Source organism: Lolium rigidum, chromosome 4 (genome assembly GCF_022539505.1).
Source record: "Lolium rigidum isolate FL_2022 chromosome 4, APGP_CSIRO_Lrig_0.1, whole genome shotgun sequence".
Lineage (NCBI taxonomy): Eukaryota > Viridiplantae > Streptophyta > Magnoliopsida > Poales > Poaceae > Lolium > Lolium rigidum.
The window spans coordinates 182,795,378-182,939,556 of NC_061511.1; the positions used below are offsets into that span (position 1 = coordinate 182,795,378).

The 144,179-nt window shown below is 45.5% G+C and overlaps 5 protein-coding genes across 5 annotated transcripts; 2 read left to right on the forward strand and 3 right to left on the reverse strand.

Moving 5' to 3' along the window:
- Positions 1-17,148: 17,148 nt before the first annotated feature.
- On the forward strand, positions 17,149-26,282 carry LOC124646572 (ABC transporter E family member 2-like). Its single transcript, XM_047186676.1, has 14 exons — positions 17,149-17,251; positions 17,737-17,822; positions 17,918-18,015; positions 21,725-21,842; positions 21,923-22,012; positions 22,656-22,960; positions 23,057-23,252; positions 23,352-23,534; positions 23,629-23,898; positions 24,842-25,087; positions 25,246-25,366; positions 25,451-25,583; positions 25,671-25,773; positions 25,936-26,282. The coding sequence occupies exons 1-11, from the start codon at positions 17,149-17,151 to the stop codon at positions 25,363-25,365; spliced, it is 1,815 nt and encodes a 604-aa protein (XP_047042632.1). The 3' UTR covers position 25,366; positions 25,451-25,583; positions 25,671-25,773; positions 25,936-26,282.
- Positions 26,283-27,338: 1,056 nt separating this feature from the next.
- On the reverse strand, positions 27,339-40,013 carry LOC124647877 (ankyrin-1-like). Its single transcript, XM_047187736.1, has 10 exons — positions 39,845-40,013; positions 39,573-39,710; positions 37,748-37,890; positions 36,370-36,456; positions 36,131-36,253; positions 33,073-33,225; positions 32,482-32,583; positions 28,172-28,348; positions 28,004-28,083; positions 27,339-27,656 (listed from the first exon to the last, which is right to left on the reverse strand). Exons 1-10 carry the CDS (start codon positions 40,011-40,013, stop codon positions 27,587-27,589), a joined length of 1,242 nt encoding a protein of 413 aa, XP_047043692.1. The 3' UTR covers positions 27,339-27,586.
- Positions 40,014-43,372: 3,359 nt separating this feature from the next.
- Positions 43,373-50,325, reverse strand: LOC124647878 (ankyrin-1-like). Its single transcript, XM_047187737.1, has 10 exons — positions 50,157-50,325; positions 49,912-50,049; positions 48,951-49,093; positions 47,648-47,734; positions 47,407-47,529; positions 46,141-46,296; positions 45,584-45,685; positions 44,017-44,193; positions 43,849-43,928; positions 43,373-43,475 (listed from the first exon to the last, which is right to left on the reverse strand). Exons 1-10 carry the CDS (start codon positions 50,323-50,325, stop codon positions 43,373-43,375), a joined length of 1,278 nt encoding a protein of 425 aa, XP_047043693.1.
- A 3,041-nt stretch (positions 50,326-53,366) lies between these two features.
- LOC124647879 (serine/threonine-protein phosphatase 6 regulatory ankyrin repeat subunit B-like) lies at positions 53,367-60,447 on the reverse strand. Its single transcript, XM_047187738.1, has 12 exons — positions 60,417-60,447; positions 60,260-60,325; positions 59,988-60,158; positions 59,701-59,838; positions 59,111-59,253; positions 57,803-57,889; positions 57,562-57,684; positions 56,348-56,503; positions 55,855-55,956; positions 54,360-54,536; positions 54,192-54,271; positions 53,367-53,817 (listed from the first exon to the last, which is right to left on the reverse strand). Exons 1-12 carry the CDS (start codon positions 60,445-60,447, stop codon positions 53,730-53,732), a joined length of 1,362 nt encoding a protein of 453 aa, XP_047043694.1. The 3' UTR covers positions 53,367-53,729.
- Positions 60,448-137,445: 76,998 nt separating this feature from the next.
- Positions 137,446-143,202, forward strand: LOC124706523 (chaperone protein dnaJ 10-like). The gene is made up of 10 exons (XM_047238188.1): positions 137,446-137,621; positions 137,730-137,789; positions 140,278-140,360; positions 140,590-140,749; positions 141,009-141,138; positions 141,758-141,916; positions 142,054-142,232; positions 142,355-142,435; positions 142,519-142,662; positions 142,861-143,202. Exons 1-10 carry the CDS (start codon positions 137,535-137,537, stop codon positions 142,960-142,962), a joined length of 1,185 nt encoding a protein of 394 aa, XP_047094144.1. The 5' UTR covers positions 137,446-137,534; the 3' UTR covers positions 142,963-143,202.
- The last annotated feature ends 977 nt before the right edge of the window (positions 143,203-144,179 follow it).

Genomic DNA, 144,179 nt, shown 5'->3' on the forward strand with positions numbered 1-144,179 from the left:
TAAAGGACCGTCAATTAACGGGCCTCAAGGCCCATCAACTAATGGGCCTCAAGGCACATCAACTAATGAGGCTCAAGGCCCATCAACTAACGGGCCTAAAGTCCCATCAACTAACGGGCCTAAAGGCCATTAACTAACAGGCCTCCAAGGCCCATCAACCAACATGTATCAACGCCCATCAACCAACGGGCCTCAAGGCCCATCAACTAACAGGCCCTCCATCAACTAACGGGCCTCAAGGCCGATCATCGGACGGGCCCACTAGATGTATGTCGCCACGTGTGGACATGTGTCATGAATCTAGTGGCACATTTGTCGCAACGATGTTAGTTTATATCAGAGCAGATGTCGCCACGTGTTTCCAAGGGAAGGTGCCACATGTCCTCTGCGGAGCAAGCCACGACATCGCTGAGAATATGCTAGGCGACAAAACGCTATCACGCGACCGTAATAATGGTGCAATTATTGGTCTGACACGTTTGACACATCAGTCGGCTACACGGGGACCGCCCCGACAAGGAGTAACTCCGCCACAACACACCGGGCCAGCTGGGCTTTGGGCTTGGTCCTAGCCATCATGGATCAATGACGGACATGCCTAACCGTCAGCCGGGCCATCTGTGACACGAGGTTCGCCACGGTATTCCAAACCGTCAAGATCACGTCTCCGTGACGGTTTTTGCACATTCGTCGACGAAATAAAATCGTTATGGACCGACGAGTTGTTTGTAGTGCATTGTGGCTCGACGCACACGGAGACTGAAGCAAATTGCGCCACATAGCTTGTCATCTTCATCAAATTCGGATGAGTCACGAGCGGCGCATCTTGCACATGCTTTGTCAACCTTACTCTTGGTGATATCATTACGGGCGTCATGCCAACACGACCTTTGCTCCCAGGTTCCCGCCACAAGCTGCAACATCGTGGAGAATCGTTACCTCTTCGAGGTGAGTGTCTGGGTTAGTGCGGTTCGATTCTTTTTCTCCGCCTCACCCACCATCTGAGTTGAGCACCGCTCCTACCAGGCATAAGCCTACGATAGCTTCTCGATGAACCATGTCTCTAGGGTTGTTGTCCAGACATTGGTTGGACAGTAGGTATGTTGTTGCGGCGAAGGAAACACCTTCCGTGTCTTAGCCACAAGGTTGCCTAATGTGTCCTATGTAAATGCTGACTCGAGGCTTATGGATATCTCGTGTCTATCACCTTCGCACACACGAGGCAATTGCAGCCTTCTCTTATGTACGCCACCCCCGCCGATAGCAGTGTCAAACCAGCACGAGGAAGACAGGATGGGAGACAATGCTGCACGTCATGTATGTCGTCGTGGTGAACAGACAGATGCCATAGGATGGCTTAAGTTGGGGCCGAATGGACGCAAGAGGATTCGGGGGAGGGTTTGTGATTAGACGGGATGAACTTCCGGATGGTTTCCTCAAGAACTTAGCCAAGGCTAGAGGTTGAAGAAGAAAGACATAAGGAAGAACTCGCTCTAGATCATCTTCTTTATTGATCTCAACAGGTTACAAGTTTCTCGGTACAGGTGTTCTTCTAAACCTAGCTCTCTTCGTGCGTGCCCGTGAGAAGGGCTGCCCCCTCTCCTTATATAGGGGAGAGGGTGGCTTACGAGGGCAAGAAACCCTAATGGCATCTTTGACTAGACAAACTACTTTACAAAGCTACTTTAATCATAGATGACACCGGAGTCCTCTTTAATCGGGGATGCTTGACGTCCTCCGGCTTCTTTGACCGTCATCCTTCTCTTTATCGTCGGCCCTTCGTTTAAAGCTACTTTGCTTAGCTCATCTTTGTCCTCTAGCTACTGGAGAGAATCTTTGACCAGTCCTGCCGACATGCTCTTCCTTCCGGTAGCCCGGTATCTTCTTATCCGGTTCTGGCATACCCCTCTTGGGGATACCGGCTTAGCCTCACTTAGCTAATTTCTTATCTCTATGCTCCGGTACGAACATTAAACCGGTATCTTGATGGCTCAAACCATCCGGTTTGGCATGCCTTTGGCATACCGGGGGTCATCCCCCCAACATTAGTCCCCGAAGCTGGTATAGTCTGGCGGATCCCATCCGACAGACCATGCCAGGTTCTTTTACCTTAGGATACCGGTTTAATCTATCCGGCACTGGGCTTGGATCCGGCATCTTTGCCCGGATTTTCTTTATCTCTCCTTGCAAGGCATTCTCCGGTATCACATCCCCCGGAATCTTAGTCATTAAACACTTCCTCGGTGAAGTCGAGAATATTTCGGGTCCCGCGCCTGTCAGTGACATGCGCACTGTGATTGACGCGTCAGTGTCAGGGGTCACTTCCCTTCGACTCCCGCGCGCATATTAACTGCCTCGCAGCAAATCCTGGCCTCCGTTCTGGATCCGTGCGGACTTCCCTATGGCCTTCTATTTTCACGCGTGTATCACCACGCCACGTGGCGGCCCGGGGAGCGAACCGTTGCGGCCCACGATCCAAACCACCAAGGCCCAGCGGTTTTCGGCCCACTTCTCTCTCTTGCCTTATAAGGCGAAACTGCCCCTTCTTCTTCCTCTTCTCGCATTCCCCACTTCTTCGCGCACAGTGCCTCGCTCTCTTCGTCTCCGCCGCTCCGCTCGTCGTTCGAGACCGCCGCCCGGCGAACCTTCGCTAGTGCTGCGCCGGACCTCGCCGAACTTCTCCGCGTGAAGAGGCTCTGCGGCGCTCCTTCAGCGGTCGCGGCATTGGCGCTTCCTCAAGCTCCTTTCCACCTCGCCGCCGACGGACTTCCTCGCCAACGGCAAGCTCGCCAATCCACCGGCGAACCTTTTCCTCTGCGACCGCGCCACCTCAGGTTAGGCTTAATCTTCGTTTAGCCCTCCCTTGCTCGCCTTTCAGATCTCGAGTTGGTAGTATATTTACTTCTTCTTTTTCTTGCTTTTTCTTTCTTTCGTAGATCTTCGCGCGGGGGTAGACCGTGGGATTCTTGTTTCTCTTCACCAAATTTCATGTCTAGCGGGAAATCTTCCTCTACTTCTTCTTCTGCCTCTTCCCGCGCTAGCCGGCGTAGCAAATCCTCCGACGGATTATCCGCCGATCTTGCCCAGATGAACACTGACTCCGGTAGCAACCATGAATCCGGTAGTTCTAGCGAGGGTTCCGGCACGGATTCCTCCGGCATCACCCGCGGGGCCTGGATGGGCTCCAACGTTACCAAGTACGAGATCGACTGGCTTTACCGGTCCAGGAGGATTCCGGAAGGAGTAGCCTGCCGGCTTCCTCGCGACGAGATCGTACCGGTGCCCGAACCCGGTGAACGAGTTGTCTTTCTCGCTCACTTTGAGCGCGACTTCGGCCTTCCTGTCTCCGATTTCTTCCGGAGATTCCTCGACTTTTACGAACTCCAGCCTCACCATCTTCCCGGCAATGCCGTTTTCTACCTCTCTTGCTACGCCACCTTCATGGAGGCTTATATCGGCATTCGTCCCACTCGCGAGACGTTTTCCCGCTTCTTTGCTCTTCGGATCAATTCCGCTCAGGGCAAGGATATTCCTAAACCCAAACCCCCCGTACAATGCGGGTCTTGCATCATCGGCTCCCGTCAAGGGAGCCCTTTTTTCAAGTTCTCCGGTCTCGAGTCATGCCGGCTATGGCAAGGGACCTTCTTCTATGTGAAAAACACGGGCGCCGCAGACCTTATCGGCCTACCGCCTTTCAACCCGGCGCCACCCACGAGGGCCAACTGGAGCTACAATCCGAAGGAATCTCACATCGAGACCAACCGGATCATACGCTTCATGAAACAGCTGATGAAGGATACCGACATCTGCTCAGACGATATTATCCGCGCCTTTATCTCGCGCCGGGTACTTCCGCTCAAGCGCCGCATGCACAAGATGAGCGAGATGTACGGTCCCGATGATCCTACGAAGATCACCGGAATCCCTCTTAGCAAGAAGGACGTTGTCCTCAAGGCTAGGCAGATCTGCCAGACTGCCATGCCGGAAGACTGGGAATGGGGCCTTCGGCCTCTCAGTTCCACTAACCCCCCGACCCAAGAAGTAAGAAGTTACGCAACTCGGGTCGGCTTACCGGTAACTTTTGCACTGTGATTAACCCCTTTTTCTCTTTTGTTCTTTCAGGCCAAGGACCGTTTCCCCGGCATCGAGTCTGACCGGCGAGGCCCTTGCCAGAAACGCGGTTTAGACAAGTTTGACCCCGACCCCGTCATTCATTGGCGGGATCTGAAGATGGGCAGGACCCCAGCCTCGCGCCTCGGCAAGTCTCCGCCGGAACCTGCCGGTTCGTCTGACGACCTGACCTTGCTTGAGGTAGCTCTTCTTGTTCTTGTGTAGATCTTCCCTCAGCCAACATCAACCCACAGGTTCATGAGCACACCGCCCCGCTGCAGGCCGAGGTTGGCCAGGAGTTCCTGGACAAACTCACCGCTGGGGGCAAGAAGAACAAGACCCCGGCGACGGATGCCGGGTCAAGCCAAGCCCCTCTCGCCAAACGCTTCCGGACTGAACCGGTAGCGGGGAAGATCACCGGCGTGAGGCGCTACAAGAGCAGGCAGATGCCGACCTCTTCTGGGTAAGGCCTCGTTTCTCTACTTGTTTTGTTTTTACCAAGTTCGTTTCCGGTTGCTCTTTTCCAATCCCTTCTTTTTTCTCTTTCAGCCCCGCGCTCAAGCTTGGCTCTGCCGGAGCTGCCAAGACTTCAACTCCTCCTCCTCATTCGAGCCCGGCACCATCTGGTGCTGGCAACACCTCCGCCTCCCCTTTGGGAGGCACCGCAAGTTCGGGGCGCGCGGCCCCTACACCGCCAGATCACCGTGCAGAGGAGGATCCTGCTTCCCCTCTCGAGAACCAAAACACCGGTGCCAGCGACATCGGTGCCGGAGAAGAAACTGCCGAGCGGGCGGAACCTCTGGTTCCTCCCGTCCTAGAGAAGAAAAAGAAGAAGACCAAGAAGTCCTCCCCCTCCAAAGCCGCGCCGGAAACTTCCGTGCCGGCAAGCTCCAACCCGGGCGACGCACCTGACGCTCCTCCTCCTCCCAAGGCAACGCCAACGCCACCGCCGGAAGCTCCGCACACCGAGCCAGCCGGCACCACTTCCACGGCGCCAGCGCCCAACACCTTGGCGCTCACCAAGGGAAAGGCGACGGCTCCTAGCGCTTCCTCCGGCGGCCAGCAGCCCTTGGTGCTGCACGTTTCCTGCGCCGCTAGCGCAGCCGGTGAAAAGGCCACTGGCCTTCTTGGCCGGATCACTTCGTTTCAACGTGAAGGCCGGGAGCTGGGGCACTTGCTGCCTTATGCTGAAAAGTGGAACGCCGCGGATATGTCCAAGGCGACCCGCGGCCTGGGCAAGGACCGGCTACCGGCGCCTGACCCCGTTGGTGAGCGGAGCTCGGAGGAGCACTTCATGCAGCTTCGTCGGGCCGTCAAGGAGCTGGACAGCGCGTGGTTCGATGCCACGAACAATCTGATGGTGAGTTTTGCCAACTTGTTGTAAGTTTGTGTTTATGCCGGTTTCTTTCTTTCCGGATCTTGTCTATCCTCCCAGTCCCCGAGTTTCGTGTTGAGAGTGTAGCTCTTAGCGCGAAACTTAACCAGAAACAGACGAAACCGGCATAGCCAGTCCCCGAGTTTCGGGTTAAGATCTTTGGTCTTAGCGCGAAACTCAACTAGAAACGCGCGAAACCGGCATAGCCAGTCCCCGAGTTTCGGGTTAAGATCTTTTCTTTTAGCTAACACCATTCCCTTGAGCAGACCACGGCTGACGCCCGGAAGACCCTCTTCGAGGAGCTCCTTTGGGAGCACCGGGACCTCGCTGAGGCACACGGCAAGTGCCAAGGTAAACTTCTGCGCCTCCGGTATCTTTTCACCGGAAAGCTTTCTTTGTCTCAATACTTACCACTCATGATTTTTTGTCTCAACAGCTATCCCGGAGGCTTCTATTGAGGCCCTCAAGACGCAGCTCGCCGCCGCCGAAGGTACGGCTTCCTGATTTCCAGTTAACTTGCTTTTTCTACATTATATCAGTACAACTTGCTAACACTTTCTTCTCGGGTTTCAGAGAAAAAGGACCAACTTATCCGGCAGCACAAGGAGGAGCTGAGCGCCCAGGAGACCCGCTACGGGGAGCTTAAGCGTCAGTATATCCAGCTTGGTCTTGATCACGCTAAGGCGCTGCAAGCTGCTGAGTCTGCTGCCGAGGCCAAGCTTCATGAGGCGCTGGAGGACGCCGGCAATGCCAATGTGGTGTTGCAGGCTGAGCTGGAGGAGGCCGCCAAGGCGCGGAAGACAGCCGAGGACAAGGCCGCGCGGCTAGAAGCGGAGCAGAAGGAGTACGATCTTCTGGTTACGCAGACTGACGCGCTTGCCCTTCGTGAGTTTCTTTTCTATTATGCAGCTTCTGCTTATAAGCTTATCTCTTCCGGCAACATTTGCTTAACTTCTTTCCTTCACTTTACAGGGCTGTTCCCGGACTCCCAGGCGTTCGCCGTGAAGAGGGTTGGAGAGCGCCGGGTTGCCCAGGCATACAAGAATCTGGACGCACCTTGGGACCCCTATGACCATTTGGTTGCGCTTAACGCGCGGGTTTCCCATATGCGCGCCATAGACCGGAACCTCTCTGATATCCCTGACGTGGCCACGCAGCTCTTCCGGACCCTTTGGCCTGGAGAAGAAGTGCCCGACACCTTCTCCCTCATCAGCGACCGCCTGAAAGGTGCCGGTAGAAGGATCCGGGAGTGGCAGTGCTCTGCTGCCCGTGCCGGAGCAGACTTAGCGCTTCGCGTTGCCTGCTCCTGGTACCCGGAGCTGGACCTGGACGTCTTCACCGGCGTGCGCGAAGGGGCTAAAACCGATCTGGACCCGGTCCTCGCCGCTAAGCGGCAGGATCGTGCGTACCGCATCACGGAGTACGCCGAGATGCGCACCTTCGTCCCCCCTCCTGTAGGCGTCAAGGACTATCTGAGCGACGAGGAGGAGGACGAAGACGCTGATGAGGCCGGAGCTGGCGACGCGCCTCCAGGTTGTTCTGATGCCAATGATGCTCCCTCCGACGCCCCTGTTGCTTGAAAGCCACTTGTGATATGCTTATCCTGCTTGACTTGGAAACAATGCCCATTAAATTCTACCCCGGTATGCCGGGGTCTATGATGTAAGATAATACTTATGCCTGTGGTTTGTGGTGCTACAATTTATGCCGGTGCCTTGCACACCGGTAACTTATTAAGTTATGTTGGTTTGCTACTTAGCATTTTGCTTATCGTTTTGATTTTGGTCTTGCACTGCAATGATTCCGAAATTGTTTCCGTATCCAATTCGATGCACACTTGGCTCTTTTGCTTTGGCTCTGCCTACCTTCTCCGGGCGTTTTTGGCGTATGAGCACAAAGTTCTTTTACCAAGCAAGCACTTTCTTGAACTTAGAAATAACTCGAAATTTTTGCAAAAACCGGTATAACCGGGGTTAGTTAAACTTTTCCGGATTGTTCTTTCCCGCTCTCCCTCTTCGCAGTTCATGTGCTTATCCCCTACCGGTTTATCTTGCTTGCCATGAAGCCGGGTTGCGGACAGCAGCAGAGTCGAAGACTCCGGTAGGGTTTAGCACACTACTAAGCCGGAAAGAAAAAACGTTCAATAAGCAACCGGTAAACTGAAAAAATAGACAAGTTACATGCAACTTTAGTGGGGTAGTCCCCGAGATTCATTCGAGGTTCCGACATCTTTTATTCATAGCAAATAAGGTACAAAAAGGAACTTCTTACACCACAACTTTCAAGAGTAGAAAGGACGCAACAAAGCTACATTCCATGGACGCTTGGTCTCCTCTCCGGACCTGTCCGCCTTTCCTTTCTTCCATTCCTGTGCATCAATCAGGTAGTAGGCATCATTGTGGAGAGCCTTGCTCACAATGAAAGGCCCTTCCCACGGCGGGGAAAGCTTGTGCCGGCCTTCAGTGCGCTGCACCAGGCGTAGCACTAGGTCTCCTTCTCGGAACACCCTCGGGTTAACCTTCCGGCTGTGATAGCGTCTGAGGTTTTGCTGGTAAATGGCTGTTCTTGCCAAGGCTAGCTCTCTTGCTTCTTCTAGCAAGTCCACATCGTTTTCTCGAGCCTCCTTTACCTCTTCTTCGGTATAGAGTTGCACCCTTGGTGAATCATGAAGAATGTCGGTTGGTATGACCGCTTCTGCTCCATAAACCATGAAAAATGGAGTGTATCCGGTAGACCGGTTTGGAGTTGTTCTTATACTACACAGCACTGATGGCAGCTCATCGAGCCAACATCCCGGCGATTTTTCCACCGCATCGATGAGTCTTGGTTTGATACCGGAAAGTACCAAAGCGTTTGTCCTTTCAACTTGGCCATTGCCTTGTGGATGTGCGACTGAGCACAAATCCAACCGGATGTTGTTTTCCTCACAAAATCTTTTGAACTCACCTTGAGCAAAGTTTGTGCCATTGTCAGTGATAATGCTATGTGGGTATCCATACCGCAAAATGACATCTTTTAAGAACTTGACCGATGTGCGCCCATCACACTTTGCAATGGGTTTCACCTCTAGCCATTTGGTGAATTTGTCCACCATAACCAAGATGTGGGTCATGTTTCCCCTTGCTGTTTTGAATGGGCCAACCATGTCTAGGCACCAAACGGCAAACGGCCAAGTTAACGGTATTGTCTTTAAGCCGGAGGCTGGGGTATGATTTTGCTTGGCGTACCTCTGGCGCCCATTGCATTTTCTTACCAGATCCTCTGCGTTCTCCAAGGCCGTTGGCCAATAGAACCCATGTCGGAACACTTTTGCCACCAGCGCCCTTGACGAAGCGTGATGCCCACACTCTCCTCGGTGAATCTCCTCGAGCATTTCTTTTCCTTCTTCCGGTTCCACACATCTTTGGAGGACACCGGTAACGCTTCGCTTGTACATCTCGCCATTAACTATGGTGTAAGCTTTGGACCTCCTTTGGATCCTTCTTGACTCATTTTCGTCAACCGGCAAGGTGCCGTTGACCAGGAATTCCTTAATAGGTTTAACCCATGATGGTGTCTCCCGAACTAGGAACACCGGTACGTCTATGTCCATGTCGCTTACCAGCATTGCTTCTTCCGGTACCGGCGCAGCAGTCGCCGATCTTACCGGAACAATCCCCGAGTTTACCGGAACAGTCCCCGGGTTTCCTTCGTCGATATCCATTGGTACAATTTGTGACTCCGGCACAAAAATTGACTCCGACTCCGGACTCGGCTTGATTGATGGTACCCTTAGGTGTGCCAAGGCTATTCCGGGAGGAATTTCTTGCCTGGACGAGCCCAACTTGGACAAAGCATCCGCAGCTTCATTTTCCGCACGCGGTACATGGTGAAACTCACACCCTTCGAAGAAACCGGCAATCTTTTGCACGTGAAACCGGTACGAGGCCATGTTGGCATCTTTTGCGTCCCAATCTCCGGAACATTGTTGTACCACAAGATCCGAGTCTCCATAGCAAATGATCCGGTGTGCACCGATTTCTTTTGCTACCTTAAGCCCATGGATCAAAGCCTCGTATTCAGCGACATTGTTCGATGCCCTGAAATGTACTTGTAAAACATACCGGAGATGATCTCCCTTCGGCGAGGTTAGCACCACACCGGCACCTAGACCCTCTTTGAGCTTGGACCCGTCAAAGTGCATCTTCCAGTATTCCATTCTTTGATCCGGGGGCTTGTACTGCATTTCCGCCCAATCAACCAAGAAATCAGCTAAAGCTTGCGATTTGATGGCGTCTCTTCTTTCGTACACCGGTACATACGGTGATATCTGTATTACCCATTTTGCGATCCTGCCGCTAGCATCTTTGTTGCACATGATATCGGAGATGGGTGCTTCACTCACCACCTTCATAGGATGTTCCTCAAAGTAGTGTTTGAGCTTTGTGGCGGCCATGAACACGCCATAGGTCATTTTCTGGAAGTGCGGGTAGTTTTGTTTTGAGAGGGAGAGCACCTCGCTCAGGTAGTATACCGGCCTCTGGACGGTTTTTCCTTCCTCTTCTCTTTCTACCACCACAACAACACTCACGACCCGGTTGGTTGCTGCTATGTATAGCAACATGGGCTCTCCAACGGCGAAGCCAATATCGGCGCGGTGGCTAGCATTGTTTTCAGTTCTTTAAACGCCGCGTCTGCCTGAGGGGTCCAGACGAACTTATCGGATTTTTTCATCAAAGCATAAAGCGGCAAGGCCTTTTCTCCTAACTTGCTTATGAACCGGCTTAGCGATGCTAAGCTTCCGGTAAACTTTTGCACGTCCTTAAGATCTTGCGGTATCATCATTCTCTCAATTGCCCGGATCTTCACCGGATTGACCTCAATGCCCCGACTTGAGACGAGGAAACCCAGCAGCTTGCCGGCAGGGACACCGAAGGTACATTTTGCCGGATTGAGTTTCATCCGGAACCTTCTTAAATTATCAAACGTTTGCCGGATATCGTCAATTAGGGTATCTTTTATCTTAGTTTTTACCACAATGTCATCCACATACACCTGCACATTCTTTCCAATTTGATCAAACAAGCATTTTTGCATACGACGCTGGTACGTTGCACCAGCGTTGCGCAAACCAAAAGGCATATTGATATAGCAATAAGCCCCGTGCGGGGTAATGAACACAGTTTTTATTTGATCTTCCTTTTTCAAGGGGATTTGGTGGAAACCGGAATAAGCATCCAGGAAAGACAACAACTCACACCCGACAGTGGAATCGATCACTTGATCGAACCGTGGTTCAGGAAAAGGATCTCTTGGGCAAGCCTTGTTGAGGTTGGTGTAGTCGATGCACATGCGCCACACCTTTGGAGCTTTTGCCTCCAGGTTCTCATCTTTCTTCTTTTCGACCATCACCGGATTGGCCAGCCACTCAGTATGCGTGACTTCCACAATGAAACCGGCAACTAACAGCTTCATTACTTCTTCTCCAATAATCTTCCTCCTATCTTCAGCGAACCGGCGCAGTGGTTGACGCACCGGCTTGGCATCCTTCCGGACGTTGAGAGAGTGCTCAGCCAGCTCCCTCGGAACTCCTACCAAGTCATCAGTAGACCAGGCAAAGATATTCCGATTCTCACGGAGGAAGCTGATGAGCGCTCTTTCCTATGCCTCACTGAGACCGGCACCGATACGAACGGTACGCTCAGGGAAAGCCGGGTCCAGCACTATGTCCTTTGTTTCCTTTGTCGGCTTGAACGCTGGAGCGCTCAGACTTGCACTCATTGCCGCTAAGCTCAATTGTGAAGATCGAGCCAGCGCAACTGCGGTTTGCATCCTCCTTTTTTCCTCCGCGATCACCAGCGATTCCGCTAGGTTCGACCGGCAGATGCTGTTTCCAGTGAGACTTTGTAGTTCCCCACCACAGTCAAGGGTCCACGAGGCGCCGACATCTTCATCTTGAGATACGCCGTGTGGGTCGAGGACATGAAGGCTGCCAATGCCGGCCTCCCCAGCAATGCATGGTACGGACTATCTAAGTCCACCACTTCGAACTCAAGGTTTTCAACCCGGCAATTGTCACGTCCTCCAAACGACACATCCACCCGGACTTTTCCAACCGGTGCGCAGGACAAACCCGGAACGATCCCGTGGAACATCGTATGAGTTGGCTGAAGCATGTTCTCTGTTATGCCCAGCGTATGCATGGTGTGCCGGTACATTATGTTTATGCTGCTCCCATTGTCTATCAGCACCTTGCTGAACTTGACGCGAGTCGTTGGCCCCTTCATGATTGGGTCCACCACGAGAGCGTAGCCACCCGGATTCTGCATAATTTTGGGGTGGTCCCGGTATGACCATGTGAGTTCCTGATCCGACCACAGCATGTATTTTGGCACTGCCGGCATCACCGCGTTCACTTCCATGGAACGGCGGCGCAGGCTTTGCTTGTCCGTCGGCTCGGTGACGAACACGACACAGCACACATCTGGATCTTCATAAACATTCCGGCCCAAAGGTGCCGGTGGAGGCGGTTGGCCGTGGCCCTCTCCCACCCGATTGACTTGCGTCGATCGCTGCTGTTGCTGTTTGGCTGAGGCTGTACCGGTAAAGCATTTGCCCCGGTAAGCGGTGGTGGTGGTGGTAGTTGTTGGTGACGCGGCATATCTTGTGGTGGTGGCATCATTGCATTGCCCCCTTGTCCTTGGATATCTTTTACCGCTCCCTTTTGCATCAAGTACTTGGTCCAGGTGCAATCCTTTGTCAAGTGGTTTGACGGATGAGCCGGATTCGGCGTGTGCCACCGGCAAGGCTGATCCATGGCGGCTTCCATGGTGTATTTTGCGGGTTCTTGCCAGTTCTTTTTCTGGCCCCAGGGTTTCTTTTCGACCCATTGTTTCTTAGGACCTGCCCATGGCTGCGATCCGGTTCTTTGCCTCTGGCTGCCGCTGGCATCCGAGTTTTCTTGTACAGCAGCAACTTGCTGCGAGCCATACCTTCGATCCGGGAAATCTTCCCTTCTTTTGTTGTTCCGGTTATCCCGGTATTGCTGCTGAGGCGGGTTTGATTGTTCCGGCTCAGCTTGTATCGCCGGTTGCATTGGGTCTCCCAACGCATAGTTTTCCGCCACACGCATCATTTCCGCCAACGTTGTTGGCATGTTCCTCTGCAGCCTTTGCCACAAAGGCGAACCTCGCCGGCATCCTTGGCTAAACCAAGCAATGGCACTGTGCTTCTATCACTCCTTCACAAGAGTTTCTAGTGGAGTTCCACCGGGTCAGGTAATCCCGGTCTGTTTCTTGCGGGCGCTGCACGCACAAAGCGAGCTGCTGAGGCCTGTTCGGCCTTCGGTAGGTGCTGCTGAAGTTGCTCACAAAAGCTTCCTCAAAGTCCAACCAGCCATTTATGCTTCCTTCTGGCAAGTTGTTCAACCAGATTCTTGCCGGTCCTACCAGGAACGTTGGCACGATTCTTATGGCCCAACGCCGGTTTCCTCCTCCGGCTATACAACCTCCGCCACCAGCGACGTATACCGCGGTCACATAATCCGCGAGCCAGTCTTCCGGCTTAGTGGTGCCATCGTATGTTTTAGTGTCACGGGGCAACTGAAAGTTGCGAACCGGTGGTTGCTCTTTCATGATCCTTGGGCCAAAGCACTTCGGACCCGGAGGACCCTCTGCCTCAATCATTTCAGACAGGTACACTCTGTCCAGACGGTGCCTCGCATCCCGTTCCGGTAAGTTTCTTTCTCCCAACCGCTCTCCCAAAGGATTCCGGTAAGCGGTGAGTCTTGTTGAATCAGCTTCATCGTAACGTTCCGGTACCGCGGCCCTTGCCTGCCGGTACCTTGGTGGAGGCACTTCCTCATCATCATACGATGCCCTTGAAGCCGGATAGTTTTGCCCGGTTTCGTGTCTACCGGCATGATTGTTTCCGGCATAGCCTCCTTTGGCGTAGCCTCGATCTGCCCCTTGGCTTTTCCTACCGGCATCGTGTTGCCCGGCTTGTTGTTTACCGGCAAGGACCGGATCGTACACAGTCATCTCGCCGTGCGTTCACCTCTTTTTCTCTTCTTACGTCCGGATGGGGGACGAGGCCTGCCCATGGGACTTACTTCCGGCATTCTTTGTTGAACGCGCGGATTTTGAGGCCACGGCCTTGTTCGAGCTTAGCCGGCTGCTCGGCGTTCGCTGCTCGATAGTGTCTAGCGGCTCTCTAACACGCTCTTGTTGTTTTGCCAAAGCATCTCCGGTAAGCGAGTCACACGGATCTACCGCAGCCTTAGCAGCTTTTATGGTTTTATCCGGGATACTCGTATTTAGGTTTCTCTACGATACTAGCGGATGCGGAGGTACTCTTGCCGGTAAGAACTTCCTTACGCAAATCCCGATCTAGATTGCGAGCCTTAAGCCGGTTCTCCGGTATCCTAGCAGCATGAGCGCTAACGAAGCAAAACCATGGGCAGCGTTGTACTCACGTAAGGTTAGGTTCAGCTCGCGCTGCGCCGGACGATGTCGGCGCCGTTCGCGAGCAGCTTCGCGTTGCGCCTCCAGCTCCGCCTGAGCCGCCGCCGGGTCGATGTTACGCGCGATGGGCGTTGCCAGCACATTCATCGCCGCTTGGAGAGGTGTTGCCGGTGGTGCGGAAGACGCTCCGGTGCGCCGGTGTCGCGCTCCGGCGGTGGCTTGGCCGCACGGGTTGAAGCCGCACGACCGGCACCTTCATCCGCAGCCTCCTTGCCCGCGCCGGCTGCGCCGGCCATCATCACCTCGACGCTGCCGGCGGCGCGGCCAGCACAGAGCCACCTTGGCGGGTCCGGTGCCACCAGCACCGGCGAGAGGCGCTGGCGCACGGGGACGGTGCCGAAGTAGACGCGGTGGTTGCCGAACTCGATGATGCTGCCGTTCTTGGGGAAGATGCCGCCGTTGGCGAAGCAGCCCGCGTTGTCGTTGATGAAGTCGACGTAGTAGAAGCGCTGGACGAGCGCAGACACTGTCCGCTCGCCGGCGACCTCGAGGATGCCCGCCCGAATGTGTACTCCAGCAAGCGCCACTTCATGCCCCACGGTGGGCGCCAACTGTCGTCGTGGTGAACGGACAGATGCCATAGGATGGCTTAAGTTGGGGCCGAATGGACGCAAGAGGATTCGGGGGAGGGTTTGTGATTAGACGGGATGAACTTCCGGATGGTTTCCTCAAGAACTTAGCCAAGGCTAGAGGTTGAAGAAGAAAGACATAAGGAAGAACTCGCTCTAGATCATCTTCTTTATTGATCTCAACAGGTTACAAGTTTCTCGGTACAGGTGTTCTTCTAAACCTAGCTCTCTTCGTGCGTGCCCGTGAGAAGGGCTGCCCCCTCTCCTTATATAGGGGAGAGGGTGGCTTACAGGGAAAGAAACCCTAATGGCATCTTTGACTAGACAAACTACTTTACAAAGCTACTTTAATCATAGATGACACCGGAGTCCTCTTTAATCAGGGATGCTGACGTCCTCCGGCTTCTTTGACCGTCATCCTTCTCTTTATCGTCAGCCCTTCGTTTAAAGGTACTTTGCTTAGCTCATCTTTGTCCTTTAGCTTTGGAGAGAATCTTTGACCAGTCCTGCCGACATGCTCTTCTTTCCGGTAGCCCGGTATCTTCTTATCCGGTTCCGGCATACCCCTCTTGGGGATACCGGCTTAGCCTCACTTAGCTAATTTCTTATCTCTATGCTCCGGTACGAACATTAAACCGGTATCTTGATGGTTCAAACCATCCGGTTTGGCATGCCTTTGGCATACCGGGGGTCATCCCCCCAACACGAGGCAATTGCAGCCTTCTCTTATGTACGCCACCCCCGCCGATAGCAGTGTCAAACCAGCACGAGGAAGACAGGATGGGAGACAATGCTGCACGTCATGTACTTGACACATCTGTACATTGTTTACGCTCTTCGTGTTCTAGTTGAACTTTGAGCAAGGTTTTATGCTTTAGGGACATGAGTTTGTGGTAAGCCATCAGTTCCTCTTAAGTCGAGCCATCAAGCATAGTAGTCGAATCTTATATGGCTTTCCTAGCTTTGTCCCGAACTTCTTGGGAGATGCTGACAACCGTGCAATTGACTTCTTCTTTTGTGCCTCCGTTGTCGGTACCAGGTTTGATAACCGCACCCACAAACCGAGGAGGAGGTGTCATGGAGATGACTCTCGCACCCGTCGGACTCATCATTGGGGTCTCATGAGCGGTCGGCGCCGCTCGGTGTATGGTAAGCGCCGCAGTCGATTAGTAGAGCGGGGTCAAGGCAGACATCGGCTCGCCAGAGGAGCCGGCAGAGGATGTCGTGGGCAACGATGCAACATTCGAGGAAGTGGTCGATTCCGCCGTGGGCGAACAGGTCGGATCCGGAAGGTGGAGGGTACCGAGCGAGTTGACGCAGAACCGTAGGTTTCCAAACGCCATATCGATTCCCTCGTGGAAGGAGCTGAAGTTCCACCGCTGGGCCGGCGAGTGCGGCGTGAAGGTGAAGGATCTGAAGCAGATAAATTCCTCCTGCATCGCCGAGTCGTAGATCTTGAAGGTCGGAGCAGTTGAAGCCATGACTTAAGCGCACAAGCTTCCCACAGATGACGCTAATTGACGTGGGGTTACCACGACAATGCCCATGGGCTATGAACTTGGGATTTTAGGGAAGAAGATGCGCTGGTGGACTCGTCGGCGTGTAAACAATACAACACACGGAACATGATTTACCCAACTTCAGACCCAAGAGGGAAAATTCTACGTGTTGCTTGTGCTCTTGATTGATGAAGATTAGAGTTACATGATTGTCATGATGTCTATGATGTGATATCATCTCATCTAATTGCTCTTCCTGTCGATTCCTCCTGGTCCTTATATAGGAGGCCATGTCTCATGACTCCAAGTCGGTTACATGTTGGACTATCCTTGTATGGGCTTTTTCTTGTGTTGCACAACAGGTTATGGGCTTCAATTTCTTGTTGTGTCATGGGTTTTTTGGGCCTTCTGTCGGACCACACGCTGGTATGTTAATGGTGGGTACCCGATAAGGTATGCCCACATCATCGACGACATCGAGGACAAACTGCCCCTATTTCCAATCATCTTCATCTTCTCTTAGCATGCGCTTCAGATGTCGTCGATGATTGGACTAGTCACCCCGAGCTCCGACGCTGTATCCCAAGCGTCCTAGTGTTGCGGTGGTTTGTCATCATGTCTAAACTCCGGTGTGGACCCGTCCAGTCAGTAAGACAATGGGACTTTTCCTTGAGGTACCAAACAACTTCAGAGTTCTATTTAGATCCGGATTGGTGAGCTCAGATTTAAATTTATTGTTCATTTCATCGATCTTTATAAGAGTTTAAGGTTTAAAATAGATTTTGTTTTTCATTTTTTTTAAAGTAGATCGCCTAGTCGTGGAGGCGTGGGCGCAGTTCGTGGGCCGGCCAATGATAGCGATGGCCTGCTAGTCTGCTACGACTCGCTCCGCAAGCGGGTAATATAGTGTCTCCCTCTGATAAAAAAAAGGGTAATATAGTGTCTCCCAAACTTGAACCCCACGGTAGCGGACACCGCCGTTTCCTATAAAATTCCGCCGCCACCACGCTGAATCCTCGTTCTCCTGCGAACGGGCGGATTCATTCCCGACGGATCGAGTACAGGGTGAGGAGTGCGGCTTGCCGGTGAGGACGATGTCGGGGCGGTCGAGCCGGATCGCGGTGGTGGCGGAGGACAGATGCCGGCCCAGCAAGTGCGGCCAGCAGTGCCGCAAGCGCTGCCCCGTCAACGCCACCGGTACGTGCGTGCCGCATCCTACTACGTCGTCTCTGCCAGAAAAAGGTCGTCTCATATTTGGATTGCTAGCTGCGCGATTAGGAGCAGGCTTTGGTAGTTCAAAATTTCGTTAGGGTTCGTCTCTGGCAGAAAAAGGTCAACAGAGGTTGTCTCCTATACCATATCAATTGTCGAACATTACGTGTGTTGGGTTTCCAATCGATTATTAAACTTGTGAAACCATGAACGTTCTTGAAAATTTAAAGGGGATCCTGTTCGTCTTTTCAGAAAGATAAGTTGTGAGAGGAGCTACTCTCTTCACCCCGATGTCTTTTCAGCACATCTACTTCCAATTGGCCTTAAGGCATTAACCAAATACACCTTCCTCACTCAAATATCTTTTCCATTGTTAGTTTGTGATAATCCTCTACTATATGTCTATATCTAGTACTTTAATGCGTGATCACTTCAGTTTGCCCTTTTGATTTGTTACACACATTTTTCAGGGCGCCACTGCATAGAAGTTACTCCATCATCTAAAGTCTCTCTAATTTCAGAGGATCTATGCATTGGGTGCGCCATTTGTGTGAAGGTATAAGTCATTTTCCTTTTGGGGCTATCTCTGGGTATGATCTATCTTAATCTGCAATAGTCTAAATATCATTCTCTTTTCTTGTGCTCATGCAGGTATGCCCGTTTAATGCTATCCAAATTATTAACTTGCCAAGTAGTCTTGACAAGGAGACGACGCATCGCTATGGACCAAATTCCTTCAAGCTTCACAGGTACACGATTATTTCTTTTTTCTCGTGAAAACGCAAAAGCCTTGCGTTTCGATGCATTGATAGATAAAGAAGAGTTTATGTACAAGTCCGAGGACGGACACAACACGCCGCACAACTCGACCCAAGAAAAAAGGAAAAACTAATCTAGGGGAGTAGCTGGTGCACACCCCGGGCTCCCGCGTCCGCCCATTGCCGCGCCTCGTCCACGATGTCGTTGAACAAGGATGACACCGAAGGCCGCGTGTTGTCAAAGACCGCCGCGTTCCGGTGTTTCCAAATACACCATGCCGTAAGCATGATCATCGATGAAGTGCCCTTGCGCAGTTGGCGAGGGGTGGTCCGCACCACTCCGCGAAGTCACCCTCAACCGTGGGAGGGCCTGAGGTGGATCGGATCCACGACATAACCTCAAACCAAATCGTCCTGCAGAAGGAGCATCCTGTGAGCAGATGGCTCATGGTATCGACAGATTGGTCGCAGAGCGGGCACCTAGGCGCATGCGGAAGGCCACGCCGTGCCAGTCTCTCCCCCGTCCAGCATCTGTCAATAAAGAACTTCACCCTTGGCGGCGCCCAGGATTTCCAGTTAAGCTTCCAGGAACCTTAGATGATCGCCCCCTGGAAGAGGGTGTCATAGCAGGAACCGGCCGAATACTGTTCGTTCGTCGTCCAACACCAAACCAGCCTGTCCGGATCCGCCGCTAATTGGGTGTCCCTGAGCCGGCCCCATAGCTGAACGTATTGCCACAGTTCCAGGGCGCTCGGTGCACCAACTATGTCGGGGATCCAGGTGCGTTCAGCCAACGCCTCTCGGACCGTGCGTGTCTTCCGCCGATGTTTCGGCACTAAAGCGTATACCTCTGGCGCCATCTCTTTGATGGACCTGCCATCCAACCACCTGTCCTCCCAGAAGAGGGCGGATTCCCCGTTGCCGACCACCATGGAGGTGGAGGCCGCAAAGACATCCAGCTCCGTCTTCGAGAAATGCATGTCCAGCCCGCGCCAAGGTCGCAGGGGATCAGTACGCATCCTCCAGATCCACCTCATCCTGAGGCTGATGGCTGTATGCGCGAGGTCTGGGATACCCAAGCCTCCCAGCCGCAGCGGCCTACACACCCGCGCCCAGTTGACGTGGTAGTGTCCCCCATTGGCATCCGCCCTACCAGCCCATAGGAATCCACGCATGATCTTGTTCACCTACTTTAGTGCTTTTTTGTGGAGGCCCAGCACCATCAGCTGGTGTAGAGGGATCGCTGCGAGGACCGAACGGATCAGCGCCAAACGTCCCGCCCTAGGCATCATCGATGCCCTCCAGGTGGGTAGTTTGTCAGCCAGATGGTCTACCACGGGCTGGAACGCTGCAACCGTCAACCTCCTGATAGACAGTGGGATGCCAAGGTATCTCACCGGGAACGGCGCAAGCTGACACTCCATGAGTTCAGCTGCGCCCACAGCCTCAGCATCCGAACAAGCGATCTGGGATACGGAGCATTTAGCGAAGTTGGTACGCAGACCTGATGCATGCCCAAAGAGCTCCAGGATACCGCGGACAGCACGCAGTTCCGTCTCATCTGGGTGGCAGAAGATTACCACATCGTCCGCATAAAGTGACACCGACGTCACTAAGTCCCGCCGCGCTAAGCGTCTCAGAACCCCCAACTCAATCGCCTTGGCCAACATCCTGTTGAGCGAGTTCATCACCAGAACAAACAGCGCTGGCGACAAGGGGTCACCTTGTCTCAGGCCCTGCCGGTGCCAAATCGGGGGGCCTGGCTCGCCGTTGAGCATCACCCGCGTACTCGTAGGGATAGGAGGATGGACACTAGTTCGCGGAACCTTGGTCCAAACCCTAACTTGCGGAGGATCTCCATGAGGAAACCCCAAGAGACGGAGTCAAAGGCGCGTGCAATGTCTAGTTTGAGCATCACACACGGCTCTTTCTCCCGGTGGGGGAATCTAGCTGTCTGCTGAACCAACATGAAGTTGTCATGGATACAACGTTTGCGAATGAACACACATTGGTTGCGATCCACCAGCGACTCCATCCGAGGGACTAAGCGAGTGGCCAGCGCCTTTGCAACCAGTTTGGCGAAGATATGGTTCAGGCTAATAGGCCGGTAGTCGCCAACGCAGCCGCATCCAGACGCTTGGGTATCAGGATCAGCAAGGCCTAGTTAAGGCCCTGGGACCCGCGCCCGCACAGCGTGAACAGCTTGTCAAAGACAGCCTACGAAGTAACCTTTCACCACTGCCCAACACTTTTGGAGGAACTGAGCCGTGAACCCGTCGGGTCCAGGCGCCTTGCCCACCGGCAGTCGCCGAATCACCTCCCAGATCTCGTCTTCCGTGAACCCAGCCTCCAGGTCCGAGAGGTCCTCCGAGTGGGTGTCCAGGAAGTCCATGTCCAGGGAATGCTGCCTCCCCACCGAGGTTCCAAGCAAACCCTCAAAGTGAGTGAAAGCAGCTTCAACCATAGTCGCATGGTCAGAGATGACCGTGCCTCCCAACTGTAGGCTATGGATCACGTTCTTCTGGAGGCGGTAAGCTGCGTGCTGGTGGAAGAAGGCCGTGTTGGCGCCCCCCTCCTTAAGCCACGCGATCTTGGCCCGCTGCCTTGCCATGGTGCGCTACAGAGAAGCCAGGCCCAGGTAAGCGTGTTTGAGGTGAGCCCTGAGTCGGCGTTCGTCTGGCGACAACCGTCTAAATTCCATGGCTGCGTCCAGCCTCATGACCACCTCCCGCGCTATCATCAGCTGCAGTTTGACACATCCAACCTTCTTGTCCCTCCAGCTCATCAGACTGCGCGCCGTGCGCTTCAGCTTGGCGGTGAGCCGCCGGAAGGGGTCTGGGTCCCCCTCCACAACATCCCAGGCGCTCCGCACAACCTCCTCGAAACCCTCTAAGCGTAGCCAGAAGCGTTCGAATTAGAACCACTTCGGACCCGTGGACTTGGTGGTACAGTCCAAGAGGAGTGGGCAGTGGTCAGCCACCACCGTCGCCAAGCAGCGCAACATGCAGCTGTTATGCAACTCCTCACAAGCAGCCGTGACGAACACCCGATCCAGCCGTACGAGGGTGGGTGTTTCCCTCTCGTTAGACCACGTGTAGCAGCGTCCGTGAAGGTAGATCTCCTTCAGCTCGCAGTCATTCAAGAAGCGTCGAAATCTGCCCATCATCCTACGGTTGAGGTTACCGTTGTTTTTATCCTCATCGCGGTAGATCAGATTAAAATCCCCGCAGAGTGCCCACGGTCTAGGGTGACCCCTGCGGACGTCACGGAGTTCCTCCAGGAAGGCGACCTTGTCAGCCTCAGCTTGTGGACCATAGACACAAGTCAGCCACCACCCAGAGCCACCGCCCACAGGGGAAACCCTCTGTCGAGCTGCACCACCCGGCTAGTCCAAGCCACAATGATCCCCCCCCCCCCCTCGAGTATCAACCGCCGGCAAGCAGAAGTAAGCGTCGAACTCTGCGCCTAGCGCTTCAGTAACGATATCATGGGTTACAACAGATAGCTTTGTCTCCTGGAGATATACAATGGACGCACCCGCACGATTATTTCTCATGTCAATGATATTTAATTCAATCCCCCGTACTGTTCTTAAGTTATGTTGGAGTTTTCTTTTCCCACTATTGTAGGTGTAGTGGCTGACTGTTGTCTACCTGAGCTGTTGTTGATACTTACTGGCATATATAACTTTCTTCTGTAGGCTTCCTGTTCCAAGACCTGGGCAAGTTTTGGGCTTAGTAGGGACAAATGGTATTGGGAAATCAACTGCACTTCAAATATTAGCGGGGGTTTTTAAACCCAACTTGGGTAAATTCACAGTAAGTGGCAGTGAGTTATGTTTGTTATCCCTTGTTATGCCTATAACTCTATATTGTGGAACTGTTCACAACCTTTGCAGGTCACCCCAAGTGCGGATGAAATTTTGAGGTATTTCCGTGGATCTCAACTTCAAAAATACTTCACTCGTCTAATGGAAGACAAAATGAAGGTACTCCAACTATAATTCATTAATGCAGCTTATAAAGATAATACCACTTGCTATTGTATTGTGTTGTCTTTTATGCCCACATTATTACTTTCTCCTTGTCGATTTTCCATTTTCAGAAACTTACTTTTTTTATTAACACCAAGATTTCGTTCCTATGTTATTTATAGTTTTATTTCGAAATCATTGTGCATTAATGATCTTAAAATAAAATTCGAAATATGGTAATGTAACTGATAGTTCTAGAATATCTACTGTTTTGGATGTGAGGGATAACAGCTACTGATGGTAGAAGTGAGACTTGAATCTGGGTAGGTGGGTTATTAGTCTGGACTCTAACTGAGTTCTCGATTTTAGGATAATTGACTCGTACCTATCCATTTCTAGTCTTCATTATAGTCTTCTTTTCTTGGGCAACACACCCGTAAAATGGAGTGACCCGATAATCATGATTAATATTTTTTCCATAGTGAACCCCAAATATTTTCTTTTAGCTAGTTGTTCATTTTGGGATATGGTATTAACAACTGTTTGTTATTGTTACTCTTTGCATTTTATCCTATTTGTACTTTTGTAGCTGTATATTGTAATATTTATATTAAGCTGTGTTATTCATGATGTCTAACAGACTGATGCTTGGTTTCAGGCAACTATTAAACCTCAGTATATTGATAATATTCGAAAATCTGTTAAAGGGAAGGTTGGGGATTATCTTAGTAAGGAAGACCAGAGACAAGTGAAGGACACATTATGTGATATTCTTGAATTGAATCAAATTCTGGACAGAGATGTCTCAGATCTATCCGGCGGTGAGCTTCAGAGATTTGCAATTGCTGCTCGTGCTATGAAGGAAGCAGATGTTTATATATTTGATGAGCCATCCTGCTATCTTGATGTCAAACAAAGGCTGAAAGCTGCAGAAGTTATTCGTTCCTTGCTACAACCAAAAAAGTAAAGAGGGCATACATCTCACAAAATATAAGACAGCTCTAACATTTTATTTATTTATTACGCAGCTAAGAGATAATTTTCACTTTATTTTTGCAGCTATGTAATTGTTGTGGAGCATGATCTTAGCATTCTTGACTACTTATCAGACTACATATGTTGTCTTTATGGAACTCCAGGAGCATATGGTGTTGTTACTTTACCCTCTTCAGTCAGAGACGGAATTAACCATTTCCTAAATGGCTTTATCCCAACAGAAAATTTGCGTTTCCGTGAGGAGAAACTTACATTTAGAGTAAGGACTAGGATTGTGGCCAAACACTTGCTCTTGTGAGCGCCAGTTTTGTACTTTCTAAGTGCTCTGTTTCTAAGGCGATGTTGTTTTGCTTCTTAGGTCACCGAGTCTACTGAGCAGATCATAGAGGGTCAGACTTACCAACACTATAAGTATCCTCCCATGGTGAAAACAGTTCGTGGTTTCAAGCTCTCAGTAACGGAAGGCAGATTTAATGATTCCCAGATAATTGTCATGCTTGGTGAGAATGGTACCGGGAAGACAACATTTATTCGTATGCTGGTATAACCTTTTCCCCTCAAATATGCTTGGCAGACACATACAGATCTACTTTTTTTAATTACTCTCATCAACTGTATCTTCTTTTTCTTGTCAGGCAGGGGAAGTGAAACCAGACAAAGTAAGTGATGAGCAAGTTGGTATGCCTGCATATACTGTCTCATACAAGCGTCAGGAATTGGTCTCTAAATATAGCTCTACAGTGAGGGACCTTCTAGAGAAGAAAATACCTGGATCATGCACACAAGCTCAGTTCAAATCTGATGTCATGAAACCACTGAAAATTGAGGAACTCATGGACAGGCAGGTTGAAAATCTTTCTGGTGGAGAGCTGCAAAGGGTCAAACTCTGTGTTTGTCTCGGAAAGGTAGGCTTACATATATTCCCCTCTGCAGTTCTTTCCATAGGTATATTAGGATTAACACCTTGAGACATCGTAAACAAATCATGTGTTTTCATGTTGTTGAATTCGTAAAAAATGGGTCGATAAAATGGGTCGATGAAACCTCCCAATGTTGGGGCCTGGCTTCTGCAATCTTCCAGATTCCAGAACCTGACTCGTACCTTTTCACCTCAATTATGAGTTGCACCCATCAATTTTTCTGTGTGCACACGCTTTTCCATATGTTTCCGACAAGAAATTACCTGTTTGTACCGTTGGAACAGGACTACCAGCTGTACTATTATTTTGGTTTTTAAAATTATATGTAACTTTTAGAAGCAAAATCTTTTTGTTCTGATAAAACATGCATGTATGATGCATCGACAGCTCATAGTGGTCAATATCTGATTACTTAGTTACCATCATTGCCTAGTTGGGTGCCTATTTCATCTTTTAATGGAAGTTGTCATTTCCTCTTAGGCAACCGACTTTTTTAAAAAAAATAGTAAAAAATGAGCTGACATGTAAATCCGTGAGGTTTTGAGTCCTTATAAGAATGTCGTGAGGTTTTGCAAGTAGCAAAATGTGAAACTAAACAATGATTAGTACAAGTTACCGAAGGAAACAGTACAAAAGATAAAATGTAGCCCTGCAGTGATGGCCAACCATGAAAATGTGCATAGTGGTTTTCTGCAGAGGTTTCAATCAGTTCTCATCACTCATGAAGTTTTAATAGCGTAAATACATAAATGTTTGTAACTTAAGGTATCTATTTTAGGAATACATATTTTCTCAAGGAGTTAAATGTGTATTTAACAGTAGGATACCCTTATCAGTAACATATCTCAGTACGTGTTCCATTTTCATTTGATGATCGCTTCCACTAAACATCGACTTCTTTACCAATTACCCTTTTTTTCGTCTGCAGCCTGCTGATATTTACCTCATAGATGAACCAAGTGCTCATCTTGATTCAGAACAACGCCTTCTTGCAGCAAAGGTGATAAAAAGGTTTATCCTTCACCAAAAGAAAACGGCTTTCATCGTCGAGCATGATTTCATTATGGCAGCCTACCTTGCTGACAAGGTTCTCGTATTTGAGGGAAAACCTTCAGTTGATTGTACTGCAAATGCACCGGAATCCCTGGCTTCTGGAATGAACCGTTTTCTGTCAGTAAGTTTGATATATCCTTTCCCTTCCCTCCCTCAGACTACGTGTACTCTATGTTTTCGAGGATGAAATAATCAAGTAATGAATATCTCTGATTGTTTCACAGCCATTTTCAATGACAATCTTTTGTTGCGCATTTTAACCCCTGTCTGCTCCCGCAGCATCTTGATGTCACGTTTAGGACGGATCCGACAACCTACAGGCCACGGATTAACAAGCTGGGTTCGATAAAGGACACTGAGCAGAAAGCTGCTGGATGCTACTACTACCTTGAGTATTAATGTAAAGAAAGAACACCAGCCTTACTCCACTTTGGCCATTTCATATACAACTCATAGCCTGTATAATATTTACTTCCTTCTGCAGAATGCTTTCGCAAAGGGCACCTCTACTCTGCAAAAGATCCTTCAGGATCGGACAGCTCAACAGCTTGGGCGGTACACCCTGCCTGTCTACCGACGCGTACATACGCCTCTGCCAGTGCTCACGGCATCCGTCGGTATGTGCTTGCACTGGTTTTCCGTGTCCATTCTTGATACATGTAGGTTCTTGACGCGGTAAGATCGTTGCTTGTTTTTTTTTGCAGGACTGCTTTCGCACCTGCCGGACATGGCTGGCTCGGCAATACAGGGAAAAGAACATTATGAGGTTGCAACTGAATATAAGCAGGGAGTACCATGGCTTGGAAGGTAACTCTCCAATGGATTTCTCCTACGGTAGAGCTGTCAAAAAAAACTCTCCAATGGATTTCTTAAAGACACTTCTAGTCTATGTCTGTACAAACCTCTTGCCCGAAAAAAGAACTGTGGATTTGGATGGTGTTTTAATCTGATAGCACTTGTTATGTGCAGGTTTATCGATGAAATTTGGGACCAATCGGTTGAAATTTCTCCATGGATGATATTGGTTGAAACAAGAGATTGCATCAGGATCTATCGCTTGGTGGACCTTAATAAACAAGATGGTACAGCCTGAAGAAGCTGTACCACCAGAGTCTCGTGGAACTTCGTATCAAATTGAATCAACTATCTGGACAGTTTAGTAGCATGCATGTGTGTCTTGTGATTTTAGAAAACTCTAATGTTCGTTGTGATTTCTGGGGTTGTGCTTGCTTGCCCTTCAGTCATCGAGTGATTTGTCATACAGGTTTTGTTTCTCTCTGGTATGTTGCACTATTATCTTGCGCGTTCTTAATTAATTAATTTCTGTCAGCAATGTACCCTTGTGGAAAGCGTCACACACTCAACACACATATTGGGTGCAAACGATTATGAGTTTGGGTCGAGGCCAAAGCTTGCCTCAACTCGTATTATAAAACGCGCGAGATCATTCTGGCTTCAGATGTTGTGTTGAGCAGTTGCTCTTACTCGTCTTGTAACTATCTCAAGGCACTTTACCCTAGCTATATTGTGCCCATGTAGAATACCAAAAAATATCACGCCTATAAAAGGGTGACGAACTTTCTCATAGAAACAAATCTATACATATTATTGTAATAATAAATAAACGGATTTTCTATTGGGAAAACATGCCTGCATTTGCCCTTTGGCGCCACGCAGCAAACAAGTTGCCAGGGTAAATTCCATGTGGACCTTGGCAACTTTGACATTTTTTTGGAAAAATGTGTCGCTGTTGGAGCCTTGGATGGGTGGCACACATGTCGTCGCTGTTGGAGCCTTGGATGGGTGGCACACATGTCGTCGCATGCCCGTGCCAGAATCCACACGAGTTCACGCGCGAGCGGCGGCCATAGGTTTTCTTGGTTTCGTCCGTCCATCATTGCAATTACCCATGAAGTTTGAAAATATAACCCACCATTGTCATCGATAAGTTATCGCTTTAAAAAAGAGTAGCAAACTATATGCATTTCATGATAATCTCGATCGTTTTCACACAAAGACGCGCTACCACCTCTACAAATACAAAAACCCAAAGGCTCAACCCCAGCCTACCAAACCCCAGCCCACCACATTAGCTCCCATCAACAACCCTGCAAACAACCTAAAAAAAAACGTGCAAACTGTTACATCGACTTGGCCAGTTTTTATTTTTGTTTGTGACAAAGTCCTAGGTCAGTTCGACTGCTGTGAAGGACTCACGTCTGAACAAACAGTTGGACAACGAACTGCAGACCACACACCATTCCACCCAAGAAAACAAAGCATGAAGATCATTTCAGAAGAAATAAAAACATGCATACATAACCAGAGTATGATCTATGATCATGTTCTAATATACTGATACTCAGTTAAATCATTACAGTCGACATCAATCACAGGGTTAAAGATATCAACAACGGTTTATACTTTCTAGTACTACGGTCAGAGTATGCATGAACCTACAGTCAACAGGGAATCATAGGTTATTCGTGGTTCCAGCCCCTTGTCTAATTTAACACAGAAAGCACCACCTCGTTCTTCAGCAGGCAGCAAGGGCTTCTCAGGAGATTCAGTACGTTTGACTTGTTAGTCAAATTTCTGTCTTCAGAGAAAAATACATGGTTCACGATATCTGTCCTTTTGAGCTGCTCTTCTTGCCGGCGTGAGATTCTTTCAATAATCTCAGAGCTTTCCTGCACGTTACAGATAATACGATCAGCAAAGCATCTGAATGCCTTTCAAGCAGTAATTCTTGTGGAAATGGGCCAAACAGGCAAGTGAAACACAAACATTAGCCACATTACTGATGTTAGTAAACAGAAATCAATGCAAAGATAGGACGGTAATCATGCGTGTACTGTATAGACAAAATATCGTGCTCATATTTTTTTTGGTAATACAAGTCCATTTATTTGATTGCCTCTGTACAGTTCCCACACACTACGTAATACATTGTCATGCTAATTGAATCATGGTGTATATATCACAACAAACTAGACTTCAAATAAAGCATGCAGCTAGAGTGGATGAGGTAGGCTACCTCAACGCGTCCTCGATTTCAACATAGCATGGCATCAATTTGAGACCGTCGAGAAATGCATCACATGCCTTTTCATACTCCTAAGAATGAAGATATAGAGTTGAGTGGATCATCGAGAAGGTTTAGCTGCAAGATTTAAACACGTGTGAAATAGTGATTCTGTATCACCTTTAGTTGCACATATGAGTAGCCCTGCAGCCCACATGTCTGCGCACAGTTAGGTCGCATTGTCCTGCAAAGAAGGGCATCACTTAAAGCACCCTCTCCATTGCCCAGTTGAAGGCGGCAAAACCCCCTATTGCCAAGCATGAATGCATCAACATCTTCAGAATCAACCAACAAAGCCTACAGCCAACAAACCAAACAAACATCACATATTTCCTGACAAATCCATATAGACCACAGATTTCTAGGACAAAGACTAGGTAAATAAATGAATATGCAGTACCAAGCAAAGAAAGAGAACATACATCATAAACGACGAGATAAATCACATGTGGAGGTGTCTCTTCGAAAAGTGGAAACAGCTTTAAGTCAAAACTGCTCCCACAAGCAGCCAATTAATCAAGGCTGTTGATGCATATGTCACGAAGTGAGAAGAGTTTCTCTGTTCCCATTGTGCCTCTTCTTCATCAACGTATGGTATGTATACATACACGCATCTCTTACATGGGTCAACCTTGGTTAATGAGTGTATGCACACATCTACACTTAGCAAGGTAATGCTAAAACCTTTGACACCCTACCTAAAACATACCAAGCAAAGATTTGGAGACACACCCAACTTTTTTTTTTTTGCAGATGTGGCATACTAGAGCTATTAAATTTTATATAGCAGAGGGATAAAGACGAAAATGGAAAAAAAAATACGGCTAGATCATCTGGTAGGCATGCACTGATCACATTTTCCCATAATTGTCGCCATTCCACAACAAACTTAAGCTTTCCCCATTATATCAGGAAATACAAATTCAAATGCTAAATGTAACCATGAAGAACAGGATAGACCTTTTCAGTATTTTCTCACTCTAAATGATCTACCAAATGGTATACTATTTTACATCTACGTTTTAATCATTGTACATAACCTAGATTAACAAACAAAGTGATTGACCAATAAATCCCAACACCACCCAATTCCCAAACTAAACCACTCTGATGAAAGCGCTGATCATGACCCACCATGGTTTCAATGAACTGTCTTAATTTAAGGGAATACGCTGAGACGGTTTTCCGGACATGGTGATAGTCATATTAGCAGAGACGTGACCAGGCTTGTGCCAGGGACCCATATGATCATTAGTTCCACCCTGGTGCTATTGGGGTCATTGTGAAGGTCATACTGCTCAAGAATGTTAATATGAAAGTCTTACAAGGCAAGCAATCACCCTAGCCATTGGATTTACTGTGTCTTCGTCTGAAAATAATACTGAAGTATGGAAAAGATTATGGAAACTGCCAGTAATACCTAAGGTGCGTGTTTTTTGGTGGCGAGTTCTTCAAGGAATTCTTCCTGACTATAGGACTCTGTCACGGCGACATATAATGGAAAACAGCACTTGTGCTCTGTGTAAGGCAGAATCTGAAAGTGTGATGCATGCCTTAATTGAATGCAGTCATGCAAAGTTGTTTTGGGAAGCAGCAAAGGAAATTCTGTTAGTGAAATTGCCGAAACTACACCCATTGACCTGGGCAAGAGATATCCTTTGTGAGTCTTTTTTCAACCAACATGAGAGAGCTATTATAACCTCAGTCATGTACTCGATCTGGTCATCGAGAAACAATCTGACTCATGGTGAATCTGGTTTTAATCCAGCTAGAACTATGGAGATGGTGAGAGAGACCTTACAGACCCTTGAGTTACCAAGGGAGAAGGGTACTCCTAAACCTGCTAGGCCGGAATGTAAATGGCAGAGACCACCTGATGGAGTTGTTAAAATTAATTCCGATGGTGCAATTAATGTCAATGATGGTCTAGCAGCTACTGGTGCTGTTGCACGGGAGGGGGTAGTTTTTCGTGGTGCTACGGGTAAAACTTACCGAGGTTTGTCTGATCCGCTGACTGTGGAGTCCTTGGCGCTTAGAGATGCGGTTTTGTATGCTCAAGAAAGGGGTTTCAACAGTGTCGTTTTTGAAGTTGACTCCGAAGAGTTGGTTCGACTTTGGCAAAATAGAGCTAATGATCGATCAGTGATCAAACAGATTCTAGATGAGATTAGTGAGCTGAGTTTGTTGTTTACAAATTTTAGCTTAAGTCATGCTCGTCGCGAGGCTAACCAGGCGGCTCATTCTTGTGCGAAGTATACAAGTTTACAAGATGGGTCGTTTTCCTGGAATGCTGAGCCACCTGCTTTTCTAGTTCACAGCCTTCAGGCTGATTGTAACTTGGCGTGACTCTGATGGCTGCAAGTTTTGACGCACTCTTTTCCTTACCAGGGTACCTAAGGGGGCTGGAAGGTTTTTAATGAGGCGGCTTGCTAGCTTTTTAATATATATTATCTCTCAAAAAAAAAGCAATCACCCTAGCGATGACACGCTAAAAAAGCGACTCCATTGTGCAGGCCAACAAGCGTATGTGTGTTGGCACTAACAAGGTCACCGTCAAGCCATAACTCATAAGCGTGGATATTATAAGGGCATGTACAATGGGGGGCGCTAAAGCCAGGCGCCAGGGTTAATTTCCTGGACAATCGGCAGTTTCGGCTTCTAATCCTAGCGCCCGTGTTGCATCGACGCAACAATATGTGTCGGCCGCTTAGCCCTTTTCTCTGTGTACGGCGTGAAGCGGGGATGCTAGCGCGCATGAGTAGCTCGGCAGTTTTGCGGCCTTGATTAGCGCCTCGCGTTGAGCAGACAAGCGCTTAAATATGTTCTGATTTAATTACAATTATTTTATTCTTCTTAAGCGCCTGGATAGGCGTCCGCCATTGGACATGCCTTAAAGAGTATAAGTGCCTATACACTTTGTCCTTGAGTGTCCATGACCCTTGTGATACATATTTGTCCCTTGGGCTATGCAGTACAATTAGCAATTCACACTTGAACTCCTATTCTTATATCAAGAAATAAAACATTAAAAAGAGTAGGAAAATGTGAGCGAAGAGCAATAAAGCACGGTCAGTGACGGACAGCAGCAGAGCGAAGTTTCACTCTCCCTCCCGTGCTGCTCAGCACGGGGGCACCCGACATGGCGATCAGAGATCCTCCCTAAGTCTCCCTGGCAGCACCGGAGCGCCTGAGAGCATGTATAATGGAAGGTGCTTAAAGGGGTGCTTAGAAAAATAAATCAGTTTTTTCTCTAAACACCAGTGCTTAGCAAAATGCTTGGTTTATTTTCCTAAGCACCCCTCTAAGCATCTTCCATTGTACATGGCCTGACCTAGCTAACAGGGGAGCTCCACCCTAGCTCCCCCTGGACGCCGTGGTGGCGGGCCTCTATCCATGGGCATGCCTCTACCCCAAGGTGGAGGGCAGTGGCGTTGGCTTCGCAGGGCTCTCGTGGGCCCTTGTCCAGACGGTGGCTGGTGGATGGAGCCCAAAGGTGGCGGCTCGACGTGGATTGAGGTCCGCGATGGCTGGCCTGTGATGAGCAGGAGCCAGATTTGGTTGCGGTGATCGTCTGGCTGATGATCCTGGTCGTTGGGTGCTGCCGTGGTGGTAGGGCGGGTGCTCATGGACCTGGCTGGCGGTTGCGGCGGCCTCTGGCAATGATCAAATCTCCAGATCTGCGATGGGGGGCCATGGTGGATGTGGGTGAAACCCCAACCCTGATTCTTATTGGGGCCAGCGACGTCTTCAGACATCGTCCAATCTTGGAGACGTCGCCTTGCAGCACCAGTGCCTCTTCCACCCTCACGGTTGTGGTTTTCCGGGTGAAAACCACAGACCGGTTTTGCCAGGTCAAACAACAACCGCGTCAACCCCTCCTTAGAGGCTTCGTCTTCAAGATCACTACTAGCATCGGAGGCTGGCCTGAAGTGATGTGAATCTTGCTTGGGCCTGGCCTGTGGTTGCGGCTTCGGGGCAGTGGGAGCTCATCATCGATTGAGTGGCATTGGTCAAGGCAGTTGTCATATCTGCTTACATTTACTGGCGTAAGGATCTGGCTTCACACTCCGGCCTGGAGCTCTGGCAGAGGATTGTTTTGCCAATGGGACTTTTTGGTGCAGCGATGCTTTGTGCCTAGGTTCCTAGGTTGCTTATCCATAGTCAGGGTTTTGCATGGTTTTCCTTGAATAAACGCTTTGTATGGTTCTCCTCATAAACCGGGTCAATTCTCTCTTTATAAATGAATTGCAGGTGCTCCCTGCCCCTCTTTGAGGCGTTCCTCAAAAAAATAAAAAAAATAGCTTGCACAAGCATCCAGAAAAAACATCAGATAGTGATGTAAGCCATTGCAATGGATACAAATCAAATGAGATAACGATGGTAGGGGAACAGAAACAAGCATCAGGAGCAAGCATAGTGCAATAGTGTACCATGTTATAGAATTCTATTGCCGCGTTGTAATCCTTTTTGCACAAAGCTTTGTCTCCTTCTTCTTTCAACTTAGCTAATGACATTTTAGACAAAGGGAGATCCTGAAAATGTAAACAGAAATTAAACGGCATCGAGATTGAGGACATTGGTGTGCAAATAACTTAAAAAGGAATAGAATTTTTTCATATTTAACTGTGTCATAATTTCATTTATGTGGTACGATTGCATGCTAGTGAAAACAAGCAGAAATTCAGGTACCATGTTGACTCCAAACCCCACAAGGTCAGTTGCACAATTACCTTTGTCATACTCTGACAAGCCCCAGAGGATCTCATTGTTTTTTCTTCATGAAATTTGTATGGTGCATCACAATTGAATGAAAACCAAAAACAGGGAATGTCATCTAGTGTAAGTTTTATAGTTCAAAAATGTCAAAACGAGAATTCACGAAAAATGCAAGACCAAAGGTCTTTACGAATGAGAGATTAATTTTAAGTTTCTTGCCTAAACAGTTCCATTCAATATTTATCTTAAGACTACGGCACATAAGGAAATATATTCTAATAAGCACATGATGATCTTTCTCGTACCTCCAACTTTGGCTCTGACTTTATATAACTAATTATACCATCAACGCTCCAATCATGTAAAGCTGGAATACGAGAAGAAGTAACTTCAAACAGGATCTCAACATCTCTGCGTGTACCAAAGTATGCCGCAAGTTGTATTGGCAAGTGACCAAACTGTTAAGAAAAAGACAAAGTTGAATCTCATCAATGTACTTGTAGGAGAAATAGATTAACAGAAATTCAGCCAGATGCAAAGGTGTATAACTAAAAATATGCCCAATAGTATTCCATTCATGCCAAACTGTAGGTCATGGGATAAGTTCATCCTTATCCATAAGGCAGGGCACACACAAACCACTCGCCCAACATGCTTCCCTTGTTCTTCACCAGATCCGGGGACGGTCGGCCCCTCCCCTCTCCTCTCCAGTGGTGGCCGTCGGCCAGAAGGGTGAGTCCCTAGTAGTAGTCTAGGGTTACTTCTAGTGCTAGGGTTTGTGTTTGGCGCTATGCCCAAGCCCGGCGACTTCTAGTGGTAGCTCTCTTCTCCTTGGTGCTCCTATGGCGGGAGATGGAGGCGGAGGATGGTACCGCCGACATCTCCTTCAACAATGTGGCCCTTACTCGTGGCAAGAGACTGGGTTGACGCGGTAGTGTCCGATGTCTTCTTCGTTAGCATGGTGCCGATTGGCAGGAGCATGCTGATGCTGCTGTCGACGATTCCAGGTGGTCGAGGGGAAGATCAGTGCTGCAAATCCGAGATCTCCACATGGTTGCCTTGTCTCGCCAGTGTGATCTTTGGCTGAAGAGGCAGCCCCTCCAGACACCATTGAGGGCATTCATTCAATCTCCAGTCGGAGGCCCTTCCTAGGATTCTCATCAGTGTTCATCGCACTTGCTGCCTCAAGTGTTTCTATCCCTGGTGGTGGCTCTGGCATATATGCCTCCAAGGGTAACCCCGTGTGTCGCACCCAAGGGCGACACCGGGGGCGACTCCTCGCGCCGCCGCCAGAGCTCCACGCAGCCTCTGCTCCTCACGCCGCAGGCCCTCACGGCGGCGACGGGCCCAGCTGTCGTAGGTGGTTTGGGGGCAGAGGTCGCCGGGGATGGCCGCCATGGCTGGTAGGGCGGTGTTGGCTGGCTCGTCGTCGAGCAGCGACCACAGCGGCGCCCCTGGTCGGGGTGGTGGCGGTATTCCTCTCCGGCGATGCCATGACCGGCGGTAAAGGTGCAGGGCCGGCGGGTGGTGGTGGTGGAAACACTAGATCTCGATCTGGGTGTCCCGTGCCGCCTCCCTGATCCGCTTCGGTGCGTGGTTGGGCCGGATCCGGTGGGGGATTGACCCTGCTATGTTATCTCCTTTCCCGTTGCTGGACTAGCCCTCTAGGCTGCTGGTAGGGTTTGGTGTGGCGGCTTCCAGGGTGCCGACGGGTAGCATGGGTGCTGCTCGTACGGCATGAATAAAGGTGGTGGTCCTAGGATCTCACTCACGCCATGACGATGATCTGCTTGATGCATGCCTCCATTGATCTGGCCGGGGTGTCGAGTTCCGGAAGGCTCCGCCGGCGAACTCCAAATGGACAACATGCCTGGAGGTTGCCGGATCGAATGGTATTCGGTCATATGCGCGAGCATGTTTTTTTCTGACAGTTTGTTTTCAGAGGAAGCGAGGCGAAGCTTGTTCCCATCATGGGACATGTCTTTAGTTCCATGGTGAAGTCAATCGCGGAGAATGGCATGGAAGCCGAGTTCTGAGGTCTATAAATGGTGGTTCACGTGCTAGTGGTGATGAAGAATTGGCTTTGGTGATTTGTAGGGTGAAAATCCAATGTCTGGCCTTAATTGGTTGTGTCTGGCAATGGCCTTGTTGAAGGCATTGTTTTACGAGTGCGGACTTTCTCCAGGGTTAAAACCTATGATCTATGATCTATGATCAGGGCGGCGGCGGTACTTGTGCACTGTTTCCTTCTTGGAGGCGTCGCCTTTGGAGAAGATGGGTGCTGGTGGTGATGAGGAATTGGCTTTGGTGATTTGTAGGGTGAAAATCCAATGTCTGGCCTTAATTGGTTGTGTCTGGCAATGGCCTTGTTGAAGGCATTGTTTTGCGAGTGCGGACTTTCTCCAGGGTTAAAACCTATGATCTATGATCTATGATCAGGGCGGCGGCAGTACTTGTGCACTGTTTCCTTCTTGGAGGCGTCGCTTTTGGAGAAGATGGATTTCTGATGCTGCATTGGTGATGTTTGGTTTAATGCTACAAGGAACAGATCCCTGTAGTGGGACTTTTCTTTTATGTAATTCTTCTTTTTTTGGATGTGTGCATCCGTATTGCCATTAGGGGCATGCGTTGTTGCAGAGGCTGGGTGTAATTGGTATCTTCTTGATATTAATATATACTCTTTATCGAAAAAAATCCCCGGTGGTGGCGGGGGCAGCCGACAATGGAGTCCTCGTTCAGGTGGCGGAGGAGAAGAACACGATCATGTTTCCTGTCAGATGTTTAGGGTTCTTTCTGTAAAATTTGAGGACTGCTTTGTGTTTTCCTGTTTTGCTGATGTCCTCTGTAACTCGTACTCCCCCAACGTTAGTAATGTAGCAGCTAGGCCCTTCTGGGCCTTTCCCTTGTTCAAAAATAATAAGGCAGTGCACATGTCTCCAAATAATCCAGCAAGTTTTTTTGTTGTCTTAAACTTATGGCTGTGTGTTATCTAGATGCAGAGGCCAGGAGATTAACCCATCCATTATCTAAAAATCAGGCAACAAGTTCCTAAGCAACCTTTCATCACTACTTATTTTACTACTAGTATTTTTCATATTTAATTTACATGTCACTATTACTAGTTGACATCACTGAGTTTATATTAGCGCACTTAACCATAGTTAACTATTAGTTAGATACGACTGACTATGGTAATCATATTTCCACAGTTTAAGTATGTGCACCTACCTGAGTTAACTGTTATTAGATATGACTGACAATGGGACTTGTATTACCAAAGGTCAAGGATGGACAATGCATAGTTATTTAATGTAAACAACCAACCATGATGTGATTGTGTACACCAGTGAACATGGAACTTACTTCATTTCGAACATTGGGATCTGCACCAGCGTCCAATAGGGGCTTGAGGACGTCAGTTAGGCCATTTCTTGCAGCAGCTTGCAAGGGGGTTGCAGTAAGCACACCCTTCACATCCGCACCAGCCTAGCATATAACAGAATCAATGTTTCCTCCTGAGTAATATGTCTCACAATTCATCTGTCCGCATCTTCCCTACACCTAGATGCATTTTTAGCTTAACACATGAGATGGAGCCGTACCTCTAGCAGTAGGTTCACACATTTCACTGAGCGACTACAGATAGCAATTATGAGAGGTGAGTTGAAAATGCCCTGAATCTTGTTAAACTGAAAAGAGATGCAAGTAATTAGCTCAACAAATTCATGATACATAAATAACAAATAATACATATAATCACAATAAGATGAAACCATGTCACATGACAATGAACCTTAGTGAATGGAAGAAAACGAGGGCAGTTGGTGCAGCATTGCAAAAAAAAAAAAAAAAAAAAAACACATCATCAACAATTCAACATGGCAATATTTGGTAACACAGTGCATCGCTAGTCAATTCTTCACTATTAGTCCTTATATCAATATGACAACCAACAACTTATTTGAGATATAAAGATAACAACTAAGACTTATGTATTGCTTCAATCGCCGATGTTCCATATTTTGGGCCATCACATCTGAAAAAACAAGCTCAAGAAGAAATACATGGTGACCTTGACAGTTCTGCTTGGGTACAGCGTACACCCAAAGAAGTTTAGAATCGAGGTAGAGAAGTTCAATTCACTGAAGTGGTCTTATTTGCAACCAACTTCGTGTCTGCCTCACCATCACATACAAGTTCCGCCTCTACTACTAAATATGTCCCCCAACCCACCATTTGCACGATAGGTACCACCTTTCCTCCCCATTTTGTATTGATGCTCGCATCTGTTGCCCTCCTTGTTCTCTAACTCCCTTAATGCTCCTTCTCAGCTCCACATATCTTTGAACTGAATCTAACCATCTCCAACAATTCATCCGTTTAGCATGACCATAGCAACACTCACAAAGAAGGAAAGCTTCTGCAAGTAGATGTTATTTCCAATGTGATAGGCCACCAAGTGCTGGTCATTCTTTTAAAAAATCAATTATCAGTTTGTTGACTTATTCCTAAATTTTGTGATGCAGTTAGCAGTAGTAAGCGTAGCTATTTGGGTGGGGTATCTTGGGGTTGACATGTGTGAAATATTAGATTCCTAAACAGAATGCGTTATGATAATCCTTTTCAACCTTAGAAGGTGAAACTATGTGTACACGAGAAGCATATAATCAAAGAAAGAGACCATGACTCTCTGCTTACTGCAGAACAGCATGTACGGTGAAACTAGTTTTCCAGCATCACTTAAAATTTCGCAGGACATCATTGTATACCCAATTGATCCGTAAAAGGAGAATGATAATCTAATTTCCAAATGTTCACAACTGTGTGTACTTCTCCAGATTCCAGAGACAAACCAGTAAAATATTAACTAATCTTACTGTCAAGATTCAACTAAAAGTAAAATGGAGAAAGCAGAAGGGCAAACATTATCAACAAATGCGACTGCAAGAAAACTATAAAGAAACGCATAATGGAACTTACATCTGCACGGTGATCCAACAAAATCTTCATGGCACCATGCTGCTTATGCTCAGCAGCAACATGCAACGGTGTTCCGTGATGAGTAGAAATTGGATCGACATAAGCGCCTCTAGAGAGCAAGAGTTCTACTGCTTCACAGTGCCCTGAATCAGACGTTCGGGAAGTAAATATAACCGACTCGCAAAGAAGAGAGTAAATGTAACCATTATTTTATTAGCAAGTCTTATATGCTCTACTTCAGTTCTTTCGACTCGTATCAATTGAGTTGAGACCATAGTAGCCAGGTTCGGGATCGGTGCCGCGTACCACGATCCAGGATCGATCGATCCGGAACGGGGTCGGTGACAGGGGATTAACTTGTCAATGCCTATGGATTGTAGGCTAGGGTTTAGTTAGAAGTAGAGGGCAAGTAGATCTCGAAGGTTTCAGCCGAAAAGTACTCGAAGAATATGAAAACTAGGGTTTGCAGACAATGATTCGATGATCTCTTCGTCCCTCGACTCCCCCTTTATATAAGAGGTGGAGCCGAGGGTTTCGTTTTGTACAAGTTACGCAGTCCGGGACGGTTTCTAACTCATCCCGCCAGATTACAAATAACACTTCCTATTACAACTCTATCTTTTCCTTTAACACATCTTGGGCTTCCGAATCTTCTTATCCTTCGGGTAGTGGGCCTTCAATAAACCCCGGGTACTATATTCGGCAGGCCCATTTGGGATGCCTATGTCAGTCGGGAACGTCGAGCGGAACGACATGGTTCGGCGCGGGATCACGATCCCGTTTGCTGATTGCTTGCCTACCAAATTAGAATCTAAAGTATGGAAACTGCTTTTAAAGACAAAGTTAAAAAGGGTAATTCCAGGCGTCATATCTGGCCGAATTAATACGCTTGATTTCAGGCCTCTTCGTCTCTTCTTTCCTAAGCACAGCGGATACGATTTTTTTTTTTTGAGAAACATAGTACAAACGCAGGCGCTCACATACACGCGCATACACTCACCCCTATGAACGCACACACGCACACCCTACCCCTATGAGCACCTCCGGAAGACCGAGCCGGCGGATTGGATCTTGAAATTGACGAAGTCACCACAGACGCCTCGCTGTCGACGGGAACGTCGCCTCCCACTGAAAGAATATTCCGCCTTTATGAGACACACATATGTCAAACCTTGGGTTTGAACTCTGGTGGGCTGGGGGTACAACCACCCTCCTAACCACCCAACCTCAGTTTGGTTCTCGATACGATTCTCAGCTTGTTCATCTCTACTTCGATCCAGAACAAAGTGGATCGCGATCCCCGACCCAAATTTTCGTACCAAAGATTTATACCCCTCATCGATCCCTGTTCGCTGAGATGCCGATCCTCGACCCTCGACCCCGTACCTCGAACCAGACGATCCGGAATTCTGGCAACTATGGTTGAGACACGAAGCAGTTCTACAAAGCCATAGATCACTACGCGTGTATTGCGCACAAAATGGACCATGCACAGAATGAACAGTTTGTGAACATGTTCTATGCCAAAGAATTTTTTTTTTTTTTTTTGCATCTTCTACTCTATTAGCACAGGCACAGAAATTAATCCCAATTGCAATCCCTTTTGTCTCTCTTCATTCACCCAGTGGAGACCCAACAGTAAATCAACTTAGTGGGTTGCTCCTATTTAGATATTATAGATATGTTCACAACATTCATCACTTTTTTTTTCCTTTTTGCGAATGACAACATTCAACACTTGAAGACATGGAGTACTCAACGACATGTTGACGAAAGTAATGGCAGCACTTCAATGCATAGGGGGGAGAGAGAGAGAGAGAGTTGCCTATTTTGGTGGCCTCATGGAGAGGAGTACACCCTGTTTTGTCGACGTTATTTGGATTGGCACCATGATCAAGAAGATACCTGACAATATCCATCTTCCCTTTTTTACAACTAATTGCCCAAACGAGAGGTGTTCTACCTGTCAAGAACAAGAACAACAAGGAAAGGTTACGCATTTACATCGGAACAAACAAATAAAGTTGTGTATGCATATATTCAGATTTTTTCTATATCACGGTAGGGTGTTAACAAAAACTGAGATAGCAGACACACCACACATGTCAAGGGCATCCACATCCACCCGGACATCCTCGACAAGGAACTCGCACACTTCGGCTTTCTTGCCCCCGGCGGCGAGGTGCAGCGCCCCAATGCCGTTATCTTTGACGGCTTCCACCGCCTCCGCAAGGCGGCCGCGACAACCATCGAGCTGAATCGCCATCCCTGCACGTACGTACGGATCGATCGGCTCCCCAAAAACCAAAAAAGATACTAAAATCGGGGCCGGCGCACACCAAAAAGGCCAGAAAGAAGAGAGGTGGGAGAGGGGCAGAAGCGTACGCTCGAGGAGGGCGAGGTCGCCCGTGGTCGCCGCGCCGAGGAGCCGCATCTCCGGCGTCCCGTCAGCTGCAGGGAGAGGAGGATCCGTTACGGTTAGGTTTGGGGCGGCGGAGGGAGAGAGGGGGAGGGGAGGCGCTTACCGTAGGCGAAGTCGTGGCTAGGGCGCGCCATGGCGGCGGAATGGGAGCGAGCTGGTAGGGTTTGGTGGTCTGAAGCAGAGAAGCAGGAGATGGGGAGTGGAAGTGGGAGACAGCTGTACTGTGTACTGCGCGGGAAGAGGAGATACCGAGGTCGCAACTCGGAAGGCTAGCTTTTGAGAGAAATTGCAGCCGTGACCAAAATTGCTATTCTACGGAGTACAAGAATTTAGGAGCTACAATTGTTCAGCAAGAATTTCCGGGACACCTATGTTCCGTTTGGATCTTCCATAGATACTACTCCCTCCGCCGTGAATAATTTAATTTTCCTTTTTTTGGAAATTAACATTTTACATTTAATCATTTTTTTACATAAAAATAATAACATAACTTATATTAAAGAGGTAGTGCTAGCAATCCTCAGGAGGATTTTTTCCGCTCCCAGCCTCCTAGTCCACAGCGTGACATGTGCCCAATTTCTGTCAAAATCATTAATTTGCTTCATCGCAGCAGAAAAAGCCTGCTTTTGCTTCATTGAAGCAAAAAACGGTCCGCATAGATTGAAGACCGGACCTCGCCGGAGATCTGGTAGCAAAAACTTTGTGCTATTGAAGCAAAACCGACATCACCGAAGACCTCATCGGAGATCTTATAGCAACAATTATGTACTAAAATAGAAAAACAACAGAATATTTGTAGAAAAAATATACTATCGTAGCACCGTTAGCTACTCGTCGGCACAGCGTTGGCAAGTATCCTAACTCCGGCTAGAAGCACCCTCGCATGCTTCTTGCAGCATCGTTACTGACTGTTTGTAACACCGCGGCTAACATTTTGAAGCACATGCGCTGACTGTTTGCAGCACCGCTGATGACTGTTAGTAGCACCGTTTTCAACATCGATGGTGACAATTTTCAAATCTGCTGCTCGAAATTTGTAGCATCGCCGCTGACCAATTGTAGCTCGCGCACGCGCTCGTTGCAACTTCGGGATCCGCCCTCACCGGGAGTTGGCGGTGGAGGAACTCCGAAGAACTCGTTGGGCACACCAGCGGCGTCGGTGGTGGAAGAGCCGCTACAGGCGCCACAGTGGAGGTCCTCCGCGATGAGCACGTCCTCGTTGGTTCGTGGAGGTCGACGACGGCCCCCTCATGGCATAGGGCGTCGGAGTGGAGGTCAGCGGCAGACCCCCTCGGAGTAGGTCGACGAGTTGGAGGTCAGCGGCAGCGGACTGCGTAGTGGATGTCGACGGCGGGCCCCTGGGGTACAAGGCGGTGCAGCGGAGGATGGTGGCGGCTCTCTCCGACGACGCGTGGCTCCAAGAGGCGGAGGTTAATGGCAACGGTGGCGGCGCTGCGAAGGCACGGTGGTGGGTCTACCGAGAACGGGGCGTGCTGTGATCTGGATCACATGGGGGAAAAGATGGGGTGACGTTGACTTGTGGATGAGAACATGGACGGACTCCATGATAGTGTGTCAAGCGTTGGTCTGGTCCAGAGGATGAAGGCTATCCAACGGGCGTAGAGCCCGGAGGTTGCGCTAAATTAAATTGCTATGTTAAAACTACATTAGTTGTATCATAAATGATGCTACTTATCTTAAGGAGTTGGTTAAGTTAATACAATTTATCTTAAGATACATCTAAACATATACTTATTTGTGGACGGGGAAAATACACTATATGGTACCCAGCCGGGCAAGATTTTGTAGCTAGCGCTACATATTGTCTGCAAGGGCTAAGCCACTCGTTTGGTTCATCTAGTTTGCTGCTCCGTCAACTTTGCCACAAAATTAACCAATTAAACATGTGCTACGTGCTATAAAAAAATATACTGTTGGATTTTTTCAAATAAATGGTTAAAGTTGATGCAATAAAACAAGGACGCCATGTAAATGTGAGGGGTGGCGGGAGGGGGAGTACATACTAGCTAACCACGAACTATGAGCAAAACAATTAGAAATTGTCAAAGGACGACAAATGCCCATTTACCTAAAAGTAGATATTTGTTCTGGACAAATTTACATATTGCACTGAATTTACCTATTTGTCCAGCACAATGTTCAATTGTCCCTTCCTCTCGTTCCTTTTTTTTTCATTTTTCTGTTCTATTACAGAACATATTTGTTGGCACATTTAAATTCAACTATGAATACTGGAGTATTTACAAATTCAACAGCGTTCAAAAAATCAAATAATATAAACTAAAATTTAAAGTTTCTTTCAAATATCCTAAAATCTACATTGGCTTGCAAATTTGGCAGTGGACACTGAGATTTAAAAATCCACATCCCAAATTGACATAAATTAAATATTGTAAAATTTGATAGCAAATTAAATTGGGCTTTATTAGCAAAGTTAAGAATGCAAATTAAACAATGCACTTCTTTATTTATTTTCCCCATATCTTTTATCCTTTCTTCTTTTTTATCTTACATCGAGAAATGGGAACGTAAGTGGTGCCAAACGCCAGCACGGAGGAGCTGAAGAACACAGTCATGATGCAACAACGGAGGAAGCGCCTGGACAAATGGCAGTGAGATCATGATGCAACAACGGAGGAAGCGCCTGGACAAATGGCAGTGAGGGAACCGAGAACATGGTTAGGACGGCGATGGCGCATAGGGTGCGCGAGACAACATCGGTGGTTCGAACTCTCCCTATTGCAAATTTACGGCAGGCGCATGTCCTAGAGCCCTCCTTGGACCGTACACCACCGACGTTCTGCGCAGACTCATCAGTTTCTTTCCTCTCAACCTACTTGCAAATAGAGAACATCGGTTCGAACAAATAGATGGACAGCGAACTGGAGATCATCCCACCAAAAATAGGCGCGCATAGCCCAATCATCACTGATGTAAGTCTTTTTAAACAGCTAATTCAGCTTTACAAAACGGCTTACATTTCGGAACGGAGGTGTAATAGATATTAACATCAGTTTCTACTTTGTAGCACTACGCAGCCAGTATGCATATGACAACAAAATGTTCAGGCTTTCAGGGTTGCAGCCGCAGACACAAAGAACCTACAGTCCAACCGGCAATCAAGCACCACGTTCTTCACCTTCAGCACGCAGCAGGCAATTTGTCAAAAGAGTCAAGACGTCTCAAATTGCTCTCTTCAATGGAAAAAAACGTGCTTCACGATATTGTCCTTCCGAGCCGTTCTTCTTGTCAGCGTGAGATTCTTTCAATAATCTCAGAGCTTCCCTGCACATTCCAGATGATATGATCAGCAAAGCATCTGGATGCCTTTCCAGTAGTAATATTCATGTTGAAATGGGCCAAACAGAAATGAAACAGAACGGTGATGTTACGGTGGAAAACATCAGCCATATCATTTATGTAGCAAACAAAAATTCATGATCGTATTCATGGGTTCTGTACAAACACAAAATATCATGCTCATATTTTTTTTGGCAATACAAGTTTGCTATTTGATTGCTTTTGTACAGTCTCGACACACTCCCTAACTGTCTAAACATTACCATACTAATTGAAGCATGGAACTGATGCCGCTAAGCAGTCGCAACAAACTGGACTTTAAACAAAGAAGGCTACTAAAGTATATCAAATATGCTACCTTAACGCCTTCTCGATTCCAACAAACCCTGGCTTCAATTTGAGACCATCAAGAAATGCATCACATGCCTTTTCATACACCTGAGAATGAAGATGTAGAGATGAGTGGATCGTCTAAAAGGTTTAGCGGCAAGATTTAAACAAGTGCCAACTCGTGATTCTGTATCACCTTTAGTTGCACATATGAGTAGCCCAGCAGCCAGCATGAATCTGCACAGTCAGGTCGTACTGTCCTGCAAAAAAGGGCATCATTTAAAGCACCCTCTCCATTGCCCAGTAGAAGCCGGCAAAAACCCCTATTGCCCATCAAGGTTGAATCAGCATTGTCAGGATCAATAACCATAGCCTACAGCCAATAAATCAAATGAACAATTACATATTTTCTGACAAATCTGCATATAATCCTCACATTTCTAGGACAAAGACTCGGAAAGTAAATGAATTGACAAATATGTAATACCAACCAAAGAACAACTTTTATCATGAATGACGAGATAAATCACATATGGAGGTCTTCGAAAAGTGGAAACAGTTTTAAGTCAAAACTGCTCCCACAAGCAGCTAACTAATCAAGGCTGTCCATGTGCACGTCAAGAAGTGAGAGGAGTTTCTATGTTCCCATTGTGCCTCTTCTTCAACAATGCATGGTATGTATACATGCACGCATTTCTTATACATAGTTCAACCTTGGTCAATGAGTCTATGCACACATCTACACTTACCAAGGTAAAGCTAAACCGTTTGATAGCCTATCCAAACATACAAGCAAAGATTTGGAGATACACCGAAAAACATATAAGTGGCGATGTGGCATCTAAAGCTATTAAGATTTTGTAGCAGAGGCATAAAGAAGCAAATGGAAAAATTAAGATACGTTTCGATCATCTGCTAGGCACGCACTGATCACATTTTCCCATAATTGTCCCCATTCCACGACGAACTTGGACTTCCCCTTATAACAGGGAGCACAAATTCAAATCGTAAATGTAACCATGAAAAACTAACAGGATAGACCTTTTCTTTATTTCTTAATCCTAGACGATATACTACATGGTATACTATTTTCCATTATGTTCTAAACTTTGTACCGTACATAGGTGCAAACAAAACCCAACACCACCCAAACCCAAACTAAAACCACTGTGATGAAAGTGGTTATCATGATCCACCATGGTCTCAATATGCTCAGACGGTTTCTGGGCGTGGTGATGGTCATATTTGCAGAGACGTGACCAGTGTAGGTTGTGCCAGGAAACCAAATGCTCATTGCTTCACCCGTAGTGCTTCAGGGGCATTGTGAAGGTGACACTGCTCAGTGATGTCAATATAAAAGTCTTACAAGGGGGGCAATCACTCAAGCAGTGACATGCTCAAGAGAACCACCATTCTGCAGGCCCGCAGGTATGCCTGTGCTGGCGCTAACAAGGGCACCGTCACGCCATAATTCACAAGCGTGAATACTGTAAAGGCTATACACTTTCGGACATGGTTTTGAGTGTCAATGAGCGTTGTGATAGATATTTGTCCTTGGGGTATGCAATACAATTAACCGTTCACACTCCTCTCCTTATATCGAGAAATACAACATAAAAAAGTGTAAAAAAAATGCGAATAAAGCCCATGCATTGTTTGCACGAGCATTTAGTGATGTAAGCCAATGCAATGGATACAAATGAGACAAAGATAGTAGGGGAAAAGAAATTAACTTCAGGACCATAAATAGTGCAATAGCATACCATGGTATAGAATTCTAATGCAGCATTGTAATCCTCTTTATGCATAGCTTTGTCGCCTTCTTCTTTCAACTTAGCTACTGGCATTTTAGACAAAGGGTGATCCTGAAAATTTAAATAGAAATTAAACAGCCTCGAGATTGCCGGCATTTATGTGCAAGGAACTTAAAAAGGAATGGAAATATTTTCATATTCAAATGTGTTACAACTTCAATTATTTGGTACGATTTTACCATAAACAAGCAGAAACTCAGGTACCACAGGATCTCATTGTATCCATCTTTGATTGTTTTTTCTTCATGATTTTTTTATGGCGAGTTACAATTTTGAATGAAACACCAAAAACAAGGAATGTTATCTAGTGTCAAGGATATAAGTTTTATCTTCCTTAAGTGTCTAAAGGGAGAATTCATGAAAAATGCAAGATCAACAGTCTTTACAGTATGAGAGATGGATACAGAGTTTCTTACCTAAACAGTTTCATTCACAAATTTACTTAGGACTACGGCACATAAGTAAATATATTCTAATATACCCATGATGTTCTTAATCATATATACCTCCAACTTTGGCTCTGATTTTGCAGTATAACTCATTATTCCATCAACGCTCCAATCATGTACAGCTGGAATACGAGAAGAAGTAACTTCAAACAGGATCTCGACATCTTTGCGTGTACCAAAGTATGCCGCGAGTTGTATTGGTAAGAGACCAAGCTGTTAAGAAAAGAAGAAGTTGAATCTCACCAATGTATTTGTAGGAGAAAAACAACAAACATTAAGCAGCATGCAAGGTGTACAGACGAAATTTGACCAATAGCACTTCATTCATGCCAAAAAAGTAGGTCATAAGATGAGTTTGTCCTTATCCATAAGGCAGTGCACATGTCTTCAAATAATCCAGCAACTCCCTTTTGTCATAGTCTATTGACTGTGTGCATCCTAGATGCAGAAGGCAGAAGATTAACTCATCCTTTTATCCAAAAAAGAGGCAGCAAGTTCCTAAATAATGTTTCATCACTAGCAATTTTACTACTCCCTCCGATCTATAATACTTGTCGCTAAATCGCATGTATGTCGACATATTTTAGTGTGTCTATTCACTCGTTTCAGCGACAAGTATTATGGGTTGGGGGGAGTAGTACCTTCTATTACTAATGCTATATTACCTTTTATTTTTACCCCTTTCACGTCTTTTGGTTCTTGTGTTTTTTTTTTGTTGGGTTTCATCTCTATCCTACACCAACTTGTTTGGGACTATTTTGCAAAAAAAATTGTTTGGGAGTTGGGACTGAAGTTGTTGTTCATTTTTTATCTTTTGACGTCGTTTGGTTGTTGTAAGTCCCTAGGTGGCTAGGTAATATAAAAGACATACTATTTGGCAGGTTCAAAAACTAGCACGTCTTCCTAATATAAGAAATTCAAATTGCAAGGGAAGGAAAGGCATTTAAAATTGGCAGGATACATCAATGAAAATTATTTCTTTGAAATTGTAGTAATTTTAAGAATTTTGATGTGTTGTCATTCCAAAAGATTATTTTTCAAGAGAAAATAAAAAGGCTAGTAAGTTACACCTGACAAAGAGATATCAGTAGGCATAAAATTGTAGTATTACAGTTTACATGTTACTACTACAATTTTTCATCACTGAGTTTATATTAGTGCACCTAACCTGAGTTAACTATTACTAAGATATGACTGACTATGAGAATCATATTACCAAAGTTTAAGAATGGACAATGCTTAGGTATTTAATGTTACACCCACATGTTTGAACAAACAACCATGGTGTGATTAAAATACACACCGGTAGAACACAAAACTTACTTCATCTCGGACATCAGGATCTGCACCAGCATCCAACAGGGGCTTCAAGACGTCAGTTAGGCCACCCATTGCAGCACTTTGCAAGGGGGTCGAAGTACGCATACCCTTCACATCGGCACCAGCCTAGCATATAACAGAATCATAGATGGTTCCTCTGAGCAATATTTGACACAATTTATCTCTCCACATCTTCGCTAAACTGGGATACATTTTCAGCTTAATGCATAAAATGGAGCAGTACCTCAAGCAGTAGGTTCACACATTTCACTGAGCGACTATGGATAGCAAGCATGAGAGGTGAGCAGAAACTGCCGAGAATCTTGTTGCACTAAAAAGAGAAACAGGTAACTAGGTCAGCATATTAGTGACAAATACCAAATACATAAACAAAAATAATATACATTCACAAAAGGTGGAACCATGCCGCTGTGACAATGAACCTTAGTGGGTGAAAAAAAAAGGGCAGTTGGGCAGCATTGCAAAAGAAGAGATGAGGAAAATGCACATCATCAATAATCTAACATTATATGTCCACTTTCTATCAGATCGGTCTCTTAGGATAGTTGGTTAGTAGGAATATCCAACAGCTCGCGCATGTTGCCCTCCTTGTTCTCTAGTTCCCTCGATGCTCCTCATCAGTTCCATGATCCTTGTACCGACTATAATCATCTCCAACATTTCATCCTTTTAGCATGACTGTAGCAGCACCCACGAGCAAGGAAGCTTCCCAAAGTAGATCTTATCTCCAATATAATAGGACACCAAGTGTTGATCATTCTTTTAAAACATCGTTATCAGTTTGTGGGACTTATACCACCATTTCCTAATATAGTTACGGCAGTAAGTGTGGCTATTTGCATGGGATACTTTTTAGTTGACAGATGTGATATATCATGTTCCTAACAAAAATGCATAAGGTCTAATCTTTATTACAGGTGTATATGAAGTGATTCTTGCGTTACAAATTTTATTAATTTGCAAAAAGGGAAATAATATCGAACGGGCCCTAGGAAACTACTAATCAATTAAGCTACTTCTTGTCAGGGCAAGCAATCTGCAGAGAGAAACGGCATCAGAATATCAGTGGTTTAGCACGTGCAAACTTCGATCTTGAAAATTTTGTCATACTAACAGATAATAAAGGTGGAGACATGAAATTTCACTGGAAATGAGTGGAGGTCTGTCTATTGAAATTTGCTATATGATGATCCTTTTCAACTTTAGAAGTGAAACTATGTGTACACAAGAAGCATGTAATTCAGAGAAAGAGCCCACGACTCTCTGCTTACTACAGAACAGGCATGTATAGTGAAACTAGTTTTTCAGCATCACTTAAATTTTTGACGGGACATGATTGTACAACCAATTAATGAGTAAAAGGAGAATGTAAATCTGCTTTTCAAATGTGCACAACTCTGTGTACTTCTTCAGATTCCAGAGATAAAATAGCAAAACAGAACTGTGAGAAATAGAGAAAGCAGATGGCCCAAGATTATCAAATACAGCTGTGAGAAGACTGTAAGGAAACGTATAGTGGAACTTACATCTGCATGGTGATCTAGCAAAATCTTCATGACGCTGTCCTGCTTATGCTTAGCAGCAACATGCAACGGTGTTCCATGATCAGTAGAAAATGTATCAACATAAGCGCCTCTAGAGAGCAAGAGTTCTACTACTTCACAGTGCCCTGAATCAGATGTTTGAAATGCAAATATAATAAACTACCTGACAATTCATTTTATTAGAACATTCTTACATGCTCCACTTCAGTTATTTCGACTCATACCAATTTAGTTGTGACATGAATCAACGATAACTGCGTGCATGCCGCGTGCTTTGCACACAAAATGGGCCATGCACAGAGCCATAGAGGAACAATCTGTGACCTGGTTCTATGGCAGAGAAAATATTTTGTTTATATTTTCTACTCTGTTAGCGCAAATACAACAATCTATCTCCCACAATTGCAATCCCATTTGTCCCTCTTCATCCAGCGAATGGAGATTCCACGGTTTACCAAACATTCACTTTAAGACATGCCGATAAAAGTAATGGCAACAGTGCAATTCATAGGAGTAACCAACTAAGAGAGGGAGAAAAGGAGAGAGATTTTAGAGAATAACCGACTCTCAAAAAAATATAACCATTATTTTATTTATGTGCTCCACTTCAGTTCTTTTGACTTGTATCAATTTAGTTGTGACACGAACTGATTTTGAAAAGCCATAGATCACTACGTGTGCATTCCGCACAAAATGAACCATGCACAGATGAACAATTTGTGACCATGTTCTATGCCAGAGAATTTTTTTCTTTGTATTTTCTACTCTATTAGCACAGCTACAGAAATCTATCTCCACAATTGTAATCCCTTTTGTCTTTCTTCATCCACACAATGGAGACCCAACAGTAGTTTATTTCACAACATTCATCACTTGAAGACATGATGATGAAAGTAATGGCGACAGTGCAATGCATATGAGTAACCAGGAGAGAGAGAGTTGCCTATTTTGGTGGCCTCATGGAGAGGAGTACACCCTGTTTTGTCGACGTGATTTGGATTGGCACCATGATCAAGAAGATACCTGACAATATCCATCTTCCCTTTTTTACAACTAATTGCCCAAACGAGAGGTGTTCTACCTGTTAAGAACAAGAACAACAAGGAAAGGTTACGCATTTACATCCGAACAAACAAATAAAGTTGTCTATGCATATATTCAGATTTTCTACTGAGAGAGCAGACAGACCACACATGTCAAGTGCATCCACATCCACCCGGACATCCTCGACAAGGAACTCGCACACTTCGGCTTTCTTGCCCCCGGCGGCGAGGTGCAGCGCCCCAACGCCGTTATCTTTGACGGCTTCCACCGCCTCCGCAAGGTGGCCGCGACCACCATCGAGCTTAATCGCCATCCCTGCACGCACGTACGTACGGATCGATCGGCTCCCCAAAACCAAAAAGGAAAAAATCGGGACCGGCGCACACCACGGCCAGAAGGAAGGAAGAGAGGTAGGGGGAGGGGCAGAACCGTACGCTCTAGGAGGGCGAGGTCGCCCGTGGTCGCCGCGCCGAGGAGCTGCATCTCCGGCGTCCCATCAGCTGCAGGGAGAGGAGGATCCGACCCAGTGAGTTACGGGGCGGCGGAGGGGGAGAGGGGGAAGGGAGGCGCTTACCGTAGGCGAAGTCGTGGCTAGGGCGCGCCATGGCGGCGGAATGGGAGCGAGCTGGTAGGGTTTGGTGGTCTGAAGCAGAGAAGCATGAGATGGGGAGTGGAAGTGGGAGACAGCTGTACTGTGTACTGCGCGGGAAGAGAAGATACCGAGGTCGGAAGATTTGCTGCGAAAGGGAAATTGCAGTACCCGTGGCCAAAATTGCTATTCTACTTCAAAGCATCTTCAAGACGCATTTAGGATGTCTAAAATGTTTACACGCGTTTGTTTGAATCGGTTTAAATAGTCGAAATTAATCGCGCGTCCGTTTGCTTTGGGGTGACTCCACGGACACGACGCATTTTTTCGATTTTGCATTTTTCAACATAAAAACATAATTTACATAGTAAAGAAATGAATATAAATATAAAACCTAATAACCCATGCGCCTGCTCGTCGTCGTCGTCGATCACGACGAACTCCGGTACCGGCCACAGCCAGTTGGGGACCGACGGAACATACGCCGGTGCCGTCGGCGGTGGTGGAGGTGGACCAGCTCACGCCGGTGGCGGAGGTGGAGCAAACCACACCGGTGGTGGAGGTGGAGCCTCCCACGGATTGTACGGTGGAGGTGGAGGCGGCGGTTGCACCGGTTGCGGGGCCGAGTTCTCGAGCGCGCGTCGTAGGGCCTCTTCCTCCGTGAGACCCGGCGACATGATGTCGGTGGCATACCGAGGCAACGGCGGCTGCACCGGTCGGTCCACCTCTGAGACGAGGACGCCGAGCCTCTCGATCTCGTCGTCCGTCATCGTTGTCGGGTTCTTGTGCATGAGCCGCGCCACCTCGACGGGTAGTGACACCCTGTTCGGTCGCGCCTCCTTCTTGGTGCCGCTGCCGAACGCCTCGAAGTCCTTCTTCTTCCCCATGGTGATGCGGCGACACGCGGTGGTGCGGGTAGGAGCGTAGCTATCGGTGGTGTGGGCGATGGCAGGGACGATGCCGGTCGACTTTTAAGGCTGGGCGCGCGGGGCACACGATGCCATTGATGGCGGCGCAGAAGCCCAGCCGCCGCCCGCTAGTGCGCGTGTAGAAGAGGCAGCCGTAACATTGATGGTGAAGGCTGCGGCGCAGACCCGAAAGCGAAGCGATACGCTCGATATAGCCCTATTGCTCGCTGCTAGGCGGCTCGGGAGAAAAGGGTCATTTGGGGCGTCCGCACAGCGAAAAGCATCCCAGACGCAAATATGTGCCGCGTTTGCGTCTCCGCGGACGACCCGGTCAATATGTGTCGGGGCGCGGATGACGTGGTTCTGGCGATTTTTAACGCCCGGCTGGAGATGCCCTCGTTTAGGTACATGCAGATTTTCAAATTGTTGAGGGGGAAGAATTTCCGGGATACCTGGGTACTCCCTCAACTTTGCTACAAATTTAACAAATGAAACATGTGTTATGTGCTTTAAAAAAATATACTGCTGGATTCAAATAAAGTTTCTAGTAGTGTATTTTTATGACATAATTCACATGCATTATTGATCAAATAAATGGTTAAAGTTGATGCAATAAAACAAGGACGACATGTAAATTTGACGGGGGAAGTACTCAAGTACTACATACTAGCTAACCACAAACTATGAGCAAAACAATTAGAAATTGTCAAAGGGCCAGAGGACAAATGCCCATTTATTATCCTAAAAGTACATATTTGTTCTAGGCAAATTTACCTAATGCGTCGAATTTACCTTTCTACCTATTTTTCCAGCACAATGTTCAATTGTCCATTCCTCTCTTTCCATTTTTATCATTTATTTCTTTTTCATTTTTCTAGTCTATTGCAAAATATATTTGTTGACACATTTAATAAATGATGGAATATTTATAAATTCAACAGCAGTTCAAAAAACAAATGATATAGTTAAAATTTGAAGTTTCTTTCAAAATATCCTAAAATGCCCAATGACTTGCAAATTTAACACTGGACACCGAGATAAAATATTCCACATCACAAATTGACAGAAATTAAATATTGTAAAGTTCTATAGCAAATTAAATTTGCAACCTTTATAGCTTAAAATTGCAAATTAAACATGAGAGTGGATTTTGTACACCCACGCATGGGTGTGGGTGTTTCCATCACCGTTCCATTGTGCTTTGAGATTCGGATAAAAATAGGAGAGAGAAAAGAATCTTTCCATCTACCATGGTGGGCACGAATCTCGAGGAATAAATGGACGGTGACGGAAACATCCACACCCATGCGTGGGTGTACAAAAGTATTTCCGATTAAACATGCACTTCTTTATTTCTTCTCCCACTATCTTTTATTCTTTCTTCTCTTTTTTCTTGCATCGAAAAGTGGAACGTCAGTGCAGAGGAACTGAAGAACACAGTCATGGTTCGACGTCAGAGGGCACGCCTGGACAACAACACCACGACGAACACAGACAAAATCAAGTCATCGGCGACACGAGGAACAACATGGGCAGCCATAGCGAGCTGGTGGAGGCGCCGGTCTGCACAAGCACCCTGTCACGCCAGAGGTGCCTAGCCCTGAGCCCCTAGAGAGGCTTTGATGTTGAGCTGGTAGAGTCTTCCCACGTCGCTAGTGCTCCGCACGAGCTCGTAGAAGTGGTTTGGAAGGCGGTGAGGGCGAGGTTAGGACAGCGGCAATGGCGTGGAGGAGGTGGAAGACAACATCAGCAGTTCAAGTCCACCACCGACGTCCCCATCAGTTTCTTTCCTCTCGACCTGATTGCACAGAGAGAACATCGATTCAAACAAATAGATGGACAACGAACTGCATATCATCCCACCAAAAAAAAGGCCCGCATACATCTGTTTGGAAGAAAATAAAAATATGCAGAGCGCCAAAACTACCGATACACAGCCGAATCATCACCGTGATGTAAGCCTTTTTAGACAGCTAATTTAGCTTTCTAAAAAGGACTACATTTCGGAACGGAGGTAATAGATATTAACAGCAGTTTCTACTTTGTAGCACTATGCAGCCAGTATGCATATGATATGACAACAAAATGTCAGGCTTTCAGGGTTGCAGCCGCAGACACAAAGAACCTACAGTCCAACCGGCAATCAAGCACCACGTTCTTCACCTTCAGCACGCAGCAGGCAATTTGTCAAAAGAGTCAAGACGTCTCAAATTTCTCTCTTCAAAGGAAAAAACGTGCTTCACGATATTGTCCTTCCGAGCCGTTCTTCTTGTCAGCATGAGATTCTTTCAATAATCTCAGAGCTTCCCTGCACATTCCAGATGATATGATCAGCAAAGCATCTGAATGCCTTTTTCAGTAGTAATATTCATGTTGAAATGGGCCAAACAGAAATGAAACAGAACTGTGTAAAACATCAGCCATATTATTTATGTAGCAAACAAAAATTCATGCAAAGATATGATCGTATTTATGGATTCTGTACAAACACAAAATATCATGCTCATATTTTTTTTGGCAATACAAGTTTGTCTATTTGATTGCTTTTGTACAGTCTTGACACACTCCCTAACAGTCTAAACATTACCATACTAATTGAAGCATGGAACTGATGCCGCTAAGCAGTCGCAACAAACTGGACTTTAAACAAAGAAGGCTACTAAAGTATATCAAATATGCTACCTTAGCGCCTTCTCTATTCCAACAAACCCTGGCTTCAATTTGAGACCATCAAGAAATGCATCACATGCCTTTTCATACACCTGAGAATGAAGATGTAGAGATGAGTGGATCGTCTAAAAGGTTTAGCGGCAAGATTTAAACAAGTGCCAACTCGTGATTCTGTATCACCTTTAGTTGCACATATGAGTAGCCCAGCAGCCAGCATGAATCTGCACAGTCAGGTTGCACTGTCCTGCAAAAAAGGGCATCATTTAAAGCACCCTCGCCATTGCCCAGTAGAAGCCGGCAAAAACCCCTATTGCCCATCAAGGTTGAATCAGCATTGTCAGGATCAATAACCATAGCCTACAACCAATAAATCAAATGAACAATTACAGCTTTTATCATGAATGGCGAGATAAATCACATATGGAGGTCTTCGAAAAGTGGAAACAGTTTTAAGTCAAAACTGCTCCCACAAGCAGCTAATTAATCAAGGCTGTCCATGTGCACGTCAAGAAGTGAGAGGAGTTTCTATGTTCCCATTGTGCCTCTTCTTCAACAATGCATGGTATGTATACATGCATGCATCTCTTATACATAGGTCAACCTTGGTCAATGAGTCTATACACACATCTACAGTTACCAAGGTAAAGCTAAACCGTTTGATAACCTATCCAAACATACAAGCAAAGATTTGGAGATACACCCAAAAACATACAAGTGGCGATCTGGCATCTAAAGCTATTAAGATTTTGTAGCAGAGGCATAAAGAAGCAAATGGAAAAATTAAGATACGTTTCGATCATCTGCTAGGCACTCACTGATAACATTTTACCATAATTGTCCCCATTCCACGACGAACTTGGACTTCCCCTTATAACAGGGAGCACAAATTCAAATCGTAAATGTAACCATGACGAACTAACATGATGGACCTTTTCTTTATTTCTTAATCCTAGACGATATACCACATGGTATACTATTTTCCATTATGTTCTAAACTTTGTACCTTACATAGGTACAAACAAAACCCAACACCACCCAAACCCAAACTAAAACCACTTTGATGAAAGTGGTTATCATGATCCACCATGGTCTCAATGAAGGACCATCTTAATTAAGGAAATATGCTCAGACGGTTTCTGGGCGTGGTGATGGTCATATTTGCAGAGACGTGACCAGTGTAGGTTGTGCCAGGAAACCGAATGCGCATTGCTTCAACCGTGGTGTTATCAGGGGCATTGTGAAGGTGATACTGCTCGGTGATGTCAATATAAAAGTCTTACAAGGCGGGCAATCACTCCAGCAGTGACATGCTCAAGAGCACCTCCATTCTGCAGGCCCGCAGGTATGCCTGTGCTGGCGCAAACAAGGGCACCGTCACGCCATAACTCACAAGTGTGAATACTGTAAAGGCTATACACTTTCGGACATGGTTTTGAGTGTCAATGAGCCTTGTAATACATATTTGTCTTTAGGGTATGCAATACAATTAACCGTTCACACTCCTCTCCTTATATCGAGAAATACAACATAAAAAGTGTAAAAAAATACGAATAAAGCCCATTCATTGTTTGCACGAGCAATTAGTGATGTAAGCCAATGCAATGGATACAAATGAAACAAAGATAGTAGGGGAAAAGAAATTAACTTCAGGATCACAAATAGTGCAATAGCATACCATGGTATAGAATTCTAATGCAGCATTGAAATCCTTTTTATGCATAGCTTTGTCTCCTTCTTCTTTCAACTTAGCTACTGACATTTTAGACAAAGGGTGATCCTGAAAAGTTAAATAGAAATTAAACAACCTCGAGATTGCGGGCATTTATGTGCAAGGAACTTAAAAAGGAATGGAAATAATTTCATACTCAAATTTGTTATAATTTCATTTGTATCCATCTTTTTTTCTTCATGATTTTTTATGGTGAGTCACAATTTTGAATGAAACACCAAAAACAAGGAATGTCATCTAGTGTCAAGGATAGAAGTTTTATCTTCCATAAGTGTCTAAAGGGAGAATTCATGAAAAATGCAAGATCAACAGTCTTTACAGTACGAGAGATGGATACAGAGTTTCTTACCTAAACAGTTTCATTCACAAATTTAGTTAGGACTACGGCACATAAGTAAATATATTCTAATATACCCATGATGTTCTTGATCATATATACCTCCAACTTTGGCTGTGATTTTGCAATATAACTAATTATTCCATCAACGCTCCAATCATGTACAGCTGGAATACGAGAAGAAGTAACTTCAAACAGGATCTCGACATCTTTGCGTGTACCAAAGTATGCCGCGAGTTGTATTGGTAAGAGACCAAGCTGTTAAGAAAAGAAGAAGTTGAATCTCACCAATGTATTTGTAGGAGAAAAATAACAAAAATTAAGCAAAATGCAAGGTGTACAGACGAAATTTGACCAATATCACTTCATTCATGCCAAAAAAAAGTAGGTCATAAGATGAGTTCGTCCTTATCCATAAGGCAGTGCACATGTCTCCAAATAATCCAGCAACTCCCTTTTGTCATAGTCTATTGACTGTGTGCATCCTAGATGCAGACGTCAGAAGATTAACTCATCCTTTATCTAAAAAAGAGGCAGCAAGTTCCTAAATTATGTTTCATCACTAGCAATTTTACTACTCCCTCCGATCTATAATACTTGTCGCTAAATCTCATGTATGTAGACATATTTTAGTGTGTCTATTCACTCATTTCAGCGACAAGTATTATGGGTTGGAGGGAGTAGTACCTTTTATTACTAGTGCTATATTACCTTTTATTTTTACCTTTCAAGTCTTTTGGTTCTTGTGTTTTTTTTTGTTGGGTTTCATCTCTATCCTACAACAACTTGTTTGGGACTATTTTGCAAAAAAAAAGTGTTTGGGACTGAAGTTGTTGTTCATTTTTTATCTTTTGACGTCGTTTGGTTGTTGTAAGTCCCTAGGTGGCTAGGTAATATAAAAGACATACTATTTGGCAGGTTCAAAAACTAGCACGTCCTATATAAGAAATTCAAATCGCAAGGGAAGGAAAGGCATTTAAATTGGTGGGATACATCAATGAAAAATATTTCTTTGAAATTGTAGTAATTTTAAGACTTTTGATGTGTTGCCGTTCCAAAAGATTATTTTTCAAAAGAAAATAAAAAGGCTAGTAAGTTACACCTGACAAAGAGATATCAGTAGGCATAAAATTGTAGTATTACAGTTTACATGTTACTATTACAATTTTTACCTGAGTTAACTATTAGTTAGATATGACTGACTATGGGAATCATATTACCAAAGTTTAAGAATGGGCGATGCTTAGGAATTTAATGTTACACCTGACCCAACCATGGTGTGATTAAAATATACACCGGTAGAACACAAAACTTACTTCATCTCGGACATCAGGATCTGCACCAGCATCCAACAGGGGCTTCAAGACGTCAGTTAGGCCACCCATTGCAGCACTTTGCAAGGGCGTCGTAGTACGCATACCCTTCACATCGGCACCAGCCTAGCATATAACAGAATCATAGATGGTTCCTCTGAGCGATATTTGACACAATTTATCTCTCCACATCTTCGCTAAATTGGGATACATTTTCAGCTTAACGCATAAAATGGAGCAGTACCTCAAGCAGTAGGTTCACACATTTCACTGAGCGACTATGGATGGCAAGCATGAGAGGTGAGCAGAAACTGCCAAGAATCTTGTTGCACTAAAAAGAGAAACAGGTAACTAGGTCAGCATATTAATGACAAATACCAAATACATAAACACAAAATAATATACATCCACAAAAGGTGGAACCATGCCACTGTGACAATGAACTTAGTGGGTGAAAAAAAAATAAGGGCAGTTGGTGCGGCATTGCAAAAGAAGAGATGAGGAAAATGCACATCATCAATAATCTAACATTATATGTCCACTTTCTATCAGATCGGTCTCTTAGGATAGTTGGTTAGTAGGAATATCCAACAGCTCGCGCATGTTGCCCTCCTTTGTTTTCTAGTTCCCTCGATGTTCCTCATCAGTTCCATGGTCCTTGTACCGACTATAATCATTTCCAACATTTCATCCTTTTAGCATGACTGTAGCAGCACCCACGAGCAAGGAAGCTTCCCGAAGTAGATCTTATCTCCAATATAATGGGACACCAAGTATTGATCATTCTTTTAAAACATCGTTCTCAGTTTGTGGGACTTATACCACCATTTCCTAATATAGTTACGGCAGTAAGTGTGGCTATTTGCATGGGATACTTTTTAGTTGACAGATGTGATATATCATATTCCTAACAAAAATGCATAAGGTCTAATCTTTATTACAGGTGTATATGAAGTGATTCTCGCGTTACAAATTTTATTAATTTGCAAAAAGGGAAATAATATCGAACAGGCCCTAGGAAACTACTAATCAATTAAACTACTTCTTGTCAGGGCAAGCAATCTGCAGAGAGAAACGGCATCAGAATATCAGTGGTTTAGCACGTGCAAACTTCGATCTTGAAAATTTTGTCATACTAACAGATAATAAAGGTGGAGACATGAAATTTCACTGGAAATGAGTGGAGGTATGTCTATTGAAATTTGCTATATGATGATCCTTTTCAACTTTAGAAGTGAAACTATGCGTACACAAGAAGCATGTAATTCAGAGAAAAAGCCCACAACTCTCTGCTTACTACAGGACAGGCATGTACAGTGAAACTAGTTTTTCAGCATCACTTAAAATTCTGACGGGACATGATTGTACAACCAATTAATGAGTAAAAGGAGAATGTAAATCTGGTTTTCAAATGCGCGCAACTCTATGTACTTCTTCAGATTCCAGAGATAAAATAGCAAAACAGAACTGTGAGAAATAGAGAAAGCAGATGGCCCAAGATTATCAAATACAGCTGTGAGAAGACTGTAAGGAAACGTATAGTGGAACTTACATCTGCATGGTGATCTAGCAAAATCTTCATGACGCTGTCCTGCTTATGCTTAGCAGCAACGTGCAACGGTGTTCCATTATCAGTCGAAAATGGATCGACATAAGCGCCTCTAGAGAGCAAGAGTTCTACTACTTCACAGTGCCCTGAATCAGATGTTTGAAATGCAAATATAATAAATTACCTGACAATTCATTTTATTAGCAATTCTTACATGCTCCACTTCAGTTATTTCGACTCATACCAATTTAGTTGCGACATGAATCAATTCTACAAACACAACGATAACTGCGTGCATGGGCGTGCTTTGCGCACAAAATGGGCCATGCACAGAGCCACAGAGGAACAATTTGTGACCTGGTTCTATGGCAGAGAAAATATTTTGTTTATATTTTCTACTCTGTTAGCGCAAATACAACAATCTATCTCCCACAATTGCAATCCCATTTGTCTCTCTTCATCCAGCGAATGGAGACTCCACGGTTTATCAAACATTCACTTCAAGACATGCTGATAAAAGTAACAGCAACAGTGCAATTCATAGGAGTAACCAACTAAGAGAGGGAGAAAAGGAGAGAGATTTTAGAGAATACCTTTTTTGGCAGCCTCATGGAGAGGAGTAAACCCTGTTTTGTCGACATTATCTGGATTGGCACCGTGATCAAGAAGGTAGCTGACAATATCCACGTGTCCATCTTTACAAGTAATTGCCCAAACCAGAGGTGTTCTACCTGTTAAGAGCAGAACAAAAAAGGGAGATTTATGCATTTACATCCGAACAAACAAATGAAGTTTTCTATGCATATATTCAGAGTCTGAATTTCAGACTTTCTATATAATAACTGTAGCATGTTAAAAAAAATGAGAGAGCAAGACACACCGCATATGTCAAGGGCATCCACATCCACCCGGACATCCTCGACCAGGTACTCGCACACTTCCGCCTGCTTGTTTCCGGCGGCGAGGTGCAGCGCCCCAGCGCCGTGATCTTTAACGGCTTCCACCGTCTCCGCGAGGCGGCCGCGACCACCATCGAGCTTCCTCGCCATCCCTGCCCGTACAAATCAAATACTCGTAAGAAAGAAAAAAAATTCAGGACCGGCACACACCACGGCCAGAACGAGGAGAGGTGGGAGAGGGGTAGAATCGTACGCTCGAGGAGAGCGAGGTCGCCCACGGCCGCCGCGACGAGGAGCTCACTCTGGGGCGTCCCGGGAGCTGCAGAGAGTGGGAGGAGCCGACCGAGTGAGTTACGGTTAGGGTTTTGCGCGGCGGAGGGAGATGGGGAAGGACTAGGAGAGGCGCTTACCGTAGGGGAATTCACGGCTGGGGCGCGTCATGGCGGCGGATTGGGAGAGAGCTTGAAGCCGAAAAGCGGGAGGTTTTCGCCGGAGTGGAGAGGGGAGATGGGGAGCGGAAGAGGAGACAGCTGAGATGAGTAGGCGGGAAGAGGAGGGCGGAGTGGCCGCCAAAGTTGCAAAGACCGTGTGTGAAAGGGATTTTTTTTGGTGAAAGTTAAAAACTGGTACTCCCTTTCTCTTCAAATTAATTGCTCAAAAAAATGAATGCATCTAGATATATTTTAGTGTGCACATAGTACATCTATTTTTCAACAATTATTTTGAACAGGATGAAGTATCTGATTTACCATACATTTTTTTCTTTACACTTCTATTATTTGCCACATAATCACCACCAAAAAAATGTGTGGAAAATGATAAAGTATTTCATCTGCCCATCAGCGGCGATTCTAAATGATTATGCTCAACTAGCGAGAGATTTTGCGAAAGCAACCTTTGTATATTGTTCGAGATATTTGAATGGTGTACAAATGAGGTAGCAAAGCATGCAAATGATGCAGGTCCTGCTAGATGGATAGATGATTCTTCTTGTTTTATTCTTGCTATTCATACTTAACTATTTTTGAGTAATATAGGTTGCTTTCCAATGTCAAAGAAATTATCTGATCTGATTGCAACTCATTTCACACATCAATTGTTTTATCCCATAGTAACGAATGTAGAGTCACATTATCCCTTTGGATCGGGGTAAACCCAGCGGCAAGATCCCTTTTTCGATTAGTATGTATCGATAAGAACTTGATTTGCATAGGGTAAATAAAATAAATATATTCTAAAAATAAAAGTGATAAAACCCTAGGGTTTGCGCCGTCTGAACCGCCTACTCCTTGTCGTCATCTGCGGCTAGGTCGACGAACATCGACGGAGCCCATGGATAGGGCTAGGGCACCAAGATCGTCGGAGCTGGACCGTTGGAGTTAGAGGCCATGTGTGGTTTTAGTAATTAATGATAATCCCTATGGACTAATATTTGCATTGAGTTATATTTGTAGGATTTGTCTATATGCAATGCTTGAACAATATGTTGGATTCAAGATTGCAACATAATAAAATGAAGAAGATGAAGTAACAAGTATGTCTTGAAGAAGAAAGTTGGATTGAGCTCTCATGAGTATCATCAAGATATCAACAAGATGAAAATAAGAAATGAAGTGTAAGTTCAAATTCAAGATGAGTCATCTCGAAGAAATCATATGCTTGAATCTTTCACTATTAGTAGATTGTCGAATTGTTGAGAGAATTTCCGGGACACCTATGTTCCGTTTGGATCTTCCATAGATACTACTCTCTCCGCCGCGACTAATGTAATTTTCCTTTTTTGGAAATTAGCATTTTAAATTTAATTAAAAAATTACATAAAAATAATAACATAACTTATATTAAAGGGGTAGTGCTACCAATCCCGAGGATTTTTCCCATGACACGAGTCTAATTTCGGTCAAAATCATTAATTTGCTTCGTCGCAATAGAAAAAGGCCCGCTTTTGCGTCACTGAAGCAAAAAGGTTCGCCTAGATTAAGGACGCATACCTCACCGGAGACCTAGTAGCAAAAAATTTGTGATATTGAAGCAAAACCGACCTCACCGTAGACCTCGTCGAAGATCTTATAGCAACAATTATATACTAAAGTAGAAAAACAACAGAACATTTGTAGAAAAAAATTATACTATCGTAGCACCGGCAGCTACTCGCTGGCACACCGTCGGCAGCATCCTAACTCCGGCTAGAAGCACCGTCACATGCTTCTTGCAGCATCGTTACTTACTGTTTGTAACACCGCGGCTAACATTTTGAAGCACATGCGCTGACCGTTTGCAGCACACCAACACCGTTGATGACCGTTTGTAGCACCGTTTTCAACACCGATGGTGACAGTTTTCAAATCTATCGCTCGAAATTTGTAGCATCTTCGTTGACCAATTGCAGCTCGCGCACGCGCTCTTTGCAACTTCACCATCTGCCCTCACCGGGAGTTGGCGGTGGAGGAACTCCGGAGAAACCATTGGGCACACCGGCAGCGGCGGTGGTGGAAGAGAGGGTACAGGCACCAAAGTGGAGGTCCTCCGGGGTCAGCATGTCCTCGCCGGTTCGTGGAGGTCGACGACGGCCCCCTCATGGCACATGGCATCGAAGTGGAGGTCACCGGCAGACCCCGTCGGAGTATAGGTCGACGAGCTGGAGGTCAGCGGTGATGACCCACAAGTATAGGGGATCGCAACAGTCATCGAGGGAAGTAAAATCTAAATTTATTGATTCGACACAAGGGAGGTAAAGAATACTTATAAGCCTTAACAGTGGAGTTGTCAATTCAGCTGCACCTGGAAAAGCACTAGTAGCATGGGTGATGTGAAAGCAGCAGTAATATGAGATCAATGGCAATAGTAACACAACAACAGTAGCAGTAACACAGAGGAGATGACACCAGAAAATATTCCAGTGCGTAGTTGACTGTAGAGCAATGATGATGATAGAAGGACCGGGATTCTATCCATCTACACTAGTGGTAACTCTCCAAACAAATAACATGTGTTGGGCGAATAAATTACAGTTCGGCAATTGATAATTGTGAGGGCATGGCAATGCATGCTATGATAAAAAAAATTATTGTAGTATTTAATTGGGCATTACAACATAATACATAGACCGTAATCCAAATGCGTCTATGACTAATAATCCACCTTCAGGTTATCATCCGAACCACTTCCAGTATTAAGTTGAAAGCAACAGATTATCATATTATGCAATGTGTGTAAAGTAAACAATAGAATTATCCTTGGAAAAAACATTGTTGTTTTCTCCCTAGTATCAAAAACACATCTACAATCTTAGAAGTTATTGTCACTCTTCCAGAAAACTAGAGGCATGAACCCACTATCGAGCATAAATACTCCCTCTTGCAGATACAAGCAACTACTTGATCATGGTAACTACAAGTACCGGAGAGTATGCAAGATCTTAAATAAACAATAGTATGATAATATGATGAAAAATATAATCACAATTCCACAGTTTATCGGATACAACAAACACAACACCGATTACATCATATGGATCTTAATCATGTAAAGCAGCTCATGAGATCATTGTAGTGAAGTACATGGGAGAGAGAGTATCAACTAGCTACAGCCGAGAACACGTAGTCCAGGGGGAACTACTCACGAACCATAATGGAGTCGAAGCGGAGGCGGTGGAGTCGATGGAGATGGCTCTGGGGGTCAACCCCCGTCCCGGCAGGGTGCCGGAACAGGAACTTCTAACCCCCAAAACTTGTCTGCATGATGGCGGCGATGGAACTTTTCGTGGACAGAGACTCTTGTCTTTAGTTTTATCCCGAGATCGTGAATAAATAGGCGGAAGGGCGAGGTCGGTGGCCGCCTAGGGGGCCCACACCACCCCTTGGCACGGGCCCACCCTTGGCCGCGCCATGGGGTGGTCTGGCCGCCCTGTGGCGCCTCCTCGTCCTCCCTCTAGACTATGTCTTCGTTACGGTAAAATATTGACTTCGGCTTTTGTTTCATCTAATTCCCAGAATATTTTCTGTACAACTTTTCTAAAACACAAAACAAAAGAAAACAGGGAACTGACACTGTGGCATCTTGTCAATATGTTAGTGCCGAAAAATGTATGAAAATGCAACGAAGTGTAAACAAAACATATACAAATTGGTGTAAAACAAGCATGGATCATCAAAAATTATGGCACACCGAGAGATCTCCACAAGGTAAGAAGGTAAATTATGTCGAAGAATTCTCCTCTTTGAGTGATAAAATTGATACTATTATGTATATGCTTGTTAATGTTAAAGCTCACGTTGATCCAAATAATATTCCGTTAGCTTCTTTGGTTGCTCAAGAAGAGCATGTTGATGTCAACTTCATTAAAAACAACAATTTCAACAACAATGCTTGTAGGAATAATTTTGGTAGCAACAATTATAGGCCATATCCTTCTAATAATGGTAATGCTTATGGAAATTCTTATGGTAATTTATGTAGCAATAATAAAGTACACCCTCTGATCTTGAAGTTATGCTTAAGGATTTTATTAGTAAACAAACTACTTTCAATAAAATTGTTGAGGAAAAGCTTGGCAAAATTGATATTCTTGCTTATAAAGTTGATAGCCTTGCTCATGATGTTGATTTTCTTAAATTAAAAGTTATGCCTCATTATGTTAAAGAAAGTAAACTTTGAATGCCATTCAAGTTAGAATTGTTGAAAATGTTAGGATGTTGACGGAATTGCATGCTAGGTGGGAAAGGGAAGATGAAATTGCTAGAATGAATAATATGACTAAAGTTTATACCATCACCACCACCAGTAGTAGTGAAGTTTCAAATTCTAGCCACTCTCCTACTATTAATGGTAAAATAATTGGCGTAGGAAAAGTCTCCCCTCCTTCTACAAAATTGCCTAGAACCACTGAAACTAATCGATTCTGATAAGTGTGCTGAAATTTTTCGAGGTACGCGAGACAAGAGTCCTCTTACTTTTGATAATAATGAGTTTGATTTTGATGATTGCAATATCTCTAAAGTAATTATTTCTTACAAAAGGTTGCTAGAAGTCCTAATGCTAGTGCTATAAATATGGCTTTTACAAAGTATATTACAAATGCTCTTATGCAAATTAGAGAGGAAAAAGCCAAATCTACCATTTGCAGTAGAGATTATCATGCTTGGGGCCTGGTTCATTTGGATCATCAGAAACAAGAAAATCTTTGAAGATCAACCTCCTACTATAAATTCTTGGAAAGCACTTTATGAACAAGAGCTTCAGTTGCTATCTTACAGAATGAAGAAGAAATGGGATGTTCCTTTCAAAGCATGGCTACAGCTTTTTTCATAAGTCTTAGACTAGCTTAGTGCTTAGTTTTCTTCTTCTTCTTTTTTTTTCCTCCCTCTCTTTCCCTGTACACCTTGTACAACTTTAAAGACTCTCTTATAATATTAATAAAAATTGCAGTGGGGTTTTCCCCATGTTTAACCCTAAAAAATTAGAGAGGAGAAATTAAAGCGTGAAGCTTCTATTCCTAAAAGGTTATAAGATGGCTGGGAGCCCATCATTAAGATGAAAATAGATGATTTTGATTGCAATGCTTTATGTGATCTTGGTGCAAGTCTTTCTTTTATGCCTAGAAAATCTATGATATGCTTGACTTGCCACCATTGAAATAATGTTATTTGGATGTTCATCTTGTTGATATTGTTGCAAAGAAACGTTTCGGGAGAGTTGATGATGTTCTTATTATCGTTAACAATAACCTTGTACCAGGTTATTTTGTCGTTCTGGGTATTGAATGCAATGCTTCTTATCCAATTATTCTGGGAAGATCGTTCCTTAGAATTGTTGGTGCTGTTATTGATATGGAGATGAGATTATTAAATATCAATTCCCACTCAAGAAAGGTATGGAACACTTCCCTCGGAAAATAAATAAGTCACCTTATAACTCTATTATTAGGAAAATTATGATATTGATGCTTCTTCACTTTATAATACTTGATGCTAGCTATTTTTCTGCGCCTAGCTGAAAGGCGATAAAGAAAAGCACTCTTGGGAGATAACCCATGTTTATTTTATGTAATTTTTCTTTTTTTGAGTCTTGAAAGTCATTACCTCTGTAATAACCTCTCCTTATCGTTTTTATTTCGTTTTTGTGCCAATAATAGCCTCTAATAGGAAGAAAGTAAGATTTGAGAAGTTGCTGTTCTGAAAACAGATTATGTGTTGTTACCATAAACATTCATATAAATATCCAGAGCGGAATTTTGAGCTGTAATTTTTAATCATATGCCCCAGGTTATTATCTAACTTTCGTTAGTTGACCACTTTTCTATATGAACAACAGAAGATTTTCGAAAAAATCGATCTTTACCTGCTATTCTGTTTTGACAGATTTATGCACTATTTGCATTTGCCTCTTAAATTTCTTTATTTTTTAAGTTATTTTGATCAAAGAGTTTTTTAAGAGTTTCTACAGTAGCTAATTCTTTAATAGGTGTTTGATATATGTTAGAACTGAACCGTGGATTTTTTTTATTTTGATTGTACTAATGCTGCTAATAAAGAATTATGTGAAGTTTTGTATGAAGAAAGTTTTCAAGTGTAGAGAGAGAATAATGATGTGATGAGATGAAGTATGGACAAAAGCTCAAGCTTGGGGATGCCCCTGCATCCCAAAAAATATTCAAGAGGTACAAGCTTCAAAGCTTGGGGATTTCCAAGGCATCTCCTCTTCATCAACAAAGCAACATGTCATCTTTTATGCGCTATATCTTTATTGCTTCATACGCTATGTGCTATTCTTGGAGCATTTTTTTTTAGTTTTGTTTTATTTTGTTTTCTGTAGCATATGTTGGACCCGGCACAATTGTTTTGGAGAAAGACGTGCTCCGTTTTGATTGCATAGAACGATCTAGTTCTCGATGTTATTGTTCTGCGAGTGTTCTAGTATTCTAGTACTGCGTTTTAGCTCTTGTTCTTTCACTTGAATTTTTTTCATAGATCGTTAGTATTATTTATTTATGTATGATTAGCTCTCTGTTCCCTAATGTATTTCATCTCTGAAAGCTATTTCAAATAAGTTGATTGGTGTTGGATACGAGTAAAATGTGTCATGCTTATAGTGATGCAAAAGGAAGCTTGTCTAGACTATGGCATAGACTTTGGCATGTCATGTTGGATGTTATTCTTGTCATATTCTTAGTATTTATTGTTGTAGCATGACTTGTCTCAAATAGTTGAGAGTGCATAATGTGCTATTGAAAGAATCATGTGTTGTTTTCATCATAAAAGCATAATATTGTGGTATTCTCTTTGATGATTTATTGGGTTGACTTGGCGCATGCTTAGACCATGTTATGACTATAACCAGTCAACTAAAGCCTCTATGATCATTTAGTTTTTGACTTGTAATATCACTTTATGCTTTGATTGATAATGTTTGTCACTATGCATGATTATGGCCATTATTGCTCTCTTAGTAGGTCGCTCCCAGTCTTTTGCTAGCCTCCGCTTGTACCGAGTATGAACTCTACTCGTGCATCCAACCACCAATAACCAAAGTTTGCCAATTATATCCACCATATCTACCTATTGACATTATTCTATTCCAAGTAAATTCATCATGCTTTTATTTATCTTCCAAATTAAATTTTGGCATGAGAAAATTAGTCAGTAAAGCTCTCACGAACTTGATGACACATTTACTTTCGTGTACTTAATAAACTCGATCATTATGACTATCTTATGAAGTTTATATGTTTGCAAATTGCAAGTTCGGAGTTAGCATAACCATGCTTTCATGGGGAACTCTTTTAGCATTGCACTTATATTTAGTTGATGTTATGTTCTTTTGTTTATGGATGCCTAGCGGTGCGAAATAAAATGAAAACTTGTAAGCTCATGGAGTTTGTATATGAGTTAGAGAAATGCTTGGGCCGCTAATTTAAGCCATGCATCATTCATGGTGGAAATTTACAGCGAACCATAGTGAGCATTCTATGGAGAATTTTCAATAAAAAGCTATATCCATAGTAAATAAAAAAGATTGTTGAGATGCTTATTATCTGTTTGTCTTGTCATTTTGGCATGGGATTGCTTCTACAAGAGTACTTCCATATCATTGGGCAAGAGGTATCCCGTTGGCGGTTCTCGATGATACATGTATACTTACAATGATAAGAACTTATTTGGGACCTAAGTTGTCAGGTTTAGGTACTCGTATTAAAGGGGCATGAGATTTTCAACTTGTGATTTGTCAAGCATATAACTCATATTTGCCATCACATTAACTCTAACCATTCAAGATGCTTATGATAGGGGAAATGAGAGCTCAAATCTAATGAGTACCATACTTTTTGGAAGGTTATAAAACTTGTTTATCTTGTTTACTGTGCAAAGAGTCTCTCTTTTACTTTTATGTTGGGTCTTCATCTTCTTCTTTATGCACCAATTAAGAGAGCATAGTTGTCATTCTTAGTGCAATGTGCATAGTCCCAAAATTATTATTGATTGATTCATGATTATGACTATTGCTTATTCTTAAATTACTTGTATCTAGTCACCCTCTAAACTTTAAAGGTGTCCTAGCATTTATGTTTTGCTATTTCATAAAGTACATGTTGAGTACCACTTTGTTATGTTTACTCTATACTCATAAACAAACAGTTGCTTTCAATGCACAATTATTCATGATCCATTATTTGAGTTACTCTTCATTTTATAACATAGTTGCTAAGTTATATTGTTAGAATTATATCTATCATGCCTATGTTTAGAGTACTTTGATCCCAGCTCACAATGCTTTACATGTTTGATCAAGATTGTGTTGGCCTCATATCACCTCAAAAACTATTTTGTTATCACTTACCTACTCGAGGACGAGCAGGAGTTAAGCTTGGGGATGCTTGATACGTCTCAAACGTATCTATAATTTTTGATGCTCCATGATTGTTTTACACCAATTTATATATGTTTTGTTCATGCTTCGTTGCATTTTTATACATTTTCCGGCACTAACGTATTAACAAGATGCCACAGTGCCAGTTCCCTATTTTCTGTTGTTTTGTATTTCAGAAAAGTTGTATAGGAAATATTCTCGGAATTGGACGAAACAAAAGCTGAAGTCAATATTTTACCGTAAGGAAGACAAAGTCCAGAGGGGAGTCGAAGGGGGGCAGCAGTGCGGCCACGCCAGCCCTAGTCGTGGCCTAGCCCTGGCCCGCGCCTAGGGGTGGTGTGGGCCACCCTGGCCTCCATCGACATCGTCCCTCCGCCTATTTAATCACGATCTCGGGAAAACCCTAAACACCTGAGCCTCCATCCACAAATAGTTCCGTCGCGGCCGCCATTGCAGACCCAAACTCGGGATGGTTCTGAAGCTCTTCCCGGCACCCTACCAGAGGGGGAGATCATCTTCGGAGGCATCTATATCGCCATGCCCGCCCCCGAAGTGATGCGTGAGTAGTTCGTCCCTGGACTATGGGTCCATAGCAGTAGCTAGATGGTTGTCTTCTCCAATTTGTGCCTCATGTTTAGATCTTGTGAGCTGCCCTACATGATCAAGATCATCCTTATGTAATGCTACATGTTGTGTTTGCTGGGATCCGATGAATATTGTATACTATGTTGAGGTCAATTATATATTCATGTCATATGTTATTTGTGATCTTGCATGCTCTTTGTTGCTAGTAGATACTCTAGCCAAGTAGATGCTTGTGACTCCAAGAGGGGGTATTTATGCTCGATAGTAGGTTCATGTCTCTAGTTTTCTGGAAGAGTTACAATAGCTTCTAAGATTGTAGATATGTTGTTGCTGCTAGGGAGAAAACAACAATGTTTTATCCAAGGATAATTCTATTGTTTACTTTACACACATTGCTTAATGCGATAATATGTTGCCTGCAACTTAATACTGAAAGCGGTTCGGACGATAACTGGAAGGTGGATTATTAGTGATAGACGCAGTTGGATTACGGTATATGTATTATGTTGTAATGCCCGAACGAATCTCATAGTAATCATCTTGTCATGTATGGTCGATATTCTGTCAATTGCCCAATTGTAATTTGTTCACCCAACATGTTATTTATCTTTATGGAGAGACACCTCTAGTAAACTGTGGATCCCGGTCCTTTCTTTACACTGGTAAATTCAACCACTGCAATCCTGCTATGTTTACTTACTGCAAAGCTATGTTCTCTTTAATTACTGCAAACATCTCTTTCCACTCGATACGTCTAATCATTTATGTTCAGCAAACCGGTGAGATTGACAACCTCACTGTAAGTTGGGGCACATTATTGTGGTTGTGTTGTGTGCAGGTTCCACATTGTTGCTGACGCCCTTAGTGCGTCCTGCCACTAATCAGCTAGCAACACCTTCAGAAGTCACGCCTTTCTCCTACTGGTCGATTAAACCTTGGTTTCTTACTGAGGGGAAACTTGTTGTTGTGCTCATCACACCTTCCTCTTGGGGTTTCCCAACCGCTTTCACAACAACCGCCACCAAGATTGTCCAGCGCCATCACCGGAGCACCATGAGGGAGGTAAAGAATACTTATAAGCCTTAGCAGCGGAGTTGTCAATTCAGCTGCACCTGAAAAATCACTAGCAGCAGTGGTGATGAGAAAGCAGCAGTAATATGAGAGCAATAGCAATAGTAACACAGCAACAGTAGAAGTAACACAGTGGAGATGGCACCGGAAAATATTCCAGTGCGTAGTTGACTGTAGATCAATGATGATGGCAGAAGGACCGGGGTTCCCAGCTATCTACACTAGTAGTAACTCTCCAAACAAATAACATGTGTTGGGTGAACAAATTACAGTTGGACAATTGATAATTGTGAGGGCATGGCAATGCATGCTATGATAAGATAAAGTTTATTGTAGTAATTAATTGAGCATTACAACATAATACATAGACCGTAATCCAAATGCATCTATGACTAATAATCCACCTTCAGGTTATCATCCGAACCCCTTCCAATATTAAGTTGTAAGCAACAGATTATCGCATTATGCAATGTGTGTAAAGTAAATAATAGAATTATCCTTGGAAAAAACATTGTTGTTTTCTCCCTAGTAGCAACAACACATCTACAATCTTAGAAGTTATTGTCACTCTTCCAGAAAAACTAGAGGCATGAACCCACTATCGAGCATAAATACTCCCTCTTGGAGATACATGCAACTACTTGATTAGGGTAACTACCAGTACCGAAGAGCATGCAAGATCTTAAATAAACAATAGTATGATAATATGATGAACAATCTGATCACAATTCAATAATTTATCGGATCCCAACAAACACAACACCGATTATATCATATGGATCTCAATCATGTAAGGCAGCTCATGAGATCATTGTACTAAAGTACATGGGAGAGAGAGTACCAACTAGCTGCAGCCGAGAACCCGTTGTACAGGGGGGAACTACTCATGAACCATAATGGAGTCGAAGCGGAGTTGGTGGAGTCGATGGAGATGGCTCCGGGGGTCAATCCCCGTCGCGGCAGGGTGCCGGAACAGGAACTTCTGACCTCCGAAACTTGTCTGGACGATGACGGCTGCGTCGGAACTTTTCGTGGACGGAGACCCTTGTCTTTAGGTTTTTCCCGAGATCGTAAATAAATAGGCGGAAGGGCGAGGTCGATGGCCACCTGGGGGCCCACACCATCCCTTGGTGCGGGCCCACCCTTGGCCACGCCATGGGGTGGTCTGGCCGCCCTGTGGCACCAACATGTTCCCCCTCTGGACTATGTCTTCATTACGGTAAAATATTGACTTCGGCTTTTGTTTCATCCAATTCCGAGAATATTTCCTGTACAAATTTTCTGAAACACAAAATAGTAGAAAACATGGAACTGACACTGTGGCATCTTGTCAATAGGTTAGTGCCGGAAAATGTTTAAAAGTGCAACAAAGTGTAAACAAAATATATACAAATTGGTGTAAAACAAGCATGGATCATCAAAAATTATAGATACTTTTGCGACGTATCAAGCGGTAGCGGACTGCGCAGTGGACATCGGCGGCGGGCCCCTGGGGTACATGGCGGTGCGGTGGAGGATGGCGGTGGCTCCCTCCGACGATGTGTGGATCCAAGAGGCGGAGGCTAATGGCAACAGTGGCGGCACTGCGAAGGCACGGTGGTGGCTCTACCGAGAACGGGGGCGCGCTGTAATCTAGATCTCATGGGGGAAAAGATGGGGCGATGTTTAGGGTTCGTAGCATACAAAACAAAAAATTCTACCGCAAGAACGAACAAAACTAAGATCCAATCTAGAAAAACGCCAAGATCTAATCTACTAGATTGAAGCAACGTGAAAGATTGGATCCACATATCGTGATGACGATCCCTCCGGCACTGCAATCGGGAAGCACCTCCGTACTTAACGATAACTTGGTCTAGTGAAACAACAACTAAACGAAGTCTCGCTTGTAGTGATCTTAAACCATTATCATCTTCCCGTTGATTCGATAAACCTAGGGCCTCTTAAGGAAAAAATAAAAGTGCTACAATCTGATAATCCAGATTGAAGGTATGAACGTGATTTTCTGGTTCCTCGAAGCCTATGGGGCTTATTCGACCATATCAATCTACCTGCAATTATCCCAAGGGGTGGATGTCTCCTTGTTCAAAGACTTCTGGTGCACAAGGGTGCCATCCAAGATAAAAAAAAATCCCGTGGCAACTAATCAGGGACGACTATCATCGCAACCACATCTTCTTCTCTTGTTCCCTAGCCAAAATCATGTGAGCTGGGGTTAGGGAACTCTTGCACTACTCTTGGAACCCGACGGGGCCGGAAATTTCCTAGCCATCTTCCATGGCCTTTCGGGCTCTTTTTGTAGCTTTGTTTGGTTCACATTTTTGGCCCAATGCTATGCCCTTTGGAATATTCACAGTAATTTTACGAAAGAAGGAAAACAATTGGTGATGGCGTGTATTTCACACGTTCGTTGGGCAACCCCAAGAGGAAGGTATGATGCGCACAGCAGCAAGTTTTCCCTCAGAAAGAAACCAAGGTTTATCGAACCAGGAGGAGCCAAGAAGCACGTTGAAGGTTGATGGCGGCGGGATGTAGTGCGGCGCAACACCAGGGATTCCGGCGCCAACGTGGAACCTGCACAACACAACCAAAGTACTTTGCCCCAACGAAACGAGTGAGGTTGTCAATCTCACCAGGCTTGCTGTAACAAAGGATTAACCGTATTGTGTGGAAGATGATTGTTTGCGAGAAAACGAGTAAAACAAGTATTGCAAGCAGATTTGTATTTCAGTATTAAAAGAATGAACCGGGGTCCACAGTTCACTAGAGGTGTCTCTCCCATAAGATAAAAGCATGTTGGGTGAACAAATTACAGTCGGGCAATTGACAAATAGAGAGGGCATAACAATGCACATACATGACATGATAAGTATAGTGAGATTTAATTGGGCATTACGACAAAGTACATAGACCGCCATCCAACCGCATCTATGCCTAAAAAGTCCACCTTCGGGTTATCATCCGAACCCCTTCCAGGTATTAAGTTGCAAAGCAACGGACAATTGCATTAAGTATGGTGCGTAATGTAATCAACAACTACATCCTCGGACATAGCGCCAATGTTTTATCCCTAGTGGCAACAAGACAACACAACCTTAGAACTTTCTGTCATTGTCCCGGTGTCAATGCAGGCATGAACCCACTATCGAGCATAAATACTCCCTCTTGGAGTTAAAAGTAAAAACTTGGCCAGAGCCTCTACTAGTAACGGAGAGCATGCAAGATCATAAACAACACATATGTAATAACTTGATAATTAACAGGACATGGTATTCTCTATCCATCGGATCCCGACAAACACAACATATAGAATTACAGATAGATGATCTTGATCATGTTAGGCAGCTCACAAGATCCAACAATGAAGCACAATGAGGAGAAGACAACCATCTAGATACTGCTATGGACCCATAGTCCAGGGGTGAACTACTCACTCATCACTCCGGAGGCGACCATGGCGGTGTAGAGTCCTCCGGGAGATGAATCCCCTCTCCGGCAGGGTGCCGGAGGAGATCTCCGTAATCCCCCGAGATGGGATCGGCGGCGGCGGTGTCTCGCAAGGTTTTCCGTATCGTGGTTTTCGCATCGGGGGTTTCGCGACGGAGGCTTTAAGTAGGCGGAAGGGCGGAGTCGGGGGCCCGACGAGGGGGCACACCATAGGCGGCGCGGGCCCCCTAGGCCGCGCCGCCTTGTGGTGTCGCCACCTCGTGGCCCCACTTCGTATGTTCTTCGGTCTTCCGGAAGCTCCGTGGAAAAATAGGCCCCCGGGTCTTTGTTTCGTCCAATTCCGAGAATATTTCGTTACTAGGATTTCTGAAACCAAAAACAGCAGAAAACGAGAACCGGCACTTCGGCATCTTGTTAATAGGTTAGTTCCAGAAAATGCACGAATATGACATAAAGTGTGCATAAAACATGTAGGTATCATCAATAATATGGCATAGAACATAAGAAATTATCGATACCTCGGAGACGTATCAAGCATCCCCAAGCTTAGTTCTGCTCGTCCCGAGCAGGTAAAACGATAACAAAGATAATTTCGAAGTGATATGCCATCATAACCTTGATCATACTATTTGTAAACATATGTAGTGGATGCAGCGATCAAAACAATGGTAATGACATGAGTAAACAAGTGAATCATAAAGCAAAGACTTTTCATGAATAGTACTTCAAGACAAGTATTAATAAGTCTTGCATAAGAGTTAACTCATAAAGCAATAAATCAAAGTAAAGGTATTGAAGCAACACAAAGGAAGATTAGTTTCAGCGGTTGCTTTCAACTTGTAACATGTATATCTCATGGATAATAGTCAACATAGAGTAATATAACAAGTACAATATGCAAGTATGTAGGAATCAATGCACAGTTCACACAAGTGTTTGCTTCTTGAGGTGGAGAGAGATAGGTGAACTGACTCAACATAAAAGTAAAGAGAATGGTCCTTCAAAGAGGAAAGCATCGATTGCTATATTTGTGCTAGAGCTTTTATTTTGAAAACATGAAACAATTTTGTCAACGGTAGTAATAAAGCATATGAGTTATGTACATTATATCTTACAAGTTGCAAGTCTCATGCATAGTATACTAATAGTGCCCGCACCTTGTCCTAATTAACTTGGACTACCGGATCTTTGCAATGCACATGTTTTGACCAAGTGTCACAATGGGGTACCTCCATGCCGCCTGTACAAAGGTCTAAGGAGAAAGCTCGCATTTTGGATTTCTCGCTTTTGATTATTCTCAACTTAGGCATCCATACCGGGACAACATGGACAACAGATAATGGACTCCTCTTTAATGCATAAGCATGTGGCAACAATTATTATTCTCATATGAGATTGAGGATATATGTCCAAAGCTGAAACTTCCACCATGAATCATGGCTTTAGTTAGCGGCCCAAAGTTCTTCTCTAACAATATGCATGCTCCAACCATGAAGGTGGTAGATCTCTCTTGCTTCAGACAAGACGGACATGCATAGCAACTCACATGATATTCAACAAAGAATAGTTGATGGCTTCCCCAGAAACATGGTTATCGCACAACAAGCAACTTAATAAGAGATAAAGTGCATAAGTACATATTCAATACCACAATAGTTTTTAAGCTATTTGTCCCATGAGCTATATATTGCAAAGGTGAATGATGGAATTTTAAAGGTAGCACTCAAGCAATTTACTTTGTAATGGCGGATAAATACCATGTAGTAGGTAGGTATGGTGGACACAAATGGCATAGTGGTTGGCTCAAGTATTTTGGATGCATGAGAAGTATTCCCTCTCGATACAAGGTTTAGGCTAGCAAGGTTATTTGAAACAAACACAAGGATGAACGGTACAGCAAAACTCACATAAAAGACATATTGTAAACATTATAAGACTCCATACCGTCTTCCTTGTTGTTCAAAACTCAATACTAGATGTTATCTAGACTCTAGAGAAACCAAATATGCAAACCAAATTAGCAAGCTCTAAGTATTTCTTCATTAATAGGTGCAAAGCATATGATGCAAGAGCTTAAACATGAGCACAACAATTGCCAAGTATCACATTATCCAAGACATTATAGCAATTTACTACATGTATCATTTTCCAATTCCAACCATATAACAATTTAACGAAGAAGAAACTTCGCCATGAATACTATGAGTAGAGCCTAAGGACATATTTGTCCATATGCTACAGCGGAGCGTGTCTCTCTCCCCCACAAAGTGAATGCTAGGATCAATTTTATTCAAACAAAACAAAAACAAAAACAAACCGACGCTCCAAGCAAAGTGCATAAGATGTGACGGAATAAAAATATAGTTTCAGGGGAGGAACCTGATAATGTTGTCGATGAAGAAGGGGATGCCTTGGGCATCCCCAAGCTTAGACGCTTGAGTCTTCTTAAAATATGCAGGGGTGAACCACCGGGGCATCCCCAAGCTTAGAGCTTTCACTCTCCTTAATCATATTGCATCATACTCCTCTCTTGATCCTTGAAAACTTCCTCCACACCAAACTCGAAACAACTCATTAGAGGGTTAGTGCATAATAAAAATTCACATGTTCAGAGGTGACACAATCATTCTTAACACTTCTGGACATTGCATAAAGCTACTGGACATTAGTGGATCAAAGAAATTCATCCAACATAGCAAAAGAGGCAATGCGAAATAAAAGACAGAATCTGTCAAAACAGAACAGATCCGTAAAGATGGATTTTATTAGGCCACCAGACTTGCTCAAACGAAAATGCTCAAATTGAATGAAAGTTGCGTACATATCTGAGGATCATGCTCGTAAATTGGCTTAATTTTCTGAGCTACCTACAGGGAGATAGACTCAGATTCGTGACAGCAAAGAAATCTGGAACTGCGCAGTAATCCAAATCTAGTACTTACTTTTCTATCAAAGACTTTACTTGGCACAACAAAACATAAAACTAAGATAAGGAGAGGTTGCTACAGTAGTAAACAACTTCCAAGACACAAATATAAAACAAAAATACTGGAGTAAAAACATGGGTTGTCTCCCATAAGCGCTTTTCTTTAACGCCTTTCAGCTAGGCGCGAAAAGTGTACCTCAAGTGACATCGAAGGGTGGTGCACCTACAGCGGGGTTTGGCGTTTTCTCAACCATGCATAGTATATTGGATACATAAGTTTCAGCGTCTCCCTTTTCATTAGTCTTGGGCTTGCTACTCTCATCAAACAAATTTTCGAGAACAAGCCAAGCATAGTTATTTTCTAGTGCATCATTCATAGCTAGGAGTTTACATGGTATTGGTGCTTTGATCTCCCCACCATCATTAGCATTATTAGTATACCTTATCCTATCCATGTCCATTTTTTCAAGGAGACTAACAAAATTAGTATGAGAACCAAGCATATTAAATTTAGCGAAGACCTTTCTAGCCTCTCTTGCTAGACCACCAAATTCTCTAAGAAGGGTTTCTAAAACAAAATCTTTCTTTTCCCCCTCTTCCAAATCACCAAGTGTAAGAAACATGTGTTGGATTATAGGATTAAGATTAACAAATTTAGTTTCCAACAGGCGAACTAAAGCAGCAACATCAATTTCATAAGTAGGAGCAAGTTCTACCAAGTGTCTATCTTCAAAATCTTCAACGGTACTAACATGGGTGAAAAATTCTTCTATATTGTTTCTCCCAATGATAGACCCGCGTCCTACCGGTATGTTCTTTGTGGTAAAATTAAAAGGAAACATGATGAAATAAGTAAAGCAAATGCAAGTAACTAATTTTTTTTTGTGTTTTTGATATAGCAAACAAGACAGTAAATAAAGTAAAACTAGCAACTAATTTTTTTGTGTTTTGATATAATGCAGCAAACAAAGTAGTAAATAAAATAAAGCAAGACAAAAACAAAGTAAAGAGATTGAGAAGTGGAGACTCCCCTTGTAGCGTGTATTGATCTCCCTGACAACGAGCGCCGGAAAATATGCTTGATGGCGTGTATTTCACACGTTCGTTGGGCAACCCCAAGAGGAAGGTATGATGCGCACAGCGAGCAAGTTTTCCTCGGAAAGAAACCAAGGTTTATCGAACCAGGAGGAGCCAAGAAGCACGTTGAAGGTTGATGGCGGCGGGATGTAGTGCGGCGCAACACCGGGGATTCCGGCGCCAACGTGGAACCCGCACAACACAACCAAAGTACTTTGCCCCAACGAAACAGTGAGGTTGTCAATCTCACCGGCTTGCCGTAACAAAGGATTAACCGTATTGTGTGGAAGATGATTGTTTGCGGAGAAAACAAGTAAAACAAGTATTGCGACAGATTTGTATTTCGGTATTAAAAGAATGAACCGGGGTCCACAGTTCACTAGAGGTGTCTCTCCAATAAGATAAAAGCATGTTGGGTGAACAAATTACAATCGGGCAATTGACAAATAGAGAGGGCATAACAATGCACATACATGACATGATAAGTATAGTGAGATTTAATTGGGCATTACGACAAAGTACATAGACCGCCATCCAACTGCATCTATGCCTAAAAATTCCACCTTCAGGTTATCATCCGAACCCCTTCCAGTATTAAGTTGCAAAGCAACAGACAATTGCATTAAGTATGGTGCGTAATGTGATGCCGAAGAGCCAGTTGCTACAATATGTTCATATGTGAGCTTTGCTGCACCTTTTATACTTGAGTTTGCTTCAAACAACCTTGCTAGCCTAGCCTTGTATTGAGAGGAATTCTTCTCGTGCATCCAAATCCTTGAGCCAATAACCATGCCATTTGTGTCCACCATACCTACCTACCACATGGTATTTCTCCGCCATTCCAAAGTAAATTACTTGAGTGCTACCTTTAAAATTTCTATTCTTTACCTTTGCAATATATAGCTCATGGGACAAAATAGCTTAAAAACTATCGTGGTGAAGAATATGTACTTATGTGTCTTATTTCTTAGTAAGTTGCTTCTTGAGCGGTAACCATGTTTTCTGGGGACGCCATCAACTCTTTTACCTTTGTTGAATATCATGTGAGTTGCTATGCATGTTCGTCTTGTCTGAAGTAAGGGCGGTTTTCACAACCAAATGGTTTGAGTATGCATACTGTTAGAGAAGAACATTGGGCCGCTAACTAAAGCCATGATTCATGGTGGAAGTTTCAGTTTGGACAGCTAATCCTCAATCTCTTATGAGAATAATAACCGTTGTTAAATGCTTATGCATTAAAGAGGAGTCCATTATCTGTTGTCTATGTTATCCCGGTATGGATGTCTAAGTGGAGAATAATCAAAAGCGAGAAATCCAATGCGAGCTTTCTCCTTAGACCTTTGTACAGGCGGCATAGAGGTACCCCTTTGTGACACTTGGTTGAAACATATGCTATGCAATGATAATCCGTGTTAACCCAAGCTAATTAGGACAAGGTGCGAGCACTATTAGTATACTATGCATGAGGCTTGCAACTTATAAGATGTCTTATACATAACTCATATGCTTTATTACTACCGTTGACAAAATTGTTTCTTGTTTTCAAAATGAAAAGCTCTAGCACAAATATAGTAATCAATGCTTCCCTCTGCGAAGGGCCTATCTTCTACTTTATTGTTGAGTCAGTTTGCCTATTCTTTCTATCTTAGAAGCAAACACTTGTATCAACTGTGTGCGTTGATCCTTACATGTTTACTTATTGCACTTGTTATATTGCTTTGTGTTGACAATTATCCATGAGATATACATGTTGAAGTTGAAAGCAACCGCTAAAACTTTATCTTCCTTTATGTTGCTTCAATACTTTTACTTTGAATTTATTGCTTTATGAGTAACTCTTATGCAAGTCTTATTGATGCTTGTCTTGAAAGTATTATTCATGAAAAGTCTTTGCTATATGATTCATTAGTTTACTCATTATCTTCATCATTGCTTCGAATCGCTGCATTCATCTCATATGCTTACAATAGTATGATCAAGATTATGATAGCATGTCACTTCAGAAATTATCTTTGTTATCGTTTACCTACTCGAGGGCGAGTAGGAACTAAGCTTGGGGATGCTTGATACGTCCCAAACGTATCTATAATTTCTTATGTTCCATGCTACTTTTATGATGATACTCACATGTTTTATACACATTATATGTCATATTTATGCATTTTCCGGCACTAACCTATTGACGAGATGCCGAAGAGCCGCTTGCTTGTTTTCTGCTGTTTTTGTTTCAGAAATCCTAGTAAGGAAATATTCTCGGAATTGGACGAAATCAACGCCCAGGGTCCTATTTTTGCACGAAGCTTCCAGAAGACCGAAGGAGTCACGAAGTGGGGCCACGAGGCGCCGCCACAAGAGGGCGGCGCGGCCAGCAAGGGGCCCGCGCGGCCCTGTTGTGTGGGGCCCCCGTGGTGCCTCTTGACCTGCCCTTCCGCCTACTTAAAGCCTCCGTCGTGAAACCCCCAGTACCGAGAGCCACGATACGGAAAACCTTCCAGAGACGCCGCCGCCGCCAATCCCATCTCGGGGGATTCAGGAGATCGCCTCCGGCACCCCGCCGGAGAGGGGAATCATCTCCCGGAGGTCTCTTCATCGCCATGATCGCCTCCGGATCGATGTGTGAGTAGTTCACCCCTGGACTATGGGTCCATAGCAGTAGCTAGATGGTCGTCTTCTCCCCATTGTGCTATCATGTTAGATCTTGTGAGCTGCCTATCATGATCAAGATCATCTATTTGTAATCCTTCATGTTGTGTTTGTTGGGATCCGATGGATATTGAATACTATGTCAAGTTGATTATCAATCTATCATATATGTTATTTATGTTCTTGCATGCTCTCCGTTGCTAGTAGAGGCTCGGCCAAGTTGATACTTGTGACTCCAAGAGGGAGTATTTATGCTCGATAGTGGGTTCATGCCTCCATTAAATCCGGGACGAGTGACGTAAAGTTCTAAGGTTGTGGATGTGTTGTTGCCACTAGGGATAAAACATCGATGCTTTGTCTAAGGATATTTGTGTTGATTACATTACGCACCATACTTAATGCAATTGTCTGTTGTTTACAACTTAATATCGGAGGGGTTCGGATGATAACCTGAAAGTGGACTTTTTAGGCATAGATGCATGCTGGATAGCGGTCTATGTACTTTGTCGTAATGCCATGATTAAATCTCATAGTACTCATCATGATATATGTATGTGCATTGTTATGCCTTCTTTATTTGTCAATTGCCCAACCGTAATTTGTTCACCCAACATCTGCTATCTTATGGGAGAGACACCGCTAGTGATCTGTGGACCCCGGTCCTATTCTTTACATCTGAAATACAAACTGCTGCAATTGTTCTTTACTGTTCTTCGCAAACAAACATCATCATTCACACTATACATCTAATCCTTTGTTTACAGCAAGCCGGTGAGATTGACAACCTCACTGTTACGTTGGGACAAAGTTCTGTGATTGTGTTGTGCAGGTTCCACGTTGGCGCCGGAATCCCTGGTGTTGTGCAGGTTCCACGTTGGCGCCGGAATCAACCTTCAACGTGCTTCTTGGCTCCTACTGGTTCGATAACCTTGGTTTCTTACTGAGGGAAAACTTGCTGCTGTGCGCATCACACCTTCCTCTTGGGGTTCCCAACGGACGTGTCATCTACGCGCATCAAGACTGTTTTCTGGCGCCGTTGCCGGGGAACGAAGAAAAGTTACATGATACGTCTCCGACGTATCGATAATTTCTTGTGTTCCATGCCACATTATTGATGATATCTACATGTTTTATACACACTTTATGTCATTATCATGCGATTTCCGGAACTAACCTATTGACAAGATGCCGAAGGGCCGATTGTTGTTTTCTGCTGTTTTTGGTTCCAGAAATCCTAGTAAGGAAATATTCTCGGAATCGGACGAAATCAAGGCCCAGCATCCTATTTTTCCACGAAGCTTCCAGAACACCCGAGAGAGGCCAGAGGGGGGCCACAGGCCACCCAGACGATAGCCCGGCGCAGCCTAGGGGGGGGGGCCTAGAGTGTCACCGCCTCGTTGACCTTCTGACGCCGCCTCTTCGCCTATATAAAGGTCCCTGACCTAAAACTTCGATACGGAAAAGCCACGGTACGAGAAACCTTCCAGAGCCGCCGCCATCGCGAAGCCAAGATCCGGGGACAGGAGTCTCGTTCCGGCACGCCGCCGGGACGGGAAGTGCCCCGGAAGGCTCCTCCATCGACACCACCGCCATCTTCATCAAAGTTGTTGTCTCCCATGAGGAGGAGTAGTTCTCCATCGAGGCTCGGGGCTGTACCGGTAGCTATGTGGTTAATCTCTCTCCTATGTGCTTCAATACAATAATCTCATGAGCTGCCTTACATGATTGAGATTCATATGATGATGCTTGTAATCTAGATGTCATTATGCTAGTCAAGTGGGTTTTACTTATGTGATCTCCGGAGACTCCTTGTCCCACGTGTGTAAAGGTGACAGTGTGTGCACCGTGTGGGTCTCTTAGGCTATATTTCACGGAATACTTATTCACTGTTATGAATGGCATAGTGAAGTGCTTATTTATATCCCTTTATGATTGCAATGTGTTTTGTATCACAATTTATCCATGTGCTACTCTAGTGATGTTATTAAAGTAGTTTATTCCTCCCGCACGGTGTAATGGTGACAAGTGTGTGCATCCGTGTTAGTACTTGGCGTAGGCTATGATTATGATCTCTTGTAGATTATGAAGTTAACTATTGCTATGATGGTATTGATATGATCTATTCCTCCTACATAGTGTGAAGGTGACAGATGTGCATGCTTGTGTTAGTACTTGGTTTAGTCGTGTTGATCTTTCATGCACTCTAAGGTTATTTAAATATGAACATTGAATTGTGGAGCTTGTTAACTCCGGCATTGAGGGTTCGTGTAATCCTACGCAATGTGTTCATCATCCAACAAAAGAGTGTAGAGTATGCATTTATCTATTCCGTTATGTGATCAAAGTTGAGAGTGTCCACTAGTGAAAGTCTATTCCCTAGGCCTTGTTCCTAAATATCGCTATCGCTGCTTGTTTATCGTTTTACTCGCGTTACTATCGCTACCATATTACCACCATCAACTACACGCCAAGCAAGCTATTTTCCGGCGCCGTTACTACTGCTCATATTCATTCATACCACCTGTATTTCACTATCTCTTCGCCGAACTAGTGCACCTATTAGGTGTGTTGGGGACACAAGAGACTTCTTGCTTTGTGGTTGCAGGGTTGCATGAGAGGGATATCTTTGAACTCTTCCTCCCTGAGTTCGATAAACCTTGGGTGATCCACTTAAGGGAAACTTGCTGCTGTTCTACAAACCTCTGCTCTTGGAGGCCCAACACTGTCTACAAGAATAGAAGCTCCCGTAGACATCACTCCGTCAAACTTGAAGTTCAAATTTGTTTGAAAAGTAAGGAGCTGAAAATTTAGTTTTCAGAAATAATCAAGGTATGAGATATATGTGATATCTAAGACCTTATTGCAAGATGATAGAATATAATTTGGTGAAACTACATAAACTCATAAGTTTTATGGGAATGTATGAAGGTTGAAGACGCCGAGGCTCACAATCCTCCAACTATTGGGGCACTAATAATATTCGCATATCCATGAAGTTATCATCCTTAGTATGCACCGTTGCTAAGACTCGTCGTTTCGAAGCATCACGTGATGATCGGGTGTGATAGATTCTACATGTGCATACAACGGGTGCAAGCCAGATTTGCACATGCGAATACTAAGGTTAAACTTTATGAGCCTAGCATGTACATACATGGTCTCAAAAATTTGTCATGAATTGATGGATAAAATTATGAGTGAAATTGTTCATCGTATTACAAAGTTACTAATAAGTGAAATCTAGAACACTTGTCATATGATGATCAACTTCAAAGTAAGAACCTCAAGGTTATTGGTATTAGACCAACAAACCTAGAAGTTATTGATGTTGAAGTGTTTTTTTCTGAATAATGAGGAAAGCTAAAAGAGAAACTGCAAAAGATATTTTGGCAAAAAGAAAAGAAAAGACTAGAAAGTCTAGCTCAGGTGTATATAAATGATATACATGTTATGGTTGTATTCCTAGTTAAGTCACACAATGAAATTCTTGGGTATTAGTACCATATTGGTTGGTATGAAGTGTCATACAAAACAACGCAATACAAGAATACAATGGCCTAAGTGACTCGACAAGGAATATGATAGGAATACACGTCCGGAACAAAATAAAGTGTTATTGTGTTCGTCGTTGGCATTCTATCTAGCCCTTAGAATTTATAATAAAGAACTTAATAATTGTTATTTTGCTCGGTCAAATGAAAACAATGAGTTGTTCAAATTATGACATTACTCCATGTACGATGGATAAGTTATTATAAATCTTAATGGTGAAACACACATACATAAAACCGACGCTAAAATGCCATAAGGCAAATGATTTGAATTCCGCTTATTTGTGGAACCGCCATTTAGGTCATGTTAGAAAGGAACGCATGAAGGAACTCCATGCAAATGGATTTTTGGAGTCTCTTGATTTTTGAATCATTTGACGCTTGCAAATATTTTCTAAAGAGAATGATTAAAATACCGTTCATAGGCCAAAAGTTGAACGGGCAACTAACTTAGTGGAAAAATACATGATGATGTATGTGGTTCACTCGGCATAGTTGTGTGCGGGAGATTCTTCTACTTCATGAAAACTTTCAACAATGAATTGAGTATATATATGTGGATATATTCAATAAGGAAGAAGTTTGAAACATTTGAATGGATTCAAATAATTTTCAGCATGAAGTGGAAATCATCGTAATAGAAAAGTCAAATATCTATGATTGGATCATGGTAGAAATATTTGAATTACGAGTTTTAGCAAACATCTAAGAGAGTTATGAAATTGTTCTACAACTCACATTTCTTGGAGTATCATAATGATGATATAGTATCCGAGATATGTATCCAAACCTTGTTGGATTAATGATGAGATAAAATATTATGACGCCATTATATTTTTGTGGATTATGCTTTAGTGACTACCGCTTTTACACCGAATAGAGCATCATCATGATCCGTTGAAATGACACCATACAAGTTATGGTATGGGTATAAACCCTAATAGTCTTTCTTTAAATTTTGGTCTAAGAGTTTACAACCAAAATCGGATGAATGTCTTTGTTGGTTATCCCAGAGATTTAATTGGGAATTCTACCCACGAGACAAAGACAAAAGTGTTTGTCAATGTTTCTTATTTCCGAGAAATTGTTTATAGTGAAGTTTTTGAGTGGGAGGACAATATAATTTGATAAGGTTTATGAACCCGAGCATAATGATCGGAGTAGCGCAAGATCGGAATTTGTTTCGAAGCGGCCACGACGATCATGGCTCCCATGACTACAAAGTGTTTTAGCCATGGAGATCGAAGTACATATTGAACCTTGTAGGTATGGTTTACTTTGTGATAAAATAAATGATTTGTGAACAAAGGATTGATTTTGAACAATGATAAACCAACTACAAACAAAGAAGTTATGATGGGCCCTGACTCCGTTAAAATGGCCATGCGTCATGAAATCCATAATAGATGAATACTTTTTGAAAGCAAATGGATCTATGGACTTGGATGAAATATCCTTGAAAGAGCTCGACTTGTCGAAAAATTGTTTACGACAAAGTTCAAAGAGTTGACTACGATAAGATTAGATCTTCCGTAGCAATGCTTATAGTCTATGTGGATTATTCTAGTAATCACTACATATTTCTTTTAGGAGATATGCTAGTAGGATGGCAAAATACATTACTTATCGAAGTATGTATTAAAGGTGTATACAAAATACAACCAAGAGTTTTGCCTCGTCCGTAGAATACTAGATAGGTATACAAACTTCAATTGGATGAAGTGAGTATCGCGGAGTTGGAATCTTCACCAGATGAAATAGTCAAAGAGTTTTTGATTTCATCAAGAGACAATGAAGAGGCTTGCATTTGCAAGAAATTAAGTGGGAGCGACTGAGACATATTTATAATACTTTATGTAGGTGACATATAGTTGGTTATAAATGATGTAATTATATACTTGATTAAAAGGTTTCATTGAGAAATTAATTTCAATGAAAGAATATGGACTGAAACATATTTAGTGTCAAGATCTATGAAGATAGATTGAAACACATAATAAGTTTAAGTCAAAGTACATAGAATGGATATTAAGAAAATGTTCTTGTCATGTTAAGTTTTAACAAGACTTGAATGTATCTGACACTCAATGAGTAAAAACACATGAGTGATTGTCGTCGTGGTGAACAGACAGATGCCATAGGATGGCTTAAGTTGGGGCCGAATGGACGCAAGAGGATTCGGGGGAGGGTTTGTGATTAGACGGGATGAACTTCCGGATGGTTTCCTCAAGAACTTAGCCAAGGCTAGAGGTTGAAGAAGAAAGACATAAGGAAGAACTCGCTCTAGATCATCATCTTTATTGATCCAAACAAGGTTACAAGTTTCTCAAGTACAAGCTATTCCGTGTTCATGCGCGATCCGTTCGTAAGATGGGCTGCCCCCTCTCCTTATATAGGGGAGAGGTGGCTTACGAGGCAAGAAACCCTAATGGCATCTTTGACTAGACAAACTACTTTACAAAGCTACTTTAATCATAGAAGACACCGGAGCCCTCTTTAATCGGAGACGCTGACGTCCTCCGGCTTCTTTGACCGTCATCCTTCTCTTTATCGTCAGCCCTTCGTCTAATGTTACTTTGCTTAGCTCATCTTTGTCCTCTAGCTTTGGAGAGAATCTTTGACCAGTCCTGCCGACCTGCTCGTCCTTCCGGAGATCCGGTATCTTCTTACCTGGTTCCGGTATACCCCTCTTGGGGATACCGGCTTAGCTCCACTTAGCTAAACTCTTATCCTTAGGTTCCGGTACGAACATTAAACCGGTATCTTGATGGCCCAAACCATCCGGTTTGGCATGCCTTTGGCATACCGGGGTCATCCCCCCAACATTAGTCCCCGAAGCTGGTATAGTCTGGCGGATTCTATCCAACAGACCATGCCAGGTTCTTTCTTTTTAGGATACCGGTTTAATCTATCCGTCCTTAGACTTGGATCCGGCATCTTTACTCAGATCATCGCTATCTCTTCTTCTTAAGGTGTTATCCGGTATCTTATCCTCCGGCATCTATGGTCATTAAATACTTCCTCGGCGGTGTCGAGAATATTTTGGGCCCCGCGCCTGTCAGTGACATGCGCACTGTGACTGTCGTAGCAGTGTGTCGCTTGTCACTTCGTTTCGACTCCCGCGCGCTCATTTAATGCACCACTGCGGATCCCACTAACTGCTCTGGATCTCGCGTGCGCCTCCGTGTGGCCACCTCCTTTCTCGCGTGTACCTCTTCGCCACGTGGCGGCCCGCGGCGCGAACCGTCGCGGCCCACGAGGCGAACCGCCGCGGCCCAGCGGTTTTCAGCCCATCTTATCTCTCCTTTATAAGCACAACTGCCCCTTCTTCTTCCTCTTCTTCGCATTCCTCTTCCTTCGCGCACAGTGCTTCTCGCCTCTGTGCCTCCGCCGCTCTTCGTCCGCCGTCGCTCGCACCAGCTCCGGCGCCCGACGGACTCACGCCGTGCCTCCGCCGGACTTCGCTGTGCAGGAGGCCCTAGCAGCAGTTCCACCGCACCCGCTGCATTCACGCTTCATCGCGAGCTTCTCCGCCTCACCGTCGACGGAGCTCGTCGGCGACCGTAGGTCCGTTCCAAAGCACCGGCGAACATCTTCCTCTCGCGATCGCGCCGCTCCAGGTTGGTACCAATCTTGCTTTGCTCGCTATTTGCTTGCTTTTCGGATCTTGGGTCTTCGGTGTTCTTATTTCCTCTTTTTTCTTTGGTTTTCTTCTTACTCGTAGATCTTCACGCGGGGTTCAAGTGTGGGATTTCTGTTTTTTCACCTTCCCATTCAATGTCCGACGAATCCTCCTCCGCATCTTCTTCTTCTTCCCCTTCCGTTAAACACCGTGATCAATCTCCCGGTGGATCCAGCGCTCCAGATCCGATGGAGACCGATTCCGGCAACCAGCAAGGATCCGGTAGCCACCAAGAATCCGGTGGACTTCTAGAATCCGGTAGCTTTAGCCAAGCTTCCGGTAGCCAAGAGGCGAGTAGTTCTGGCGAAGCATCCGGTAGCTCCAGCCAATCATCCGGCGCTGAGCCCTCCCCAATCACTCGCGGAGCCTGGATGGGCTCCAGTGTTACCGAATTCGAGATCGATTGGTTATACCGGTCTCGACGGATTCCGGAAGGAGTTTCTTGCCGGATTCCTGACGATGAAATCGAACCGGACCCTGAACCCGACGAATTTGTTGTCTTTCTTGCTCACTTTGAGCGTGGCTTCGGCCTTCCAGCCTCCCCTTTCTTTCGTGAGTTCCTAGATTTCTACAAACTCCAACCTCACCACCTTCCCCGGCAACGCCATCTTCTACCTCTCTTGCTACGCCACCTTTATGGAGGCCTATATCGGCATTCGTCCCACTCGTGAGACGTTTGCCCGCTTCTTTGCTCTTCGGATCAATTCCGTTCGGGGCAAGGATATTCCTAAACCCAAACCCCCGTTCAATGCGGGTCTTGCATCATCGGCTCCCGTCAAGGGAGCCCTTTTAAGTTTTCCGGCCTCGAATCCTGCCGCTTGTGGCAAGGACTTTCTTCTACGTGAAGAACACCGGCCGTGCCGATCTTATCGATCTTCCTCCTTTCGAAGCGGGGCCTCCCGAGCAGGACCAACTGGAGCTACAACCCGAAGTCCGATCATGCTCGAAACTAGCCGGGTGGTACGCTTCTTGGCCTCTTTGAAGAAGGAGACCAACATCTGCTCGGATGATATCATCCGCACCTTTATCTCACGCCGGGTGCTTCCTCCGAAGCGCCGCGCGCATAGGATGAGCGAGATGTACGGCCCGAGCGATCCTACCAAGATCACGAGCCGTCCGCTTAGCAAAAGGGATGTCGTTCGCAAGGCTAAGCAGCATTTGCCAAACTCGCTATGCCATCTGATTGGGAATGGGGCCTCCTCCCCCTCAACGACCGATAACCCTCCAACCCAAGAAGTAAGGGATTATGCGACAGGGGTTGTTTTTAGCCGGTAACTTTCTCGCTCTTGCTAATCTTACTTTTTTCATGTTTCGGAGCCAAGGACCGCTTCCCCTCATCGAAGCAGAGCGGCGAGGACCTTGCCGTAAACGCGCCCTTGACTCCTTCGACCCGGATCCCTACATTTTCCGGAAGGATTTGAAGATGGGCAAGACTCCGCAGCGCACCTTGGCCGGTCTCCGCCAAAGCCAACCGGGTCCGCTGACGACTTGACCACGCTTGAGGTATCTTCTTTTCCGGTTTCCTTTGTCGTCCGTTATCACTTTCCTGCAAATTGCTTCTTAGCCAAACTTAATTCATAGATCCATGAGCGCGTGCCGCCCCTGCGCGCCGAGGCCGGCTCCGAGTTTGTGGACAAGCTCATGGCCCAGGGCCAAAAGAACAAGCAGCCGGCATCCGATGCCGGTGCCGCCCGTGCTCGTCCCTCCAAGCGCTTCCGGACTGAGCCTGTGGGGGAGAAGCAGGTGGGCATGCGTCGCTACGGGCGCAAGGCGATGCCAACCTCTTCCGGGTAAGTTACTCATTTTCCGGCTTGCCTCTTTTTTCGCCAAGTTCTTTTTCCGGTTTCCCTTTTCCAACCGTCTTTCTTTCTTTTTCTCAGCCCTGCGCTCAAGCTTGGCCCAAGACAATCGGGCTCTGAAGACTCCGCAAGGACTTCAACCCCTCCTCCTCGCTCAAGCCCGACACCACCCGGTGCCGGCAACACCTCCGCGCTCCCTTTCGGGGGCACAACAAATTCGGGGCGTGCGGCCCCTTCATCGTCGGATCACCGCACGGAGGAGGATCCTTCCTTCCCTCCGGAGACCCAGGATACCGGCGCCGACAACATCGGCGCCGGAGAAGAAGAAGCCGCCGGGGGCGGAGCCTCCAGCCTCCTCCCGTCCTTGAAAAGATAACAACTTCCGCGCCGGAATCTTCCGCGCCGAAGGTTCCAAACCGGGTGACGCGCCCAGCGCTCCCCAGTCTCCACGAACCCTCCTCATGCCGCCGCCAGGCGCTCCTCGCGCCAAACCTCTCGGGGCCGCTCCTAGCGCGCCGCCGCCCAAGACCTCCAAACTTATCAAGGGGAAGGCGACGGCCTCCGGCCGCCCTTCCGGCGGCCAGCAGCCTCTGGTGCTGCACGTCTCCAAGGCCGCCAGGGATACCGCCACGAAGGCCACCGGTCTTCTTGGCCGTATAACTGAGTTCAAACGCCAAGGCCGGGACTTGGGGCATCTCCTGCCCTACACCCAGAAGTGGAACGCCGCAGACATGACTTCGGCGACCCGCGGCTTGGGCAAGGACAGGCTGCCGGCGCCTGATCCGGTTGGGGACCGGTCTTCCGAGGAGCACTTTATGCGGCTCCGCAGCGCCGTGAAAGAGCTTGACAGCGCGTGGTATGATGCCACGAACAACTTGATGGTACGTTTTTCTAACTTTTCTTAATTGTTACCGGTTTCCTTCCTTCCGGATTTGTTCTATCTTTAGTTTTGTGCCGGTTTCCCTCTTGTCTATCTTCCCAGTCCCCGAGTTTTGTGGTGAGAGTGCAGCTTTTAGCGCAAAACTTAACTTAAAATCTTAGCGCAAAACCGGCACTGCCAGTCCCCGAGTTTCGGGTTAAGAACTCTGTTCTTAGCGCAAAACTTAGCTTAAAAACTTAGCGCAAAACCGGCACTGCCAGTCCCCGAGTTTCGGGTTAAGAACCTTGTTCTTAGCGCAAAACTTGCTTAAAAACTTAGCGCAAAACCGGCACTGCCAGTCCCCGAGTTTCGGGTTAAGAACCTTGTTCTTAGCACAAAACTTTGCTTAAAAATTTAGCGCAAAACCGGCACTGCCAGTCCCCGAGTTTCGGGTTAAGAACCTTGTTCTTAGCGCAAAACTTTGCTTAAAAACTTTGCGCAAAACCGGCACTGCCAGTCCCCGAGTTTAGGGTTAAGAACCTTGTTCTTAGCGCAAAACTTTGCTAACTTCTTTTTCTTGAACAGCTCACGGCTGACGCTCGGAAGGCCCTCTTTGAGGAGCTCTTATGGGAGCACCGGGAGCTCGCTGAGGCGCACGATAAGTGCCAAGGTAAGTTTTTGTTCTACCGGCATCTTTCTTACCGAACCCTTTTTCCCTTCTAACACTTGCAACTTCGCTAACAGCTGATCCCGAAGCTTCCATCAACGCTCTCAAGGAGCAGCTCGCCACCGCCCAACGTATAGCTTTTCTCCTGTTAACTTGATTTTCTTCTCATGTTTATTAGCATAATCTTGTTAACATCTTCTTTTCCGGGTTGTAGTGGAGAAGGACCAGCTCATCCGGCAGCATAAGGAGGAGCTGGACGCCCTCAAGACCAGCCACCGGGAGCTCAAGACCCAGCTCATCCAACTGGGGCTTGACCATGCCAAGGCCCTCCAAGCCGCTGAAGCTGATGCAGCGGCCAAGATGGAGGAGGCCCTGGAGGACGCCGGTAACGCCAACGTGGTGCTACTGGCTGAGCTGGAGGAGGCGGCCAAGGCCCGGAAGGGTGCTGAGGAGAAAGCCGCGCGGCTGGAGGAGGAGCAGAAAGGGTGCAACCAGCTGATCCTGCAGACTAACGCGCTTGCCTACCGTGAGTCCCTTTCCTTCGCGTACTTTGACTATTGCCTACCAAGCTTTTTTCCTCCGTTCCCATTTTCTTTTCGCTATGTTTTCTTCCGGTCTCTTTTTCTTCCGGATTATTTTCCTTAATCTTCTTCTTTCTTCGCACAGGCCTGTTTCCGGATTCCCAGAAATATGCTGTCAAGAAGGTTGACGCGCGCCGCAAGGACCAAGGCCAAGCAGATCTTGCCGTGGCATGGACGCCCAATGACCATCTGGTCGCGCTCAATGCGCGGGTGTCCCATATGCGCGCCATAGATCGCAATCTCTCTGACATTCCTGATGTAGCTACCCAGCTCTTCAGGACCCTGTGGCCTGGCGAAGAGGTGCCTGATACCTTCTCCCTTATCAGCGATCGTCTCAAGGGCGCCGGCAAGAGGATCCGCGAGTGGCAGTGCTCTGCTGCCCGCGCTGGAGCAGATGCTGCCCTCCGCGTCGCTTGTTCCTGGTACCCGGAGCTCGACCTGGGTGCCCTCACCGGAGTGCGCGAAGGCGCGGAAACCGATTCGGACCCGATCCTCACCGCTAAGCGGCAGGATTGTGCGTACCATATCGCGGAGTATGCCGAGATACGCACCTTCATCCCTCCCCCTCCTGACGTTCAAGATTATCTTGATGAGGAAGAGGATGAAGCCGAGGAGGAGCCTCTTGACGACGTTGGTACTGGCATGCTCCTCCGGAAGCCCCTGCTGCCTCGATCATCCGTCCTATAATTTACCTTGCCGTGCCGTGTGGCCTCGCGTGGCTTAGAACAATGTTCCGTTAAATTCCGCCCCGGTATGCCGGGGCTTATGATGTAAAACTTAAGTCTCGCTTGTGGTTGTCGTACAACATTTTGTGCCTGTATGTTATACCGGTGCTAATTATCTTATGTTTGCTTTAGCACATTTGCTCATGGTTTTGCTTTTATCCCGCACCGCAAAGATTTCCAAATTGTTCCCGCATTCAATTTGATGCACACTTGGTTCTTTTGCCTTGGCTCGCCTCGCCTTCTCTCCGGGCGTTCTTTGGTGTATGAGCACAAGGTTCTTTCACCAAACAAGCATTTTCTTGAACTTAGAAATAACTTCGAAATTTTGCAAAAACCGGGTTAACCGGGTTAGTTAAATTTTCCGGATTGTTCTTTCCTCGCTCTCTCTCTCCGTCAGCTCATGTGCTTATCCCCTACCGGTTTATCTTGCTTGCCATGAAGCCGGTTTGCGGACAGCAAGCAGAGTCGAAGACTCCGGTAGGGTTTAGCACACTACTAAACCGGAAAGAAAAACGTTCAATAAGCAACCGGTAAACTGAAAAAATAGACAAGTTACATGCAATCTTATTGGGGTAATCCCCGAGACTCATTCAATATTCCGGCATCTTTTATCCATAGCATATAAGGTACAAAAAAGGAACTTCTTACACCACCACTTCAAGAGTAGAAAGGACGCAACAGAGCTACGTTCCATGGACGCTTACTCTCCTCTCCGACTTGTCCGCCTTTCCTTCTTTCCACTCCCGTGCATCAATTAGGTAGTATGCATCATTGTGAAGCACCTTGCTTACAATGAAGGGACCTTCCCATGGTGGCAAGAGCTTATGCCGGCTCTCTCAGTGCGCCGCACTAGGCGAAGTACAAGATCTCCTTCCCGGAAACTCTTGGATTAACTTTCCTGGTCATGATAGCGTCTGAGGTTTTGCTGGTAAATGGCTGTTCTTGCCAAAGCCAGCTCCCTTGCTTCTTCTAGAAGTCCACATCATTTTCTCTGGCCTCTTTGACCTCTTGCTCAGTATAGAGTTGTACTCTTGGTGAATAATGGATGATGTCGGTTGGTATGACCGCTTCTGCTCCATAAACCATAAAGAATGGAGTGTATCCGGTAGACCGGTTTGGAGTTGTTCTTATACTCCACAAGACCGATGGTATCTCATCAAGCCAACACCCCGGTGATTTTTCCACTCGCGTCAATGAGTCTGGGTTTGATACCGGAGAGTACCAAAGCATTCATTCTTTCCACTTGGCCGTTGCCTTGTGGGTGTGCCACCGAGCACAAATCCAACCGGATATCCTTATCCTCACAAAACCATTTGAACTCACCTTGAGCAAAGTTGGTTCCATTGTCGGCACTAATGCCGTGCGGGTATCCATACCGCAAAATGACATCTTTTAAGAACTTCACCGCCGTGTGCCCATCACATTTTGCGACAGGTTTCACTTCTACCCACTTGGTGAACTTATCCACCATAACCAAGATGTGGGTCATGCCGCTTCTTGCAATCCCGAATGGGCCAACCATGTCAAGGCACCAAACGGCGAACGGCCACGTTAATGGTATTGTCTTTAAACCGGACGCCGGGGTATGATTTTGCTTGGCGTACCTCGGCACCCGTTGGATTTTCTTACCAAATCCTCGCCGTTCTCCAAAGCAAGGCCGCAAAAAACCCATGCCGGAATACTTTTGCTACTAGCGCCCTTGATGAGGCATGGTGCCCACATTCTCCTTGGTGAATTTCCTCAAGCATTTCTTTCCCTTCTTCCGGTTCCACACACCTTTGAAGGACACCGGTAACGCTTCTCTTGTACACTTCACCATTGATGAACGTATATGCCTTGGACCTTCTTTGGATTCTCCTTGATTCATTTTCGTCACCGGCAAGGTGCCGTTGATCAGGAATTCCTTAATAGGTTTAACCCAGGACGGAGTCTCCCGAACCAGGAATACCGCACGTCTATGTCCATGCTATCTACCAAGCATCGTTTCTTCCGCATCGGCGCGGCAGCGTTCGATCCTACCGGAACAGCTCCCGAGCTTACCGGATCAGCTCCCGGGTTTCCTTCGTCGATATCCATTGGTACAATGTGTGACTCCGATACGAAAATTGATTCCGACTCGGACTTGGCTTGATTGATGGTACTCTCGGGTGTGCCAAGGCTATTCCGGGAGGAATTTCTTGTCGGGATGAGCCTATCTTGGACAAAGCATCCGCAGCCTTCGTTTTTCGCACGCGGTACATGGTGAAATTCACAGCCTTCGAAGAAGCCGGCAATCTTTTGCACGTGAAACCGGTACGAGGCCATGTTGGCATCTTTTGCGTCCCGAGTCCCCGGAACACCGCCGCACCACACGGTCTCGAATCTCCATAGCAAATGATCCGGTGTGCACCGATTTCTTTTGCGACTTTAAGCCCATGGATCAAGGCCTCATATTCAGCGACATTGTTTGATGCCCCGAAATGCACTTGTAAAACATACCGGAGATGATCTCCCCTTGGTGAGGTTAGCACCACACCGGCACCTAGACCCTCCTTGAGCTTGGATCCATCAAAGTGCATCTTCCAAGATTCCAGCCTTTGATCCGGGGCTTGTACTCGCATTTCCGCCCAATCGACCAAAAAATCCGCTAAAGCTTGCGATTTGATGGCGTCTCTTCTTTCGTACACCGGAACATATGGTGATATCCGTATTGCCCATTTAGCAATCCTGCCGCTAGCGTCCTTGTTGCACATGATATCGGAGATGGGTGCTTCACTCACTACCTTCATAGGATGTTCCTCGAAGTAGTGCTTGAGCTTGGTGGCAGCCATAAACACGCCATAGGTCATTTTCTGGAAGTGCGGGTAGTTTTGCTTTGAGAGGGAGAGCACCTCGCTCAGGTAGTATACCGGCCTCTGGACGGTTTTTCCTTCCTCTTCTCTTTCTACTACCACAACAACACTCACGACCCGGTTGGTTGCTGCTATGTATAACAACATCGGTTCTCTTTCCAACGGCGAAGCCAATATTGGCGCGGTAGCTAACATCGTTTTCAGCTCCTTGAATGCTGCGTCTGCCTGGGGGTCCAGATGAACTTATCGGATTTTCTCATTAAGGCATACAACGGCAAGGCCTTTTCTCCTAACCTGCTTATGAACCGGCTTAGCGATGCTAAGCTTCCGGTAAACTTTTGTATGTCCTTCAGATCCTATGGTACCGTCATTCTCTCGATTGCCCGGATCTTTACCGGATTGACCTCAATGCCTCGGCTTGAGACAAGGAAACCCAAGCAGCTTGCCTGCAGGGACACCGAAAGTACATTTTGCCGGATTGAGTTTCATCCGAACCTTCTTAAGTTATCGAATGTTTGCCGGATATCATCTATTAGGGTATCTTTTACCTTGGTTTTTATCACGATGTCATCCACATACACCCGCACATTCTTTCCGATTTGATCAAACAAACATTTTTGCATACAGCGCTGGTACGTTGCACCGGCGTTGCGCAAACCAAAAGGCATAGTGATATAGCGAGTAAGCCCCGTGCGGGGTAATGAACGCAGCTTTTATTTGATCTTCCTTTTTCAAGGGGATTTGGTGGAAACCGGAGTACGCATCCAGGAAAGACAACAACTCACACCCAGCAAGTGGAATCAATCACTTGATCGATCCGCGGTAAAGGAAAAGGGTCTCTTGGGCAAGCCTTGTTGAGGTTGGTGTAGTCGATGCACATGCGCCACACCTTCGGAGCCTTTGCCTCCGTGTTCTCGTCCTTCTTCTTTTCAACCATCACCGGATTGGCTAGCCACTCAGTATGCGTGACTTCCACAATGACACCGGCGACCAGCATCTTTGTCACCTCTTCTCCAATGATCTTCCTCCTATCTTCAGCGAACCGGCGCAATGGTTGTCGCACCGGCTTGGCATCCTTCTGAACGTTTAGAGAGTGCTCAGCCAGCTCCCTCGGAACACCTACCAAGTCATCAGTAGACCGAGCAAAGATATTCCGATTCTCACGAAGGAAGCCGACGAGCGCGCTTTCCTATGCCTCACCGAGGCCGGCACCGATACGAACGGTACGCTCGGGGAAAGCCGGGTCCAAGCACGATGTCCTTTGTTTCTTTTGTCGGTTTGAACGCCGGAGCGCTCGGACTTGCACTCATTGCAGCTAAGCTCAACCGTGAGGACCGAGCTAGCGCAATCTGCGGTTTGCATCCTTCTTTTTTCCTCTCGCGATCACCGGCGATTCCGCTAGGTTTGATCCGGCGGATGTCTGCTTTCCAGTGAGATCTTGTAGTTTCCCACCACGGCCGAGGTCCACGAGGTGCCGGCATCTTCATTTTGAGATACGCCGTGTGGGTCGAGGCCATGAAGGCCGCCAGCGCCGGCCTCCCCAGCAAAGCATGGTACGGACTATCTAAGTCCACCACCTCAAACTCCAGGTTCTCAACCCGGCAATTGTCACGTCCTCCAAATGACACATCCACCCGGACTTTTCCAACCGGTGCGCAGGACAAACCCGGAACGATTCCATGGAAAGTCGTGTGCGTGGGCTGAAGCATGTTCTCTGTTATGCCCAAGGTATGCATGGTGTGCTTGTACATTATGTTTATGCTGCTCCCATTGTCTATCAGCACCTTGCTGAACTTGACACGAGTCGTGGGCCCCTTCATGATTGGGTCCACCACGAGAGCGTAGCCACCCGGGTTCGGCATGATTTTAGGATGATCCCGGTATGACCATGATAGTTCCTGCTCTGACCACGGCATGTATTTTGGTACTGCCGGCATCACCGCGTTTACCTCCATGGAACGGCGGCGCAGGCTTTGCTTGTCTGTCGGCTCAGTTACGAACACGACACAGCACACATCAGGGTCATTATAAACGTTCCGGCCCAAGGGTGTCGGTGGAGGTGGTTGGCCGTGGCCTTCTCCCACCCGATTGACTTGGCCGATACCGCTGCCTGTTTTGCTGAGGGTGTACCGGTAAGGCGTTTGCCTCGGTGAGCGGTGGTGGTGGTGGTAGCTGCTGCTATCGCGGCATATCTGGTGGCGGCATCATTGCATTGCCTCCTTGCCCTTGGGTGTCCTTTACCGCCCTTTTGCATCAAATACTTGGTCCAGGTACAATCTTTTGTCAGGTGGTTCGACGGGTGAGCCGGATTCGGCGTGTGCCACCGGCATGGTTGATCCATGGCAGCTTCCATGGTGTACTTCGCGGGTTCTTGCCGGCTCTTTTTCCGGCCCCGTGGGTTTCTTTTTGACCCACTGTTTCTTAGGACCAGCCCATGGCTGCGATCCGGTTCTTTGTCTCCGGCCGCCGCCGGCATCGTAGTTTTCCCGCACAAGCAGCAACTTGCCGCGAGCCATACCTTCGATCCGGGAAATCTTCCCTCCTCTTGTTGTTCCGGTTGTCTCGATACCGCTGTTGAGGCGGGTTTGATTGTTCCGGCTCAGCTTGTATTGCCGGTTGCATTGGGTCTCCCAACGCGTAGTTTTCCGCCACACGCATCATCTCCGCCAACGTTGTTGGCATGTTCCTCTCGCAGCCTTTGCCACAAAGGTGAACCTCGCCGGCATCCTTGGCTAAACCAAGCGATGGCCTCGCGCCTCTATCACTCCTTCACAAGAATTTCTGGTGGAGTTCCACCGGGTCGGGTAATCCCGGTCCGTTTCCGCGGGCGCCGCACGCACAAAGCGAGCCGCCGAGGCCTCGTTTGGCCTTCTCGTAGGTGCTCGCTGAAGTTGCTCACAAAAGCTTCCTCAAAATCCAACCAACCATTTATGCTTCCTTCCGGCAAGTTGTTCGACCGGATTCTTGCCGGTCCTACTAGGAACGTCGGCACAATTCTCACGGCCCAACGCCGGTTTCCTCCTCCAGCCTATGACTCCTCCGCCACCAGCAACGTATACCGCGGTCACGTAATCCGCGAGCCGCTCTTCCGGCTTAGTGGTGCCATCGTATGTTTTGGTGTCACGGGGCAACTGAAAGTTGCGAACCGGTGGTGGTTCTTTCATGATCCTTGGGCCAAAGCATTTTGGACCCGGAGGACCCTCTGCCTCAATCATTTCAGACAGGTATACTCTGTCCAGACGGTGCCTCGCATCCCGTTCCGGTAAGTTTCTTTCTCCCAACCGCTCTCCCAAAGGTTTCCGGTATGCGGTGAGTCTTGTTGAATCAGCTTCATCGTAACATTCTGGTGCCGCGGCCCTTGCCTGCCGGTACCTTGGTGGAGGCATCTCCTCCTCATCATCATCATACGCTGCCCTTGCAGCCGGATAGTTTTGCCCGGTTTCATGTCTACCGGCATGATTGTTTCCGGCATAGCCTTCCTTGGCGTAGCCTCGCTCAGCCCCTTGGCTTTTTCTACCGGCATCGTGTTGCCCGGCTTTTTGTTTACCGGCAAGGACCGGATCATACACAGTCAGCTGCCGTGCGTTCAATTCTTTCTCTTTTCTTCTGTCGGGATGGGGGGGCGAGGCCTGCCCATGGGACTTGCTTCCGGCATTCTTTGTTGAACGCGCGGATTTCGAGGCTATAGCCTTGTTCAGCTTAGCCAGCCGCTCGGCCGTTCGCTGCTCTACGGTATCTAGCAGCCTCTCCGACACGCTCTTGTTGCTTTGCCGCAGCCTCTCCGTAAGCGAGTCACACGGATCTACAGCAGCCTTAGCAGCTTTTATGGTTTTATCCGGGCTACCGTACTTAGGTTTCTCTACAATGCTAACGTATGCAGAGGTACTCTTGCCGTAAGAACTTCCTTACGCAAATCCCGATCTAGATTGCGAGCCTTAAGCCGGTTTTCCGGTATCCTAGCAAGCATGAGCGCTAACGGAAGCAAAGCCATGGGCAGCGTTATACTCACGCACGGTTAGGTTCAGCTCGCGCCGCGCCTTGACGACGTCTTTGCCGCTCTCGAGTATCCTCAGGCGCTGCGCCTCCAGCTCCGCCTGAGCCGCTGCCGGGTCGATGTTCTGCGCGATGGGGGTTGCCAGCGCGTTCATCGCCGCTTGGAGAGGCGTTGCCGGTGGTGCGGAAGACGCTCCCGCCGCGCCGGTGTCGCGCTCCGGGCCGGTGGCTTGGCCGCACGGGTTGCAGCCCGCACGACCGCAGCGCTTCGTCCACGCGCCTCCTTGCTCCGCGCCGGCTACGCCGGCCATCATAACCTCGACGCTTCCGGCGGCGCGGCCTGCACAAAGCCACCTTGGCGGGTCCGGTGCCACCAGCACCGGCGAGAGGCGCCGGCGCACGGGGACGGTGCCGAAGCAGACGCGGTGGCTGCCGAACTCGATGATGCGGCCGTTCTTGGGAAGATGCCGCCGTTGGCGAAGCAGCCCGCGTTGTCGTTGATGAAGTCGATGGAGTAGAAGCTCGGACGAGCGCGTACACCGTCCGCTCGCCGGCGAACTCGAGGAGGCCCGCCCGAATGTGTATTCCAAAGCATGCGCCACTTCATGCCCCACGGTGGGCGCCAACCGTCGTCGTGGTGAACGTACGGATGCCATAGGATGGCTTAAGTTGGGGCCGAATGGACGCAAGAGGATTCGGGGAGGGTTTGTGATTAGACGGGATGAACTTCCTGGATGGTTTCCTCAAGAACTTAGCCAAGGCTAGAGGTTGAAGAAGAAAGACATAAGGAAGAACTCGCTCTAGATCATCATCTTTATTGATCCAAACAAAGTTACAAGTTTCTCAGTACAAGCTATTCCGTGTTCATGCGCGATCCGTCTCGTAAGATGGGCTGCCCCTCTCCTTATATAGGGGAGAGGTGGCTTACTGAGGCAAGAAACCCTAATGGCATCTTTGACTAGACAAACTACTTTACAAAGCTACTTTAATCATAGAAGACACCGGAGCCCTCTTTAGAGACGCTGACGTCCTCCGGCTTCTTTGACCGTCATCCTTCTCTTTATCGTCAGCCCTTCGTCTAAAGTTACTTTGCTTAGCTCATCTTTGTCCTCTAGCTTTGGAGAGAATCTTTGACCAGTCCCGCCGACTCCGCTCGTCCTTCCGGAGATCCAGTATCTTCTTACTCGGTTCCGGTATACCCCTCTTGGGGATACCGGCTTAGCTCCACTTAGCTAAACTCTTATCCTTAGGTTCCGGTACGAACATTAAACCGGTATCTTGATGGCCCAAACCATCCGGTTTGGCATGCCTTTGGCATACCGGGGGTCATCCCCCCAACAGTGATTATAGATCACGAATAATATGTACACAATCAGATGTCATGTGCTATAAAGTGTTATGAGCATATACCAGAATGATTCATATGATGATCATTGGACGACAGTAAGAATATCCTTGAGTACTTTAGAAGAACTAAGGATATATATATATATATAGTTTTGTATGAGGAAATAACAAACAAATCGCTGTAAGGTGTTACACCGATATTGGTTTTGTCACATATAAAATATAATTTCAATCTCAAATTAGACTAAGTGTTGTTTAAAAGGTAGCACAATGAGCTAGAAGTTGTTTATGCTAGATTTAGAAGAGTTCTAAATATTGTGACGGATTCTACAAAAGAAGGCAGAGTATGTCATTGTTTTGACAATGACAAAGGATGTTAAGTCAAGAGGTTCTTTGAGAACTTGGTGTAGTTCCGACGTGAATCGAACTTTGAAGCTATATTGTGTGTGACAATATTAGTGACATATTTCGGACCGCGGAATTAAGGTTCCACCAGAAGACCAAACATATTTAATACCGACTCATTTGGAAATGAGTGATGCGTTGAGACGCAAATGAATTACAAAATACATACGTTTCTGAGCGTGTCAGATCCGTTGACTAAAACCTCTCCTGTGAGCAATACATGATAAAGCACCAGAAGGCCAAGGTGTTATATCTTTACAAATGTAAACCAGATTATTGACTCTAGTGCAAGTGGGAGACTGAAGGAGATATGCCCTATAGGCAATAATAAAGTGGTTATTATTTATATCTTTGTGTTTATGATAAATGTTTATATATATCATGCTATAATTGTATTAACCGAAACATTAGTACATGTGTGATATGTAGACAACAAAGAAGTCCATAGTATGCCTCTTAAACTAGCTTGTTGATTAATGGATGATTAGTTTCATAATCATGAACATTGGATGTTATTAATAACAAGGTTATATCATTGTATGAATGATGTAATGGACACACCCAATTAAGCATAGCATAAGATAACGTCATTGAGTTATTTGCTATAAGCTTTCGATACATAGTTACCTAGTCCTTATGACCATGAGATCATGTAAATCACTTATACCGGAAAGGTACTTTGATTACATCAAACGCCACTGCGTAAATGGGTGGTTATAAAGGTGGGATTAAGTATCCGGAAAGTATGAGTTGAGGCATATGGATCAACAGTGGGATTTGTCCATCCCGATGACGGATAGATATACTCTGGGCCCTCTCGGTGGAATGTCGTCTAATGTCTTGCAAGCATATGAATAAGTTCATAAGAGACCACATACCATGGTACGAGTAAAGAGTACTTGTCAGGAGATGAGGTTGAACAAGGTATAGAGTGATACCGATGATCAAACCTCGGACAAGTAAAATATCGCGTGACAAAGGGAATTGGTATCATATGTGAATGGTTCATTCGATCACTGAAGTCATCATTGAATATGTGGGAGCCATTATGGATCTCCAGATCCCGCTATTGGTTATTGGTCGGAGTGAGTACTCAACCATGTCCGCATAGTTCGCGAACCGTAGGGTGACACACTTAAGGTTTGATGTTGAAATGGTAGAACTTGAATATGGAATGGAGTTCGAATATTTGTTCGGAGTCCCGGATGAGATCCCGGACATCACGAGGAGTTCCGGAATGGTCCGGAGAATAAGATTCATATATAGGAAGTCATATTCCAAGTTTGGAAATGATCCGGTGCATTTATGGCAGGTTCTAGAAGGTTCTAGAAAAGTCCGGAAGAAATCACCATGGAAAGTAGAGTCCCGGAAGGACTCCACCTTGCATGGCCAGCCAACCCTAAAGGGGAGGAGTCCAAGGTGGACTCCTCTAGGGTGGCCGGCCAACCCACCTCAAGGAAAGGTGGGAGTCCCACCTTGGGTAGGACTCCCTCCTTGAGTAGGTTTCCCACATATGGGAGGTTTTAGTGTTGGGGTCTTATTCGAAGATTTGGACTAGAACTCTTGGGGCTTCCACCTATATAATGAGGGGCATAGGAGGGGGGGCTGGCCACTTCAAGCCTCAGCCTTGGCCGCACCCCTTAGAGGGCCGGCGCCCAACCCCTCTCTCTCCCCAAACCCTAGCAGTCTTTCTCCTCCACCACATCCCGCACGCTTAAGCGAAGCTCCGCCGGATTTCTCCACCACCACCGACACCACACCCGTCGTGCTGTCGGATTCAAGAGGAGCTACTACTTCCGCTGCCCGCTGGAACGGGGAGGTGGACGTCGTCTTCATCAACAACCGAACGTGTGACCGAGTACGGAGGTGCTGCCCGTTCGTGGCGCCGGAAGCGATCGTGATCAAGATCTTCTACGCGCTTTTGCAAGCGGCAAGTGAACGTCTACCGCAGCAACAAGAGCCTCATCTTGTAGGCTTTGGAATCTCTTCAAGGGTGAGACTCGATACCCCCTCGTTGCTACCGTCTTCTAGATTGCATCTTGGCTTGGATTGCGTGTTCGCGGTAGGAAATTTTTTGTTTTCTATGCAACGTTATCCTACACATACTTACGGTTACCTAGCGTTATCTCTTTCACGCGGGGATACGCCGTTACCTCTTTCTTTTTATTCTCCGTCTTCTTCTTCTTCTTCTTCGTTCCCTTCTTCTTCTTCTTCTCTTCCTTCTCCTCGTTCCCTTCTTTAGGAGGAAGAGGCTTGAAGGGTGGCTTGTCCGCATAACCTGATTTACTTTCGTAAACAATAGAAGAAACTTGGGAGGATCCCTCCTTTTCATTAATTAGTTGAAAACACACAGCGGTCCTATCATATTTTGGCAAGGTGTCATCTTCTAAAATATTTTGTATGTAAGTATTTGTATGGCTATTATCAATGCAATAAGAAAAACACCCATGCAGGACATCATCAATATCAAGATCACTCATATGTAACAAAGAGATTTTTCTCGACAGTTCTTCACACCCCAAAAATAAAGTAAGTTCATCATGCTGATTAGGAGTAATTTCATCGTCACAATACAAATTTGCAGCGCTCATTGGGTTCAAATTATCATTGGAGGAGCATTGAAAATTAAAATGACCCACTTCATGGCAAACTTCACAAATAAAAGGATAGAGCGCACAAACTTTTTTACCAAGATCATCTAGAACCCTAAACCACTTTCTAGTTTTTCATTAGCATGATGGATACAATATTCATCTTTGATTTGATTAATTCCACAAGGTCTATGTATTCCACAAAAATTAACATGCTTATAGGAAATAACATTCTTAGGAGTTTGAGCATGCTCATTACAATAATTAACAACAATTTCATTCTTCATGCAAGCCTCTTTAAAAGGTTCATGATACTTATTAAAATTCTTTTTAGGCAATTGAAAATGAGAAGCAAAGGCTTTATAAAGATTTGCAGCAACTTGAGAGTCAAGACCATACGTAACACTCATATTTCTAAATTTATCGGTATCCATAAAAGTTTCAATGCATTCATAATCATAATTTATACCTGACTCTTTACCTTTGTCGTTCTCCCAATCTTCAGCGTTCTCCTTAATCCGATCAAGAAGGTCCCTTTTAAACTCTTCTTTGTTGCGTGTGAATGATCCAGAACAAGTAGCATCCAGCAAGGTCTTATCTTGAAAAGAAAGTCTTGCATAGAAATTATCAATGATGATATTACCTGGAAGCTCATGATTGGGGCATTTGAGCATTAAAGACTTCAATCTCTCCCATGCTTGGGCAATACTCTCTCCATCATGAGGCCAGAAATTATATATTCGGTTTCGGTCTTTGTGAATTTCACTTGGAGGATAGAATTTAGAATAAAATAGAGGCACAATATCCTTCCAATCAAGAGAATGCTCATCCTTTAGCAGTTTTTGCCAATGCGCCGCTTTACCAGACAACGACATAGAGAATAATTTCTTCTTCACTTCATCCATAGAGATACCTGCACACTTGAATAACCCGCATAATTCATGCAAAAACAAGAAATGATCTCCAGGATGCACAGTTCCATCCCCTTCATAGCGGTTATCCATAACACGTTCAATAATTTTCATAGGTATTTTATATGGAATACTTTCAGTAGGTGCATTTAAAATATCACAAGCATCATTAGAGTTATCGCATATTGGAGATAAAGTGTTATCAGAGCAAATTTTCTCACCTAAAGATGGGAGGCTAAAAAGATCACAAAAACTAGCTTCCCCAAGCTTAGACTTCTCCATAGCATTAGCAGTAATTGCATTCATACTAAAAACATCGCTACTAGCATGCGAATAAGGTTCCATTGGGTTTTTAATGTTCGCACCAAACAATTCTAAATCAGTAAAAAGATTAAAAAGCTCACCAAATTTTTTGTTGTTTTCCATTATGCCTAACTAGTGAAAATAAAAACAAGAAACAAAAAGATGCAATTGCAGGATCTAAAGGAAATAGCTTCGAGCACTCACACACCGGCAACAGTGCTAGGAAATAGCTTAGTAGTCGGAGGATGTGAATACCTTTTACCTTACCTCCCCGGCAACGGCGCCAGAAAAGTGCTTGATGTCTACGGGAGCTTCTATTCTTGTAGACAGTGTTGGGCCTCCAAGAGCGAGAGGTTTGTAGAACAGCAGCAAGTTTCCCTTAAGTGGATCACCCAAGGTTTATCGATCTCGGGGAGGAAGAGGTCAAAGATATCCCTCTCAAGCAACCCCGCAATCACGATACAAGAAGTCTCTTGTGTCCCCAACACACCTAATACACTTGTCAGATGTATAGGTGCACTAGTTCGGCGAAGAGATAGTGAGATGCAAGTAATATGGATGAGTATGAGTGGTAATAGTAATCTGAATAAAATATGGCAGCGAGTAAACATGCAACAAAACAATAAACAAACGGAGATTCGATGCTTGGAAGCAAGGCCTAGGGATCCTGCTTTCACTAGTGGACACTCTCAACAATGATCACATAATAGGACTACTCTACACTCTTTTGTTGGATGATGAACACCGCTAACTGTGTAGGATTACACGAACCCTCAATGCCGGAGTTAACAAGCTCCACAATATTCAATGTTCATATTTAAATAACCTTAGAGTGTAAGATAGATCAACACAATTACACCAAGAACTAACATAGCATGCACACTCGTCACCATCATACCATGAAGGAGGCATAGATCATATCAATACTATCATAGCAATAGTTAACTTCATAATCCACAAGAGATTACAATCATAGCCTACGCCAAGTACTAACACGGATGCACACACTCGTCACCATTACACCGTGCGGGAGGAATAAAACTACTTTAATAACATCACTAGAGTAGCACATAGATGATATTCAACTAGATCACATAAAGAGATAGATGAACCACATAGCTACAGCGGAGCCCTCAGCCCCGGGGGTGGATTACTCCCTCCTCATCATGGAGGCAGCGATGGCGGTGAAGATGGCGGTGGAGACGGCGATGGAGATGGCTCCGGGGGAAATTCCCCGTCCGGCAGGGTGCCGGAACAGAGAGTTCTCTCCCCCGAATTGGACTTTTCGCGATGGCGGCGGCTCTGGATGGTTTTCTCTGTTTCCGTCTTTTTTTTCCGATGTTTTTAGGTCAGAGACGATTATATAGGCCGAGAGTCGGAGTCGGAGGGGCCGCGGGGTGACGCCACCATAGGGGGGCGTGCCCCCCTTGGGCCGCGCCGCCCTGTGGGGTGGGGCCACCCTGGCACCCCTCTGACTTTTCTCCGGTGCTCCGGAAGCTTCCGGGAATTATAAGGCCTTCGGTCTTGATTTCGTCCGATTCCGAAAATATTTCTTTACTAGGATTTCTGAAACCAAAAACAGCAGAAAACAGCAACTGGCCTTTCGGCATCTCGTCAATAGGTTAGTTCCGAAAAACGCATAAAATGATATAAAGTGTGAACAAAACATGTTGGTATTGTCATAAAACAAGCATGGAACATCAGAAATTATAGATACGTTGGAGACGTATCAGTGTCCACTAGTGAAAGTATGATCCCTAGGCCTTGTTCCTAAATACTGCTATCGCTATTTGTTTACTGTTTTACTACATCTATACTTCCTGCAATATTACCACCATCAACCAGTCCTGGACAGCAAAGCACTTTTCTGGTGCCATTGCTACTGCTTATATTTATTCATACCACCCGTATTTCACTATCTATTCGCCGAACTAGTGCACCTATTAGGTGTGTTGGGGACACAAGAGACTTCTTGCTTTGTGGTTGCGGGGTTGCTTGAGAGGGATATCTTTGACCTCTTCCTCCCCGAGTTCGATAAACCTTGGGTGATCCACTTAAGGGAAACTTGCTCGCTGTTCTACAAACCTCTCGCTCTTGGAGGCCCAACACTGTCTACAAGAATAGAAGCTCCCATAGACATCAAGCACTTTTCTGGCGCCGTTGCCGGGGAGGAAAGGTAAAAGGCACTCATACTCCGGTCCCAGGTAAAGTACTTTTCTGGCGCCATTGTGTGAGTGTTTGAAGCTATTTCCTTTAGATCCTGCAATTGCATCTTTTTGTTTCTTGTTTTACACTAGTAAGGCATAATGGAATACAACTATGAGCTTTTTAATTTATTTCCTAAGTTAAGACATGAATTGTGTGATGCGAAAATTAAAGAACCTATGGAGCCTCAATTGCATGCTAGTAGCAATGTTATTAGTATGAACGCAATCACTCGCTAATGCTATGGATAAGTCTAAGCTTGGGGAAGCTAGTTTTTGTGATCTTTTTAGTTTCCCATCTTTAGGGGAGAAAATTTGTTCCGATAACGCTTTATCTCCCATATGCGATAACTCTAATGATGCTTGTCCACCAACTCGCAAGTACTCGCTTTCAAGATACCCATGAAAATTATTGAACGTGTTATTGATAACCGCTATGAAGGGGATGGAACTGTCCATCCTGGAGATCATTTACTATTTTTGCATGGATTATGCGGGTTATTCAAGTGTGCAGGTATCTCTATGGATGAAGTGAGGAAGAAGCTATTCTCTTTTCGTCTGTCTGGTAAAGCGGCGCATTGGTATAAATTGTTGAAGAATAGTCATTCTCTTGGTTGGGAGGAAATTCTACCTCTCTTTTATTCTAAATTTTATCCTCCTCATGAAGTGCATATTGATAGGAATTATATTTATAACTTTTATCCTCGTGATGGAGAGAGTATTTCTCAAGCATGGGGGAGATTGAAGTCACTAATGCTCAAATGTCCCATTCATGAGCTCCCCCGTAATGTTATTGCTAACAATTTTTATGCGAGGCTTTCAGGACAACACAAGGACTATCTGGATGCCTGTTCAGAGGGATCTTTCACAAGCAAGGAGGTTGAAGCTAGGTGGGAACTTCTTGATCGGATTGAGGAGAATGCTGAAGGATGGGAGAACAACAAAGGTGAAGAGTCAGGTATAAATTATGATTATAAATGCATTGAAGCTTTTATGGATACTGATAAATTTCGAGATATGAGTGCTACTTATGGTCTTGACTCAAGTTGCTGCAAATCTTTATAAAGCCTTTGCTTCTCATTTTGAATTGCCTAAAAATAATTTTGATAAGTATCATGAACCTTTTAAAGAGGCTTGCATGAAGGATGAAATTGTTGTTAATGATTGCAATAAGCATGCTCAAACTCCTAAGAATGCTATTTCCTATAAGCATGTTAATTTTTGTGGAATGCATAGACCTTGTGGAATTAATCAAATCAAAGATGAATATTGTATCCATCATATTAATGAAAAAACTAGAAAGTGGGCTAGGGCTCTAGATGATCTTGGTAAAAAGGTTTGTGCCCTCTATCCTTTTATTTGTGAAGTTTGCCATGAAGTGGGTCATTTTAATTTTCAATGCTCCACCAATGATAATTTGAACCCAATGAGTGCTGCAAATTTGTATTGTGATGATGAAATTACTCCTAATCAGCATGATGAACTCACTTTATTTTTGTGGTGTGAAGAGTTATCAAGGAAAATTTCTTTGTTAGATATTAATGATCTTGATATTGATGATGTCCTGCATGGGTGTTTTTCTTATTGCATTGATAATAGCCATGCAAATACTTACATACAAAATATTTTAGAAGATGACACCTTGCCAAAATATGATAGGACCGCTGTGTGTTTTGAACTAATTAATGAAAAGGAGGAATCCTCCCAAGTTTCTTCTATTGTTTATGAAAGTAAATCAGGTTATGCGGACAAGCCACCCTTCAAGACTCTTCCTCCTAAAGAAGGGAACAAGGAGAAGGAGGAGAAGAAGAAGAAGAAGGGAACGAAGAAGAAGAAGAAGGAGAATAAAGAGAAAGAGGTAACGGCATATCCCCGCGTGAATGAGATAACGCTAGGTAACCGTAAGTATGTTGCTCCTAATGATTATTATGATAATGAATCTGAATACAATGATCTTCCTATGCCCTTTACATACATTAGTGATCATGATTTGAATGAGCACACTACTTTTGATATTGCAAATCTCCGGGGAACTAATTCTGAAAATGATGATGATAATAATTGCCATAGTATCGGTGCTATCCATGCTTCCTCCCATAATGATATAGAAAGCTCTAAGCTTGGGGAAGAGGTGTTTGAAAATCCTTTTGCTACTGATCATTATGTGTTTGATACATCTCCTTCTAATAACAATGATGGTATGGTCACAGATAAACCGACCGTGAAAGATAACTATTCTATTTCTTATGATGACACTGTGCCTCCGACCTTTAATGATTATTATAAAGAATGCTATGATATAGGTTATAACTATCCTTATGAAACTTGTCATAGTTATGATTGGATTGCCAAAAATAATTCCCTTAATATGCAACTTGTTTACCATGTTCAAATTCTTGATAATAATCCTGCTCCAATTACTATTAATGAGAAGAATTCTTCTTATGCCAAAATTAATGATACTTCTATGCATATGAACCATGATAAGAATGTTTTAAGTGATGGGTATATTGTGGATTTCATCAATGATGCTACTGAAAGTTATTATGAGAGAGGGAAATATGGGTATATGCATCTTAATAATATTAAGTTTCCCCTCTTTATGTTGAGAATCTTGAAGTTACTCGTGTTTTATCCTCTTATGCTTGTCACTTTGTTCTTCATGAATTCATTTGTGTACAAGATTCCTTTTCATAGGAAGCATGTTAGGCTTAAATTTGTTTTGAATTTTCCTCTTGATGCTCTCTTTTGCTTCAAATACTATTTCTTGAGAGTGCATCATTAAAACTGTTGAGCCCATCTTAATGGCTATAAAGAAAGAACTTCTTGGGAGATAACCCATGTGTTATTTTGCTACAGTACTTTTATTTTGTACTTGAGTCTTGGAAGTTGTTACTACTGTAGCAACCTCTCATTATCTTATTTTATTGCATTGTTGTGCCAAGTAAGGTCTTTGATAGAAAGGTTGATACTAGATTTGGATTACTGCGCAGAAACAGATTTCTGTCTGTCACGAATCTGGGCCTAATTCTCAGTAGGTAACTCAGAAAATTATGCCAATTTACGTGAGTGATCCACAGATATGTACGCAACTTTCATTCAATTTGAGCATTTTCATTTGAGCAAGTCTGGTGCCTCAATAAAATTCGTCTTTACGGACTGTTCTGTTTTGACAGATTCTGCCTTTTATTTCGCATTGCTTCTTTTGCTATGTTGGATGGATTTCTTTGTTCCATTAACTTTCAGTAGCTTTGAGCAATGTCCAGAAGTGTTAAGAATGATTGTGTCACCTCTGAACATGTGAGTTTTTGATTATGCACTAACCCTCTAATGAGTTTGTTTCGAGTTTGGTGTGAAGGAAGTTTTCAAGGGTCAAGAGAGGAGGATGATATACTACGATCAAGAAGAGTGAAAATTCTAAGCTCGGGGATGCCCCGGTGGTTCGTCCCTGCATATTTCAAGAAGACTCAAGCATCTAAGCTTGGGGATGCCCAAGGCATCCCCTTCTTCATCGACAAATTATCAGGTTTCTTCTCTTGAAACTATATTTTTATTCGGTCACATCTTATGTACTTTACTTGGAGCGTCTGTTTGTTTTTGTTTGTGTTTTTGTTTGAATAAATGCTTGTGTGGGAGAGAGACACGCTCCGCTGGTTCGTATGAACACATGTGTTCTTAGCTTTTAATGTTCATGGCGAAGGTTGAAACTGCTTCGTTAATTGTTATATGGTTGGAAACGGGAAATGCTACATGTAGTAATTGATAAAATGTCTTGGATAATGTGATACTTGGCAATTGTTGTGCTCATGTTTAAGCTCTTGCATCATATACTTTGCACCCATTAATGAAGAAATACATAGAGCTTGCTAAAATTTGGTTTGCATAATTGGTCTCTCTAAGGTCTAGATAATTTCTAGTAAAGAGTTTGAACAACAAGGAAGACGGTGTAGAGTCTTATAATGTTTACAATATGTCTTTTATGTGAGTTTTGCTGCACCGGTTCATCATTGTGTTTGTTTCAAATAACCTTGCTAGCCTAAACCTTGTATCGAGAGGGAATACTTCTCATGCATCCAAAATCCTTGAGCCAACCACTATGCCATTTGTGTCCACCATACCTACCTACTACATGGTATTTCTCCGCCATTCCAAAGTAAATTGCTTGAGTGCTACCTTTAAATAATTCAAAATTTATCACCTCTGATTTGTGTCAATGTTTTATAGCTCATGAGGAAGTATGTGGTGTTTATCTTTCATTCTTATTGGGCAACTTTCACCAATGGACTAGTGGCTTCATCCGCTTATCCAATAATTTTGCAAAAAGAGCTGGCGCGGGGTTCCCGACCCCCAATTAATCAACCTTCATTAATAATTCTCTTCACATGTTTTGCTCGATTCATCGAGTAAGCAACTTAATTTTGCAAATAGACACTCCTTCATGGTATGTGAATGTTGGAAGGCACCGAGGATTCGGTTAGCCATGGCTTGTGTAAGCAAAAGGTTGGGAGGAGTGTCATCCATAAATAAAACTAAAATACATGTGTAAACAAAAGAGAAGAGGGATGATCTACCTTGCTGGTAGAGATAACGTCCTTCATGGGAGCCGCTCTTTGAAGGTTTGTCCGGCAAGGGGGTTAGAGTGCCCACTACCATTCGTTGACAACAACAAACACCTCTCAAAATTTTACTTTTATGCTCTCTTTATGTTTTCAAAACCAAAGCTCTAGCACAAATATAGCAATCAATGCTTCCCTCTGCGAAGGGCCTTTCTTTTACTTTTATGTTGAGTCAGTTCACCTATCTCTCTCCACCTCAAGAAGCAAACACTTGTGTGAACTGTGCATTGATTCCTACATACTTGCATATTGCACATGTTATATTACTTTACATTGACAATATCCATGAGATATACATGTTACAAGTTGAAAGCAACCGCTGAAACTTAATCTTCGTTTGTGTTGCTTCAATACCTTTACTTTGATTTATTGCTTTATGAGTTAACTCTTATGCAAGACTTATTGATGCTTGTCTTGAAAGTACTATTCATGAAAAGTCTTTGCTTTATGATTCATTTGTTTACTCATGTCATTACCATTGTTTTGATCGCTGCATTCATTACATATGCTTACAATAGTATGATCAAGGTTATGATGGCATGTCACTCCAGAAATTATCTTTGTTATCGTTTACCTGCTCGGGACGAGCAGGAACTAAGCTTGGGGATGCTGATACGTCTCCGACGTATCGATAATTTCTTATGTTCCATGCCACATTATTGATGATATCTACATGTTTTATACACATTATATGTCATATTTATGCGTTTTCCGGAACTAACCTATTGACGAGATGCCGAAGGGCCAGTTCTTGTTTTCTGCTGTTTTTGGTTCCAGAAATCCTAGTAAGGAAATATTCTCGGAATCGGACGAAATCAACGCCCGAGCATCCTATTTTTCCACGAAGCTTCCGGAACACCCGAGAGGAGGGCCTCGTGGGCCCCGGACGACAGGGTGGCGCGGCCCGAGCCTTGGCCGCGCCCCTAGTGTGTCGTCGCCTCGTCGACCCTCCGACTCCGCCTCTTCGCCTATATAAAGGTCCCCGACCTAAAAACCTTGACACGTTCGACGAAACCAGAGAAAACCTTCCGGAGCCGCCGCCATCGCGAAGCCAAGATCCGGGGGACAGGAGTCTCCGTTCCGGCACGCCGCCGGGACGGGGAAGTGCCCCCGGAAGGCTCCTCCATCGACACCACCGCCATCTTCATCAACGCTGTTGTCTCCCATGAGGAGGGAGTAGTTCTTCATAGAGGCTCGGGGCTGTACCGGTAGCTATGTGGTTCGTCTCTCTCCTATGTGCTTCAATACAATAATCTCATGAGCTGCCTTACATGATTGAGATTCATATGATGATGCTTGTAATCTAGATGTCATTATGCTAGTCAAGTGGATTTTACTTATGTGATCTCCGGAGACTCCTTGTCACACGTGTGTAAAGGTGACAGTGTGTGCACCGTGTGGGTCTCTTAGGCTATATTTCACATAATACTTATTCACTGTTATGAATGGCATAGTGAAGTGCTTATTTATATCTCTTTATGATTGCAATGTGTTTTGTATCACAATATATCTGTGTGCTACTCTAGTGATGTTATTAAAGTAGTTTATTCCTCCTGCACCGTGTAATGGTGACAGTGTGTGCATCGTGTAGTACTTGGCGTAGGCTATGATTGTGATCTCTTGTAGATTATGAAGTTAACTATTGCTATGATAGTATTGATGTGATCTATTCCTCCTTTCGTAGTGTGAAGGTGACGAGTGTGCATGCTATGTTAGTACTTGGTTTGGTTATGTTGATCTGTTATGCACTCTAAGGTTATTTAAATATGAACATTGAATATTGTGGAGCTTGTTAACTCCGGCATTGAGGGTTCGTGTAATCCTACACAATTAGTGGTGTTCATCATCCAACAAGAGGGTGTAGATTCTAGCATCTATCTATTTATTCTGTTATGTGATCAATGTTGAGAGTGTCCACTAGTGAAAGTATGATCCCTAGGACTTGTTCCTAAATACTGCTATCGCTGTTTGTTTACTGTTTTACTGCATCTATACTTCCTGCAATATTACCACCATCAACCAGTCCTGGACAGACAAAGCACTTTTCTCGGTGCCATTGCTACTCGCTTATATTTATTCATACCACCCGTATTTCACTATCTCTTCGCCGAACTAGTGCACCTATTAGGTGTGTTGGGGACACAAGAGACTTGTTGCTTTGTGGTTGCAGGGTTGCTTGAGAGGGATATCTTTGACCTCTTCCTCCCTGAGTTCGATAAACCTTGGGTGATCCACTTAAGGGAAACTTGCTGCTGTTCTACAAACCTCTGCTCTTGGAGGCCCAACACTGTCTACAAGAATAGAAGCTCCCGTAGACATCAGTGACCGCACGGGGCCTAACAATCACTATGATCTATTTGTTCATTATTATGGTGATGTTTATGCTAACTATGTTGGCCCTCGTAATGGCTATGCTTATAGAGGGTACTCAATTTGGGTACCAAAAGATCTTGTTGCCATTACAAAGGAACCCATTAATCGATGGGTTCCTAAAACCTCTACTTGATTTTGTAGGGGTATTCCTCCGGTGGTCCAAAATGGGTGTTTGATAGTGGATGCACCAATCATATGACCGGAGGAAGAGGTATGCTTGACCAATTCATTGAGGATATTAACAAGAAGTCAAGCATCACCTTTGGTGACAACTCAAAGGGAAAGGTACTTGGGCATGGCAAGGTGGCAATCTCTAAGGACTTGTGCCTTGAGACGGTCATGCTTGTTGAATCCCTTGGCTATAACTTGCTTTCTATATATCATCTTGCAGATGCCGGCTACAATTCATATTTTACTAATTATTGTGTGTAAGTCTTTAGGAGTGACAATCTCAAATTGGTCCTTGTTGGATATGTGGAGAATAACCTTTACGTGGTTGACCTCTCGAAAGAGAGCCCCTCTCCCACCACATGTCTAATGGCGGCCAAACATGACGAAGGTTGGTTGTGGCATTGCCACCTTGGTCATGTTAACATGAGAAATCTTAAAAAACTCCTAAAGGGTGAGCATATTGTTGGACTAACCGACATTTCTTTTGAGAAAGATCGTGTATGCAGTGCATGTGTAGCTAGAAAGCAACTCAAGAAGAAACATCCTATCAAGAGCATCGTCACCACATCTAGGCCTTTGGAGCTCCTTCATTTGTATCTCTTTGGGCCATCACATTATGATACTCTTGGTGGGAGCAAGTACGGACTTGTCATTGTCGATGATTACTCAAGATACTTGTAACAACCCAACTTTTTGTGCATTGGTTTAATCTTTGAAATGCAAAATTTTGGGCCAACAAAAACTTTTCTGTTTCTCAAAATTTCATGCATATAGTTTCTCATACTCATGCATTGTAGAATTGTGGTTGTTTGCTGGTAAATGTTGTGTTGTGTGTGGATCCTTAAAACCCTAACCACCCTCTTAATTTTGTGAACCTTAATTTCTTTTAGTTAAGTAATTTTTATTTTTTTCCCCAAAAACCCTAGTGCATGTGATCATGCTCACATGAGATCTTCTAAGATCTAGTCTTTCTCCAATTTTCCCTCCACCGTATCTAATTCTTCTTTTCTCCATTTTCAAATCTGAAAACTCTCCAAGCAAGAGGACCCTTGAGTCATCACCTTATGCACCAAGAATTGACTTGGATCATCTCTATGTGGCTACTCCAAAATTTTCGAAGTTGGGAATAATTGAGAATGGCCATGCCGGCCATAATCCTTACCTCTCCCTTGATCACTCCTTTCACACCTCCTCCACACCATCACCCACCCTTGGGCATGAGATCATGCTCACATATGGTCTTCCTAGACAATATTTCTTGCAAATTCCTCTCCCCCATATTTATTTATCCTCTTCTCGTTTTGCATCTCTGAAAATTCTCCAATTTAGTGCATCACTTGGCTCATCAAATTTATGCTCTGAAATTGTTTGGGATCACATCCTTGTGGCTTGCTCAAAAATCCAAACTTGGTGAATAAGTGAGGATGGCCATGCCGGCCATGATCTTTTCCCCTCTCTCTTGCTCACTTCTTTCACTCCATCTCCTCACCAACACTCATACACGACCAGAGGGAGCCTCGCATCTGTCCTGCACCCTCCCTAACCCTGGCATTCGACCTCCCTCTCTCCTCCTCTCCCCATGATCACCACCTCGGGAACCAACACAAGATCAAGGAGATCTCCTTCCCTCCTCCATCCTTGGCAGCTTTTCCTGATGTCCTGCACGACTCCCAGCGAACCCTCTCCATCTCTGACCCCGCATGCACGCCCTCCTTTCGCCCTTCCTCTCCTTACCCGCGTGGCAACCCCCAATGGCCGGTGACCACGTCTGCCGGCCACGGCCACGTTCCTCACCCCACCTCCCTTCTCTCGGTGGCTCTAACCATGTCCTCCGGACGCGCACGACTCGGGAACGCCTCGGAGACATGCCCGCGACGCTCGTCCTTGACCCACCGGCGCCGCACGGCGACGTCCTCGCCTTGTCACTTCGCCGCGCGGCCGCCGGCGGATGCCGCCGCGTCTCTCCTCTCTGTCCCGCTGTGCGACGCGCGCGTCCCTCCAAACTTGGCACCGCCTCGCAGACGCGCAGCAGCACCGCCTGGCTCAGCCACTCACCTGCCGCCGCCCTCTTTCCCCGTCGGTGCACAGACCGGGTGCACCGTGCACCGGTCCGAGCCTGTTAAATAGGGCCTCAGCCCCTCCCTTCCTTCATTTTCCCCACCACCACCTCCCCAGAACCCCACCCCGTCGCCTCCATCTGCGGAGAGGAGCTCTGCTCCTCCCCGCCGTCGAGCTCGCCGCACCGCCGTAACGTTGCGGTGAAGGTTGCGTCACCGCAGAACCCCGGCGCTGCTCCCTTTCTTCTCTCCTCGACGCATCTCCTCCTGCTGCATCTGACCCACCATTTTTCTCGCCGTAGGTCGCCCGGAGTTCGCCGCTCGCCGTCCCTCACCGAAGCAGACGAAGCCATCCGCGTCATCGCCTGGAGCCGACGTTGCCGGAAGCGGAGCAGCTGCCGCGCCACCCGTCGCCACTCGCCCTCCTCGACCTCGCCAAGCCTGCGCCAATCCTTCCCCGTACGCCCTCGGTGAGCATCCGCCGTTCCCAGTAGCTAGGGGCGCCGCCGCACGTCGATCCCGTCGCGAGCTGGACGAACGTCCATGCACCGTCGGATCTGGATCCGACGCGTGCATGCACGACGTCGTGGGCTCCGCGCGCCCGCGTGGCCTCCACGCCAGCATCCCGTTCAAACCGCCGCTCCCGCGCTGCGCCGCTGCTCCTGGGCCGAATTCGGCCGAGCCCAGCGAGCCCCGGCCCGTTTCCTCTTTTTCTTTTTCTCCCTTTTATCTAGCCAGCAATTACCTGCTCAGGTTTTAAATCTTCAAAAATCCATAAATTGACCAAATGAGATAATTCAAGTTCCTGGATGCTCTTTACTGTTTTCTCTACCATTAAGAGTTGCATGCACATGGTTTGGTTTGACAGAAGTATTCAAACAAATTAAACCATAAAAAGTTACAGATTAGGCATTTTAATTCGTGTGATGTTTGTGCTGGCCCTTTTTGAGTGAGGTCAATTTGGTAGTGCTGTGCTTGTTAATACCTATCTTGTGGCACTGGTCCCACTTGCAAAAGCTTCCTAGTTTTTGCTTGCTAAATAAATTAAAAACTCGACCGGAGAGCTCTTCTCTGATTTTTAGTTCAAAATCTATACATGATCTTGAATCAAATCCAAAGGCTACCAGTAGGTATACTGATAGGGTATTTCTGTGCCAAAGGATTTAATTTTTAGGGTTATATATTAGGCCTGGTGGATTTATATCTGAAACAGGATACCTTATTAGTATTTTATTTTTGTAAATTCTTTTACAAATCAGAAAAATACAAATCCAGTGGGGTTAGTTCACAAATGTTCCTAGCTTTCCAGTGGTGTGTTTGGTTTTTGTAGGAGATGCTCTGATTAGCACTGTTTTAAATTTTGGAACACTCTGGTCTCTATTTTGATTGATTTGTTTAGGCCAGTAGAAATTTCATTTGCATATGATTCTTGTGCAGGTGTGTTGTGCATGTCAATAGCTTTCTGTAGATATGCTGCATGCATTTTTTTGACTTCCAGAAACATTTAGGTCATTTAAATGGTGCATAAGTCAATTCTAGAATTGCAAAAATCATATCTTTTGTTTTAAAAATTGTAAATGGGTGAAACCACTTTCAGTAGCTTGCATTTGTCAACCTCTACATACTGTGATTTTATCAAATTTTTGTGTGCATTATTCTGGAGATATTTTGTTGATTGGTATGGTGTGTTTCTTTTATTTTTGCGACGATAGATTCGAACGCCGCCGGAGACGAAGGAGGAGGTGACCTTGGGGGATTTGAAGAGGAGGACCAGGGACACTTTGCTCGAACAAGGCAAGCCACCTCTTGATGCACCTCTGATCCTATATATCTTATGCTTGCATTATTTCAGATTTTATAAAGTGCATGTCTTCTTATTTTCATTTCGGTGGTTAGTGCCACCCGGAGATTTATTAATCCACCATTAGGGTGCAGCCCTCGTTGATACCTACTGAACACCTCTCTATTAGTGATATGGTGCTTATCACCTTGTCATCCTTGTCGCCATTTTTTCGAAGAAGAAATTGGACTATAGGTTGGGAGCCCTGGAAAGATGGATGCGAAAAAGGTTTTTCTGAAAAGAAGTTTTTCGAAAACCTTGGAATGGGGTAGCCCTGCCCAAGTGAGAGTTTATGGAAGAAAAAGATGTTATTGGAAAGAAGTTTTGCTGGAGGCAAGTGAAGAAATTTTGTTTTCGAAAAACTTTGGTGACTAAGTACCTGAACCGGACCTAGCCAGTACAACCACATTACCCTTTAGTGGGACGGGGCGTAGTTTAGTAGTTTGTCTCGCCTTAGTTTGGGTCCCGCAAATGTAAGGGGTAGTCCGAGCATGGACACCTATCGACCGTGGCCTTCCCGACGAACCGGGAACGCCTTTCCATTGCGTATCGATGGCAGGGGTACAACCTATGAGCTCCCATTGAATAATGCTTCGCAGCTTGGTCGCGGCATTCGGAGGGTCGAGCTGGTCGGGGAATTTGCTACTCCAGGGTAAACGACCCCTCGGACTCTGGTGTTGGGAGGTACAACTCTAGGCGGCATGTCTTGGGCTAAGGCGAGCAGGCGAAAAACTACGATCGAGTATTTGTCGTGGCATATGTTATTATGCAGGGATGATGCCCACACGATAAATATTCGGATCTTGTGGGGAAAGTGTACAACCTCTGCAGAGTGTAAAACTATTCGAATAGCCGTGTCCGCGGTTACGGACGCGGGAATGGAAGCTGCTTGGCATTAAAGAGTTTTTGGTTTCTAAAAGTGTTTTCTCAAATATTGTTTCGGGAAGTTTATACCAGTGGGCCGGTGAAAAAATACCTGCGAGGTACGGTGGAAAGTTGGAAAGGAAATGGCCATATGAGATGGCTGAAAATTAAATTGGGTCACCCTTACCTATTAGTCTGCAAATGAAATGGTTTACCAAAAAGTTTTCAACAAAGTTATGAAAAGGTCTTATTCTCGAGAGGAACCACCTCTCGCTCCTTGTCGCCCTAGTTAGTGCCTGTTCCTTGCTACTGCCATATTGCATATCCTTTATTTCCCTCTAAGGTGGTTTGCGAGTACATTCAAAAGTACTCACTGGCATTGTTGTCCTGGTTATCTACTTGACCAGACTTTGAAGAAGAGTACTTCGATGAAGAAGAGTACGACGCCGAAGACGCGAACTAGGACGCTCTCCCGGTCAGCCGCCTGTAGGGTAAAGGCCTGACTTGGGTTCCACCGCTTTTGGAGTCAAGTTGTTTCCGCTCGTTGTTTGGTGAACTACGGCCTTGATGGCCTATGATGTAAGACTTCGTATTACTTAAATTCGGTACTCGTAATGGATGATGTAATCTCGGTATCGGTTCGGTTATGTATTCACGATGGAATGATCTTGGGATCGTGAAATTGTATGCATAACAGGAGTTACGGACCGGTAAGTCCGGGCCCCACGTAGCTGGTATCGAGCCATCCCGATCGTAGGAGACCTTAGTTAGCATGGACGTTAGAAATAGAACAAAATTATTTTCTTAAACAAAAAGGTTGACTAAATGCTGAAAATGCTTAAGTCCCTTACCTCCTTCTATTTTCCAGAAACTTTACTTGCATTACTGTTTTATTATGCTTAAAATTTTGCACACTGTGGTCACTAACTTAATCTACTTTAAAATTTGTGTAGATGCCGATCATTAAAAAAGGTTGGAGTGAGGCCGCCCCTCTACTTCTTCGAGCGGGCCTTAGCCGACCTGGCTATTCGCTGCGGACGTATGGTGCCCGAGATTAAGGGCGTCCGTACTGAGAGGTCCGCAGACTCGGAGATGGCCTGGCTGGTCACCTGCGTCGTCAGGGGGAGCGGGATTTCCCCCGCTACTGAGGAGTTCACCATCGACGTGATGGAGCGCACGTGGCTCGACGGGATGATTCGAGTCTCTCAGGAGGCACTTGCACGCCTTGCCTTTCTTCACCCGGAGGTTGTCGCCGACACTGGTTACCAGTACCTTGGCCAGCGCGACCTCGCGGGCCAGCCCGTGGCCGGCGCCCCGCACGCCGACACCGCACACCAGCTGCACCACATGGAGTACCTGCTTCACCACACTCAGACTCAGCAGGACCGCGCCCGTGAGAGGTGCGATCTGCAGGAGGATGAGATTGCTACACTCCGCGCTCAGCTTGTCGCTACACAGTCGACCTCGGCCGCGTGAGCGCAAGCTGAGGGTTGCCGCACGCCGGAGGGTTACTCGCCTGAAGGCGAAGGTGACTTCGCTGGAGGCCCTGACTGCATAGATGGAGGCCACTATTGAGGAGCTTGAGGACGACGGTGAGGATCTCCGCAAGGAGAACGAGGCTCTCCTTAGCGACGACGACGACTACGAGGACGAGGACTTCGATATGGAGCCTGATACTGAGGATGAGGCCTTCATCAACGATGAAGATGAGGAGCCCGAGCCACTGATGTCCGAGGAGGACCCCGAGGAGCCAGCCTTTGTTGAGGAGGACGCCCCACCTGCATCTGAGGTTCCCGTCGTGGACCTCGACGACTTCTAGAGCACCACCTTGGACTCGCACCACCTTACCGTAGGGCGATGAGATAGGCCCCCTTTTGCAATGCGAGTAGACTTGTGATGATGGTTCTATGAAACCATTCTTTTGGCTGTGTTGTATGAGACTTATGTGTGATGATGTATGCTACATTGTGCCATCGGCACCCCTGCTATGCTATGCTATCATTTGTCTACTTTGCATTTGTTGCGCCCGTTTTAAAATTTCCGTTTTTATTTGCAATCCCTCCCCTTTTAAGTGGCTGCCCATCTACTTGTTCCTATTTGTAAATCTGAATCCACCCTTCTTCAGGATGGTGGAAACCCGTAGAGGAGACCACAGCGGGGCAAACCGAGACCCCCTCCACCTCCACCTCCCGACCCTACCATGGCTCAACTCCTGCGTATGATGATGGAAGACCGTGAGGCAGCCCGTGCGGAGCGTCAAGCTAATCTTGCTACTCTTCAGCACCTCACTCAGCTTGCTACCGGTAACGCCAACAACAATAATGGCGGGGATGGAAATGGAGACCCCCGCTCCAAGGCTGAAGGATTTTCAAAGCACCAACCCACCTGTCTTCTCTAAGTGCACTGAACCCCTCGACGCCGATGATTGGCTTCGCACCATTGAGAACAACTTGGAGGTTGCCGGAGTCGGCAATGATGAGAAGGTTCTGTTTGCCACTCATTACCTCTCCGGACCTGCCCGCGCTTGGTGGGAAAATGTCAAGGCTATTCAAGCTGAAGGACACGTCATCGGCTGGGAAGAATTCAAGACCAAGTTCCGCAAGACCCACATCCCTTCAGGACTGATCAAGCTCATGAAGGATAAGTTCATGAATTTGAAGCAGGGGAGCATGTCTGTGGTGGACTACATGGACAAATTCACCACTCTGTCCCGTTATGCTCCAGAAGACACCGACACTGAAGAGAAGAAGAAAGATCGCTTCTTGAATGGTCTACATGATGAAATGCAGAGCATCTTGGTGGCCGTTCCATACCCAGACCTTGAGTCGCTGGTTGATGCCTCTATCATGGTGGAGAGCAAGCGCAAGAGTGCATTTGAGAACCGCAAGCGCAAGGCGATGATGCGGCAAGGCAGCTCCGAGCACTCGGCGACCCCGCAGCTTTCCCCCTCCAAGGCCGGCGCCCCAGCAGCAGAGGGCACCACCCCTGCACCTCGCCCCAACAACCCCAATCGCAACTACAACCCTCAGCGTTCTGGAGGAAGCAACTACAACCCCAACTACAATCGCCAGAGCAACACTGTCCGCCCCGCCACCACTGGATGCTATACCTGCGGTCAACCGGGTCATTTCTCCAAGGAGTGCCCCAACCGAGCTACTTCGGACAGCGCCCCAATGCGCCCAAGCCTAATCCAGGACAAGCTCGCACCTGCTACTGGAAGGAACCTGAATCAGAAGAAGCCAGCTGGACCAGCTAGGGGACACCTCAACCACGTCAATGCTGAACAAGCTCAGGAAGCTCCGGATATTGTCCTGGGTACGTTCCCTGTCAACTCAATATCCGCCACTGTCTTGTTTGACTCCGGAGCATCGCACTCTTTTGTTACTAAGCCGTTCGCTAGGAAGAGTGGTTTGAGACCTACGATCATGCAACGTCCTATGTTAGTCCAAATTCCGGGATCCACCACCAAAACGGATCTATCCTGCAAGGATGTTCCTATAGATATTCAGGGGAAGCGTTTCCACGCGGATCTGATCGTATTAGGAGAACAAGGTTTAGAAGTTATCCTTGGGATGAATTGGATGGTGAAGTACAAGGATCACATAGATTGTGTTCGCCGAGCCATAACATTGACTGCTGAGGACGGAGAAATAGTGGAGCATGTGGCGACCATACCTTCATCGAAGGTCTTATGCAAGACGAGTGTCGCCAGCCCAGCCCTGCATGAAGTACCCATAGCTTGTGAGTATCCTGAGGTTTTCCCCGATGAGCTACCCGGTATGCCCCCTGATCGGGATATCGAGTTTATCATCGAACTAGTCCCCGGAACCGCCCCCATCGCTCAGCGACCTTACCGGATGAACCCCCAAGAATTAGTTGAGCTGAAGAAGCAGTTGAATGATATGTTGAGGAAAGGTTTGATTCGCCCGAGTGCATCCCCCTGGGGATCCCCCGTTATCTTTGTGGATAAGCGGGACGGTACCATCCGCCTGTGCGTGGATTACCGGAAACTGAATGACGTTACCATCAAAAACAAATACCCCCTCCCGAAGATTGAAGATCTGTTCGACCAGATGAATGGCGCCCGAGTTTTCTCAAAAATAGATCTCCGAACTGGTTATCATCAACTCAAGGTTCGAGAGTCAGACATTCCCAAGACTGCCTTAACCACACGGTATGGACTTTTTGAATATACCGTGATGTCTTTCGGACTGACCAATGCCCCTGCCTATTTCATGAACCTCATGAACAAAGTGTTCATGAAGTACCTCGACAAGTTCGTTGTGGTTTTCATCGACGATATTCCGATCTACTCCAAGAGTGAAGAAGAGCATGCTTGAACATCTCGCGGATTGTTTTGGGAACGCTCGGAGACCATAAGCTTTACGCCAAGTTTAGTAAGTGTGAATTTTGGCTGAAAGAGGTAGGATTTTTAGGTCATGTCATATCTGCCGGAGGAGTGTCTGTCGACCCGTCCAAAATTCAGTCCATCATGGAGAAGAAAGCTCCTACTAATCAAACTGAAGTCCGCGCCTTTCTAGGATTGGCGGGCTATTACCACAAGTTTGTTGAGGGATTCTCCAGCATTGCGAGGCCGTTAACGCAGCTATTGAAGAAGGATAAGAAGTTCGAGTGGACCGACAAATGTGAGGCCAGTTTTCAGGAACTCAAGAAGAGGTTAGTCACAGCCCCGTCCTGACCATGCCCGATATTACCAAGGATTTTGATGTGTACTGCGATGCATCAAAGCTTGGATTGGGAAGTGTGCTGATGCAAGAAGGAAAGGTGATAGCTTATTTGTCAAGACAACTTCGACCGCACGAGATGAATTACCCCACGCATGACTTAGAACTTGCCGCTGTAGTTCACGCCACGAAGACCCGGCGCCACTACCTAGTGGGAAATCGTTGCGAAATCTACACCGACCACAAGAGTTTGAAGTACATCTTCACCCAGCGGGGAGCTGAACATGAGGCGAAGCAGATGGATGGAGCTTATCAAGGATTACGACCTCGGCATTCATTATCATCCCGGTAAAGCTAATGTGGTAGCTGATGCCCTTAGTCGAGAGCCCTGTTCCTTGAACGCCCTAATAAAAATTGCTCAACCCAAGTTGTATGAAGAACTTGAAGAGTTCGGCCTCGAACTTGTTAGCCATGGTTTCCTGGCAAATCTTGAATTGAAGCCTACTTTATTCGATCAAATCAAAGAAGCTCAAGTGGGTCATGAGAGTATTGAAGGAATCAAGCGTAGGATGAATAGGGAAGAAGTTCCTGGTTTTGAGGTCGACGCCAAAGGAGTTTTGTGGTACAAGGGACGCCTGTGTGTACCTAATGTTGAAGACCTGAAGCAACTCATCATGAAGGAAGCTCACGACACCCCATACTCAATCCACCCCGGAGGAACTAAAATGTATCAAGACCTGAAGAAACAATTCTGGTGGCACGGTATGAAGCGCGAGATCGCCTTCTTCATTGCTCGCTGCGATGTGTGCCAGAAAGTGAAGGCTGAACATCAGCGACCAGCTGGACTACTCCAACCCCTCCAAGTTCCCGAGTGGAAATGGGAAGAGGTTGGAATGGACTTTATCACTGGACTTCCTAGATCCCAGCGTGGTCACGACTCCATCTGGGTCATTGTCGATCGACTCACCAAGGTTGCCCATTTTATCCCTGTCAACGTGAGGTATTCTGGAGCCAAGTTAGCTGATCTATACCTATCCCGAATCGTGAGTCTCCACGGAGTCCCCAAGAGGATAGTGTCAGACCGAGGCACCCAATTCACCTCGAAATTCTGGAAGAGCCTGCATGAAGCCCTCGGAACCAAGCTAGCCTTTAGCACCGCCTACCACCCACAGACCGGAGGCCAAACAGAAAGAGTAAATCAGATTCTCGAAGATATGCTTCGTGCATGTGTCCTCGCCTATGGAGCCAAATGGGAAGATTGTCTCCCCTTCACGGAATTCTCTTACAACAATAGCTACCAAGCTAGTCTGCAGATGGCCCCCTTTGAAGCCCTATATGGTCGCCGTTGTCGAACCCCTCTTAACTGGTCCGAGACTGGAGATAGTCAAGTCTTTGGACCTGACCATCTTCGCGAAGCTGAAGAGCAAGTTCAACTAATCCGTGATCGCCTCAAAGCCGCTCAATCCCGCCAGAAGAGTTATGCCGACTCTAAGCGTCGCGAGCTGACATTCAATGTTGGTGATCATGCCTATCTTCGCGTCACTCCACTCAAGGGAATGCGAGAGATTTCACGTCAAAGGGAAGCTTGCCCCAAGATATATTGGGCCCTTCAAGGTTCTCGCTCGTCGAGGTGAAGTATCCTATCAACTTGAACTGCTCGCTGAATTAGCGGATTTTCATGATGTGTTCCACATCTCTCTTCTTCGACGATGCCTCCAAGTGCCTGACAAGCCTGAGACATTCAAGAACATCGATTATCGCACCCTCGACCTCAACACCGACTTGACCTATCGAGAAGTACCCCTTCGGATCCTAGAAGAGGCTGTCCGTCTCACCCGTAGAAGGAAGATAAAATTTTGCAAGGTTCAGTGGACTAATCACTCCGAGGAGGAAGCCACTTGGGAAAGAGAAGATCAGCTCCGAAAGGACTTCCCCGCACTCTTCAGTTCTTAGCCACCGAATCTCGAGGACGAGATTCATTTTAAGGGGGGAAGGTTTGTAACAACCCAACTTTTTGTGCATTGGTTTAATCTTTGAAATGCAAAATTTTGGGCCAACAAAAACTTTTCTGTTTCTCAAAATTTCATGCATATAGTTTCTCATACTCTTGCATTGTAGAATTGTGGTTGTTTGTCGGTAAATGTTGTGTTGTGTGTGGATCCTTAAAACCCTAACCACCCTCTTAATTTTGTGAACCTTAATTTCTTTTAGTTAAGTAATTTTTATTTTTTTCCCCAAAAACCCTAGTGCATGTGATCATGCTCACATGAGATCTTCTAAGATCTAGTCTTTCTCCAATTTTCCCTCCACCGTATCTAATTCTTCTTTTCTCCATTTTCAAATCTGAAAACTCTCCAAGCAAGAGGACCCTTGAGTCATCACCTTATGCACCAAGAATTGACTTGGATCATCTCTATGTGGCTACTCCAAAATTTTCGAAGTTGGGAATAATTGAGAATGGCCATGCCGGCCATAATCCTTACCTCTCCCTTGATCACTCCTTTCACACCTCCTCCACACCATCACCCACCCTTGGGCATGAGATCATGCTCACATATGGTCTTCCTAGACAATATTTCTTGCAAATTCCTCTCCCCCATATTTATTTATCCTCTTCTCGTTTTGCATCTCTGAAAATTCTCCAATTTAGTGCATCACTTGGCTCATCAAATTTATGCTCTGAAATTGTTTGGGATCACATCCTTGTGGCTTGCTCAAAAATCCAAACTTGGTGAATAAGTGAGGATGGCCATGCCGGCCATGATCTTTTCCCCTCTCTCTTGCTCACTTCTTTCACTCCATCTCCTCACCAACACTCATACACGACCAGAGGGAGCCTCAGTACTGTCCTGCACCCTCCCTAACCCTGGCATTCGACCTCCCTCTCTCCTCCTCTCCCCATGATCACCACCTCGGGAACCAACACAAGATCAAGGAGATCTCCTTCCCTCCTCCATCCTTGGCAGCCTTCCCGATGTCCCGCACGACTCCCGGCCGAACCCTCTCCATCTCTGACCCCGCATGCACGCCCTCCTTTCGCCCTTCCTCTCCTTACCCGCGTGGCAACCCCCAATGGCCGGTGACCACGTCTGCCGGCCACGGCCACGTTCCTCACCCCACCTCCCTTCTCTGGTGGCTCTAACCATGTCCTCTGGACGCGCACGACTCCGGAACGCCTCGGAGACATGCCCGCGACGCCTGTCCCTGACCCACCGGCGCCGCACGGCGACGTCCTCGCCTTGTCACTTCGCCGCGCGGCTGCTGGCAGACGCTGTCGCGTCTCTCCTCTCTGTCCCGCTGTGCGACACGCGCGTCCCTCCAAACTTGGCACCGCCTCGCAGACGCGCAGCAGCACCGCCTGGCTCAGCCACTCACCTGCTGCCGCCCTCTTTCCCCGTCGGTGCACAGACCGGGTGCACCGTGCACCGGTCCGAGCCTGTTAAATAGGGCCTCAGCCCCTCCCTTCCTTCATTTTCCCCACCACCACCTCCCCAGAACCCCACCCCGTCGCCTCCATCCGCGGAGAGGAGCTCTGCTCCTCCCCGCCGTCGAGCTCGCCGCACCGCCGTAACGTTGCGGTGAAGGTTGCGTCACCGCAGAACCCCGGCGCTGCTCCCTTTCTTCTCTCCTCGACGCATCTCCTCCTGCTGCATCTGACCCGCCATTTTTCTCGCCGTAGGTCGCCCGGAGTTCGCCGCTCGCCGTCCCTCACCGAAGCAGACGAAGCCATCCGCGTCATCGCCTAGAGCCGACGTTGCCGGAAGCGGAGCAGCTGCCGCGCCACCCGTCGCCACTCGCCCTCCTCGACCTCGCCAAGCCTGCGCCAAGCCTTCCCCGTACGCCCTCGGTGAGCATCCGCCGTTCCCAGTAGCTAGGGGCGCCGCCGCACGTCGATCCCGTCGCGAGCTGGACGAACGTCCATGCACCGTCGGATCTGGATCCGACGCGTGCATGCACGACGTCGTGGGCTCCGCGCGCCCGCGTGGCCTCCACGCCAGCAGCCCGTTCAAACCGCCGCTCCCGCGCTGCGCCGCTGCTCCTGGGCCGAATTCGGCCGAGCCCAGCGAGCCCCGGCCCGTTTCCTCTTTTTCTTTTTCTCCCTTCTATCTAGCCAGCAATTACCTGCTCAGGTTTTAAATCTTCAAAAATCCATAAATTGACCAAATGAGATAATTCAAGTTCCTGGATGCTCTTTACTCGTTTTCTCTACCATTAAGAGTTGCATGCACATGGTTTGGTTTGACGAAGTATTCAAACAAATTAAACCCTAAAAGTTACGGATTAGGCATTTTAATTCGTGTGATGTTTGTGCTGGCCCTTTTTGAGTGAGGTCAATTTGGTAGTGCTGTGCTTGTTAATACCTATCTTGTGGCACTGGTCCCACTTGCAAAAGCTTCCTAGTTTTTGCTTGCTAAATAAATTAAAAACTGACCAGAGAGCTCTTCTCTGATTTTTAGTTCAAAATCTATACATGATCTTGAATCAAATCCAAAGGCTACGAGTAGGTATACTGATAGGGTATTTCTGTGCCAAAGGATTTAATTTTTAGGGTTATATATTAGGCCTGGTGGATTTATATCTGAAACAGGATACCTTATTAGTATTTTATTTTTGTAAATTCTTTTACAAATCAGAAAAATACAAATCCAGTGGGGTTAGTTCACAAATGTTCCTAGCTTTCCAGTGGTGTGTTTGGTTTTTGTAGGAGATGCTCTGATTAGCACTTGTTTTAAGTTTTGGAACACTCGGTCTCTGTTTTGATTGATTTGTTTAGGCCAGTAGAAATTTCATTTGCATATGATTCTTGTGCGGGTGTGTTTTGCATGTCAATAGCTTTACGTAGATATGCTGCATGCATTTTTGTGACTTCCGAAACATTTAGGTCATTTAAATGGTGCATAAGTCAATTCTGGAATTGCAAAAATCATATCTTTTGTTTTAAAAATCGTAAATGGGTGAAACCACTTTCAGTAGCTTGCATTTGTCAACCTCTACATACTGTGATTTTATCAAATTTTTGTGTGCATTATTCTGGAGATATTTTGTTGATTGGTATGGTGTGTTTCTTTTATTTTTGCGACGATAGATTCGAACGCCGCCGGAGACGAAGGAGGAGGTGACCTTGGGGGATTTGAAGAGGAGGACCAGGGACACTTTGCTGAACAAGGCAAGCCACCTCTTGATGCACCTCTGATCCTATATATCTTATGCTTGCATTATTTCAGATTTTATAAAGTGCATGTCTTCTTATTTTCATTTCGGTGGTTAGTGCCACCCGGAGATTTATTAATCCACCATTAGGGTGCAGCCCTCGTTGATACCTACTGAACACCTATCTATTAGTGATATGGTGCTTATCACCTTGTCATCCTTGTCGCCATTTTTTCGAAGAAGAAATTGGACTATAGGTTGGGAGCCCTGGAAAGATGGATGCGAAAAAGGTTTTTCTGAAAAGAAGTTTTTCGAAAACCTTGGAATGGGGTAGCCCTACCCAAGTGAGAGTTTATGGAAGAAAAAGATGTTATTGGAAAGAAGTTTTGCTGGAGGCAAGTGAAGAAATTTTGTTTTCGAAAAACTTTGGTGACTAAGTACCTGAACCGGACCTAGCCAGTACAACCACATTACCCTTTAGTGGGACGGGGCGTAGTTTAGTAGTTTGTCTCGCCTTAGTTTGGGTCCTGCAAATGTAAGGGGTAGTCCGAGCATGGACACCTATCGACCGTGGCCTTCCCGACGAACTGGGAACGCCTTTCCATTGCGTATCGATGGCAGGGGTACAACCTATGAGCTCCCATTGAATAATGCTTCGCAGCTTGGTCGCGGCATTCGGAGGGTCGAGCTGGTCGGGGAATTTGCTACTCCTGGGTAAACGACCCTCGGACTGCGGTGTTGGGAGGTACAACTCTAGGCGGCATGTCTTGGGCTAAGGCGAGCAGGCGAAAAACTACGATCGAGTATTTGTCGTGGCATATGTTATTATGCAGGGATGATGCCCACACGATAAATATTCGGATCTTGTGGGGAAAGTGTACAACCTCTGCAGAGTGTAAAACTATTCGAATAGCCGTGTCCGCGGTTACGGACGTGGGAATGGAAGCTGCTTGGCATTAAAGAGTTTTTGGTTTCTAAAAGTGTTTTCTCAAATATTGTTTCGGGAAGTTTATACCGATGGGCCGGTGAAAAAATACCTGCGAGGTACGGTGGAAAGTTGGAAAGGAAATGGCCATATGAGATGGCTGAAAATTAAATTGGGTCACCCTTACCTATTAGTCTGCAAATGAAATGGTTTACCAAAAAGTTTTCAACAAAGTTATGAAAAGGTCTTATTCTCGAGAGGAACCACCTCTCGCTCCTTGTCGCCCTAGTTAGTGCCTGTTCCTTGCTACTGCCATATTGCATATCCTTTATTTCCCTCTAAGGTGGTTTGCGAGTACATTCAAAAGTACTCACTGGCATTGTTGTCCTGGTTATCTACTTGACCAGACTTTGAAGAAGAGTACTTCGACGAAGAAGAGTACGACGCCGAAGACACGAACTAGGACGCTCTCCCGGTCAGCCGCCTGTAGGGTAAAGGCCTGACTTGGGTTCCACCGCTTTTGGAGTCAAGTTGTTTCCGCTGCTGTTTGGTGAACTACGGCCTTGATGGCCTATGATGTAAGACTTCGTATTACTTAAATTCGGTACTGTAATGGATGATGTAATCTGGTATCAGTTCGGTTATGTATTCACGATGGAATGATCTTGGGATCGTGAAATTGTATGCATAACAGGAGTTCTGGACTGGTAAGTCCGGGGCCCCACAATACTCTTGGGTCTTTCTCCTCAAGTCTAAGGATGAGACCCATAGAGGGTTCATCATCTTTTCCAAGAAGGCTCAACGTATGTATGAATCTGAGATCAAGGCAATAAGGACCGACAATGACACCGAGTTCAAGAACTACACTATGCAAGAGTTTGTTGATGATGAGGGCATCAAGCATGACTTTTCAGCTCCGTACACCCCTCAACAAAATGGTGTTGTTGAAAGGAAGAATCGGACTATTATTGAGATGTCAAGAACTATGTTGAGTGAATTCAATTCACCCCATAATTTTTGGGGAGAAGCCATATCTACAGTTGTTCACTACTCCAACCGGCTCTTCCTTCATCCTCTACATAACAAAACTCCATGCGAGCTTCTCATAGGTAACAAGCCTAATGTCATGTACATTCGTGTCTTTGGATGCAAATGTCTTGTTAAGAACAATAAAGGGAAGCTTGGTAAATTTGAAACTAGAACTATTGAGGGCATATTTGTTGGATATGCGGAGAACTCTCACGCCTATAGATACTACAACAAGTCCACTGGGGATATTGAAGTATCTTGTGACGTGGTGTTCTTGGAGGATAATGGCTCTCAAGTGGAGCAAGTTGTTCCATGTGCTGCAGGTGATGATGATCCTTCTATTGCCATCAAGCTTATGGGCACTGGACACATCCGGCCCACAGAAGTCCATACTGATGATCAAAGTGATGGAATCGAAGTATCAAGCTCAGCCCAAGTCGAGCCTAGCTCAACTCAAGCTGAACCATCAAGTGCAGCTCCAGACTTATCTTCTACTCAAGATGAGCCACATTCCGAAGAACAAGAAGAAAACCCTCAACCCACTGAGCAAGACCATGATGATGATCAATAAACATCCACAACTCATGTTCAAGCTCAAGTTGTCCCTCATGATCGAGTACTAGCAAGAGATGAATTTGTTGATCATGAAGGAACCATTCGGAAGATCAAGGCTGCTACAAGGGCAAGTGACATGAAAGTAGATCAAGTCCTTGGTAGCATCTCAAAAGGAGTGGTAACTCGTAGACACCATGCATTACTTACCACTTATTGTCAACACCATGCTTTTGTGTCTAGTTTTGAGCCACTCAAGGTACATGAAGCCTTGGTTGACCCGGATTGGGTAATTGCCATGCAAGAAGAATTGGAGTGTTTCACTCGTAATGAAGTATGGTCTCTAGTTGACGGACCCAAGGATCATCGCATCAATGTTATTGGGACCAAATGGGTATTCAAGAACAAGCAAGATGAGAATGGCATTGTTATAAGAAATAAAGCAAGGTTAATGGTGCAAGGGTTTTCCCAAATAGAAGGTATGGACTTTGAGGATACCTTTGCATCGGTAGCCCGTCTTGAAGCTATTCGCCTTTTGCTTGCATTTGCATCCTTTCACAATTTCAAATTATATCAAATGGATGTAAACAGTGCATTTTTGAATGGTCCCCTAAAAGAAACTGCATATGTAGCTCAACCCCCGGGTTTCGAAGACCCACGCCGACCCAACCATGTGTATTTACTCCATAAGACACTCTACGGTCTCAAGCAAGCTCCACGTGCTTGGTATGAGTTCCTTAGGGATTTCTTACTACATGATGGGTTTTGCATGGGTACGTTCGATTCCACCCTTTTCACCAAACGAGTTAAAGGGGGTGGCTTATTTATATGTCAAATATATATTGATGATATTATATTTGGTGGAACTAACCCCAATCATAACAAAGCTTTTGAGCTATTGATGACTAGGCAATTTGAGATGTCCATGATGGGAGAGTTGAAGTTCTTCCTAGGCTTCCAAGTAAGGCAACTTGCACAAGGCACCTGTCGAGGGTACTCCTCGGCAATGCCCTCCGTTTGGGGCTTAGGGTAGATGGAATCCTGTAGGCTGACATGAGACATCGGTTATCAAACAAGCGGGGAAAGCGATTTACCCAGGTTCGGGGCCCTCGATGAGGTAAAACCCTTACGTCCTGCATGTATGATCTTGATTATGAAAATATCGGGTTACAATGGGTGCCGAAGGTTTCAGCTATGATCTCGTTGAGAGACTAAGTTCTGCAGGGACCTAGCTCTAGACTTATGGTGGCTATGATTATTAAGATTGCGTGTGTCCTCGGCAACCTCTCTCCTGGCCCTTATATTGGGAGCCAGGTCTCGAGAGATCTGTCCGGGTACGACTAGGTTACAAAGAGTCCTAGTTCTAAACCTTCCTTGTAGTCTTCGTCTCCTTGTCTTTTTCCTCAAGAATCCCTCTTCGGAACCGATGTAGTGGACCACCTGGCTATCGAGTGTCTTCATGGGCCCCTGGTTGGGCCGCAAGAGGTAATGCAACAACAGTTACCCGAAGGGTAATGCCCACGTCAGTAGCCCCCGAGTGTAGGGATGTGTGCTCGTTTTCAATGTGCTCATAAGGAGAGCCATTTGATGGCGGTCAAACGGATTCTAAGATACCTTGTTCTTACTCCTACTCTCGGGCTGTGGTATCCAAAGGGGTCAACCTTTGAACTCATTGGCTATTCGGATTCCGATTGGGCCGGTGATAAGGTTGACTGGAAGTCTACCTCCGGGGCTTGCCAATTTATTGGCCGATCATTGCTGAGTTGGTCATCCAAGAAACAAAACTCCACCGCTCTATCCACCGCCGAAGCCGAATACATATCCGCGACATCTTGTTGCACTCAGTTGTTATGGATGAAGCAAACCTTGAAATACTATGGTGTGTCTCTTGGTACGGTGCCTCTTCTATGTGACAACGAAAGTGCAATAAAGATCACCAATAACCCGGTTCAACACTGTCACACCAAACACATTGACATTCGCCATCACTTCCTGCGTGACCATGTCTCCAATGGGGACATTGATCTCACTCATGTGGGAACAACATACCAATTGGCGGATATTTTCACTAAGCCTTTGGATGAAGCCCGGTTTGTAAACTTGAGAGGAGAACTTGGTATTCTTGATCCTAAACACTTGGATTGAATAACTTCTTGCACTATATTCTTGCATTTATCTTGCTATCTAGCCTAGAGGTGCAACACATATGGGGATAGTCATCTTACCATGCCTTGGTATGCTGCATACCTATGTGTGCAACATAAATAGACCCAGTGTCATTATATGGATCCAAGCATGTCTCTTCGAGGTCTCATGACATTTGCACTTTCACATAGGGGGAGTAATCCCCCGCCCCTCATTAAGCCTCAATTGCTAATCGATTTGACTATATAAGGCTAAATGATCTTATTGCAAAAACTATTTCAAAATATTTATGATTCTTGATATATTTCGAATCATGCCCATTGTTGCTATTTACATCTTGTTTGAATTTCACTCCAATGGGTATGCCTAGAAAACCTTGTGTTTCCTACCCCATGTCTATGCTCATCTCATCATAACATTGATACGTCTCCAACGTATCGATAATTTCTTATGTTCCATGCCACATTATTGATGATATCTACATGTTTTATGCATACTTTATGTCGTATTTATGCATTTTCCGGCACTAACCTATTAACGAGATGCCGAAGAGCCGATTGCTGTTTTCTCGCTGTTTTTGGTTTCAGAAATCCTAGTAAGGAAATATTCTCGGAATTGGACGAAATCAACGCCCAGGGGCCTATTTTTCCACGAAGCTTCCAGAAGATCGGAGGACTTACGAAGTGGGGCCACGAGGTGGCCAGACACCAGGGCGGCGCGGCCTGGGCCTTGGCCGCGCCGGCCTGCTGTGTGGGGCCCCCGTGACTCTCCCGACTCCGCCCTTCCGCCTACTTAAAGCCTCCGTCGCGAAACCCCCAGTACCGAGAGCCACGATACGGAAAACCTTCCAGAGACGCCGCCGCCGCCAATCCCATCTCGGGGGATTCAGGAGATCGCCTCCGGCACCCTGCCGGAGAGGGGAATCATCTCCCGGAGGACTCTTCACCGCCATGGTCGCCTCCGGAGTGATGAGTGAGTAGTTCACCCCTGGACTATGGGTCCATAGCAGTAGCTAGATGGTCGTCTTCTCCTTATGTGCTTCATTGTCGGATCTTGTGAGCTGCCTAACATGATCAAGATCATCTATCTGTAATGCTATATGTTGTGTTTGTTGGGATCCAATGGATAGAGAATACTATGTTATGTTGATTATCAATCTATTACTTATGTGTTGTTTATGATCTTGCATGCTCTCCGTTATTAGTAGAGGCTCTGGCCAAGTTTTTACTCTGAACTCCAAGAGGGAGTATTTATGCTCGATAGTGGGTTCATGCCTCCATTAAATCTGGGACAGTGACGTGAAAGTTCTAAGGTTGTGGATGTGCTTGTTGCCACTAGGGATAAAACATTGATGCTATGTCCGACGATGTAGTTATTGATTACATTACGCACCATACTTAATGCAATTGTCCGTTGTTTGCAACTTAATACCGGAAGGGGTTCGGATGATAACCTCGAAGGTGGACTTTTTAGGCATAGATGCATGCTGGATAGCGGTCTATGTACTTTGTCGTAATGCCCAATTAAATTTCACTATACTCATCATATCATGTATGTGCATGGTCATGCCCTCTCTATTTGTCAATTGCCCAACCGTAATTTGTTCACCCAACATGCTATTTATCTTATGGGAGAGACACCTCTAGTGAACTGTGGACCCCGGTCCTATTCTTTACATCGAATACAATCTATCGCAATACTTGTTCTCATCGTTTTCACGCAAACAATCATCATCCACACTATACATCTAATCCTTTGTTACGAGCAAGCTCGGTGAGATTGACAACCTCACCGTTACGTTGGGGCAAAGTACTTTGGTTGTGTTGTGCAGGTTCCACGTTGGCGCCGGAATCCCCGGTGTTGCGCCGCACTACATCCCGCCGCCATCAACCTTCGACGTGCTTCTTGGCTCCTCCTGGTTCGATAAACCTTGGTTTCTTTCTGAGGGAAAACTTGCTACTGTACGCATCACACCTTCCTCTTTGGGTTCCCAACGGACGTGTCGATTGCACGCATCAAACATCTATCTATATATATATACGTGTCATCTTCTGAGCATACACACACAATTGCACAAAGAATAGGGGCAAAAGGAGACAAAAAGAGGCAAAGCAGCACTTGGCCGGTCACTGGTCCGGTCGGACCGGCCTCCGCGCCGGGCCATCCGGTCACTGGCCCGGTCAACCGGGCGGCGCGCCGGTCGTGCGTCTAATTAAGTGGGGAGGAGGTTACCCCTTGGGGGTCTTCTTCCTCACTTCCCCCCTCCACCATAGACTCCATGAGCGTCGCCTCCTTCATCCCACCCTCTCCCTAGAGCTTTCCCACCACTAGAATCCTCTCAAACTTCACCTCACCATAGATGGGGGACATTGGATCATCTCCACCAAGGGATTTGGTCCCTATCAAGTCACCTTTGGAGATCTTGAGGATTTGGCCCTCAAGCCTTCTCTTGCTGTGCTCTTTGTTTCTTTGAGCAAGGAGGACCATGTCTTCGGGTAAATCCCTTTTCCATTGCATCTCATTCTCGTTTTCCTCACACATTGCACATTTTTTTAGGAAATTTGAGAAAATTTAGGGTTCGGGTTAGGGTTTGTAAGTCCTCATGCCATTAGAGTGTCTCACACCACTATGCACATGTTCCACTCTACAATGTTATAGTATATGTTCAAGTTTATGAGTTTTTGCATGATTTTGTGGTTGAAATTCTGGGCAAACTCTAACAAATCGACAGCACTCGACCCCAGGCCCGATCAACCGGCCCTCACACCGGCCGTTCCGGCTCGTAGCCCGGTCGACCGGATGACAGACCGGCCTGTCCGGTCTCTCGTCCGGTTGGACCGAACCATACGCCGGGTAGCCCAGTCTTTCGCATAATTCGTCAAAACACTTGAACATATGCTATACTCTTTGGCCTCCCCATATCTGATGACATGTACACTTATCCCATTGCTATCCTCGCTCTATTTTCTCATTCACGGGTAATTCAAGTGATGATAGCCGTGGTACTGCTTCCAAGAGAGGTAGGCCTGTGAGGCCTCCAGGCTGCCGCACTAGCTCTCGCATGACCAGTAAAGCAGCTCAGGGAAGTGTTCCAGGTAGTTCAACTGGGGTCGAAGCAAGTCAGTTGCCAAGAGAAAGAAAGAAAAACGTGCAGCTGAATATGATGATCTTATTGAGAGATTGCCAACATTCAACGTTGGCACATCGCATGTTGCTGATTGGAGAAGACTCAGGGAGGAGAATCCTTATCGGTTTGAGGAACGGACTTACCTTCATGGAGATAGGCTGTTCTGGACCAACACCCAACTGGCCATGTGGGATGATTACAAGTTGTAGACTTGAGTTTCGCAGAAGTAGAAAGCAAGTAGATCTCGAAGGTTTCAGTCGAAAATGTGCTCGACTGCTAAAAACTAGGAATGAGTTGACAATAAGATTGATCCTTTCTTTGTCCTTCGACTCCCCCTTTTATAAGAGGCGGAGCCGAAGGTTTCGCAGAAGTAGAGGGCAAGTAGAAATTTATCTTTCTGCACACGACACATAAAATGCCGGTTTGTGGTGAAACGACTTTCCAAGCACCTATAATGTCGAGATGTGCACGTTAATTTTTTATTTAAAATTTTCAATATTTTAAAATGTGTTTACAAGTTATTTCAAAAGCCAAAAGCATATGCTAGAGGTACCAAAACGCCTTGTCATTCTTTACGATTTTAAGTCCCCCGCGATTCACGCCGAGGGTCGACGCCCTGACCCGAATCCAACTTGGCTGCTGGCCCTCGTCCTCGTGGTATCGTGGTAGACTTCCAGCGAAAACAACAGCTTCTTCCCGACACCACGCGCTTTGCAGGTGGCAGAAATCCGAAAGCCCGACCACCACCACAGCTCCTCCGTCCTCCCTCCCACCCCCGGCCAGCCAGCCAGCGTCCCGCCGTACCCGTCCCCGTCCACCGGCGGGCGCCCCACCGTCCGCCCCCGCGAGCCAACAGTCAAGCAGCCGCTGGATCCGCCCCCGCCCGCCCGGAACCGAATCGGGGAGAGGAGATCGAAGCTCGAGGAGGCCATGGTGAAGGAGACGGGCTACTACGACGTGCTCGGGGTGGACCCGACCGCCTCCGAGTCCGAGATCAAGAAGGCCTATTACATCAAGGTACCCCCCGCCCGCACAGCTCCTCCTCCTCCAGCCTGCTTGCTTTGCTGCTGTTTTTTTGTACGTACATCTGATTCCTGCTGCTGCTCCTGGTCGCGTGTGCTGCAGGCGAGGCAGGTCCATCCGGACAAGAACCCGAATGACCCGCAGGCCGCGGGGAAGTTCCAGGTAAACTGCTTTGCCATGGCTTTGCTCCTTGTGTGTACTGTACGCCGTACGGGTGTACCTACCCTTTTGTCCAGCTCACATCTCCTGTGCTGCTGTACCAAATAACTCGAGCACTCATCCGGTAGTGTAGAATCCTCGATTCTATCCGATTAGAGGCGTACTGTTGGCGTCAAGAGGCAAATACTTTGGATAATGCCAACTGCGCCCCAATTGGGTTTTGTGAGCAGGTGTTTGTTTGGCTAGTCTGTTGGTGTCAATGGTGTTTTCCCTTCCTTGCTGATCAATAGCTGTTAAGTGTTACCCTTGAGGACACATTTTCATTGTGTTAAGGATATAATCAAAGTATGCTATTGCGAGAAACAATGTTAAATGGCACTTTTGATTTACCTCCTGACATATATCTTTAACGAATCAGTAACTTTACCTGTAGTTTTTATGTACCTTACTACCAGGAAATAGTAAACCTTGTGACAACACTGATAAACCATTTTGTAACATGTTGCTTTGTCCTTTGAGGCCTGTGATTTTGTAAAAGAGAAGAACATTGCCGAACACTTGTCACTTAAGTGCGAATCACCATCTGTCACTACCTGTGTTTTTGTCATTTCACTAAAAACAGAGATTCCAGAAATATATGCACCTTCACAAATCATAAGCCGTGCCTGGTCACATAACAAATGTTTTGACACCTTGTACCTGTCATATACTGTGGATCGATGTGAAAGAATCTACTACCAAGCTTCAGTCGACTCAACCGTGTGAACTGCCCAAGAAGATAAAGCTTGGTAATATAGCTCAGGACATAGTCTACACTCTACACTCTTCGGTAACAAACCTTCATGGGTCGCATCTTCATCAGCTACTCGTACATCTCTCATGCATGAAAGAGTTGAATGTTAGTTGTCAGATGTGACTATGTGAGTCTCGTCTCCTTGGACAGCTGCCTGAGCAGGTTCCTCATTTTAAGGAAATCATACACTTAGAGCAACTGAACCTGCAGTCATCAGTACGGACTTTGCTCTTACTAGTATTGCTATATTCAGCTGAAAGATCTAGCTAAGCCGTTGGAACCTGAATAGACAGATTAACCATTTCAAGAACTAAGTTGGTGTAAGCCAGCAAGCAGGGTTGGCTGTAATCTCTTTTTAATTAGGGTCTGTTTGGTTTTGAGCCAACGCATGCCTTACCACAAAATTGGCACGCCCACGACTTTCGGTGTCTGTTTGGATGGGCACCAATATTTTGGCTCGCCCGGCCCAGCCCAGCCCATGCATGCCTGCGCATTTTTCGCCAACAGTTTGGCGATCTGAGGGCGCTGAAATCCTTTACCAAATATTGGCAGCCAATGCTCTTTTTGTGATTCTCTGATAAATTTCCTTCCGGATTTATTTGCCCACCGTAAACTAAAAAAGGGAAAGTAAAACAGAACCTGTCCTGTGTGGTTTCTTGTTCCTGCGTTGCCTCTCTCGTATCTCCAAATCCATCGAAAATTGTCTTTGGCTTCCGAGCTCCAGTGCTCCTTTTATATAAAAAAAATTAGAAGTCATATTTACCATTTAAAAAAAATTCTGAAAAAAATTTCTAGATGTAGTGAATGATGTATACTACAAGCGTGCAAAATGGCAATGCAAAATTCTTATATTCTAGTTTGGAGTTTTGAAAATATCCATTGTTCACTATACTCAGAATCTCAGATCCACACTTGTCATTTTTGTGTAGCTCAAAATACAAAGTTTTTCAAGTTGAAATTTTGCACGTTTGTTAGATACATCATTGACTACATCCAGATTTTTTTTAAAAAACTTGTAAATAGGATTTTTTTTTGTAGAGGGAGCACTGGAGCTCAGAAACCCGTTCTAGAAATCCATGGCAAACTATGGTGGATCTTGCCTTCTACCAACAAAATGGAATCCAGATACTTACTGGTGGGCATAGCTTATGTTTTCCCCTTCTTTGAAGCTTTGTATAGATCTATTTTTTTAAACCCTGGTATGCCCTTTGTTGCCTTAACCAAGTAAATTAGCTGCAACCAAACAGATCGTTTTGCCAAAAAATTGGTAGGTTGTGTTGGCTGCAATTCAAACAATCAGAGCTCCCCAAATTTCTGGCTATGCCCTTGCGTTGGCCAAGCCAAAAATTTGGCACGGCTGGTTTGGGCCCCAACCAAACATACCTTTAATGACTGCGAGGCTACGATGTGATACACTAGTAATATGCTGCATGATATTTTATATTCTTATTAAAGAATTGTTCTCATGATGGACTACTGTACTTAGCTGCAAATACATACTGATAGAAACGTTGATACATAATTAATGAATCTGTTGAACATCGTTACTCCATAGCTGCGATAGTATTATAATTATTTATCATGCTAGTTTTGAAATGTGAACTGATGCTATTGACTACATCAGAAAGAATAGTATGATGTGTGAATAACTTTCTTCTGTATAAGACTATCGTTTGCTCAGAAAAATTCTTATTGCAGGAACTAGGGGAGGCATACCAAGTACTTAGTGACCCCGCGCAGCGCCAAACTTATAATGCCCATGGGAAATCTGGCATCTCAACGTATGTCTGCCTTTCATAACTAAATTATCTAGCAGTTACAAAATATACTCAAAACTTAAGGGATGTGGGCTTGCCAGTTGCCACTTGCGGCAAAGAAGCATGCATACTGTTAGTTGGACCTGTTGTAGAGAACCAGAGGCAAATAATCTTGTACCATCCAAAAGATGCAAGTTACAACTGAACTTCTGAGAATCATATTCTAACTAGCTTGCTTGTCGACATTCTACAGGGAAGGAATAATTGATCCAGCAGCAATTTTTGCGATGCTATTCGGTAGTGAGCTTTTTGAGGATTATATTGGTCAATTGGCAATGGCATCAATGGCTTCACTTGATAATTTTGGGGATGATGAAAATATCGACACAAAAAAGTTGGCAGAAAAAATGCAGGTTTGCTCTTTTAGTATGTTTTGTATAGATAATTTCCATGATCATTCATTATGCGCCAACTCTATGACCACTAGTTCTGTTGTTGGCCACCTTTCCATCCATATTTATTGCATTTCATACTCTTTTCTATTTCTACCCCTGTTCTGCTGAATGGTAAACTGCAACTGCAGGATGTTCACCTTTCCATCCATATTTATTGCATTGCATACTCTTTTCTATTTCCACCCTTATTCTGCTGAATGGTAAACTGAAACTGCAGGATGTCCAAAAGGAAAGAGAAGAAAAACTTGCAGAGATACTTAAAAACCGGCTGCACCTTTATGTTCAAGGAAATAAAGAGGAATTTGTTCGGCTTGCTGAGGCCGAGGTGTCCAGACTTAGTGACGCAGGTTTGCTCCCTTCCGCCTTCAACTCTGGATCCTTTTCCTTTACTCCCCTTCCTGCCCTACCTGTTTCTGTAAAAATTTAGCAGCAGTTGGTATGTTCGAAGGAGCTGTAATTTTGTAACCTCTCATATGTGCTAACTAAAAATAATATTTTAATGAATCTCATTATTATTTCCATCTGGTCCAAAGCAAAGGATGCACATACCTATATGTAACACCCCATCTTTAGACTATCCCCATAAGTCTTTCCAGCGCACCCCATGGAACTTCCTAGGAGGGCACCCATCCCAAATTGTTCCTAACCGAGAGGTTCGTCAGAGACGAGCTAAAAAGATGCATTTTCTTTGTATGAGTAGCCTATCAATCCTTTTAAGCCTCTTGGGCAGGATGTCACACTATACTCCATAGTCCTAATATTTTCCCTCTTTCTGAAGTATATGAAAATTTAATACTTAGTCTAAGCCGTATTTGCCAAAGCTATTTGTAAATATTCAATGCTTGCGCTTTATTATAAATTGTTGTTTCTGTTCTCCCATATCCATATGCTCTCTGTTGGGTATGCCCTTGATATCTGTAATCTGAAGTTTCTCTCGCTGTTGTTCCCATTTGCGTTGTCCTGCAGCATATGGGCTTGTTATGTTGAACACTATTGGCTATGTATATTCGAGACAAGCTGCAAAAGAACTTGGAAAGAAAGCAATATATCTGGGGGTTCCTTTTGTAGCTGAATGGTTCAGAGACAAAGGCCATTTTATCAAATCCCAAGTAACAGCTGCAGCAGGTAAAGTATCCCATCAACATTTTGTGTGTTGTTTTAATTGGTGTATCTCGAAAGCATATGATGCAGCTTTGGGCATCGTCCATGTTCATGCTAGTATAATGTTGGTAATAAAATCTGGTTATCTTGTGGTTCTGCAGGTGCAATAGCTCTTATGCAGCTGCAAGAAGACTTGAAGAAGCAGCTGGGTGCTGAGGGCCATACCACAGAGGAAGAACTTGAAATGTACATGGAGAACCACAAAAAAGTTATGGTTGATTCCTTGTGGAAGCTTAATGTTGCTGACATAGAAGCCACTATATCACATGTCTGCCAGATGGTCTGTCCTAGCTTACCTGTCACCTTTCATGCATGCTTATGTCCCTTGTATTCTTGAGAATTAGAAAAAAAGATAACCGATGTAGCGTACTAGGAGTGATTTGTGACATGTGTCAATATTAGGTGCTTCAAGATCCTAATGCCAGGAAGGAAGACCTGCGTCTTCGTGCCAAAGGACTGAAAACTTTAGGGAAAATTTTCCAGGTATTGCTCGTTCATTTGTTCTATTCACGTGTTGATAATGTCGTAACATTTCTATTACTGAGTTTTATTTCTTCTCCATATAGGGGGTTAAGGTCAATACTGTTGAGGGTGAAACGTCTCAAATGAAGAATATAGATAACATGAATGACAATGCCGGTGGCTCCCCTGATTCGTCACCAAAACAGGAGTCTGTATTTAATCCTGTCCCTAACCCTCCTCTTACTCAGGTAGTTGCCCCTACATTTCAACATATATGCAATTCCTCAAAATTGTTGTTCTTTTTCCCATTGTAAACACATTATCATGACTCTGTGGAGTTGTATTGAAACTTGGGCCAGAGTTATTTTTCTTTTCAAAACTAACTTGGGCCACAGTTAATATCGTGCAAACTCTTTCTGACCGATTTATTTATTTTGTTGTGCTAGAGTCCATATGTGGAGGCTCCCCAGTTCGGCGGAACCTACTGTTCGTTCAACTTCCCGATGCCGACGGCTCCACCTGGAGCGCAGAGGGATCCGATGCCTTGATAGTTGACACCAGATTTCTTGTGCTGCCAATTATTTCTGTGTAATATTGCTCGTGCATGGTGCGTCATTTGTGCCTGTTGTAGTAGAGTAAACGGGGGAGTCGGTCAGATAAACGGTTGTGTAGCAGCCGTGTATTTGTTTGTGTACAGTTTTGTTGACGCTGCTGTTTACAGCAGCAGTAGGTCACAATTGTTGTACATGATTTGGTGTTGTTTTTCCTGAGTTGAGGTATCTTCGTAACACTGGGGTTTACAGGTTCACGCTTCTGTTGCTGCTGCGGATGAAGTGCATCGCGTGATGATGATGCACAGTCCAGCTGTATCAAGAGTTCGAGATCCTGTTAAGGGCCTCTTTGGTTCGAAATAGTTTCATAGGAATTTTTGAATGATAGTACCTCATAGTTATTTGATACAGTATTTTTATGTGGAAACTGTTTGGTTTGTAGGATTGAGAACCATAGGAAATTATTCCATAGTCTATTCTACATGCAGCTGTGAAAGGAAAGTCCATTGAGCCCAACTCCATGAAAATTTCCTTTTTATTTCATTGACAACTAGGGCATAGGTCTCATGTTTGGAAAAATTATTGTGTTTTTTCCTATGCTGCAACTGGACAACATCTAGACTTCATGTGTGTTCCAAGTCCTGAGTTTTGACGTCAAAGGAAATGCAGGAACGTAAAAGAATGCAGGACTGCAAAGGTTATCCATGCTTGATCTTGCAAGATTGGAAACATAGTAACTCATGAGTCATGACTTGCAGGAGATTCTTGTCATGTTAAATTGAAAAGGAGGACAGAAGTATCTAGCGAGTAGTACTCTCCGTTATTCAAAACTCAAATTCTTTGCACCCAGGTGATCCAAGAGCTTAGCCTCATCCTTAATGATTCAAAACAAGATGATTGAGGACGGAATTTATTGATGACAACTCATGCATTACGTCTTCCATATTGTCGAGTGGTAAGCATGCTCCTGTAATATATGGCTGTTCTTCTATTGCATTGCACAACATCATCTTCAACCACTTTCTAAGATAGACTACACCTATACCTGCCCACTCATGAGTGCGGACGGAAGGAAATCCAAGCCAACTCTTAACCATATCCCAAAGCCTCTTATATAGAGGCATCGAGAGAAGAGACCATCATCCCTTAAGTTTGCTTGCAAAGCCGACAAAGCCCACAATTGTTTCAACCCCTTCTCTCAAGATGATCCGCCA

Excerpts from the sequence above, each read along its gene's own strand:
- LOC124647879 (XM_047187738.1), bottom strand. The coding sequence starts at position 60,447 with ATGACGCGCCCCAGCCGTGAATTCCCCTACG. Across the intron at positions 60,326-60,416 it reads CAGCCGTGAATTCCCCTACG|CTCCCGGGACGCCCCAGAGT; the intron begins GTAAGCGCCTCT and ends CACTCTCTGCAG. Across the intron at positions 60,159-60,259 it reads CGACCTCGCTCTCCTCGAGC|GGATGGCGAGGAAGCTCGAT; the intron begins GTACGATTCTAC and ends TTGTACGGGCAG.
- LOC124647878 (XM_047187737.1), bottom strand. The coding sequence starts at position 50,325 with ATGGCGATTAAGCTCGATGGTGGTCGCGGCCACCTTGCGGAGGCGGTG. Across the intron at positions 47,530-47,647 it reads GTGTGAACCTACTGCTTGAG|GCTGGTGCCGATGTGAAGGG; the intron begins GTACTGCTCCAT and ends GTTATATGCTAG. Across the intron at positions 46,297-47,406 it reads ATCCTGATGTCCGAGATGAA|CTTGGTCTCTTACCAATACA; the intron begins GTAAGTTTTGTG and ends TTTTCTTAACAG.
- LOC124647877 (XM_047187736.1), bottom strand. The coding sequence starts at position 40,013 with ATGGCGATTCAGCTCGATGGTTGTCGCGGCCGCCTTGCGGAGGCGGTG. Across the intron at positions 37,891-39,572 it reads CCATGAGGCCACCAAAATAG|GGCACTGTGAAGCAGTAGAA; the intron begins GCAACTCTCTCT and ends CGTCTGATTCAG. Across the intron at positions 33,226-36,130 it reads ATCCCAATGTTCGAAATGAA|TTTGGTCACTTGCCAATACA; the intron begins GTAAGTTCCATG and ends TTTTCTTAACAG.
- LOC124646572 (XM_047186676.1), top strand. The coding sequence starts at position 17,149 with ATGTCGGGGCGGTCGAGCCGGATCGCGGTGGTGGCGGAGGACAGATGC. Across the intron at positions 18,016-21,724 it reads AATTCCTTCAAGCTTCACAG|GCTTCCTGTTCCAAGACCTG; the intron begins GTACACGATTAT and ends TTTCTTCTGTAG. Across the intron at positions 23,535-23,628 it reads CAACATTTATTCGTATGCTG|GCAGGGGAAGTGAAACCAGA; the intron begins GTATAACCTTTT and ends TTTTCTTGTCAG.
- LOC124706523 (XM_047238188.1), top strand. The coding sequence starts at position 137,535 with ATGGTGAAGGAGACGGGCTACTACGACGTGCTCGGGGTGGACCCGACC. Across the intron at positions 137,790-140,277 it reads AGGCCGCGGGGAAGTTCCAG|GAACTAGGGGAGGCATACCA; the intron begins GTAAACTGCTTT and ends TTCTTATTGCAG. Across the intron at positions 142,233-142,354 it reads TATCACATGTCTGCCAGATG|GTGCTTCAAGATCCTAATGC; the intron begins GTCTGTCCTAGC and ends TGTCAATATTAG.